This window comes from Giraffa tippelskirchi, chromosome 11, assembly GCF_054371585.1.
Source record: "Giraffa tippelskirchi isolate mGirTip1 chromosome 11, T2T-mGirTip1v1.2.pri, whole genome shotgun sequence".
In the NCBI taxonomy this organism is placed as follows: domain Eukaryota; kingdom Metazoa; phylum Chordata; class Mammalia; order Artiodactyla; family Giraffidae; genus Giraffa; species Giraffa tippelskirchi.
In genome coordinates, this window is record NC_137285.1 from 81,557,571 (window position 1) to 81,701,749 (window position 144,179).

A 144,179-nucleotide genomic window follows, 5' to 3' on the forward strand; every position below is an offset into this window, starting at 1 on the left:
TTTCCACAGTCAAAGACTTTACTGTAGTCAATGAAGCAGAAGTAGATGTTTTTTCCAGGAAATCGATGTTTTGTCCATGATCCAATGAATGCTGGCAATTTGATGTTTGCCACTTTGAAAGCCAGTTTATACCTCTGGAAGTTCTTGATTCACATATGATAAAGCCTAGCTTGAAGGATTTTGAGCATAACATCGCTAGTGTGTGAAATGAACACTACTGTGAAGGTTTTATTGCTGTTGTTGCTCAGTTACCAAGTTGTGTCTGGCTCTTTGCAACCTCATGGACTGCAGCATGCCAGGCTCTCTTGTCCTTTACTAATTCCCCTGGGTCTGTTTCAGTTTATGATCATAGAGTTGGTGGTGCTATATAATCATCTCATCTTCTGCCACCTTTTTTCTTCTCCTTTTTTCTTCAATCTTTTCCAGCATTAGGGTATTTTCCAGTGAGTTGGCTCTTTTAATGAGGTAGCCAAAGCTTCGGAGTTTCAGCTTCAGCATCAGTCATTACAACGAATATTTAAGGTTGATTTCTTTTAGGATTTACTGGTTTGATATCCTTGCAGTCCAAGGGATTCTCAGGAGTCTTCTCCAGGACCACAATTAGAAAGCATTTTTTCTTCAGTGCTCAGCTTTCCTTAGTTTCAACATTCTTTGGCATTGGCTTTCTTTGCGATTGGAATGAAAATTGACCTTTTCCAGTTCTGTGGCTACTGCTGAATTTTCCAAATTTACTGACATATTGAGTGCAGCACTTTAATAGCAACAACTTTTAATATTTTAAATAGCTCATCTAAAATCCCATCACTTCCACTAGCTTTGTTTGTAGCAATGCCTCCTAAGGCCCACTTAACATCATATTCCAAGATGTCTGGCTCTAGATGAGTGACCACGCCATCATGGTTATCCAAATCATTAAACATTTTGTGTATACTTCTTCCATGTATTCTTGCCACTTCTTCTTAGTTTCTCCTTCTTCTGTTAGGCCCTTACTGTTTCTGTCCTTTATTGCACCCATCCTTGCATGAAATGATCCCTTGACATCTCCAATTTTCTTGAAGAGCTCTCTAGTCTTAACCATTCTATTGTTTCGCTCTATTTTTGCATTGTTCATTTCAAAAGGCTTTCTTACCTGTACTTGCTATTCTATGGAACTCTGCATTCAGTTAGGTATATCTTCCCTTTTCTCTCTTGTCTTTCACTTCTCTTCTTTCTTAGGCTTTTTGTAAAGCCTCTTCAGCAACTGTTTTGCCTTCTTGCATTTCTTTTTCTTTGGGATAATTTTGGTCACTGCCTCCTGCACAATGTCATGAACCTCTGTCCATAGTTCTTCAGGCACTCTGTCTACCACATCTAATCCCTTGAATCTATTCATCACCTCCACTGTATAATCATAAAGAATTTGATGTAGATCATACGTGAATGGCCTAGTGATTTACCTTCTTTCTTCAATTTAATCTTGAAATTTGAAATAAGGAGCTCGTGATTTGAGCCAAAGTCAACTCTTAAGTCCTGCTTTACTACTGTACAAAGCTTGTGCATCTTTGGCTCCTTCACGGATCATAGCCTTGTCATGGAGAAGGGGCTTGCATAACCTAATAAAGCTATGAGCCTTGCCATGCAAGGCCACTCAAGGTGGATAATCATAGTGAAGAGTTCTGACAAAACATGGTTCACTGGAGGAGGAAATGGTAACCCACTCCAGTATTCTTGTCTAAAGAACCCCATGGACAGTATGAAAAGGCAAAAAGATATGACACTGGAAAATGAGCCCCCTAGTTTGGAAGGAGACCAATATGCTATGGGGAAGAGTGGAGCACAATTACTAATAGCTACAGAAAGAATGAAGAGCCTGGACCAAATCAGAAATGAGATTCCGTTGTGGATTCTTCTAGTTATGAATATAAAGTCTGATGCTGTAAGGAACAGTATTGCATAGTAACATGGAATGTTAGGTCTATGAATAGAAGCAAATTGGAAGTGGTCAAGCAGAAGATTGCAAGAGTGAACATCGACATCTTAGGAATCAGTGAACTAAAATGGATGAGAAAGGGCAAATTTAATTCAGATGACTATTGTATCTACTACTGTGGAGAAGAAAATGGCAACCCACTCCAGTGTTCTTGCCTGGAGAATCCCAGGGACGGGGGAGCCTGATGGGCTGCTGTCTATGGGGTTGCACAGAGTCAGACACGACTGAAGCGACTTAGCAGCAGCAACTGTGGGTAAGAACCCTTTAGAAGAAATAGAATAGCCCTCATAGCCAACAAAAGAGGCCAAAATTCAGTATTTGGGTGTAATCTCAAAAATGACAAAATGATTTCAGTTCATTTCCAAGGAAATCCATTCAACATGACAGTTATCCTAGTATATTCCCCAACCACTGATTCTGAAGAAGCTGAAGTTGAATGAAACACAATAGGTTTGATAAATAGCTCTTGAATTAAAAAACAATAAAAACTTTAGTTAGATAAGTATTACAGAGCAGACTATTGAAATTTTAAAAGAACTCTAAATCATTTTCCAAAATATAAGCTCTCATGCTAGCACTACTGAGGCTTGGATGCTGGAAGGGTTTGCCAGGCTGCCTCATTTATGAAATTTGTGAACACAAGTGAAGTAGGAAATATTAAACTCTAAATTTTTTTCATCTCAACTTTTAAAAAGAAATTTTGATGACATTTAATAATCTGATTGAAAGTTGATTCCTCTTTTACTTTCAAATAAAGACACATCCCACTAGTTTCAGGAAAAATGGTCATTCCTGAATATGTGGGTGTCCTCACACTGTCACATATTTTCTGCATATTGTCACATATTGCAAATCATTAAACAGGCTTACACAACTTTTCATCAGGTTCAATAAAATTAATCTTCCAAAAATGCATGATTAGTTACTCATTAAAAAATGAATGATTAGCTATAAAATAATTTTATGATAAACTACACATTAAAAATAATTTCTAGCAATGCAAATGAAAATAAACATGAGGAAGAATTGATGCTCCTTTTTGTCCTAAAATTAAACTTTTGTCAAATTATGATTTGAAAACAATAACTGTCTAAAAACTCTATTAAGAACTGTAAATTTAAGCAAAAATATTCTAAAATATCTAGGGCACCATTGGAAATATAAATTTACACTCACTATCATTGATTATGCTTCATTAATTTATTCATTTAAAATATTGTTCATTTCTTTTATAGATTTTATTTTTTTATATTTATAACATATGCAGTATGTTAGCATAGTGTAATTTTTACATTAGTGATACTAAGATGGCTGAGAGATATACACATTAAGATAGTGTGCAAAAGTTGTTTTTATTGATAGAGTTAAAAGCTTTCAGACCTCTGAGAAAAAATTGATAGTAATAGTTAATATTTACTGGGCTCATACTATATAAAACTTTACAATAAATTCTCTATGTTCATAATCCTTAAGGATTTCTATAAATATTGTCATTTTATTTATTTTTAATTAGTTTATTTATCTATTTTTTAACTTTACAATATTGTATTTGTTTTGCCATACATTGACATGAATCCACCATGGGTGCACATGTGCGCTATAATCACACATACCAATTAGATAAGCTATGCATTATAATGATGAGACTAATATTCATTAATGCGATACCTAAGAAAAATAATATTACACATAGCCTTTAAGCCACCGTTGTGTTCATTAGCCTCAGATCCCAGAGATGATCACCATCATGAAATTTAGTGTTGATAAGTCCTGTGCCACCTTTAAAACACATATATGCTTATTTTTAATTACTGTGTTTAATTTTGTATGCTAAGCATGCTATGTGTAGTGCTCTGTGACTTGCTTTAAGACTGTGTTCCCACAATCATTTCATAAATATAAGACTCATGATTTAGTGCTATACAATACTGTGATCGTATCTACCAACAGGGATTTCTTCCCATTCTTTTCTGCTTCCATTTTTTCAATTACATTCAGTGCTGATATGAACATTTTGGGGTATTTTTCGGTATGTAAATATGACAGCAAATTTATTTTTTACTTCTGGTAAAGGAGTGACCAAAGAGTAAGAAATATGCATGTTCAAATTTACAACATAATACCAAAGTAATTCAGAGTTGGTTAGACTGATTTACACATTAACAAAGTCAAGGGCTTTTATTTTTTCTTATTGAGTGGTTCTCACAATGGTGCTAATTTCAGATTTATTTCAGGACTAACAAAGTTCAGTATCCTTTCATGTATGTTTCATTTTTTTACCATAACATTTTTCATAGAGTCTTATTAACTTTTAAATTTGTATTATATCAAATTATTGCTAATATTGTTTCTCTTTCTCTCTCTCAATTCACTTTACCATTCATTTCAATTTCATCTGTTTCAATCCTTAGTTGTATTATTGCCTTCCAATTTCTTTGTGTTTATGATACTATATTGGGCTTCCCAGGTGACTCAGTGGGAAAGAATCCACCTGCCAATGCAGGAGACACAGGACATGTGCATTCCATCCCTTGGTCAGGAAGATCCCCTGGAGGAGGAAGTGGCAACCCACTCCAGAATTCTTGCAAGTAAAATCTTATGGACATAGGAGCCTGGAGGGCTCCAGTCCATGGTGTCCCAAAGCGTTGGACAGGACTTAGCATCTGAGCAATGCCAGGGAAGTTCTCAATGGGTACAAGGATCTTTAAGGGTAGTGAAAATGATTTGGAACTAGAGAGAGGAGTGGTTATACAACATGGTGAATACACTGAGTGTTATTTGGCTGCTAACTTTTAAATGACTAATTTTTGTTATCTGGATTTCATCTAAAAAAACTTAATTTGCACTGCTGCTGCTGCTGCTAAGTCGCTTCAGTTGTGTCCGACTCTGCGCGACTCCATAGATGGCAGCCCACCATCAGTCGTGTCCGACTCTTAGCAACCCCATGGACTGTAGCCTACCAGGCTCCTCTGTCCATGGGATTTTCCAGGCAAGAGTACTGGAGTGGGTTGCTATTTCCTTCTCCACTATTAGTCTATTAATTTTCAATCTTTATATTTTCTAATAGAGTCATTAGAGACATATCTATATAAATATCTACATTCTGCTTTTGTTGTATCATCTCAGTTTTCAATGTATTAGTTTTTGTATAATAAAGTTCTAAGTATTTTCAAAACTTCTATTATGAGTTATTATTTGACCAATGTATTTAACCACTGGAACATCCACTATTAAAATACTCTGTCATTTGCATGCACTAGATCTTTATTTCCTGAAAAAATACTACAAGATAAGTATTACTTTCCTTATACAGAGGTCTACATACAAAAACTTCCCATCTATAATGTTTAAAACCAGAAATTTTACCCCATGAAATCCCAAAGTTTGATTGTACAAACATATAGAAATTATTGAAATACTTAAATGAAATGAGACATTATTGTGCAACTAAAGTCCTGTTTTGAAGGAATTTACATTTTCCTTGCATAAAACTGTAGTCCCACTATCTTAGTATAAATTTAAATGCTCTCAAAGATACCTAGGAAATATTTCTCAACTATATTCTTAGAGTTACTGAATTCACTTTTAATCTAAACAAGATTAAAATGTACCAAATATAGTGTAGGTGTTTAATAAATATGTATTGAATTCATTTGGTAATGGAGACCAACAGAAATAATTTCTTACTCTGAAAACTAAATATTGATTGTTCAGGCTTAACCACTAAAACACAAGACCCTTAACAACAAATGTAAAAGCAAAATTTAAAAATACCTAATTTCTTTCTTTCTCCCGTATTTGTATTTTGAAAGACAAATTTTATTTTGTTTTCTTGATAGGAGGGACCAAAGATTTTAGGATTCCTCATGATGATACTGAAAAGAATTTATTAGTCTTTGATTCTCACCAAAAGATCCTTTGCTACCAATATCGCACTTGACTGTGACTAAAGATGGTTTGATACAAAATTTGCCTTTACATTTACTCTTTCTGACTGTTGGTTCCTTAAGTGCAAATTTTCTTTACCAGGTCATTAATCTCAGTGGGAGCAGCGCAAACATTTAGAGCAGAAATAGGGTAAGTAATTAAATAATTGATTTTTTTTCTCCAGAAGAAGCTTCTAAAAGTATTGGTGTTAGCTCTAGATGGGATTATGACTCATTCCTCCTCAAAGCTAATATTGATATTGAATTGTTCATTGAATGAAAAATGTATACATTCTATATTAAGTCAACTCAGATTACACAAAGAAGAGAATCACAAAGTTGATTTACTAAATACTCCAAATTCAAAGCATTATAGGTAAATTAGATAATATCTATTCAGAAAAAAAATACATCTTTTTGAAAGTTATGGAAAAATTTGGCTAAGTATCATTCATAACCAGGTATATAATTTCATTTATTTACTTATTTATATACATGTTTGCTTATTCAGTAATAAGCATACTTCTCTACTAAAAAATAAAAACTATTGTGAAAATTTATTTGAGAAATCAATTTTAATCGATAATCTATAATTAAAGTTTGCTAGTCTGTAAAATAATGTTAAGTAATGACTAATAATGATTTTGTTTCTAGCATAAATCAATAAGAAACACATTTACTATATTCAAGTCACAGTGCTAAACACTGCATTGCTCAATCCTTATATTCATTTACAGAAAGAAACAAAAAATTACTCCTAACCTGGAAATAATTTTTTTCAATACAGTCTACATTTTCCAGGGCCTCAGGTTTTGCAAACTTGTTTATTTGAAATCACATAATGTGGAAACGTTTTTGTTATTGCTTTCTCATGATTCATTTGCTTTTTCCAGTTTTTGAAAACACCTGCAACACTACCAAAAGACAACACATATATTGTTGAATTTAATCTCATAGCTATGCACTTACAAAAGCAACTTTCTGGAATAACTGTGTCTAAAATTAGCCCCAAATGAAAAGAACAAGAAAATGCTATCAACTTTAAGTTTTAAAAAATATCTTAGAAACAATGATCACAACAAATGCTTCCTTCAGTTTACGGATAAGGAAACTCGACTCATCTACATCATGTTTTGGTATAGACCAAGTTTGTAAAATCTTATGCAATGCTCATCCTGTGGCATCAGAAGTTTTCTTCTCTTTCTTAGAATGTCCTGGTTTACACTGAGGAAGTATTACCCCATGATAATCACAAACATTTAAAATGTGGAGCCTGACTAGAAAGAAAAACATAATAGCTAGATTTAATTTTGTTACCACATCATAGAATTATATATACATACACATATATACATAAATATAAACAGCTGATAGATGATAGATAGAAGATATATAGATATTTAGCTTTAACTGAGATAAAGTTAAAAGTTTCTTGGAAACAGTTTAGATCTTTTGGGTCTTGTTTTTAAGCCTTGTAAGTAGGAAGCAGAGTGTTCTTTAACCTAGAATTAATTTGCCTTCTTACTGAAGTAAGACCCTTTTGAGCTTTCTACTTGATGTCCCATGAATATGACGTTCCACTCTGAGTGGTGGGAATAGGTATTTTTACAGAACCTGTGGGGAAGTCGGTATTGTTTCCTTTAATCCTTTTGGGTACTTGTTGTGCTGGTCCAGGTAATTTCCTTACACAGAGCTCTAGTCAGAATTCTGCAGACGACTCCGGGGGATGCTCTGCAGATTGCTGAAGTCCTCTCCCTGCTCAGCGCCGCCCCTCTCCACTGTGCCCTGTGCTCTAAAATCCCACAGCAGAAAGGAGGTGATTCAGTCTCTCCATCCTCACTGCTTCCTCTCCTCAACTCAGGAGACCACCAGAGTCCAACAAGTTTCTGTCTCCTGACTCTGCGGCCTGGGAACTTTCTGGCAGAGACCTGGGACAATCCTAGAGCATATGTCATTTGTTTCTTGTTTCTCAGGGATTACTATCCTTCATTGTCTAATGTCCAATGTTTAGAAAACTAAGGCTTCATATATTTTGTGTTTTTTTCAGTTGCTTCTCATGGAAGGGTAAATCTGATCCGTGATACTTCATTTTAAGTAGAAGTCATTCAGACTTTTTAACTCTTATTTTTACAAGCGAACAGCTCAATACTGAACATTTTACTAAAAAGCTCTTTTGTGCCAGGTTCTGGGAAATGACAGTGAGAACAACACAACACCTTGCCTTAAGAAACACCGAGTTCATTGTGTGCAACAGACACATGAGTAGTTCCTGACAATATCGTATGCTAAGCGCTCTAAAATACGCCTGTACAAAGCTCTTTGGAAACATAATACATGTTGTTCTCTTTAGAAGGTAAATTGCTTATATGCTTTTGGATTCAGGCCTTTAACAGTGCCTCTTACACACTTATTACTCAATAAATGTTTGAGCATTTAACAAATCTGGAGGTTTCCCTCCTGGTAAGCCTTATGATATAACATATGATATATAACCAAATCTTGAGTTTGCTGAACCTAATTTGTATATTCAAACAAGCCACACATTGTAAAGTATATCTGCATAACTCCACGACTGTGTAGATATTGTAAGTTATAAAAGTGCATTTTGTAAAAAACAAAATTACGTACTAATCTTTTGTCCTTCTTAAAATTAAAATTTTAGGATTTATCTTTTTACTTATTTTACTTATTTCAAATCTTTTGGGCTTCTCTTATGCCTCAGATGGTAAAGAATCTGTCTGCAGTGCAGAAGACCCAGGTTTGATCCCTGGATCAGGAAGATCCCTTGGAGAAGGAACTGGCAATCCACTCCAATATTCTTGCCTGGAGAATTTCATGGACAGAGGAGTCTGGCGGGCTACTGTCTCTGGGGTTGCGAAGAGTCGGACACAACTGAATGACTACACTTCCAAAGCTTTTAAACTCTAGTTTTCAATTTGAGAGACACAGTGAGTTACTAGTTGTGACTAATCATTGAGACTGAATTAATGAATGTGTGTGTGTGCTCAGTAGTGTCCACAGTAGTGTTAAGGAGGTTGAATCAGGCCTTCACTAAGTAAACTACATTTTTTGCTAGTACCTGAGCTGCTTAACAGAAGAAGTGGGCTGGCCAGATCAAGACACACATTCAGGAGTCCCCAGGTCAACATTAATCTGAGGGCAGCACAGAATCACAGCTTAAAGACAGTTTATGTGAAATTTCCAAAGAGAGTCAAAGAAAATTAATCTCATTTGCATGGAAGAAGCAAGGAAAGCAAAGAAGCTGTATGAACAACTTGTAAGGAATGTGCCAAATCTATGTTCCTACATCATCAGCAACTATACCGATTAAAAGGTCAGGCTTGACTCACAATGTGAAAGAGGGAAGTGAAAACAACACAATGAATGTTTGCTCCTAGGTTAATGGTTAGTGCCTATTAAATGACTGATCATATATTTATTGAATTAACCATGTGAAAATATATACAGAAAAAGAAACGAAAAGTTCAGAAAATTATTTTAAAGGTTTTATTTTGAAGTAATAGGGATAGAAATTTTTCTACCTTTTTTCCTGTATTTTCCAAGTTTTCAGTGTTTCCATTGAAAGAATTTGTTCTACAAAAATATACATTGTATCTCAAAATATATATGAGCTCATTGCCCAAATGAAGGAGAGAATGCTTGAACTAAACAAATAAATGCTATTCTATGATGCACTAAGTTAGAATAAAAACAATTTTTAAGTAAGAAAGAATTCTAAGAGTAAAAACATAAATTGCATTTTATTGAAGATATACTGTGTGCTCATCATGATCCCAAGCACTTGGCATTATTAATATCACTTACTCTCTATCCATACTGGAAGGTCCGGTTAAGTACCATGGTTTACAGATGTGAATTTATAGATTCTGAGAGTTCAATTTGCCCAAGCCATGCAGCCAATAAGCTGTAGAGACAAGGTTTAAGCCTATACTTTTCAGGTAGAGGTCTCCGTTTTTAAGGAGATAATAATATTTTATCTAATCAAGACTAGTTTGTATATGGAAAGACCTGTTTATGTTTCAACAGTTTCTCAATTCTCTGTGGTTTGTTCTAAACAATGCACACACCAAGGTCCTCATATGAGTTTCCTTTGTGATTCAAAAACTCATATAAATCGATGATTAGAGGCCTTAAGCAGTTTCATTCTAGGTTCTAAGTTGAATTGCTTTTAACGTTTTTAGGGGTATTTAACTTCAAAGACTTCTAAAGCAGATTGCTGTGATCTAATAAAATCTTGGTTGTACTCTTAAAGTCCTTTGAGCATCCTTTTGAAGCTGAATTCCATTTCCTTATGCTTTAATAATCAAAATTGATACTCTGTTTTTATATATTATTTTTTAATATTCTGTTATGTCAGTGCATTGGGTTTTTGAAGTGCTGCTTTATCACTATATTTTTCTGAGACATTTGAAATTTTGTTCACTTAAAACCACTCTTTGAAAAATGTCTGTAATGCCACCAGGAGACATCAGCGAAAGGTCAATTAACAATTTATTTCCCAACTCAGTAACTGGAATAATATATTTATTTGTAAGTAATGTGACCAAAGTTATACATTTGAATTTTTTATACTATAAAGAAAATAATATCTGTATTTTCACTATAATTGTAAAGACCATGGGTTTCAAAATGAATCAGACAGACTTGTGTTCAAATTTCAGCTTTATAGTTTACAAACCAAATGGCTCTAGGCAGTAGACTGAGGGCAATGGCATTGCCTCATATATTAACTATTTTAAGCATTAATTGAGCTGATACATTTACAGTGATTAGCAAACTCCTGACACTTACGCTCAATCAAGGATGGCATTTTTATCATTTTTGTTACTGTCATTATTTTTATTGTTGACTGATATTTTACATATTTTCTCCTCACATGACATGGCATTAAATAGAGGCTTCAAACTAAAATTGCTGTCCACTGCCCCCACTTGTATATCTTCCTTTCACATGCCATGAATGACTTCAAAGTACGGTCGCTTTCCTGGACCTAGAGAGTCATTTGCATTCGACACAATTAGCTTACTTTAAATCCTGAGCAAATGGCCTTCCTACCTGGGAATGAGGAACAAGGAAGAGGGTAGCCCTCTCCTTTGTCAGGAGAACGAAAACCTTCCCATTTTTCAAATGTCAGAGTTTTAGGGAAAGGTGTTGGGCCAGTCACCTAAACATTAGCAAATGCCTGAGTATCTGCAAAAGGGACAGTCAAATGCACGGGCTGGCCACACTAATGTAATAATGATAGGCAACTCATGAGAGCCAAGAGAAAATCATGGCCTGCAGGATGAAATTAGTACTAAAGGAAAAAATCCATGCGTGAATTAGAACTAAGGAAAACACAGAACCATTCCTTGGATTCAGGAGAGATTATGTAGTGTAATTAACTTAATAATGACCAACTAGAGTTTTCAGAGTAAAAGTGTGTGTGTGTGTGTGTGTGTGTGTGTGTGTGTGTGTGTGTATCTGTCTATCTATATACAAACATACATGTGTCACATTATATAAATAAATATATATGGAGAGAGAGAGCTCCTCAACTGTTCACCACAATCTTTTCATATATGTGTTGACTAATAGCTCTGAAATGGAAAACACAAGCTTTGTAAGAACAGCAGGTACTCTGCAGCCTCCCAGTGAAGTGTGAGAACCAGGATTTAAACTTATTTCTCAGGCTTCAGACCATCATCATCACTGGAAAACCGATGAACAATGAGCAAGCAGCTGGGGTACTGAAGGATCCTCAAACATTCCTAAGAGGGAAGGAGATCAAAACAACAATGTAGACTCTAGTGAGCTTAAGACAAAATAGAGACTGCACTTATAATCATAGGCCAGTACTACCTGACTCCAGGTCCTCCTGTAGAAAGACTCATCAGGAAATATGTGGTTCTCAGCTAAAGCTCCAATACTTTGGCCACCTGATGTGAACAGTGGACTCACTGGAAAAGACCCTGATGCTGGGAAAAAATTGAAGGCAGAGGAGAAGAGGATGGCAGAGGATGAGATGGTTGGATGGCATCACTGATTCAATGAACTTGAACTTGGGCACATTCTGGGAGTTGCTGAGAGACAGGGAAGGCTGGCATACTGTAGTCCATGTGGTTGTGAACAGTTGGATATGACTCGGCGACTGAACAACAACAGCCTAATGAGACCCAGCACTCTGTACCACATCAGATATTTCTTACAACATCTTTCTTTTCCTGTGCCAAAATAAAATTACTATATAGCACATTCTAACTACCCACTTCATTTTTTCAAATAAAATAAACATCATGCTCTTACTGCAACCTCACTTGAAGGACTGTTGCTGAAACTGAATCTCCAATACTTTGGCCACCTGATGGGAAGAGCCAACTTGTTGGAAAAGACCTTGCTATTGGGAAAAATTGAAGGCAAAAGGAGAAGGAGGGGCAGAGAATGAGATGGTTAGATAGCATCACTGACTCAATGGACATGACTTTGAGCAAACTCTGGGAGATAGTGGAGGAGAGAAGAGTCTGGCATGCTACAGTACTTGGGGTTGCAAAGAGTTGGGCACGACCTAGTGCCTGAACAACAACAATTGCAAGCTAGAGGAGAAAAAAAAAAACAGAAAAAATAACATGCATTACATTGTATAAATTATCAGGCATGACTATCCTAGACAAACTGATGAACAGTCAGATTCTTGCCCCTACATGTAGTCAGAGGGATGTGACAGCTCCAAACACAAAATTATATAAATGAGCCTCAATGACAATTTATATGCCACAAGTGGTTTCCTATCCATGGATAATCTTTGACAATACCCCAACATCTCAAAAAAAGCATGTTATCCCTTCAGTTGGTATGGTCATTGCCTCCTTGAAATTTTAGTGTATATCAAAGCCATAAAAAAAAAAAATTGGGGCTTATATGTGAAGTAGAATTAGGTTTTGGCTCAGTTAATAGAGAAAATTATTTTCACCTCATGCTACATACATCTGATTTTTGATATTTAGCAGGTCACATGGAAGTTTTTGTTGCATGAAATTGTCTCAACAATTCAAGGAATTCTAGAACCCTTGCCAAATACTCCCTTCTACCAATAGAAATAATATAAGATTCATCCCTTATAATCATTGTCACAAGCAAAAAAACCATCCACATATCTGCAAATCACCATCTAAGAGACTAGACCAAAACTCTCATTTTCCTTTTATATCATAAAACAATTCATAGCTTTTAGATGATTTAATTAGCCTAGTGTTTCACTGATCAGAAATCCAAAGAAAATGGATTTTGGAGTACACAGTTCTAAATTCAAACCCCAGCTCTTGAGTTCACTCTCTTATGATCTTGGGCTAGTTGTTTTACCTTTCCTAAGATTCTTCATTGAGAAATGAGAATAATGCAGAATTTGAGAATCTTACAGAATTTTTGTGATGGCTAATTAAAACAAAACATAGTGATTGGCAAAATGACCACATATTGTGATTGCTTACTAAATTATTTGTGCTATACTTGCATATAATTAACTATTATAACATATGACAATAAAATATTGAAAATCTATTTGGTTAGTGTGAAGAGGCAAGCTAGATACAGAGTGTCTGGAGTCTCTTCCTAGCTTGGGCTGGTGGAGTAGTCTGGCATGAAGAAGGGGCATTTGAGACAAAGTAACAGGATCATCAATTTAGGTTAAGAAGTTACACCAAGTCAACTTTGTCTATGTCCCATAATTTTAAAAACCCCATATGACTGGCATAACTTCCTACTCATATGTCTGCTTCTCTTCAAGAAAGAAAATTGGTTTCATAATGCAGCTGCTGTTTTTTATTATTTTCATGAATTTTCTTAAATTAAAGCATTTTGATAGGGGATTAGAATGCACTTTGAAGTAAACAGTTATTTTCAGAAACAGCAGGAGTAGATGTGTAAAATCTATGAACCATGGACATGCATATAGACACAGGGAAATACCTAATTATATTTAAACTGCTAAAGCCTTCAAAATAATCTGACAAATTTGTTGTTTTATTTTATAATTGGCTTTAGGATGAATATAACAGATTTTTTTTCTCATTCCTTTGAAAATTAGCATTATTTCCCATTCAATAGAAATCTCCATTATTGCTTTTACCTTAGGGCTTCATTGTAAAATCATTAATAGAAGCAACAAGAAGTTACTTCAGATGTTAAAACAGACCACTAAACTAGGAAATAATGAAGAAACAACTGAAATAGTCATATCTGAATAGGTCAAGCTTAATTTTTTAAATGAACTTTAATAGAATAGTCAGTATATGATAAAATTATTTCCATGTTATTACAATATTAAAATACTTAATAACATAGGGTCATGATCCTAACACTTCATTGTGTTGTTGCTTTAATGTATAAAAATTCAAGTAATCTATATATACAATGGGGAAGTAATATTTTTAATTAAATAAGTTACACAGAAAATATTTTTTTTTTGAAACTACTTCCCCAATAACCCATATCTGAAGTAATACAGCCACCTTAGTTCATTCACAAGATCTACACTTATATCCTGGGTGTTTTTAATTAAACAAAGCATACATCCTATTCAACAACTCAACAGACCATAAAAATTAATTCTTCAATTTCAATAACTTATTGTTTTATAAGCAAAAGTGCAGCTATGGATGCAATATAAATGATTATTTTGTGTCCTACAGCAGCAGACATGTAAAACTTATGTTTTTACTCTTTTTTTGTATAATGTAACATTATATTTGATTGTATGTGGAACCTGTAAATATACCAATTGTATATTATTGGTAAAAGAGCAAAGTCCCACATTACCATGTTTGCCTCAGGCTAAGGCATGAAGTAAGATATATTGAGTTCAATTAAGCTTTGTGGTTTAATAAAGCTTAACAAATAAGATAGTGTTTCTGCCTACTAAGAACAATATAAAATAAAAATTAAAAGTATTTAACAACTAGTATTTTTCCTTATTATAGTGTGATGTGTTATTATTTGGCTTTTTTTTCACAGACTTTTTTCATGTATGTGAATTGATGATGTATCAAATTTCTAATGATCTTCAAATCTATCTTCAAAAGTACTCTGTGCTTCCTAAATTACTGAATTAACATCTTCAGAATGTCTTAAGACATTTTGAGAAACATGTCATAAGAAGCACAGAAATGCACCTTAATATATACAACAATCTCATATATGCAGATGATTCCACTCTAATGGCAGAAAGCAAAGAGGAACTGAAGAGTCTCTTGACGAAGGTGAAAGAGTACAGTAAAAGAGTTGGGTTAAGGCTACCCATTAAAAAAAATAAAAGCTAAGATCATGGCATCTGGCCCCTTTATAGCATGGAACATAGAAGGGAAAATGTGGAAGTAGTGACAGATTTCCTCTTCTTGGGCTCCAAGATCACTGCAGATGGTGCCTGTAGCTATGAAATCTGAAGACGATTGTTTCTTGGCAGGAAAGCAATGACAAACCTAGAGAGTATGTTGAAAAGCAGACGTATTACTCTGCCAACAAAAGTCTGCATAGTCAAGACTATGGTCTTCCCGGTTTTCAAGTATGGTTGTCAGAGCTGGACTGTAAAGAAGGCAGAATGCCAAAGAATTGATGATTTCAAACTGTGGTGCTGGGGAAAACTCCTGAAAAGTCACTTGGACAGCAAGGAGATCAAGCTAGTAAATCTTAAGGGAGATAAACCCTGAATATTCACTGGAAGGACTGATGCTAAAGCTGAAGCTCCAGTATTTTGGCCATCTGATGTGAAGAGATGATTCATTGGAAAAGTCTCTGATGCTGGAAAAGATTCAGGGCAGACGGAGAAGAGGGAGTCAGAGGATGAGATGGCTGGATGATGTCACTGGTGCAATGAACATAAATGTGGGCAAACTCCAGGAGATGGTGAGGGACAGTGAGGCCTAGCGTGCTGCAGTCCATGGGGTAGCAAAGTGTCACAACACGACTAGGTGACTAAACAGCAGCAACATATGCACTATGTACTTTAAAGCTGAAAGAGCCACATAAAATCTAAGAATATTATAAAAACAAGCTTTTAAATGCAAAGATCAAGTCCACTCTGATTGTGCTCATCAACTGTTCAGGAAACCTAGAAAATGTGTAGTTTCTCATTACAATGAAATATATTTTATCTTTTATGCTTCTGCTGCTGGGAATGATATATTTTCTACAACTGATTTTTAGAGCTACAAAAGAATTGTAACATTACACAAAGGAAACAAGCTCCTTCATTTAGAAGAATGAAATTTTTTCCACACTGTCAGTTCAAATACACAATACACATACAAAGGGATCTTGGCTACCTCTTTGGTTACAGAACTTGAAAACAGGAACCTGCTGTCTCAGTTTGCCTTTAATTCTAACTGCTCAGTCCAGGAGAACTGAGTTAACAAATCTGGGTCTCAGTGTTTCCCACGGAGAAGAAAGCACTTTTTAAAAAGGCTTTAAAAACATACACAACAACTCTTTTTTGCACTTCTGTATTTATATTAATTTTTGAGTGTACTTTGGATATTTTTAGGCAATTTCTCAGAACTTATTAAAATATTAATTATCAGAATCAATCTAGATTTCAACAAATCAGTAACATCCCAAGACTCTCTTTAGTTTATGACTTTATTTTTTTTTTTTTATCTAAGGAGGATAGCTTACAAAAAGAAGTAGTCCTAGGATGAAGGAGAGTGGTAGAAAGTGATCAAGTAGCAGTATTTAATGAGATTTTTTAAGTGAATAAAAATCCACCCTGCCGTCATCAAATTTTTCTTCTGCTTAGTAGAATAAGATTTGGTTCACAAAAGTTGTGAAGAATATTTGGAGCATGAATTAAAATAAGGAGATAGACTGAAGAAATAATGTCGCTGAATAATCTAGGCAAGTGGCTCAGTCTGTAATGAATCAGCCTGCGATGCAGAATACCTGGATTCAATCCCTGGCTTGAGAAGATCCCCTGGAAAAGGAAATGGCAACCCACTCTAGTATCCTTGCCTTGGAAATCCCATTGACAGAGGAGCCTGGTGGACTACAGTCCATGGGGTTGCAAGACTCTGACACGACTTAGTGACTAAACCACCACCACAGTCTAAGCAAGTGAGGATGATGTCAAAGCTAGAACAGTAAGAGAAGAGGATCATAGGGTGAGGAGCTCCCTCTTTTCAACAGACACATGGTAAAGCAATAATTAGCCTCAAGCTCAAAAGAATTTTCCATCCCACCATTTATCATAAAATGTAATATATACCACAGTACCTTTTCAAATAATCTGCATGTGACATTGTGACATTGTTTTGCTAGAGACTTTCCTTCATAACCTGGCTCTGAATCAGGTTGGACTTTTTCATTATTTAAGAAACCGAAGGAAGGGGAAAGACAATTATCTATAACTGTAAATCTCAGCAATGAAAAAGGTCCCATCAGTTACCACTGTCCCTAACACATGCTGAATGAACCTCTCAAGTTGGGTTTCTCCTGCTCTTGTATTGCTTGCATCATCCAATCTTACTTGTGGTCACATCTCCAACAATGATATTGTACAGGACCCAGGCGAATGACCACTGGATAATCTGGAATATCAGTTCCTCTCTTTGACCCACACTAACACAGATTATCACATTAATCATTTACATCAGCATTCAGAGGCCAACACCCCTACTACCCTGGAGCCCTGGCCATGAGACCCAAAAGGTACTTTGGCCTGAAGGAGAGTGCTCTGGCGAATTCCAGCCTGCCATAATCCTGTCAGACTGAGGCCCCTGGATCACTGCAATTTTCAACCCTTCAGAATTGAGAAGCTAGTTCTTCAAAAAAAAAAAAGAAAGAAAAGAAATGCTCAAAAACATCTCTCCACAAAAATGTATTGAGTTCACCTTGTTTATCTCCCAATTAAATTCTGCCATATGTTTCTTCTGATTTTACAGTTATCATGCACAAATGAGGCCCCAGAATCCCTAAGACTCAGATCTTATTTTCCAGACTATATACTGGTGACTTGACCAACTTCCTTATTATCTGACCCTCACATATGCTAGTTTGCCTTTATAATTCCCCTCTAAAAACTAATAAATTACAACAACCTTATTCTTCTGTGAAAACGTTATAACCCCCTGTCTCTCTAATGGATCTTTGGGCTCTGATTGGTTAAGATGAAATGAAAATCTCCCTTTACCTTTTAAGTCTACTAGAAATGTTTCTGTGAATACTCAAATTGGACTTCTACCTTTTCTGCAGACTACCTAAAGTTAATGACTCAACAACAACAAAAAATTATTGAGTCCCAATACTGTGTCTTGGATTATTTGAGGCATTGAGAGCTACAAATGTGAATAAGATACAGACTCTGATCTGAAAGGGTAAATACACATGGAAAGCAGTATACAGAGTTACAAATATATCAGTGAGAACTAATTACTGGGTTCAGAGATGAGATACCCAATCTCTGTGTTCATGGAAGTCTCTTGGAGAAAATTACAAAATGGGTTGAATCTGAAATAACAAATAGAAGAAAGAACATTGGCAGCAGAAAAGACAGCATGATTATCAATGCTAAAGCAAGGAGCAGCACAGAAGCTTTGGAAATCTCTATATGGTATTATTGGGACACTAAGTGAGAGGGAAGTTAGTAAGTGATAGGACAAGACTAAGTCAGAAAGAACAACAATATTATGCTAGGGCATCAACTGCTATGACAACTTCAAGAGCCAAAAAAAAAGATAGAAATCTTGCTTGGTGGAGTTCCATGGGTTAGCAGGTTATCTGTGGCCTCAAAACTGTCTGTTGATAACTGTTAAGTTTTGGTGAGACAAAATTTAAGCTATAATTTTAAATCTATTATTTCTATAATTGCTTTTCTAGTTATCAAACTTGTGGTATGAAAATTGATCTGCTAATAGTAATTACAGTGGGTTATTACCTCCCTAAAGGCTTAAAGCAAGGCTGTATTAAGTGAACATTTTATGCAATCTGTTTTTCTTGGGAATACATGACAGATCACAAGAATCCTGAAAGCTGGTGTTACATGTGCTTCTAGCTCTCCAGGAAATTCTTCCAACTCTTTGGGCTATGAGCATACTTGTAAATTCCTGAGACAACCATTTAGAAATTGCTGATTGCTTATGACTATGTTCTGGAAATACAAGCTCCAGCAGATATTGGGCCAAACATGTAAAAGCTTACCAAATACTTGAAATAATGATATGCAAGAGAAGAAATTAGCATAGTGTTATGAACTATAAGGGCCAAAAGCAAACAAAGTTCAAGCAGTAGCAGAATGAAAAAAAGTTTCCCCTCATGACATTCCATGTGCATGAGGATCAGAACATTACTCTGATGCATTATTCATTATGTTAATACAGTGAAGAATCAATCTTGGATCTACTCTTTCTCATAAAATATTAAATCTTTAACATAGAACTTAAGATCTGTATTTACATTTTTTCTGTATATTCATCATCATTTATTACATGCCAATTGGAACCTCCCTCTGGTCCATCCAGTTTTTACTTACCTAAGCTCATTTATCTAAAATATACATGCAAGTATACATGTATACACACACATAAACATACACACACATACATACACAACAATACTAATTCCTTTCACTTTGATATATTGCATGTTTCATGATTTTCTTGTACTCATTTGTTTAATCAAATGGTGCAAATATGAAAGCTCTAATTGAGACTTCCTTTTCTGTAAACATTTGAAATTCTTTCATGTTATAGAGAAAAAACATAAGAAATCTTGGGTTTCATAAATTTGCCGTATTTTATGTTCTGGGGATGTTATTTTAAAATATATGATCTATTTCCCCCTTTTTATAAAAGGATGCTAACAGTATTGATTCATGGGAAAATTATGTCAAACCCTGAGTCAGTAAATGACTGAGAAACTGCTTACCACTGGGATTGCACCCTGGAAAATGTAGAATAAATGTTAGATGAATAAGGATGTACAATCTGATTTAAAAAAATGGCATTTATTCATTTAATGAGCATGTACTGAGTGTGCCTGTTCTATGCCAGGTACTGTGCTAGATGCTAGGATATGACTTCTGCCCTCAAAATCATTCACTTATTTTGGCTTATTCAGTTAAAAAAAAAAGAATATGTATATTTATAAATGTATATGGATAAAAGAGATTTTTAATATGAATGATTTTTTAAATTACAATATTTTAAATTCTGATTCATTGATGCCTAGAATGAATATAAACTGAATATTCAAGGAGAAAAAAAATCAGAGGGTAATACAGCTTGCTTTTTATTAAAATTTTTTCACTAAGGAACTGCCTATTATTGTTTGCCACAAGCTATCAACTATTAGAAATTGCAAATCAACATAAATCTCCTCTATTGCCCTGTTCTCCCTGCTTCACCATATTCCAAATGGTTACTAGGAATAACATCAAGGAATCTTCTTCCTAGTGGAGCATGAAATTAAAGCTCAGCAAACTGAAACAGCCAGTGGGTCTCTTTGTTTGCTAAAAGCCAATCTGTGAAGTCAATAAAGAATGCAATGGGAGAAAGTAATTCTCTAGGAAAATGTTTAAGTCTTGATATCAGGAGGAGAGCCTAATGATAGGGAGAGGCAATCAAGGGTAATCAGAGTAAGGCCTTGAGAGTTTGGGTAGGGTACACGAAGGCAGATGAAAAACAAACAAACAAACAAAAACACAAGAAATTTACTTGCCTTTGTTTATATAATTTCTAAATAATAAAAATGACCCCTTTCCAGGAGAAAAAAAAAAAAAACTTTTACATGAAATCTCTGTTTGTTCTGCTCATAGAGAAATCTCTTCTCTCTAACAGCCCATGGCAGTTAGGACTTTAAACTTTTGGTATTTGTGTATAAGATCATGATACCATTTACCATTTTCTTTGTATTTATAAATTCAATTTTACAATAATAGAGAATTGTTTTATAAACTATTAATATTCACTGAGCTCTCATCTTAGGCCCTACTTTAATCACTTTATGTAAATATATTCTTTCAATTTCTACAACAACACTATAAAATAGGCATACAGTTATCCTTATTTTATCGAACTGGACACTAGGTACAAGAAGAAGAAATAATCAGTTTATTGTCACACATCTAGCATATGATCAAACCACTATTTAAACCATGGCAATCGAACTTCAGTGTAGTTCAATGATAAAGAATCTGCCTGAGAGTGGGATGATTTGAGAGAATAGAAATAAATATGTATATATTACCATATTTAAAATAGGTTACCAGTGCAAAGTTGATGCATGAAGCAGGGCACCCAAAACTGGTGCTCAGGGAAAACCTGGATGGATGGGGTGGGGAGGGATGTGAGGGTGGGGCGTGGTTCAGGGTTGGAAAACATGCATTCTTATGGCTGATTAATGTTGATGTATGACAAAAACCATCACAATATTACCAAGTAATTATCCTATAATTAAAATAAATTAATTAAAAAATAAAGCAATCAGCCTGATCAAGACTGATTTCCTTTAGGATGGACTGGTTGGCTCTCCTTGCAGTCCAAGGGACTCTAAAAAAAATAAATTAAAAAAAAAAAAAAGAAAGAATCTGCCTGAAATGCAGGATTGGATTGTTCAGTTGCTCAGTCATGTCCAACTCTTTGTGACCCCATGGACTGCAGCATGCCAGGCTTCCTTGTCCTTCTGATCTCCCAGGGTTTGCTCAAACTCATGTCCATTGAGTCAGTAATACCATCCAACCATCTCAGCCTGTCATTCCCTTCTCCTACAGCCTTCATCTTTGCCATCATCAGGATCTTTTCCAGTGAGTCAGCTCTTCACATCAGGTAGCCAGAGCATTAGAGCTTCAGCTTCAGCATCAGCCATTCCAATGAAAATTCAGGGTTGATTTCCTTTAAGAATGACTGGTTCAATCTCCTTGCAGTCCAAGTGACTCTCAAGAGTCATCTCCAACACCACAGTTCAAAAGCATCAATTCTTTAATGCTCAGTCTTCTTTATGGTCCAACTCTCACATCCATACATGACTACTGGAAAAAACCATAGCTTTGACTAGACGGACGTTTGTTTGCAAAGTATTGTCTCTGCTTTTTAGTATGCTATCTAGGTTTGTCAAAACTTTTCTCCCAAGGAACAAGCTTCTTTTAATTTCATGACTGCAGTCACCATCTGCAGAGATTTAGGAACCTAAGAAAATAGAGTCTGTCACTGTTTCTATTTTTTTCCCATCTATTTGCTGTGAAGTTATGGGACCAGATGTAGTTCATTCATTTTATGACAGTTGAGTTTTAAACAGGCTTTCATTCCCCTCTTTCACCTTTATCAAGGAGCTCTTTAATTACTCACTTTCTGCCATAAGGGTGGTGTCATCTGCATATTTGAAGTTCTTTATATATCTCCCAGCAATCTTGATTCCACCTTGTGCTTCCTCTAGCCTGGCATTTCCCATGATGTACTCTGCATATAAATTAAATAAGTAGGGTGACAATATATAGCATAAAATATGTGTAGATTCTAGTCTATTTTATCATGTACAAGCATAAAATATATACAAATCTGTTATTAAGTTAAAACTTATACATACTTATGCACATAAACTCTTATAGACCATAAACAGCACCATTCCCAGTCAAGAGAAACGTAAGCAAATGTAAAGATGCAGTATTAAATCACAACTGCATAAAATCACTCTAGTACATATGATTCTACAGAAATAATTTCATATATCCTCTTATTGCTATTGTGGTTAGCTCAAGTGTTATATCTGCTTAAAATGCCATGTGATACCATGAGCAGTTCATCTCTCTGGTAAATTGCATATCACAGTAAAAAGTGATCTCTTGTGATTCTTGCATATTTTTCATGTATTTAGTTCAATTCACCAATAATGGTGAATAATATTATGGGACCCATAGCAAGTGCCACCAGAGATGCTGGAAGGGTTCCCAAGAAGCAGAGAAAAGGCACGGCATGACAAGAAAATGTTTAATTGCTTGATGTGTACTATAGATTGAGACCCGCAGCTGCAGTGGCCCACTACTTTGATATAAATTCATTGTTTAAATAAAAGAGGAAGAAATAAATAAAAGAAAAACAGTTGATACAGTTACACAACCTGGTGTGAAAACCTTGAATTTTTTGTAAAATAACTTTATCTCATATTGAAAATGCAGCTTTTGGCAGAACTGACATACAAAAGACATACCTATAGGTATAGGTAGACTTATATGATTTAAGAAAAAAAAAATCCATTACATGAAAACTTAGAGCAAAAGGAAGGAGAAGAATCTAAACCTGGAGAACTAAATGTCAGAAAAGGATGTTTTGATAATTTAGAAAGACATTTGCTTTTAAAAATGTCAAGAAAATAGGAAAAGCAGCTTCTGCTGACCAAGAGTCGACAGACAAGTTCCCAGATGCCATTAAGCAAATCACTAAGCAGAATGGATATCTTCCTGAATAACTGTTTTTTCTTTTGTTCCTTTGTTTGTTTGTTTTTAACTTATTTATATTTTGTTGAAGGATGGCATCTGGTCCCATCACTTCATGGGAAATAGATGGGGAAACAGTGGAAACAGTATCAGACTTTATTTTTCTGGGCTCCAGAATCACTGCTGCTGGTGATTGCAGCCATGAAATTAAAAGATGCTTACTCCTTGGAAGGAAGGTTATGGCCAATCTAGATAGCATATTTAAAAGGAGAGACATTACTTTGCCAACAAAAGTCCATCTAGTCAAGGCTATGGTTTTTCCAGTGGTCATGTATGGATGTGAGAGTTGGACAGTGAAGAAAGCTGAGAGCTGAAGAATTGATGCTTTTGAACTGTGGTGTTGGAGAAGACTCTTGAGAGTCCCTTGGACTGCAAGGAGATCCAGTCAATCCATCCTAAAAGAGATCAATCCTGGGTGTTCATTGGAAGGTCTGATGTTGAAGCTGAAACTCCAATACTTTGGCCACCTCATGCGAAGGGTTGACTCATTGGAAAAGACCCTAATGCTGGGTAGAATTGGGGACGGGAGGAAAAGGGGAAGACAGAGGATGAGATGGTTGGATGGCATAACCGACTTGATGGACATGGGTTTGGGTAGACTCCGGGAGTTGGTGATGGACAGAGAGGCCTGGCGTGCTGCAATTCATGGGGTCGCAAAGAGTTGGACACGACTGAGCGATTGAACTGAACTGAATTGCTTTACAGAATTTTGCTGTTTTCTGCCAAACCTCAGCATGTATCAGCCATAGATATACATATATCCCCTCCCTTTTGAAACTCCCTCCCATCTCCCTCCCCATCCCATCCCTCTAGGTTGATACAGAGCCCCTGTTTGAGTTTCCTGAGCCATACAGCAAATTCCCGTTGGCTATCTATTTTACACATGGTAATGTAAGTTTCCATGTTACTCTTTCCATACAACTCACCCTCTCCTCTCCTCTCCCCACGTCCATAAGTCTATTCCCTAAGTCTATTTCTCCATTGTTGTCCTATGAATAAATTCTTCAGTACCATTTTTCTAGATGCCGTATATATGTGTTAGAATATGGTATTTATCTTTCTCTTTCTGACTCACTTCACTCTGTATAATAGGTTCTAGGTTCATCTACCTCATCAGAACTGACTCAACTGTGTTCCTTTTTATGGCTGAGTACTATTCCATTGTATATATATATACCACAACTTCTTAATCCATTCATCTGTCGATGAACATCTAGGTTGCTTCCATGTTCTACCAATTGTAAAATATGACCCAGCAGTCTCACCCTAGGCATACACCTGGAGGAAACCAAAATTTAACGAGACACATGTATTCCATTGCTCACTGAAGTGCTATTTACAAAAGCTGAACAGGTTTTAATGAAGATAAGTTTTGTATTTGAAAAAAAAAATGCCACATAGGACATTTATTAGTAAAAAAGAGGAGTGAGCACTAGGATTTAAGGTAAGGAAGTACAGGCTAACTCTATTGTTTTCTGAAAATGTAGTTGGGTTCTGATCAGAACTGCCCTTATCCATAAAGCTGCTAACACTTGAGTGTTGAAGGGAAATTATATGCACAAGCTGCCTGTCTTCTAGTTGCACAATAAGACCTGGACCACCAGAACCCTTTTTCTGTATTACTTCCATTGATTCTTTGTCCCTGAAGTTAGGAAGTATTTTCCTAGTAAAGCACTGCCTTTTAAAGTTCTTTTAACATTGGACAACACCCCTCATCACCCAGAAACCCATGGATTTAATACCAAAGGCATTTAAATGGTCTACTTGCCCCCAAACACAATGTCTCTAATTCAGCCTCTAGAACAGGGGGCTGTGAGGACTTTTAAGGATCATTATACATAGTACTCTATGGAAAGGACTGTCAATACAATAGAAAAGAAACCTATAGAGAATTGTGAAAGTTTGGAAGGATTACACCATTGAACAGGCCATTGTTGTTATAGAAAAAACCATTAAAGCCATCAGGTTCAAGATAGCTTATTTCTTTTGGAGAAAACTGGGTACAGATGTTGTCCAAGACTTCACATGATTTACTACAGAGCTAATTAAGGAAATCATGAAAGACATTATGGATATGGCAAAAAAAAAAAAAAAAACAGTAGGAAATGAAGGATTTCAAGATATGGATCTTGGATAAATTCAAGAGATAATGAACACCACATTAGTTGTGTCATTTAATTGTGTCCATCTCTTTGTGAACCTATAGACTGTTGCCTGCCAGGCTCATCTGTCCATGGGATTTTCCAGGCAAGAATACTGGAGCAGGTTTCTATTTCCTCATCTATGGGATCTTCCTGACTCAGGGATTGAACCTACATCTCCTGTGTCTCCTGCATTATCAGGCAGTTTCTTTACCGTTGAGCCAGCTGAGAAGCACAAAATACCACACTAGAGGGATTAACAGGAGACAACATGATGAAGATGAGTGTTTTCAAACCAGATGAAGAGAAAGAGATACAGCAGAAGCAGTTCCAGAAAACAAATTGACATTAGACAATTTGACAGAAGGGTTCTGATGATTCAAAACTGCATTTGAGGTCTTTTATAACACGGACTCTGCTATGACATGAGCACACAAACTACGGAAAGTGGTGAAAGAAAGATTGGCATTGTATGGAAATATTTCTAGAAAAATGAAAAAGCAAAAATGTCAGACAGAAATTACAATGCATTTCTCATAAATTTACACCAAATGTGCCTGTGTCTCCTGCCTCCTCTTCTACCTCCTCCACCTCTCCCCTTCTACCACCCTGAAACAGGAAGACCACCCTTTCTCTCTGCTTCTTCTCCTCAGTGAAGTCAAGGTGAAGATATTTATGATGATTCATTTCTACTTAATAGTAAATAATCGCCATGAGGATTTGATGGAAGACCATTACACAGTCAGTAAAAACTACACCTGCAGCTGACAGTGGCTCAGATCATGAGCTCCTTATTGAAAAATCCAGGCTTAAATTGAAGAACATAGAGAAAGTCAGTAGGTAATTCAGTATAACCTAACTAAAATCCCATTCAATTATCAAGTGACAGTAACAAATAGATTCAAGGGATTAGAAATGATAGACAGAGTGCCTGAAGAACTATGGACAGTGGTTCATAACACTGTACATGAGGCAGTGGCCAAAACCATCCCAAAGAAAAAGAAACATAAGAAGGCAAAATGGTTATCTGAGGAGGCTTTACAAATAGCTAACCAAAGAAGAGAAGTGAAAGGTAAGGGAGAAAGGGAAATATATATCCAATTGAATGCTGAGTTCTAGATAACAGCAAGGCAGAAAAGAATGTCTTTCTAAATTACCAATGAAAAAAATAGAGTAGAAAATAGACTGGGAAAAATTAGATTTCTCTTCAAGAAAATTTGAGCTATCAAAGGAATATTTCATGCAGGGATGAGTACTATAAAGGACAGAAAGTGTAAGGACATAACAGAAGCAGAAGAGATTAAAAGAGGTGGCAAGAATACACGGAACTATCAAGTATGGTCTAAATGATGCAGATAACCATGATAGTGTGGTCGCTCACCTAGAGCCAGACAACCTAGAGTGTGAAGTCAAGGAGGTCTTATAAAGCATTAATATGAACAAAGCTAGTGGACATGACATAATTCCAGCTGAGCAATTTAAAATCCTAAAAGATGATGCTGTTAAAGTGCTGCAGTCATTATATTGGTAAATTTGGAAAACTCAGCAATAGCCACAGAACTGGAAAAGGTCAGTTTTCATTTCAATCCCAAAGAAAGGCAATCACAGAGAATTCTGCAACTACTGTACAAATTGTTCTTATTTTACATGCTAGTAAATTTATGCTTAAAATTCTCCAAGCTAGCCTTGAACATGAATCAAAAACTTCCAGATGTACAAGCTGAGTTTCAAGGAGCAGAGGAACCAGAGATCAAATTGACAACATTTGTTGGATCATAGAGAAAGCAAAGGAATTCCAGAAAAAAAACATCTAATTCTGCTTCATTGACTATGCTAAAGCCTTTGACTGGGTGGATCATAAAAACTGAAAAATTCTTAAAGAAATGTGAGTACCAGACCACCTTACCTATCACCTGAGAAACTTGTATAAGTGTCAAGAAGCAACAAACCCAGACATGGAACAAATGACTGGTTCAAAATTGGGAAGTTTTGCCACCTTGGTTATTTAAGTTCTATGCTGAGTACATCATGTGAAATGGCCAGGTTGGATGAATCGCAAGCTGGAGTCAAGTTTGCCAGGAGAAATATCAACAACCTCAGATATGCAGCTAACGCCATTTTAATGGCAGAAACTGAAGAGGAACTAAGGTGCCTCTAGTTAAGAGGAGAGTAAAAAGCTAGCTTAAAACTTGGCATTAAAAAAAAAATGAGATCTTGGCATCTGGCCCCATCACTTCATGACAAATAGAAGGGGAAAAAGTGGAAGTGATGACAGATTTAATTTTCCTGGGCTACAAAATCACTGTAGCTGGTGACTACAGTCATGAAATTTAAAGATGATTGCTACTTGGAAGAAAAACTATGACCAAACTAGACAGCATATTAAAAAGCAGAGACATCACTTTTCCAACAAATTTCCATATGGTCAAAATTATGGTTCTTCCAGTAGTCTTGTACAGATGTGAGAGTTGGACCATAAAGAAAGCTGAACACTGAAGAACTGGTGCTTTTTAAACTGTGGTGCTTGAGAAGACTCTTGAAAATCCCTTGGACTGCAAGGAGATCAAACCTGAACCCAGTTAATCCTAAAGTAAATCAACCCTGAAAATTCATTGGAAGGACTATTGTTAAATCTGAAGCTCTGATACTTTGGCTACCTGACACTAAGAGCTGACTCACCAGAAATGACCCTGATGCTGGGAAGGACTGAAGGCAAAAGGAGAATGAGGTGGCAGAAGATGAAATGGTTAGATAGCATCACTGACTATGCTTTACTTTGCCTTTTTGGCATTTCTTTTTCTTTGGGACAGTTTTGATCACTGTCTCCTGTGTGATGTTACAAATCTCCATCCATAATTCTTCAGGCTCTCTGTCTTTCAGATCTAATCCACTGAATCCATTTGTCACTTCCACTATATAATCATAAGGGATTTGACTTAGGTCATACCTGATTGGCATAGTGGTTTTCCCTACTTTCTTAAACTTAAGCTTGAATTGTGCAATAAGGAGCTCATCATCTGAGCCACGGTCAGGTCTAGGTCTTGATTTTACTGACTGTATAGAACTTCTCCATCTTTGGCTGCAAAGAACACAGTCAATCTTATTTCAGTATTGACCATCTGGTGATGTTCACGTGTAGAGTGGGCTCTTGGATTGTTGGAAAATGGTATTTTTATAACCAGTGTGTTCTCTTGACAAAACTCTGTTAGCCTTTGTCATGCTTCAGTTTATACTCAAAGACCAAACTTGCCTGTTATTCCAGGTGTCTCTTGAATTCCTACTTTTGCATCCCAGTCCCCTAGGATGAAAAGGACATTTTTTTTTTTTTGAGTTCATTCTGGAAGGTTTTGTAGGTCTTTATAGAACGGGTCAACTTCAGCTTCTTTGGCATTAATGGTTGGGGCATAGACTTGGATTACTGTGATGTTGAATAGTTTGCCTTGGAAACAAATTGAGATCATTCTGTCAATTTTAAGATTGCATTCAAGTACTGCATTTCTGACTTTTGTTGACTATGAGGGCTACTCCTTTGCTTCTAAGGGATTCTTGCCTTCAGTAGTAGGTATAATGGTTATCTGAATTAAATTTGCACATTCCCGTCCATTTTAGTGCACTGATTGATTACTAAGATGTCTGTGTTCACTCTTGCCCTCTCCTGCTTGACCACATCTAATTTACCTTGATTCATGTACCTAATATTCCTGGTTCCTGTGCAATACTGCTCTTTACAACACCAGACTTTACTTTCACCACCAGACACATTCATAACCAAGCATCATTTTTGCTTTGGCCCAGCTGCTTCTTTGTTTTCAGAGCTATTAGTTATTGCCCTCCACTCTTCCCCAGCAGCATACTGGACAGCTTCCTACCAGGGGGTCTCATCTTACAGTATCATATCCTTTGCATTTTCATACTATTCATGGAGTTCTTAAAAATAATAATAGAGTGGTTTGCCATTCCCTCTTCCAGTGGACCACATTTTGTCAGAACTCTTCACTGTGATCTGTCCATCTTGGATGACGCCTCATGGTATGGCTCATAGCTTCTTTGAATTATGCAAGCCATTCACCATGACAAGTCTGTGATCCATAAAGAAGATTATTCTTTTTATACATCTTTAAAGAGTGAATTTTGAAATAATATTCCCAAAATGTTAACAGGTTATTCCTTGGTGATGAGATTTCTTTATTGCTATTATTTTTGGCCTGTGTGGTTCTCTGTTCCCAGTGTTCAGCATTATAAGCATGTTTCACTGAGAATGTATTAACTGATTTATTTCATTTTAAGGAAAAATTATATAGTGCTTACTATATTCCAAACATCATTCTAAGTGACTTACAAACATTAACTCTATATTTATATCTATAATATAAATATTATTATTATATACATTTCTTAGAAATGATGTATGATATACAAATGAGGGACGGAGAGGCTAAGTATCTTGCTCAATGTCACACATGTAGAAAGTGGCAGAATCAGAATTTAAACCAGGCATCTGGCTCCAAAGACTATATTTCTATCTGTTATATAGAACTGACTTCATTAAATTATTTCAATAAAGTCTTTAGTTTTAAAAAGTGATGAAAAAGGCTATAATTGGAAAAGTCAGCATTTTAAAATTCTGATGAAAAGAATTATAGTATTAATCAGTCATCTCCAATGCCTTGTGACAATTTTTATTTCCCTTGACATAGCCTTTGTGAATAACAGTTACTATAAATTCTAAAGAACTGCCAAGTTTAACCCCAATTGGCTAGTGGTAATTCCTTGATAAAAAGTTGATATGCAGTTTTGAAAGTAATAAAGCAACCTAAATAACCAGATGCATCTTGATGAAAGACAAATAGTCCTATATTCTGGAGATATCTACATATACAAATCAATTTGACTCAATTCTGATAAAATAATTGGTTTTTAAACTTGTTTGAATTTAATTTTTTGCATGGGTGTAGCATAATGATTGAATAGTTGCATTTTTTCCATTAGTTGTTTTAATGTAGATACAACCTTATACAGGAGGGAAGAAAGCTGCTTTGCCACATCATCAATCAGTTACTATTTATTGAATTTTCACTAAATGCAGAGTACTACACTGCACTGATTTCACCAGTGATTTCAGATCCTAAAACGGGAATATGCTCCTCAGAATAGTGAGGAGGATACTGACAATATTGAGAATTATTATACAAATAGTACAAAATTTTTATCTTTTGAAATATTTTGTTTTAAAAAGACTTCTTTATGTTTTTATGCTAATTGAAAATCTATTGTAAAAATTGATATTTCCTGACTCATTTACTTCTGAATTAGCTAGTGATTAATTAGTTATGTCTATTAGCTTTCAGTTGGCAATAATGTATACCTTATTCTGTGGAGTATTAAAAATGCTACAAAGAACAAAACGAAGTTCATTACATGTCAACTTTGACACTGGAACTATGTCTAATAATATTTGAGAGCTTTTGAGCTTTGTTTTAACTTAGAAAGCTCATAATTAACCAAAATATACTTTAGAATTTGAAAATAGCAGTGAACAGAAAAAAAAGAACCTTTGTCTAAATCGACATCTGTCTTTTATGTAAATTGGAAATGCAATGACCGGTTTTGTTATTGATATCCACGAGATGAAAACACAGTATCAATTTTAAACATTTATTAATGGCTCCTGTTTATATCAGTGGCAGTTGTCTTTGCCATGTTTAATTCTAAAAAAATCAAAACATAAACAGAAAAGTAGCTTAATAGTGATATTACTGAACTTAAACACTTGTTGTTCAAAGAAGTCCCGTGATACCATGAATCCAGAAGATCCAGTCAAATATATCCAAAATGAACATTTTTTTTTAAGAAGCAAAGAGGTAAAATGGGAACCATTGTTATGAAAACTATAAATGAACAAGTAAGCAAGAATCTAGACCACGGAATCCAGATAAGAGTGAAACGGATACAGGTTAGGATTGATCAAGAGAGGTCTAGATACATTACATAGTTACACTGAAGCATTAGTTATCCACGGCTTGGTTTAAGGTTTATTCATTATAGAATGCATGATTTCACAGATGTGAAGTTGATATACACATCTAAACCTTCCTTCCATGCTTATTTGTCCTGGAGCCTGACTCAAATCACACAAATGTACAACTTGTATGCAAGCACTATATGGAATTACTTGCATTGGACCAAAGAACCAAGTTGTTTCATCCCTTTGTGCATGTTCTATCTTCCCAGGTAAAATTCGCTACCTCATCTGTCTGGAAAATTGCTGGTCATTTTTAAATTGTGTAAGTACTGCTCTGTAAACTCTCTGAAAACTCCATACTCCTGCATTTGAGAGGCTCCTTTCCTTCTTTATGCACCCACTGTAACTAGCATATACATTTTTATTATAACTGCTAGATCATGTTTAGAATTATCTATATCCTGCCTCCCTTATCATGCTCTGAACTATTAAATATTATATATCTACATCGTTTACATCCACATTCCAGGTGCCTGCAACATTAGTTGGCACATGAGAGTCACTCAATATGTGAGAGAAGAATGATTAGTAAATTTAGTAAATTTCTGGTGAATCTCTATTGAAAATTAAATAAAAGGGAAAGTTTGCTCATCATCAATAGCTTGAACCAATCTCTTTTACATATCTTGATGAATAAATGGTTCTGTATTTTAATAGTGAAAGTGAAGTCGCTCAGTAGTGTCTGACTCTTTGCTACCCCATGGACTGTAGCTTACCAGGATCTTCAGTCCATGGAATTTTCCAGGCAAGAGTACTGGAGTGGGTTACCATTTCCTTCTCCAGGTGATCTTCCTGACCCAGGGATTGAACCCGGGTCTCCCGCATTGCAAGCAGACACTTTACTGTCTGAGCCACCAGTACTTAATCCCAATTTTTTTTAATAATAGAGATGCAAAGAGCAGAGTGGAGTGAAAATATTTTTACTATATAATGAGAGTTTTGCATAAACATGTGGTTCAGTGTGAGTACATTGCTCAGGCCTAAGATCTTGGCAGACATTGTATTGAGGCCCTGGGATTCTGAGCCAGAAGCCTCTGTCCTGGTACCAGCACTTCCAGGCTCCTAAAAGGCTAGGGTTTGGGGTCTGCACTTGCATAGTTCACTTCACAGTTCTGGCTCCTTGAAGTTCACACCATGAGCAGCATTTGTGCCAGAGTTTCTTCCACACCAGACCAGGCCTCTGGCACAGATGCTGTACCACAGTGACTCTAATTTTGGGAGGGGAGAATGAAGAGTCCACAGACACTGGGGACTGTGGGCTCAGAGGTGTGAGGCAAGCTTCCCAAGGACACGTAAGGAAGGAAGGGCCTTGGCACAGGGGCACCCAGGTGTTTCTCATCCCGGGACCCCTCTGCCACCCACAGAGCTCCAGATACCCTGTAGTTCCAGGCTTCTGGAAAGGGGCTGTGGCTGCAGATCCACAGCCTTGTTCTGCCACCCTCTGAGCCCTCCTGACCCAGAGCAGCCCAGTCCATCCTCTCCCTGCCCCTCCATCAGGACCAGCACTTACTCCCCCAAACACTGGAAATCACATATCACACCCTGCCAGTTGAAACTGCACCTTGTTTGCCTTCCTAGGAAACTTCATGCTCCATTCACCCCAACCAAGCCAGACCTCCTCCCCTGGGATAACTCCCATGATCTCCAAAATTTAGAATAACTCCTTCTACTTATTGCTTTTAGCAGCTTACTGTTCTTATTTTAGAGTCAAAATACCCTTTCTTATTTCTCTGAATAAATGATGATTCCTCTGTTTTGCATTTCAAGGCATTTCTGCTTTCTTACTGTATATTCTAATTTAGGTAGTTTAACCTTTTGTACAACAGTAGGGCTTTTGAATAATGGGCTGTAGTGAAAGTTAGTAGTGTTGTCTCAATTATTTGGGAACAAACAGCCACACAATAATCTTGCTTCCAGAGTTATCTAGTTCTACCAATTTATAATCCTTTGGAAATTTCTGTAATGCAAGTTAAGATGTATCTCTATTTCTTCACTGGGATTAAACATCCTCTGATTTTCTACACTACTGACCATTCATTTTTTTAGCTTTCTAGATACAAAATTCTGCTGTTTTTCTTTTAAAGAGTATAGTATGAATTTGGAGTAAAGAATATGTAGAATGGACAAGGCAATGGCAACCTACTCCAGTACTCTTGCCTGGAAAATCCCATGGACGGAGGAGCCTGGTAGACTGCAGGTCATGAGGTCGCTAAGAGTCAGACACGACTGAGTGACTTCACTTTCACTTTTCACTTTCATGCATTGAAGAAGGAAATGGCAACCCACTCCAGTGTTCTTGCCTGGAGAATCCCAGGGACGGGGGAGCCTGGTGGGACAGCAGCCGTCTATGGAGTCACACAGAGTTGGACACGACTGAAGCGACTTAGCAGCAGCAGCATAACGTAGAAATCTAACAAATAATGATTAGCCAAGTGATCAGAGTCAGCGTCAGTCAATTCAATTCAGTTCAGTTGCTCAGTCGTGTCCGACTCTTTGTGACTCCAGAGCTCTTTGGACTGCATCACGCCAGGCTTCCCTGTCCATTATCAACTCATGGAGCCTGCTCAAACTCATGTCCATCGAGTCATTGATGCCATCCAACCATCTCATCCTCTATCTCCCCCTTCTCCTCCTGCCCTCAATCTTTCCCAGCATCATGGTCTTTTCCAATGAATCAGCTTTTTGCATTAGGTGGCCAAAGTATTGAAGTTTCAGCTTCAGCATCATTCCTTCCAATGACTATTCAGGACTTATTTCCTTTAGGATAGACTGTTGGATCACTCTGCAGTCCAAGGGACTCTCAAGAGTCTTCTCCAATACCACAGTTCAAAAACATCAATTCTTCTGCACTCATCTTTCTTTATAGTCCAACTCTCACATCCCTACATGACTACTGGAAAAACCTTAGCTTTGACTAGACAGACCTTTGTTGGTAACATAACACTTCTGCTTTTTAATATGCTGTCTAAGTTGGTCATAGCTTTACTTCCAAGGAGCAAGCATCTTTTAATTTCATGGCTGCAGTCACCATCTGCAGTCATTTTGGAGACCAAGAAAATAAAGTCTCCCACTGTTTCTATTGTTTCCCCATCTATTTACCATGAAGTGATGGGACCAGATGCCATGATTTTAGTTTTATGAATGTTGAGTTTTAAACCTGCTTTTTCACTCTCCTCTTTGACTTTCATCAACAGTATCTTCAGTTCCTATTTGTTTTCTGCCATAAGAGTGATGTCATCTGCATATCTGAAGTTATTGATATTAATTTCTCAATCAATTGATATCTTGATTCCTGTTTGTTCTTCATCCAGCACAGCATCTCGCATGATGTACTCTGTATATAAGTTAAGTAAGCAGGGTGACAATATACAGCATTGACATACTCCTTTCCCAGTTTGGAACCAGTCCTTTAGTTTTAGTCATGTTGACAATGTGCATGCTTATATAATATGATGAAAATGACACTTGACCCCTTTGGTATTCTTCTCCAAAACCCAAACCCCAGACTTGTCAAAAAGCAACACAAGACAAATACCAATTGCTTTCACCAGTGTTCTTCACAATTGTCAAAATCAATAAAAACAAGGAAAGCTTGAAAAACTTTTACAGTCAAGAGCAGCTTGAGGAGACATGATTACCAAATGTAATGTATTATTCTAGATGAGATCCTGGACTAGAAAAGAGACATTAAACTAAAATTAATGAAATCCAAATAAAGCATGAATTTCAATTAATGATAATGAGTTAATATTAGTGTGTTACTTGTAATAATGTGCCATACTAATGTAAGATGTTAATGATAGGGGAAGCTGGGTATGGGGCATATGTCAGTCTATGTATAATCTTTGTAAATTTTTGGTAAATCTAAAACTGTTCTAATAAAGTGTATTTTAAAATTTCAGTATCATTCTTCTTTGTCCTTTCTTTACTTGTGATTTTCTATAATAAAAAGTTTTACATTACTGTTGTTACTGTTCTTATGTAGAAACATCTAAAAATCAATTTTAATTTATCTGTTCTATGAATCTGTGATGACCCCATGACTATCACTGGATATCCTTAAATGCAAGCACAACATCCTTCCATGAATGAAAATGGAGAGAGAGAGTGAATCAGCGTAATGAAAAGAGTCATAGCCCATGGATAGTTCACACACAGGGCATGGTAAACCTAGAGTAGTATGTTGTTAATTAAGTAGTGAGAAATCTGCAAACTGGAAATCTAACCAGAAGTTACTATGTGAAACAGAAATACACAGAAATTTTTTGAAAAGAGACAGAGAAAAAAAGAGAAACTTCGAGAATGAAAGTAAATCTTGGACAGGCATTTAATATAGTTTCAGTAGGATTCAGGGTCAGAGTGACCTTTCTTAATTGAGTATGCTGAAGTCCATCATCCTTAAGTCTTAGAATAGATATGGTAGTGAACTTTCCTGCAGTCACAACTTTGTCTTCTATTTCACTTATATAATCTCATGATACTGAGTTTGCAGCAAAATGGATATATTAAAAATCCTTCTGATTTAATGATAAATGAAAACTGCTCCTAAAATTAGGAATGTACTTTGTATTTGTTCTGCCCTGAAGTGCAGTGAAAGTCACTCAGTCATGTCTGACTCTTTGAGACCCAATGGACTGTATAGCCTGTCCGGCTATTCTGTGCATAGAATTCTCCAGGCCAGAATACTGGAGTGGGTAGCCATTCCCTGTTCCCTTCTCCAGGGGATCTTCCCAACTCAGGGATCAAACCCAGGTCTCTCACATTGCAGGTGGATTGTTCACTGTCTGAGCCACCAGAGAAGCCCAAGATACTGGAGTGGGTAGGCTACCCCTTCTCCCAGGGATATTTCCAACTTAGGAATTGAACTGGGTCTCCTGCATTGTAGGTGAATTCTTTACCAACTGAGCTACCAGGGAAGCTAAGTTCTTCTGCTCTAGGACTTAGTTAAACATCCTGACTTCCCAATTCTTGCCAGGTGTACTTCCGTCCAGTAAAAGGACAGATTCACTAATTACTTTTGAAAGAATTTCTTTAGTGACAATTCATCGCAGCACTGTTTATAATAGCCAGGACATGGAAGCAGCCTAGATGCCCATCATCAGATGAATGGATAAGGAAGGTGTGGTATATATGCACAATGGAATGTTACTCAGCTATTAAAAAGAATACATTTGAATCAGTTCTAATGAGGTAGATGAAATTGGAGCATATTATACAGAGTGAAATAAGCCAGAAAGAAAAACACCAATACAGTATACTAACACATATATATGGTATTTAGTTAATCGGTAAAGATAACCCTGTGTGTGAGACATCAAAAGAGACACAGATAAATAGAACAGTATTATGGACTCTATGGGAGAGGGCGAGGACGGGATGATATGGGAGAATGGCCTTGAAGCATGTAAATTATCACATGTGAAACGAATCACCAGTCCAGGTTCGATGCATGACACAGGGCGCTCGGGGCTGGTGCACCGGGATGACCCAGAGGGATGGGATGGGGAGGGAGGTGGGAAGGGGGTTCTGGAAGGGGAAAACATGTACACCCATGGTGGATTCATGTCAATGTATGGCAAAACAAATACAATATTTTCAAGTTAAAAAATAAATAAATAAACTAATTTAAAATTAAAAATAAATAAAAGCTGATTGTCTTACTAAAATCTAATTTAAAATTATTTCTGCATAAGCAGTGCTAAATAATATACTTTGAGTGACTTGATAGATAAGCCTAAAATAGCCAGAGGTACTACAATTCAATAGCAGTTTCAAATATCTTCCATCTGAAAACAAATCCCATTATTCTAGCATGACCCTGGTCAGAATTCCAAATAGTAAAACAGTTGGTACTACTTCACTATAACAAAGTTTTTTAAAGAGGAATTCTAAATTTAACTTTTTATTATTGCATTCTTCTGTTCCAGATTCAATTTCACATTTTCATGATGCATTTGGCTGTGTCACACTGTTTGATTCCTGCCAGTTTCCCATCTCACCTGTCCCCTTACACTAGAAGTCAGTTCTCACCTTTGTTCTGTGTATGTGTGTTAGCTGCTCAATCATATTCGACTCTTGCAACCCCATGGACTGCAGCCCACCAGACTCCTCTGTCCATGGAATTCTTCAGACAAGAACATTGGAGTGGGTAGCCATTCCCTTCTCCAGAGGATCTTCCCCACCCAGGGATCAAACCCAGGTCTCCTACATTGCAGGCAGATTCTTTACTGTCTGAGTCATCATGGAAGCCCCTTGCTCTGTACCTCAGTTCAGTTCAGTTCATTTCAGTCGCTCAGTCGTGTCCGACTCTTTCTGACCCCATGAATTGCTGCACGCCAGGCCTCCCTGTCCATCACCAACTCCCAGAGTTTACCCAAACTCGTGTACATCGAGTTGGTGATGCCATCCAGCCATCTCATCCTCTGTTATCTCCTTCTCCTCCTGCCCCCAATCCTTCCCAGCATCGGGGTCTTTTCCAATGAGTCAACTCTTTGCATGCTGTGTACATATACACACATATAACTAATATCAAGACTGTTTGTTTCCCATGGATCAGCCCACCATTTTACATGTACCAAGTAGTTCTCTTTCCTTATATTCAATTCTAAACTCCTATTTTCTTCATCTGAAGAATCTGAATTAGCTGTTTCAACAGAGGTTAAGAACTTGACTGATCAAAAATAAAACTTTCAGAGTACAACAATAAAAGTCCTACAGAATATGTTTTGCTACTAAAATGATTATATTTGAAAATAAGTAGAAGAAAAAAGGCGACTTTTCTCAAGCATATGATCTATTTAAAACTTGGCAAAGTATAAAGCTATACGAGTCTTAATAATCTGTAACACTGTGTGATAACTTCAAACTCACTGTGTATATGCTGTGCCCTAGGCTATGGTTAAACTTTATAACCCTCTGCTTTTCTCTAAGGAGAGATATACCTTAACATGCAATAATTCAGGCAAATTCCTAGATCCAAAAGAAAACAGTATTATATATGTGTGTCCAATTGATCCTGGCTGAGGACACTGTGAAAGAAGAAATTTTAAAAGATAATTTTTAAGGCATTAAAAACTAAGTGGGATGGAATTCTGATCATAATTCTTTTATGCCACTTACTAAACTATCCCCAGAATCTTTAATTCCAAATCACACCAACTTTTGAATTTCTGAAATCAGTTGCTACCAAGAGTTCAACCAGATGCTGGTCTTTAACAAAGGTTCTCAAAGGAATGTTGTTGAGTCACTAAGCTGTGTCTGACTATCTGTGACCCCATGGATGGTAGCCCACCAGACTCTTCTGTCTATGGAGTTCTCCCAGCAAGAATACTGGAGTGGATTGCCATTTCCTTCTCCATGAAGGAATAGTAAGGAAGAAATTGCACTTTATTTTAACTTTAGTTCTAATCTCATCTTTAGGGATTATTAGAAGTTTAGTCATTATATTCCCTTATCTGTACTCAGAGACACATCTCTTTCTTATCATCTAGAATTGCTTCCATTGAAACTGAGGGTCCAGAACTGCCCACAAAGAAGAAATAGGTTATCCTCAGCAAATGCAAAGACTTAAAATATGGCAGAATTTTAACCAGAAAAAAAAAAAGTTACTGGCCATGTTCTCATTAAGAGACAGCTCTCAGGAGTGATTTCCTAAATCCACAATGTATTTTATATCACCTTTATTCAAAATAAGTGAGTCTTATAACTTTAAAAGTATCTGACAGACAAACTGGTAAGTTCTGTGTGTGAGGCTTCAGAGGTCCTAACAAAGACAACATGTGTTATTGGGAGCTATTATTTAGAGTGTGAGTATGTAGGGTTAAAAAAACACCTCAGTACGATGACAGTGTTAGGAAGCTCAAGAAGAGGGTAAGTCAAGTCTTAGATGGGCCTAGTGTCAACTCTACAACATGAACATTCCATATATAATAACATTTAATACTCAGAACAATCGCAAGAGATAAGTACCACTGTAGCCAGTTTGCAGTTGTGAAAACAGTTCTGGAGAAGCTAAATAGCAATTTCTGAATCAGTATAGTTGATTTCCATGATTCATAGTGTTAAGAATTATGTTATATAAAGTTAGTGTGACCACTGAATTAACAAATATTGAACACTTGCTACTAGGGGAAATAGAGTTTTATTCCTACAAGCCTCAAGTCACAACATTTTTGTCAACTGATCTATATATAACATGGCTTTATGTGTATTTTTATTTAAAAACATCTTAATACTTATTATTGGCTCATTAACTTTGAATTCACAACCAATAGTACAAGAACTATACCTTAACTAACACATTTGTTTTCTGTGTAAGATACATCACAGCCGAGAGAACTATTTTAGGGCCTAAAAAACAAGGCGCTCAACGAAAAGCTCAAGATGAGAAAAATAGACCAGACTAAATAGATCAGAAAATGGACATTTGATTACAGTGTGAGATGAAACAAGAAAGCAGAGTGTCACCTTGTTCTACCTCAGCTGGGATCATGCTTTTCAGAAAACTCAATTTTTCACCACCCTGCACATGTCTACAAAAGACCTAAAAGTGTGGTTAATATTGATTTTAAGATTGCAAATACATTTTAGCAAGTAGGCATATTCACAAATAGTGAAGTTGGCCATATTTAATACCAGATACGTTGAACTTCAATGCATATTCACTTTTTCTGTTCTCCAGCTTATTTTTCCCTTGACTTTAAAAGTAATGCTCTCTCATGCAGAAAAATTAAGCCATACAGAAAGTATTGTTAAAAGATTTTTTAATCAATAAAATTCCATCACCAGAAAGCAATGATGCCATTATATACATAATGGAGGTCGCCATTAACCCCAACATATATATAAGTTGTTGTTCAGTCACTAAGTCATATCCAACTCTGTGACCCCTTGGCTTGCAGTGTGCCAGGCTTCCCTGTCCTTCTCTATTTCCCAAAGCTTGCTCAAACTCATGTCCATTGAGTCAGTGATGTTATCCAACCATCTCATCCTCTGTCACCCCCTTCTCCTCCTGCCTCAGTCTTCTCTGGTATATACATGTACGTGTGTGCTTGTGTGCTAAGTTGCCTCAGCTGTGTCCATCTCTTAGTGACCCAATGGACTGTAGCCTACCAGGCTCCTCTGTCCATGGGAATTCTTCAGGCAAAAAGACTGGAGTGGGTTGCCATATTCTCCTCTACAGTATCTTCCTGACTCAAGGATCAAATCTGTGTCTCTTACATCTCCTGCACTGGAAGGTGGGTTATTTACCACTAGTGCCACCTGGGAAGCCCATGTTTATGTATACATAATGCTTTTAAATGTACCCTTAAATGGTGAAGTGGAAGGGCGTGAAATCATCTTCTCCCGTGAAAACTCAAAAATTACAACTCATTGCTGAACAACCATCAACAAGAGAATGTTGGATCCCACCAAAAAAAAAAGATATCCCACATCCAGGGACAAAGGAGAAGCCTCATGAAGATGTTATGAAGGCAAAATCAAGTTTAGAATCAAATCCCATACTGGCCAGAAATGATCGGAGGGCTCAGACAAAACCTTGTGTGCACCAGGACCGAGGAGAAAGGAGCAGTGATCCCACAAGAGATTGACCCAGACTTAACTGTGACTGTCCAGCAGTCTCCGGCGGAGGCATAAGTCAGTGGTGGCCTGCTACAGGGTTGGGGACACTGAGTGAGGCAGTGCATGCAAGGCACCTTTTGAAGGAGGCTGACATTATCTTCATTACTTCCACCATAGTTTGGTCTCAGGTGAAACAACAGGGATGAGACACAGCCACCCCCATAAACAGAAAATCAGATTCAAGTTTTACTGAGCATGGCCCCGCCAATCAGAACAAGATGCAGTTTCCCCCTCAGGCAGTTCTTCCCATCAGGAAGCTTTCATATGCCTCTTAGCCTTATCAGACAGAGGGCAGACAAATTGAAAACCACAGTCACGGAAAACTAAGCAAACTGATCGCATGGATCACAGCCTTGTCTAACTCAGTGAAACTATGAGCCACGCCATGTAGGGCCACCCAAGATGGACAGATCATGGTGGAGAGTTCTGACAAAACGTGGTCCACTGAAGAAGGCAATGGCAAACCACTTCAGTATCCCTGCCTTGAGAACCCCATGAACACTGTGAAAAGGCAAAAAGATGTGATAATGAAAGATGAATTCCCCAGGTTGGTAGGTGCCCAATATACTACTGGAGGAGAGTGGAGAAATAACACCAGAAAGAATGAAGAGACAGAGCCAAAGTGAAAACAATGCCCAGTTGTAGATGTGACTGGTGATGGGAGGAAAGTCTGATGCTGTAAATGACAATATTGCATAGGAACCAGGAACGTTAGGTCCATGAATCAAGGTAAATTGGAAGTGGTCAAACAGGAGATGGCGAGAGTGAACATCAATGTTTTAAGAATCAGTGACATAAAATATGTTGGAATGGGCAAATTTAAATCAGATGGCCATTATATATACTACTGTGAGCAAGAATCCCTTAGGAGAAATGGAGTAGCCGTTATAGTCAACAAAAGAGTCTGAAATGCAGTACCTGGGTACAATCTCAAAAAGGACAGAATGATCTCTGTTCATTTCCAAGGCACACCATTCAATATCACAGTAATCCAAGTCTATGCCCCAACCAAAAATGCCAAAGAAGCTGAAGTTGAATGGTTCTGTGAAGACCTACAAGTCCTTCTAGAACTAACACCCAAAAAAGATATCCTTTTCATCATAGGGGACTGGAATACAAAAGCAGGAAGTCGAGATATACCTACAGTAACAGGCAAATTTGGTCTTGGAGTGCAAAATGAAGCAGGATAAAGGCTGACAGAATTTTGCCAAGAGAATGGACTGGTCACAGAAAACACATTCTTCCAACAACACAAGAGACAACTCTACACAGGGACATCACCAGATAGTCAATACCAAAATCAGATCGATTACATTCTTTGCAGCCAAAGATGGAGAAGCTCTATAGAGTCAGCAAAAGCAAGACTGAGAGCTAACTGTGGCTCATATCATGAACACCTTATTGCCAAATTCAGACTTAAATTAAAGAAAGTACGGAAAGCCACTAGACTATTCAGGTATGACCTAAATCAAATCCCTTACAATTATACAGTGGAAGTGACAAATAGAATCAGGGATTAGGTCTGATAGAGAGAGTGCCTGAAGAGCAATGGATGGAGGTTCTTGACATTGTATAGGAGGTGGTGATCAAGACCATCCTCAAGAAAAGGAAATGCAAAAGGCAAAATGGTTGTCTGAGGAGCCTTACCAAGAGCTGAGAAAAGAAGAGGAGCTAAAGGCAAAGGAAAAAACAAAAGATACACCCATTTGAATGCTGAGTTTCAAAGAATAGCTCAGAGACATAAGAAAGCCTTCCTCAGTGATCAATGCAAATAGAGGAAAACAATAGAATGGGAAAGACTAGAGATCTCTTCAATAAAATTAGAGATACCAAGGGAACATATCATGCAAAGGTGGGCACAATAAAAGACAGAAAGAGTATGTATCTAACAGAAGCAGAAGGTATTAAGAAGAGGTGGCAAGAATACACAGAAGAACTATACAAAAAAGATCTTCATGACCCAGATAACCATGAGGGTGTCATCACTCACCAAGAGTCAGACATCCTGGAATGCAAAGTCAAACGGGCCTTAGGAAGCATCTCTACCAACAAAGCTAGTGGAGGCAATAGATTTCCAGTCATTTCAAATCCTAAAAGGTGATGCTGTGAAAGTGATGCACTCAATACGCCAACAAATTTGGAAAACTCAGCAGTGGCCACAGGACTGGAAAAGGTCATTTTTCATTCCAGTCCCAAAGAAAGGCAATGTTAAAGGATGGTCAAACTACCACACAATTGCATTCATCTCACACGCTAGCAAAGTAATTCTCACAATTCTCCAAACCAGGCTAAAATAGTATGTAAACCATGAACTTCCAGATGTTTAAGTTGGATTTGGAAAGGGCAGAGATGCCAGAGTTCAAATTGCCAACATCTGTTGCCTCATCAAAAAAGCAAGAGAGTTCCAGAAAACATCTACCTCTGCTTTATCGACTACGTCAAAGCCTTTGACTGTGTGGATCACAACAAACTGGAAAATTCTTCAGGAGATGGGAATACCAGACCACCTTACCTGCCTCCTGAGAAATCTATATGCAGGTCAATAAGCAAAAGTTAGAACTGGACATGGAACAACAGACTAGTTCCAAATAGGGAAATGCATACGTCAAGGCTACATATTGCCACTCCGCTTATTTAACTTATATGCAGAGTATATCAGTGAAATGCTGGGCTGGATGAAGCACAAGCACGAATCAAGATTTCCAGGAGAAATATCAATAACCTCAGATGCTCGGATGACACCATCCTATGGCAGAAAGCAAAGAACTAAAGAGCCTCTTGATGAAAGTGAAAGAGGAGAGTGAAAAAGTTGGTTTAAAGCTCAACATTCAGAAAACTAAGATCATAGCATCTGGTCCCATCACTTCATGGCAAATAGATGGGGGAACAATGGAAACAGTGCCAGACTTTATTTTTTTGGTCTCCAAAATCACTGCAGTAGGTGACTTCAGTCTTGAAATTAAAAGACCCTTGCTCCATGGTAGAAAAGCTGTGACCAACCAATACAGCATATTAAAAAGCAGAGACATTACTTTGCCAACAAAGGTCTGTCTCGTCAAAGCTATGGTTTTTGCAGTAGTCATGTATGGATGTGAGATCTGAACTATAAAGAAACCTGAGTGCCGAAGAATGTATGATTTTGAACTGTGGTGTTGGAGAAGACTCTTGAGAGTCTCTTGGATGGCAAGGAGTTCAAACCAGTCAATCCTAAAGGAAAGCATTCCTGAATATTCATTGGAAGGACTGATGCTGAAACTGACACACCAATACACTGGCCACCTGATGTGAAGATCTGACTCCCCCAAAGCCCCTGATGGTGGGAAAGATTGAAGGCTGGAGGAGAAGAGGATGACAGAAGTTGAGATGGTTGTATGGCATCACCAACTCAATGGACATGAGTTTCAGCAAGCTTCGAATTTGGTGATGGACAGGGAAGCCTGGCGTGCTGCAGTCCGTGCTGTCACAAAGAGTCTGACACACTGAGTGACTGAACTGCAAGCTTTGAAAAACATCATTCTGCTTTAAAAATTCTGGAAAAATAATAATTGTAGAGCTGTTTCCATTATGTATTGAGTATAGCTATCTATTATCATTCAGTCTCCTACTGATGAACATATAGACTATTCTAAATATCTATTATGAACACTGCTGAAAACTTTCATCTTTCTCTGTATGTTTATTTTTGCAAAAAATTTCACAAAGCATAAATTATATTTACATGCCTATTATATTACATTCAAGAAACGGTTTCCCAATTTTAAGCCAGATTCTGTCTATTGTCCTTTGTGCAACAGTGCTATCTTCCCTGTTTAATTTGATGCTAAGACTTCATTACTAAGTGGACAATATATTCAGTAACTATGGGAAGAAAGATAATTATCTGACACAATTCACACAACCAAATGTCTTTATGTGATACAGTACTAAAACAGTAAGCACTGGAAGAATTGAAAGAGTATACAAGCTTAAAGAACCAATATTAATGGATTGTGGGAAGGTGTCAGTGGTGGCAGCACAAATTGTAAAGTTCTCCAAAAATAGAAAAGGGAACCAAAATTCCATGGAGAGCATAAACAACAAAACTAGGGGACAGGGCATCAAAATTCAAGCAGATTCTCAGCTATAAGACCTGAAAGTTATCAGCATCTGTATGGGTAAAAAAGAGGAAATCAAACAAGCAGATTGATGGATCTGAAATGGAAGAAAACCAAAATAACAACATGTATTCACTGGAAAGCATCCCTGGCCAATTTGAGAAAGACAACTGAAAAGGGAGGAACTTCCCTCACTCCAACAGCAGATGAGTGCAGGGGACCCAAAATAAGGCCATATGATGAAAAGAGGTCTGCTAGCTTTTATGAAACTTAAAAACTGACTTTATCACCTCCTTTCCAGAACAAGACTTAACACTGAGCAAAACCTACTGAGAGTGGATTCAAAATTTAGCAAGTTAAGGGTCATAGAGATAGGAGAAAGAGAATATCCACAGAAATGGAGGAAAACAGAAGTGAAACAGGGTTCAGATTTTCACAAAGTAGTCATATTCTGAACAAAGGAGGAGAGAGAGTGTGTGTGTGTGTTCTGGTATATACTGTAGTAGCCTGATATGTGGGGACTTCCCAGCTGGCTCAGTGGTAAAGAATCCACCTGCCAGTGCAGGAGATGAGGGTTCAATCCCTGCATCAGAAAGGTCCCCTGGAGAAGGAAATGCCAACCTACTTCAGTATTCTTGCATGGGAAATCCTGTGGACACAGAAACCTGAATGGCACAGTTCATGGGATCACAAAGAGTCGAACACGACTTAGTGACTAAACAACTATAAAAATAATCAGCAAATTACAGAGGCTGTGGAAAACTGTACTGATATAACATCCTGTAGATAAAGAACCAGATGGAGACTTAAGGATATGTTAGATTGAAATTTTAAAATGGAAAAGTTAAAGTACGGTGTCTATGAATGCATGTCTGGATTTAATATACACAGACATACACGCACACAGACATATGCACACACACATGAAAGCAATTATTATAAAAGTTAGGATACTGTTTATGTATGGGGATGTAAAAAGGTAAAATCTAGGATAGATCACAGGAAGGGAGCTTCTAGAGTGACTGACAAATTATATTTCTTAACTAATTATTTTCACCATAGATTCACTTCATGTGGTTTTGTGTTTTTGTTTTATCTTACAATAAATGGTTTCAAAAGGGGGCTAATTCTTCCAGTGCTGTGCTGTGCTTATCCACGCAGTTGTGCCTGACTCTGTGACCCCATGGATTGTAGCCCTCCAGGTTCCTCTCTGTCCATGGAGATTCTCCAGGCAAGAATACTGGAGTGTGTTGCCATGCCCTCCTTCAGGAGCACTTCCCAACCCAGGTCTTCTCAATTGCAGGTGGATTCTTTATAATCGGAGCCACCAAGGAAGCCCAAAGATACTGGAATGGGTAGCCTATCCCTTCTCCAGGGGATCTTTCTGACCCAGGAATTGACCTGGGGTCTTCTGCATTGCAGGAAGATTCTTTACCAACTGAGCTACCAGAGAAGCCCAATTCTTCAAACTATATGACAAATTTCCCAAAAGATCTGGAAAAGAACATGAAGAAATATGAATATCAAACTAATATTTGTTGCAATTACATACCTTTAATACAGAATGCAGTCATTGATTTAAACCATTTAGCCTTACAAGAAGCCAAAACAATTAACTGAATTGTAAAAACTTCCACCAAAGATGGCTTTTTTATACAATCTTGCCAAATAGTGATCTAACCAAATCTCATTAAATTAATTATATTTTGCTGAATTGAATGAATTAATTAGTTTGGGCTTCCCAGGTGGCTCAGAGGTTAAGAATCTGCCTGCCAATGCAGGAAGTTTTGGAGACACTCGTTTGAGCCCTGGATTGGGAAGATTCCCTGGAGGAGGAAATGGCAACCCACTCCAATATTATTGCTTGGAGAATCCCATGGACAGAGGAGCATCGCCAAGAGTTGGACATGGCTGAGCACACACACACACACATACACACACACATGCATGACATATTTAAGAGAAAGATTCAAGAGCTTGACTAAACTGCCTTTGATAATATTGTCTAACTCTGTTTTTGAAGTGAAAAACACAAAGATATGACAAGAATTAACATCACAGTACATATAAAACTTGATATCATGAAAAAAAAACTTACTATGAAAATTCTCACAAAGATCATCCAATAAGTGAAGTCGCTCAGTCATGTCCAACTCTCTGCGACTCCATGAACTGTAGCCTACCAGCCTTCTCCATCCATGGGAGTCTCCAGGCAAGAATACTGGAGTGGGTTGCCATTTCCTTCTCCAGGGGATCTTCCCCACCTGGGGAATGAACCCGGGTCTCCCACATTGTAGGCAGATGAACTGTAGCCTACCAGCCTTCTCCATCCATGGGAGTCTCCAGGCAAGAATACTGGAGTGGGTTGCCATTTCCTTCTCCAGGGGATCTTCCCCACCTGGGGAATGAACCCGGGTCTCCCACATTGTAGGCAGATGCTTTTACCATCTGAGCCACCAGGGAAGTCCAATATACTTCTTCAACTCTGTTTATCTAAAGTAGACCAGGTTGATATGGTTGTCATCCTCGAAGTCTGCACAGAATGTTTCCATATTCATGATGATTTATTATAAGTGATTGTATTTTGAGGAATTAATTATAATTATATTAAGAGAAAATATATTAATTATATTAAGAAGAATTAATATGTTTGCTTCCTTTTCATTCCTCCACTTCTCTCCATCTTCATTCCCACCTGCAGGAATCCCAGTGGCAGGCAGTCACGCAAACTGAAGCCTGAAGTTGTGTTTTGTGAGACAGGGGAAGGGCAGAGGGGCAATCAAGTAAAATAATCAGAACAGCCAGGTCACTGTGAGAGCATTGAGACTGTTAGCCTCAGGGAGAGCCTGACTACAATCCCAGGTTAAGAGCCATGGTCCCTCATTAGGGATCTACTGAAGCTCTGATGGAGATATGGAAGCATATTAGCAAGGAGAGTCCTAATTGAGGACAAATTAACTTGTGGAATCTTGCAAGTTTCTCCAGTGGCCTCAGCCTGCAAAACAGTATGAAGCAATTTGCACAATTTTGAGCTCTCTAGAATTTAGGACTTTATTTTTTTTAATGGAGATTTTATCTTATTTATTCTACATGTTTTCTAAATTTCTATTCATTATGCCTTGCTATGCTTCCTGTTCTTGAATAGCATAAATTCATTCTTGCTTTATAGCTTTGACTTTTAAATAGCTTGGCATCACTTAGTTATTGCTTATTCATGTTTTGATTACTTAGCTCTGTTTCTTTTAAGTCACCCTCATTATTGCCTTAATCATGGCAGTTGTGCTTCTGTGAATCACTATCCTACCAATGTCACCACTGGTAGTAAAGTACTGGATCTCAGGGATAATTATTGTTTGGCATTTATATTATTATTATTTTTAACTTATATGGGCTCTTTATTCATCTGAAACTTTATTCACAGCAAGCATTTTTTTCTGGTCATTCTTGCTAAGCATAAAACAACAACAACAGAGAATTACATCATGAAATGCAAGAGGAGATTCCATGCATCATCTTACTTTACTTTTTAATTTTCAGATTTGGAAATAGAGTCCAACAAAGTTTGATTGAATTGTCCAAAGGCTCTTGTCTGTAGCAGAGCCAAAATTAAACAACAGCTTTCTTGACTTGGCCAGCACAAATTAATTGTGAAAAAAGGCAAAATATAAATGCATTAATACATAAAATTTTAAAAATATGACTCATAATCAAGAGTAAAAGCTGTACAATTGTAGGTGCTGCTTGCTGAATAAGACTTATTAAAACACATCTTCTGAGGTCAGTTGTTACCTAAAATTTGTTGATAGGCTTGATAGATGAGTTCACCCAGATACAGATTCATACCTATAACAAGTCTCAGGATGGGATGGGGCAGTATGGAGAATTGCTCAGTTTAAAGATAGCAAGACAAAGTTCCTTCTGTTGTCCCACACACCCTGTTCTGCGTTCATCTCTTTATGGTTGCCTTCCTACTAAAGAGATCTTAATACTTGACTAGTCTAGGTTTTCTCCAGTTTTCAAATCTTAGATTGTACATGAGTTTTTTGATGTCTTCAATATGTTATTCAAAAGTGCTTGCTACCTGCTGTGCTTGTTAACATTGTAAGGGATTTTCTTTCCTTCTTCATGCAATTTTCTACAATGTTTTCCCAGCAGGCAGGCATTTATTTAAAAATAAAAGATACTGAAAGGGGAAATTTCTCATTGAGGCCCAGTTCAGTTCAGTCACTCAGTCGTGTGCGACACTTTGCAACACCATGAACCACAGCACGCCAGGCCTCCCTGACCATCACGAACTCCCGGAGTCTACCCAAACTCATGTCCACTGAGTTGGTGATGCCATCTAACCATCTCATCCTCTGTCGTCCCCTTCTCCTCCTGCCTTCAATCTTTCCCAACATCAGGGTCTTTTCAAATGAATCATCTCTTTGCATCAGGTGGCCAAAATATTGGAGTTTCAGCTTCAACATCAGTCCTTCCAATGAATACCCAGGACTGATCTCCTTTAGGATGGACTGGTTGGATCTGCTTGCAGTCCAAGGGACTTTCAAGAGTCTTCTCCAACACCACAGTTCAAAAGCATCAATTCTTCTGTGTTCAGCTTTCTTCACAGTCCAACTCTCACATCCATACATGACCACTGGAAAAACCATAGCCTTGACTAGATGGACCTTTGTTGGCAAAGTAATGTCTCTGCTTTTTAATATGCTGTCTAGGTTGGTCATAACTTTCCTTCCAAGGAATAAGTGTATTTTAATTTCACGGCTGCAATCACCATCTGCAGTGATTTTGGAGCCCAGAAAAATAAAGTCAGCCACTGTTTCTACTGTTTCCCCATCTATTTGCCATGAAGTGATAGGAGCGGCGGCTGCGCGACGGCACAGGAGCGGCTGAGAGGAGCTACCCCACGTCCAAGGTAAGGAGCAATGGCTACGCTTTGCTGGAGCATCCATGAAGAGATCCCCCATGTCAAAGATAAGAGAAACCCAAGTAAGACACTAGGCTCTGAGAGAGGGCATCAGAGGGCAGACAAACTGAAACCACAATCACAGACAACTAGCCAGTCTGATCACATGGACCACAGCTTGTTTAACTCAATGAAACTAAGCCATTGAGGCTCAAGTTTGAAGCAGTTTCTCACTGGTCAAAAATATGATGCCATTGTCCTTTGAATTATAACATTTAAAATTTTACTTGATTGAAACAGCTAGAGGAAAATGTCTAGTTAATTATTTCATTTCATTATGTAGCAGGCAAAAGAATACTATAAATGTTATTGTTTAAATTTGTATATTAGATAAAATATACTTGATCTCTGCAAAAGTAAAATAGATGCAATTCACAAATTATATAATTATGGATAAAATATATGATTCACTTGTATTATTTTGGTGTGATGAAAGCTAAGACATTAACTAGCTAATTAGGATTGTCATTTACTAGGCACCTATCATTCAGTTAACTTTTGCAAGTTCTATGAATCTGCAAGAGATATAGGATACAATTTATAACCTACAGGTATTTACAATCTAATTAGGAAACCACATAACTGAAACAATTAAAGAGAAACTAAAGAGTAAGGTGACAAATTCAATCTAGTTTTGTGGAGTGGAATAGTCCAAAGTGGGAAATATGTGAGCTGTTTCCTGATGTAGGATGGGATTTAGATAATTAGGAAGGATGAAGTAGGCATGCCAGAAAAGGAAGATTCTACAGGAAAAAAAAAAATCACAAGAAGGGTAAATAAGCTGGTTGTATGTTAGAAATAGTGACATGCCCTACCCAACTGAAGCTATAGTCAATAAAGAATTATTAATGCCCTTGGAAACATGCTGATGACTTACAGAATTCCAGGCATCTTTTCATCCTCTGGCACCAGGCTGCTCAGTATATCCTCATTGAGTTAAATGATCTAAAAGATACATTAGTCCTTCTCATTCATTTACAAAAAAATGAAACTGAAGGTCAGAGAGGCCAAGATATTTGAACAAGATGTCACTGGTAGTGGACTGCACACACTCACCACTACCTCTTAACTTCACAACAGAAAGTTCCAGATGGCAGTAGGCATGTTTAAGTTCACCCTCCCCGAATCCACCAGGTGCTTCTAAAGTTTCTGTTGAATGCAATATATAAGCAGGAAAAGTTAAATCTCTTTGGAAGCTCTTTTTCAAATGGAAGGGATTCTCTTCAAATGAGATGTGACTCTGAGTTAATTTTCCACATGATCTACAGTACAAAGAAGCTGAGACTAATAAAACTCAGGATTCAAGCTTCACTATCATCTTTTCTTACAAGGAAAAGAGAAAAAACACCTCAGCTAAAGTCATGTATGCTAAGGGATGGAATGACAGGGTGAAAGTCAACCGGACAGAATTTGGAGGGGAGTCACTCATTGTAAACCTTTATTTATATGCCATCTCAAGAAAATTTAAATGTATCAGTGCAAATTGGAAAATGCCCTTCAATCATCTGCTAATTGTTCCATATCCCTCCAGACATCAAGATTTCAAAACTCTAGCTGAATGTGACAAACGCCGTAGTTCCAGATTTCTTGATATTTCCACTATGAGTATCATGCTGATTAACTGAATTTCTCAATTTATACCCACATTTTTTTTTTCACAATGTAGGAAGTGTCCATTTCTTTCAACATGAATATCGTGTTCCTACTTTTATTTCAAATCAATAGCTTCTCTAAGTTAGCTATATTTTTGTTGTACTACTGTTTTGTTTGTGGCTTTCTCTATTTCAGCCTTACTAAAATTAATGAATTAATACTGAAACTAATGAGCCTATAACCCACTGAAACTTGACAACCTCCACATGCCATCCCTTGCTAAATGATCTGTTCTGCGTTCAGCTTTGTTTTATTCTGATTTACTGTATCCACAATAGTAGAACCAGAAGGTACTCAAAGCTATTTGTTGAATGAATAATTGAGTGTTATGTTCTTAAAAGTAAAGCAAAAGGAATGCTTAAAACAGGATAGAAACTGAAACATCAAAAAAAAAGTGAAATATTTCATGCAATGGGTAACAAGAGAACTAATTTGCTACATACATTAAACACTTGCATGTCTACTCTTTCTTATAGACTTTCCAATATCCCTATCATCCAGGGAAAGCAGATATTTCACTCGCCAAATGAATTTATTGACTTATCTAAAGTTACATATTCAGTAAATGGAAGTGTTCAGACTCCTGACTCTGAGTTTATTGTCCTCCCTACTCTAACATGTTACACTCTGAATTATTTTGGGTTTCACAGACTTCACAGTAATAATTTGTCCAGTTATTGAGTATTTTGTCCTTAGAATTAACTGATATGAAAACTAGCAGCTTCTGGATTGTGACCTGCTGGAGGAGTCACTGGAGTCTTGAAGTCACTGGAGTTCTGAACACTTTTTAATAAAAAGTGCAAACAAGATTTAGCAAGGGCCATGAGTCAAAACCATTAGTAAAATATTTCCACAACTATTTTGGTTCATTTATTTTTCCTTATAAGAGATATCTGCCTTTGTTTATTTAAAGATATGTAACTTTCCATTTATTAATATCCTTTTTATTCAGACCACATAATGCAGGCAGGCAATGTTAGATAAAACATCTGCAGAGCAGACTTGCTTTCCATGACTGATACTGTTCCACAGAGATATGTCATAAGCAATATAGCTGCTGGAAACTTAGAATAAATAAGATATATCCATGGAAGGTTTTGAAAAACCTTAAAATAATCCTCCTGTATTTTTAGTTTCCTAAGTTTATAATCAAGGCATCATATTTGTGTTACTATTACAGAATTATGCATCCTATACCAAAGTGGTTTGCATGGAGACAGATGCTCTGCACTGAGCAAATAGCAAGAAAATAATGAATTGGAAGTGACAAGTGCCTTCAGCCAAATGTCCAAAGGGAATTGTCACCTTGAAATTATATGTAGCAGAAGGAGCCAAAGAAAAAAATGAAATGGCAAAAGTGCCAGTATTAATCCAGAAATTAAGCTCAGGGGTTGTGTTAGGCCAGGCTAATTGAACCACCAATGGTCTTTCTTTCATTTTGAATTAAAGTATGTTCAAAAAGAGAGGGGAGGTCAAAATATCCTCAGCTAGACTAGGGGAAACAGGACTGATGAATCAGCAGCATAATCAAGAAATATTTGATAAAGTGATGTGTATTTATTTGGCAAGGTAAATAAATGTGGCTCCATCACTTGAGTTTACAAATTAGGACTGACAGTACTTATCTGTGAAAAGAAAACCATCAAAAACAAAGTATTGATTGAGTGACATTAAGCTACAAGCAGTTTAAACATTCTGTGCAGAAATAAAATTCCTCCCTGCTTTCCAGAAACTTAGATTCTAAGAAATATAATAATAGCAAAATTAGAAATAACAATAACCTCTATCATTATTTTGGTGCCATTTCTTAAGCTACTAGTTAGTGCTAACTGATATGCCAGGGGCTCTTTTGGTGGCTCTGTGGTAAAAGAATCTGCCTGCAATGCAAGAGATGCAGGAAACACAGGTTCAATCCCTGGGCCTGGAGGATCACTTGGAGGAGGAAATGACAAACTACTCCAGTATTCTTGCCTGGAAAATCCTATGGACAGAGGAGCCTGATAAGATGCAGTCCAAGGGGTCACAAACAGTCAAACACGACTAAGCGACTGAGCATGAAAATAATATGCCAAGTGCTTTACAGGCATTATCTCCCCCAATCTTCACAATCTAAAATGTTACTATTGTCTCCATTTTAATGTTGGAGAACTTGAAGCTTAGAGATAATAACCTGCCCCAGTTCCACAACTAGTAACAGGTGAGTGCATTAACAAAAATAACACTCCAAAGCCTGTGGGTTCTTCCTCTGTATTACTGTGTCCTAAATTAGCCACATGTAGAATGCTTCCCTGGTGACTCAGATGGTAGAGAACCTGACTGCCAATGCAGGAGACATAAGAAACACAAGTTTGATCCCTGAATTGGAAAGGTCCCCTGGAGGAGGGCGTGGCAACCCATTCTTGTATTCTTGCCTGGAACCTCCCATGGATAAAGGAGCCTGGTGGGCTATGGTTCATAGCATCACAAAGAGTCGGACATGACTGAAGTAACTTAGCACAAATGCAGGCAGAATGAGTGAAAAGAAGCATATTATTAGTCCTAGATGGAATTGGACAGTGAAGACAAGATAATGATTATACCACACAAAAAAAAGAACAACCAGGATATTTATTTTAAAAAGTACAGTGATTGCATAGAGAAGAGATAGCTAGCAAACACATTCAACCTCAACCCTAAGTGCATAATTTGAAGTTTCAAGAAATGTAAAATGAAAAATTTAACTCTATTCTTTCTTAATCTTAGGAGCAATGATTGCAGAGAACTAAGATTCCCTGGAGAAGTAAATAGGAAGCTACTCCAGTATTCTTGCCTGGAGAATTCCATGGACAGAGGAGTATGGTGGGTTACAGTCCATGGGGTTGCAAAGAGTTGGACAGGACTGAGAGACTAAGACACACACACACAAAGAAGTCTTAGTACAGTCAGCTAGTGTTTGATATCAAGAAGGAAATGGCAACCCACTCCAGTATTCTTGCCTAGAGAATCCTCTAGACAGAGAAGACTGGTGGGCTGCTGTCCATAGGGTCACATAGAGTCAGACACAACTGAAGCGACTTAGCATGCATGCATGTGTTGGAGAAGGAAATGGCAACCCACTCCAGTGTTCTTGCCTAGAGTATCCCAGGGAGGGCAGAGCCTGAAGGGCTGCCGTCTGTGGGGTCGCACAAAGTCAGACACGACTGAAGCGACTTAGCAGCAGCAGCAGCAGTGTTTGATAGCTACAAAGTATTTGTAAATCTCCATAGGATTAGGCAATGAGAGAAACTCTAATTATAAATTAAAGGTAAGCAAAATTTGTTACAAATGGACATGGGACACATGACTGGTTCAAAGCTGAGAGAGGAGTACAACAAGGCTACATACTGTCACCCTGATTATTTATATTATATGAAGAGTATAACATGTGAAATGCTGCATTGGATGAATCACAAGCTGGAGTCAAGATGTGTGTGCTTAGTCACTGATGCTGGGAAAGACTGAAGGCAAAAAGAGAAGGGGGCTGAAGAGGATGAGATGTTTAGATAGCATTACCAACTCAGTGGACATGAATTTAAGCAAGCTCCAGGATATAGTGGAGGCCAGAGAAGCCTGACATGCTAAAGTCCATGGGGTCACAAAGAATCAAACATGACTTAGTGACTGAACAGCAACAACAAATAATTTGTTCAGACATTCTTGAATGGCAATACATGTGAGGTACACTATTAATTAGAACAGTCAGTAGCTATTTGAATAAATACAAAGCAATAGCGGGAATGCTCAAAGAGCCATAAATGGAAAAAAGAAACAGTAATTCATCCGTCAAACCTCCAAAATAAACTCTATTGGAACAGCATATGTAAAAATCAGATATATCTTCATTAAGGAGAAAATGCAAATAGGTAATAACCCTCATATTTATTGTTCAATACACTTGCATGTGCATGAGTTGTCACTTCAGTCATGTCTAACTCTCTGCAACCCTATGGACTGTAGTCCTCTGGGCTCCTCTGTCCATGGGATTCTCCAGACAAGAATACTGGAGTGGGTTGCCATGCCCATCTTTAGGGATCTTCCAGACCCAGGAGTCAAACCCGCATCTCTTATGTTGGCATGGTATTTTAGCTGTTGTTGTTGTTGTTGTTTTTCTAATTAAAGCTGTTTGCCTTCAATGTGAAAGAGGAGAAAGTAAAAGAAAATAGATATAACAGTTCTATTTTTAGTTTAATGAGACTATCTGCTGAAATTATGGAAATATAAAAAGTAGGTCAAAATAATTGTTTTGCTGGGTAACTTCTGTTTTGAATCATATATGTATCTGAGAGTCACATGAAGCTGCCATCCTTGCTTCATTGTTGGTGTTAAAATAACATCATTTTGTACAAAAGTCATTTAGCATTTCTGCAGACTCCTATATTTGTCTAATCCCTCATGCTGAAGGTCACCTTAGTACACGGAGAAAGAGTTTATCACCTTTTTTGACAAAATAAATCCTTCTTTTCCATCTACCACTAGGGTGGAGTAGGATATGTATTCATTCCTAGAATCCTAAACTGATGTAAAGCAGATTTCTGTTGCTTTTTGTGGGGAGGAGGCTGCAGTATAAGAAGAAAGAATTGAAATCCTCTCTATCCCAGACCCTACACTTGTATAAAATATAGATTGGTTGCACTGAGGAAGGGCAGAAAACTTGCCTGCTCTCTGCACTCTGGACTAAGTAAGAGATAGAGATTACTTGCATTTCAGGAAGAACAAGAATGCTGAAAAAAGTCTCTCCCCGGAGTTTACACGAAAAGAGCCTACCCAAGACTAAGGCAAGAGCAGAAAAACTAAGAAACACCTCTGCCCCCACAATGTGACTTCAATTGACTGTGAAGTGTTAGCAATATATCTTGGGAAGAGTGACAGGAGTATTGCACAGATATAAATAATCTGATGAAATAAGAAGTTAAAATAAAAACACAGAGAGAAAATCTGTAGCATCCTAGACCTCACACTTACATCAAGACAACTACTAGTCACTCTAGGAGGTGTTTGAAAACTGTAATGTCCTTAATGTAACTAAAGCAACAGCAAGCCAAAGTCAGTTCAAAAAAAAAAAAAAAATGAGTCAGTCCTTCAGTATGGCAGAAAAAAAGTCATATGCAGAAAAGACATTGAGTTCAGTTAAGTTCAGTCACTCAGTCATGTCCGACTCTCTGCGACCCCATGAACTGCTGCATGCCAGGCCTCCCTGTCCATCACCAACTCCCGGAGTCCACCCAAACCCATGTCCATTGAGTCAATGATGCCATCCAACCATCTCATCCTCTGTCGTCCCCGTCTCCTCCTGCCCTCAATCTTTCCCAGCATCAGGGACTTTTCAAATGAGTCAGCTCTTCGCATCAGATGGCCAAAATATTGGAGTTTCAGCTTCAACATCAGTCCTACCAATAAATACCCAGGACTGATCTCCTTTAGGATGGACTAGCTGGATCTCGTTGTGGTCCAAGGGACTCTCAAGAGTCTTCTCCAACACCACAGTTCAAAAGCATCAATTCTTCTGTGCTCAGCTTTCTTTACAGTCCAACTCTCACATCCATACGTGACCACTGGAAAAACCATAGCCTTGACTAGACAGACTTTTGTTGACAAAGTAATGTCTTTGCTTTTTAATATGCTATCTAGGTTGGTCATAACTTTCCTTCTAAGGAGTAACCGTCCTTTAATTTCATGGCTGCAATCACCATCTGCAGTGATTTTGGAGCCAAGAAAAATAAAGTCAGCCACTGTTTCCACTGTTTCACCATCTATCTGCCATGAAGTGATGGGACCAGATGCCATGATCTTAGCTTTCTGAATGTTGAGCTTTAAGCCAACGTTTTCACTCTCCTCTTTCACTTTCATCAAGAGGCTCTTTAGTTCTTTTTCACTTTCTGCCATAAAGGTGGTGTCATTTGCATATCTGAGGTTATTGATATTTCTCCCAGCAATCTTGATTCCAGCTTGTGCTTCCTCCAGCCCAGCGTTTCTCATGATGTACTCTGCATATAAGTTAAATAAGCAGGGTGACAATATACAGCCTTGACATACTCCTTTTCCTATTTGGAACCAGTGTTGTTCCATGTTCAGTTCTAACTGTTGCTTCTTGACCTGCATACAGGTTTCTCAAGAGGCAGATCAGGTGGTCTGATATGCCCATCTCTTGAAGGCTTTTCCACAGTTTATTGTGATCCACACAGTCAAAGGCTTTGGCATAGTCAATCAAGCAGAGGTAGATGTTTTTCTGGAACTCTCTTGCTTTTTTGATGATCCAGCGGATGTTGACAATTTGATCTCTGGTTCCTCTGCCTTTTCTAAAACCAGCTTAAACATCTGAAAGTTCACGGCTCACATATTGCTGAAGCCTGACTTGGAGAATTTTAAGCATTATGTACTAGCATGTGAAATGAGTGCAATTGTGCGGTAGTTTGAGCATTCTTTGGCACTGCCTTTCTTTGGGACTGGAATGAAAACTGACCTTTTCCAGTCCTGTGGCCATTGCTGAGTTTTCCAAATTTGCTGGCATATTGAGTGCAGCACTTTCACAGCATCATCTTATATAATTTGAAATAGCTCAACTGGAATTCCATCACGTCCACTAACTTTGTTCGTAGTGATGCTTCCTAAGGCCCACTTGAGTTCACATTCCAGGATGTCTGGCTCTAGACATTCCAGGATGTCTAGCTCTAGATGAGTGATCACACCATGGTGATTATTTGGATCGTATTGATATATTGAATAACACAGTATCAGAAATGACAAAAGACTATGGTGGGGATATTATTAATAGCATACTGTACAAATGAGATGGAGAAGGAGATGGCAACCCATTCTAGCATTCTTGTCTAGAAAATTCCATGGACAGAGAAAAAAAAAAAAAGGTCAGGCACAGTCCATGGGATGACAAAGAGTCAGACAAGATTGTGTGACTGAGCATGCATGCACGCAAGAGAAGAAAGAATTAATAATCAGTAAAATAAATCAATAAAGATTGTGCATGCTTATAGCAAAAGAAAAAGATGGAAAGAAAAACTCAAGCCAGAACAGAGAATCTGAGGTTTTAGAACATTATCAATCTAATATGTGAGTATTGGATGTCCCAGAAAAATGTGACAAAATAGCACATCAAAAATGGTAAAAATAAATATCTGAAGAGATAAAGTCCCATTTTTTGCTAAATTTAAGAGAACAAAGATCTAAATAGCTTAGATAAATTCACAGGAAGAAAGTAAAGAAAAATTTAGGTGTATTATATTTAAATGTGAAAATCAAAATGAAGATAAATTTTTGATGGCAGCTGAGTAAAAAAAAAATATATGCATATTATATACAGGGAACCAAATGTAACAACTTCAGCTAACTTCTCATCAGGAAAAATAAAATAAAGAAGTCAATGAAATGACATCTTTGATATGTTGAAGTTTTAAAAACAAAAACAAGCTCTTAGAATTCTACCAGTAAAAAATCCTTCAAAAATTAAGGTAGAATAGAAATATATTTAGAAATGCAAATTCAAAGCGAATTCCACTTTCATAAAACTTCAAGACAAGAAGTACTAAAATAAATTCTCTAGGTTGAAGCAAAATGCTATCAAAAAGAAGTTATTCTACTTTCAACCTTTGTATTTTCATAATTAAAGTATGGTTTTTATTAAAACAACAGCAACAACAACACAACTTATAGTTGAATCTTGCTTTTTTAATGCCAATTATATGTTAAATATTTTTCACTTTTTAAAAAAGTTTTAATGTTTTATACAATTTTAAACGTTACTTTACAGTTATTAATTATTGAAAATTATTGGTTATATTTTCTGTGTTGTTCAGCACATCCTTGGGCCTATCTGAAACCCAAAATTCTGTTCCTCCTACCCCTCCACTCTTATGTCACTTCCCAGTGGTGATGACTAATTTGTGCTCTATATTTATGATTCAACTTTTTTTTTAATTCACTAGTTTGTTGTATATTTTAGATTCCACATATAACATAGAGTACTTTTCTTTCTCTGTCTGAATTATTTCACCGACATAATGCCTCCAAGTCCATCCATGTTGCTATAAATGGCAACTTTTCATTCTGTTTTTCTGACTGAGTAGTACTCTATTGTATATATGTACCATATCTTCTTTATCCATTCATCTGTTCAGGTCCATCCACCTGTTGATTGACACTTAGATTGCTTCCATATGTTGATAATTTTAAATAATGATGCTATAAACATGGGGGGGCATTTTTTTAAATTAGTGTTTTCATTTTTTCCAGATATCTACCTGAGTGGAATTGCTAAGTCATTTGTTAGTTCTATTTTTAGTTTTTTGACAAACACACATACTGCTTTCCACAGTGGCTATACCAATTTACATTTCCACCAACAATGTAACAGGGTTCTCTTTTCTCTGCTTCCTCACCAACACTTGTTTTTGTGTTCTCTTTGATGATAGTCATTCTGACAAGTGTGAGATGTGTGAGTCTATCTCATTGTGGTTTTAGTTTGCATTTCTCTGATAATTAGCAATGTAGAGCATCTTTTCTTGTGCCTGTTGGCCATCTGCATTTCCTCTTTGCAAAATTGTCTATTCAGTTCTTCTGCCCATTTTTTAATCAGCTTGTTTTTTTCCTTTTGCTGTTAAGTTGTATGAGCTGTATATATATATATACACACATATATACATATACATATATACACATATACTACATATATAATATACATATATAGATTACATATATTGTATATATGTATATATATATATATATACATATATATATATATAAATCTCTTAATAGTCATAACATTGGCAAGTATTTTTCCCTCACGGTAGTTTGTCTTTTTGTTTTGTTGATGGTTTCCTTTGTTGTGCTAAAGTGGTTAAATTTAATTAGGTCCCATTTGTTTATTTTTGCTTTTATTTCCTTTACTTTAGGAAACAGAGCAAAAAAAATCTTTCTGTGACTTAATTGTAAAGAGAGTCTCCCAATGTTTTCCTCTAGGAGTTTTATGGTGTTTGGTTTTAACTTAGGTCTTTAATCCATTGGAAGTTTATTTTTGCATATAAGGTGAGAAATGTTCTAATTTCGTTTTTTACATGTTGCTGTCCAGTTTTCCCAGGATCACTTATTGAAGAGGCTGTCTTTTCTCCATTGTACATTCCTGACTCCTTTGATGTAGGTTGATTGATCATAAGTGGGTGGGTTTATTTCTGGGCCCTCTATCTTATTCCACTGATCTATGTGTCTGTTTCTGTGCCAGTAACATACTATTTTGATTAATATAATAACAAGAAACACTGAAATTAAGCAGAATTTACTAATTACCAACAACTGTGGCAAATACGTTACTGAATTCAGTTATTTAACCTACTAATCTCACTAATGATCCCAAGAAATAGGCTCTATTACTATCCCATTTTATATATAAAAAGGCTGAGTTTCAGAATGGTTAATAACTTCTTTGAAGTAATGTGGCTAGTGTTATAACTTAAATGTGCAACTACATCTGCCTGATTCCAGTGCTCACACTCTAGAATATTATGCAATACCAACCACCATATTTATTGGAAAAATATCAGTCAGTACTTGCTCTTTAAGTTGTGATTAGTATTTAGGGATTTAGTACATTGGATAAAAATTGGGACATAAAATTAATTCATTAATATGTTTTAAAGGCTATGGTAATGATATTTATGAGACAGGATCATTTTATTTTAATAATCTGTTATAATATGGCCAGATGAACTCTAACCCTTACAATTAGAAAGGAAAATAATTCATTCTAATGTGTCGGCTTCCTTGGTGGTTCAGTGGTAAAGAATCTGCCTACCAATATAGGAGACATGGGTTTGATCCCTGGATTGAGAAGATACCCTGGAGAAGGAAATGGCAACACATTCCAGTCTTTTGTCTAGAAAATCCCATGGAAAAAGGAGCCTGGCGTGTTACAGTCCAGTGGGTTGGAAAAGAATCAAACATGACAGCAACTGAACAACAATTCTAATGTGTGTTAGTGATATCTCTGGAGAAGGAAATGGCAACCCACTCCAGTGTTCTTGCCTGGAGAATCACAAGGATGGGGAAGCCTGGTGGGCTGCCGTCTATGGGGTCACACAGAGTCGGACATGACTGAAGCGACTTAGCAGCAGCAGCAGCAGCAGTGATATCTCATTGTAATTTTAATTTGCAATTCTCTGACAGCTAATGAATTTGAACAACTTACAATTGGCTGCTTGTCCACGTGTATATCTTACTTTGTGAAGTTTCTGTTCATTTTTGCCCATTTTTAATTGAGCTCCTGGCCTTTTTCTTATTAAATTGCATGGATTTGTTATAATTCTGACCATGCTTCATAAAGAAGTTATCCTACACTGTAGCTTTTCATTCCATTTTCCTAACAGTAAGTTTCAAACAGAAGGAAGTTTTAATTTTGATGAAGCAAAGCTTGGCATTTTTTCTCTTATGCTTCATGATTTGAGGAGTTATACAGGAAATTTTTCTCTAATACAAAGTCAAAATGATTTTCTTCTAAGTGTTTTGCTAGAAAATTTATGATTTTAGATTTTATGTTTAGAGCTCTGATCCACTTCAAGTTAATATTAGTAATGATGTGAAGTAGGGGTTGAAAATATTTTTTGTATATAAATATTCATTTGCTCTAGGATCAATTGTTAGAAGGATAATCATATACCTACTAAACAACCTCATAACAATTATTAAAATCTTTGGGAATTGTCCTCAGGGCATATAGTCAGTGGAGAAACATTCATTCACTAAAACTCCTAAGTCTCAGTCAAGAACAATCAGAGTTTATGGTATTAGAGCAACAACCAGCTCCCTTACCACCACAATTTCTGTATTATGAAAGCTCAATCATAGACACTGTACTCCAGGGAGGTCTGACCAAGAGCACTGAAATTCCTTCTCAAACCAACTGTCAGTCTGGGACTATTATTTTACCCCAATAGGGAAAGATTTATCCGAAAGGTCCATACTAATTGTAACAGACAGAAACTTTGGGGCACTGATTATCACCACCTCCAACTCATTAACAGACTAGGAAATGCATAAATAAGATCATAAGGTGCCAACCACCCACTCAAGTACACATTTGTAGAGTAGGAATATCATTCCAGGAAAACCTGATCCCAATCCTCAGTTTCAGTGCAAAGCTTAGGGCTTCTACCCAGGTGGAAGCATAGGCTACGGGGACAAAGAATTTCACAGTTCTACCTCAGGGGGCTGACTTTATCTCAGACAAAGTGTGAGAATCCCATGCTTAAGGGGCTTGTCAAAACAAAACAAAAAAGTTTAAGATCTCATTGAAAAGCAATTAAAAGAAGGCTGACAGCCCTGGGGTACAAGGAAAAGAGCAGAGCAGTTGGAAGTTTAACAGCACCAAGACAAGAAACAACCAAGAAGAGCACTTCTATAATCAGTTACCCTGGGGATCAGGAAGTCTGTATTCATGCACTAGACTGCACCCTCTCAGAAGCAATCAGTGCAATATGTGGAACAGACTTGAAAGCATTCCATAAACTGAACACAGACCCATCAACTTAGAATGGACTGGCATAAGCGCTTTAACAAAACTGATTAATCTCCAGTCATCCCTGACAATTTTGAAGATTATTTGCTTCCCCAAAGCAGCATCCTCTCATAGAAAAAAAGAAGAAAACAAAACAGAGAGGGAGTGTTCAAACCAGTCATCACTGGCTGAATGTGAGGCAAAAAAATTTAAACTCCCTAATCATGTTTCAAACTATGTTTATACATGTAAAGATCAAGGGCAAAAATCTAACACTGAACCAATAACTGGCATACCTGGGTAGCAAGAACTGGCATACCTAGATGGACGGATCAAAACCTAAAAACAAGGAAAAGCAAATATGAGCAGCAATATCAGAAAGCATGCATTGGTATGGAAATAGTTAAGCTGAATCACTAAACAAACAAAAGTCTGTGCAAACAGTATCCAAAACAACTCCTGAGGATGGAGGTCAGCATCTAGTATTTTTTTTTTTTTTTAGTGCACTATCTAGTTTTCAACAGCAACAACAACAAAAAATGTATGAAGCATGCAAAGAAACAGAAGAATATATGACCCATAAACTGAAAATAAGCAGGTAATAGTAACTACCCACATGGCAGTTGAAGGGGCCTACAAGGTGAACCTATCAAACAAGACTTTAAAACAGTGATAATAAACATGCCCAAGGAAAAAAGGAAGCCATATTTAAAGAATTAAAGGAAAGTAGAAAGATGATGCCTCAACAAATAGACATTAAAAAAGAGTCAAGTGAAAATTCTGGATTTTGAAGTACAACAATTGGAAGGAAAAATTCACTAGAAGAGTTTTACAGCAGCTTTGTGCTGGCAAAAGAATCAACAAACTTAAAGATAAATCAGTAGAGATTATACAATAAGACAAAGTCTTTGCTAGCTAAAGTCTGTGTAATCAAAGCTATGGTTTTTCCAGTAGTCATGTATGGATGTGGGAGTTGGACCTAAAGAAATCTGAGAACCAAAGAATTGATGCTTTTGGACTGTAGTGTTGGAGAAGACTCTTGAGAGTCCCTTGGATTGCAAGGAAATCAAACCAGTCAATCCTAAAGGAAATTAGTCCTAAATATTCATTGGAAGGACTGATGCTGAAGCTGTAGCTCCAATACTTTGGTAACCTAATGCAAAGAACTGACTCCCTAGAAAAGACCCTGATGCTGGGAAAGATTGAAGGCAGGGGGAGAAGGGGAAGACAGAGGATGAGATGGTTGGATGGGATCACTGACTGGATGAACATGAGTTTGAACAAGCTGCTGGAGTTGGTCTTGGACAGGGAGGCCTGGTGTGCTACAGTCCATGGGGTCCCAAAGAGTTGGACACGACTGAGTGACTGAACTGAACTGATACAATAAGAACAGAGAAGAGAAAAAAGGTTAAAATATATGAATAATGCCTTAGAGAAGTGTGGGACACTATTAAGGTCACCAAGATATGTGTAATGGGGTTATCAAAGGGAGAAGAAAAAGATAAAGAAATATTTAAAATATTTCAAGGAATAATGACTGAAAACATCCCAGGTTTGATGAAAACCCCTGACCTACACACCCAAGGTACTCAATGAATTCCAAGTAAGATAGATACAAAGGGATTCACAAATCAACACTTTATAGCCAAAATGAAAGCCAGAGATGAAGAGGAAAATCTTGAAAGTAATAAAAGTGACTCATTATGTATAAGATGTAGAGGCTAGAAGGAAGTAGCAGAACATATTCAAAATGTTGAAAGTAAAAAACTGCTAATAAAAAATCATATATCCGGCAAAACTAATTTTTAAAAAATAAAGACTAAATAGGCTAAATAAAGACACTTCCAGATGAACAAGAGAGTTTATTGTTAGTAAGCATGATTCCAAAAACTGCTTGCATTAGTCTTAAATCTGCCCATGTCGCCAACTGTCTTGCTCTATGTCACTGTGCACTGTGTTCGTTGAACCCCTGGTAGACAAGGTGCGAGCTAAGAGGCTGGAAGGAGACTCAAGGAGCCATAGAAACTACAGACAGGTTTATTCTCTCCTGGCTGACGCAGCAGCCACAGCATAACCTAACACAACACAACCTCTCTCCTGGCCGAGACATCCGCCATAATAGCTATTCTCTCTTGGTTGGCGCGGCAGCCATAGCAGCAGACACGCTATATCCTCTCCTCTTGTGGGTGACCCAATGGACTCAGCTATGACAAGCAGTAATGCTGCCGCTTTCTTAGGCGGAGCCCATACAGGTGTCCTGCACAGAGAAACCTGTGACCAAACAAATACCTCATGATGTGCACGCTCAGTGCTATAAATGACCTCAGCTGTTAAATAGGTATTATTTACACAGTGTGGGGCAAGAGAGCCTGAACATGCCATCTTGGCTAATTTGCTCTCTCCCCACACTCCACCCCTTCAAGGTCTCTCACCTCACATCCTGTGTGCAGTCCATCGTCTGCAATATTCCCTTGGTGAGTAACACTGACCCTTGGATTTACACATTGCCACAGCAGTATCTACAACAACACTTAACATCGCCAACACATAGCAAACAAAACATGTTGCAGTCCTTGCCCTCATGCGGCTAGAAGAGCCACCCACTGCGTGTGGAGGGCCTTTATCTTCCATGGTCAAGTCCAGTCCACTATCTGTCTTTGTGAAATTACAGGAAAGTTCCCACAGGGGCAGCTTCACCCCTGCGGGATTTCTCACCAAGGACCCGCAAAACCCCCCACAGGTGTAGGGCCCACCACTTCAAAGAGTGAACTTTATGGCATTCACAGCCCACCCACAAGATTGCAAATGCTTTCACATGTTCTAACTCTGAAACAGAATCAGAACTTAGTAGCACATCATGGGATACACTGCCTTTATATACTGTTCTACTAAATCTACATCACAGGATGTAGCCTTTACAGTACACTGTTCTAAATCTTCAAGGAAGGACACAGCCATTACAGTACATTGTTCTATGTGAGGCCTCCAGTCCCTGCTTGAGCTCTTCACGTGGACACCTTGGTCTGAGCCCTATTCAAATTGGAAAAAGGCATCATAAAAAGGATCATCCTAGGGTACGATGTCGTCTTTTAACTGAACTTCCTGTACCTCTTGCTGTGGGTATTTCCCAAACCCCTGTTTCGGCTCATATAGTCATATGGTCATATAGTCATATGATAAACGGTTGCTATGGTCTCAGTTGCCTCCATAGCTCTAGGAGCAAAGCATTGGGCTGTCTATCAATTTTATTTCTGCCTACTCACACTGCCAGCACTTCAGCCCACATTTGCATCTCATCACCCAGACGATATCTTTACCAGCTCAGGCCACCTTTGGAGTCTTCACACTTCTAATCCCCTTTGCTTGCCACCCTCTCTGTATTTCTTCCAAACAAGCCACCATCAAGGTCACGTCATAGATGGGGCGCCCCACATAGGATGCAAGAATAGCAATCAGAGATCCAAAAGCAGTAGATGGGGCATTGTTCAAAATGGCATGCTGAATGTTGCCAGTAAAATGCTCATCACTTGGGCCTCGGGTATTTGGGTTAAATATCGACTGTTTCATGCCTAGTTCTCTTACTACTTGGGTCAACTCGCCATAAGTATGTCACTTACTCACAGTATCTGGGAGCTCCCTGGCATTGGACCACATGGTGAGGATGTCAGCATTAATCCATTCCGTGGGGGTGTGTGATTGGTTAGGTGCACACTGTATGGGTTGCCTAGTGTCTGCAACCTTTGTCTCAATGAGGAGTGAGTGGTTATAGATGCCAGCAGCTCTACTTTGTCCCCAGACACAGGATACTGTCTACCCCTGTGTCCCAAATTCACAAGAGCCATGCTGCCAAGGGTTCCCCTTGCTTTGCTGAAATTGTGTACACAATTCGACCAACTCCACTGGAATATAGGGTTGATATGTCATGAGCTCAGTCACATTGGGGGCCCCTTGCAGATGCCCTCCCTGGACCATAGGCTGCTCATGTTTCACTTGCTGCTGCACAACATGCCTCTTTGCCATGCAGGGACCTGAGATCTCACAATGTGTGTCATTACCATCACTTACTGCCTCTCTGTCAGAGATGCTGGGTTCTTCAGGACCACAGGGTTCATATTTATTTGGGCCTTTCTTTTTTGCCTTGGTGAATCTAGATAACGATTTATCAACTTTGTTTGTCTTTTCAAAGACCCAGATCTTAATTTTATTGACCTTTTCTTTTTTTTTTTTAGTTCTAACGCCAATATAGGTTGCTCTAGTTCTTCCAAGCATCTCTGTACACTGTGTACTGGTGCAGCATGGCAAATGGCACTACTCATATTTGCCTTCAAGGGAGTCAGGAAAATCCACCCCACAGTGCCAGCGGCAGTCCATGCCACCTTGTTCAGTAAATGAGAATGCACAGCCTGTGACACCTTTTCAATGCTATCTGGTGAACCTTTTACTGCTTCCCAGTCTTCCACTGGAGCCCACACCAAGAAGATTGCAGCCACATGGTACCACATGCTATACGGTGGCCACTGGCTTCCTCCATCCAGTGGCGCCTCAGGCTCCCCAACCTGCTGGGTATCCTGCTGAATACTTGGGTTGTATTGCTCTTCATGGAGAAGGAAATGGCAACCCACTCCAGTACTCTTGCCTGGGAAACCTCATGGACGGAGGAGCCTGGTAGGCTGCAGCCATGGGGTCGCGAAGAGTCAGACACGACTGAACGACTTCACTTTCACTTTTCACTTTAATGCACTGGAGAAGGAAATGGCAACCCACTCCAATATTCTTGCCTGGAGAATCCCAGAGACGAAGGAGCCTGGTGGGCTGCCGTCTATGGGGTCGCACAGAGTCGGACACGACTCAAGCGACTTAGCAGCAGCAGCAGCATTGCTCTTCATCCTGTCCGCGTCACCAGCTATTCAGCTGTGTGGCACTGTGCACACTGTCATTGAATCCACGGTAGACAAGGTGCAAGCTAAGAGGCTGGAAGAAGACTTGAGGAGCCATCGGAACTACAGACATGTTTATTCTTTCTGGGCTGATGCAGCAGCAATGGCAGCAGCCACAGCATAACCTAACAAAACGCAACCTCTCTCCTGACACACAGAACCCGTAATGGTGCTCTCTCCTGTCGATGCAGCCACCACAGCAGCACACACCGTGTTCTGTCCTCTCATGGGTGGCCCATAGACATAGCCATGACAGGCAGCAGTGCTGCCGCCATTTAGATGGAGGCCATATATGCACAAGCAGCCCGTGATCAAGCAAGCATGTTTTGACATGTGTGCTCAGTGCTGTAAATGATCTCAGCTGTTACACAGTCATTATTTACAAAACAAAGGGCAAGAGAGCCTGAATACACCATCTTGGCTAATTTACTCTCTCCCTACACTGCTAAAGAAAGTTCTTCAGACCTAAACAGTAACTTCAATCCATGTTAAAAAAAAAAACAAGTAAAAATAAGTAGGTAGGTAATTACAAAATATACTATAATTTCATATTTTTTTCTATTCTTAACTGATTTAAAATAAATTATTTAAAGCAATATGTGTATAATTGTATTATGGGGCCTATCACAGAAGTGATATATTTGACAGTAGCGACACAAAGTGGGGAGGAGACAGCAAGCTTCTAAGTAAGGAAATGATACAAGATGGCAAGTAGAATCCACAGGAAGAAATTAAATACAAGAACTAGAATGGTATATAAGACATTAAATTTATAAATATGCACATGCTTTGTTTTCTCTCTAAACTTCATTAAAAGATATAAAATTTTGTAAAGTAATAATTATAAAAGAAATTTTACCATATACAGATGCAATATTAACATTATTGTTAATATTTATTTTTGTTGATATTTGATTATTTAAATTTTTTTTTTTTTTTTTATAAATTTATTTATTTTAGTTGGGGGCCAATCACTTCACAACATTGCAATAGTTTTTGCCATACATTGACATGAATCAGCCATGGGTTTACATGTGTTCCCCCTCCTGGACCCCCCACCCACCTCCCTCCCCATCCCATCCTTCTGGATCATCCCATTGCCCCGGCCCTGAGCCCTTGTCTCATGCATCGAACATGGAATGGTGTTCTGTTTCACATATGATAATATACATGTTTCAATGCTATTCTCCCAGAACGTCCCACCCTCACCTTCTCCCTCAGAGTCCATAAAATTGTTCTATGCATCTGTGTCTCTTATTCTGTCTTGCATATAGGGTTATCGTTACCATCTTTCAAATTCCATATATATGCATTAGTATACTGTATTGTTGTTTTTCTTTCTGGCTTACTTCACTCTGTATAATGGGCTCCAGTTTCATCCATCTCAGTAGAACCGATTCAAATGTATTTTTTTTAATGGCTGAGTAATATTCCATTGTGTATATGTACCACAGCTTCCTTATCCATTCGTCTGCTGATGGACATCTAGGTTTCTTCCATGTCCTGGCTATTGTAAACAGTGCTGCGATGAACATTGGGGTACACGCGTCTCTTTCAATTCTGGTTTCCTCGGTGTATATGCCCAGCAGTGGGATTGCTGATTATTTAAATTTTTAATCACTATGATTATTTGATTATTTTTCATATTAAGAGTATTACTATTTGCAGGAGTGGAAAATTTCAGAACTAAAATTTCTATATTTAACTAGAACTAAGAGAATATAAGTTTGAAGCCAGTTCCAGTGGTTCAGATGTTTATTGTTAGACCTAAATAAATCACTAAAAAATAATTCACAGGTATAATAAAAGGTTTCTAAACCTAAACTGGACTTCTCCAGTGGATCAATGGTAAAGAATCTACCTGTAATGGAGGAGACGTGGCAGGAGCCATGAGTTGGATCCCTGTGTCGGGAAGATCCCTTGGTGAACGAAATGGGAAATCCCGTGAACAAAGGACATAGGGTTGCAAAAGTTGGACATGATTGCGATTAAACAGCAACAACAACAAAAAACTGAATTACCCTCTAATATGAATAAAATAATTAATTTAGAGCAGTATTCCTTTTACTTGGAATTCTGGCAGCCAAGATATATTGAATTTACATTCTAATATACAAAGGGTAGAAATCTTTGTGTCTAACTAACATGATAAAATTATTGTGAGAGAACTCTTTTTGAAATATCTTAAGATATGACTAATATTACCAACAAAACACTATTCTACTGTGTACATAAAATTGAGTAATTTTGGACTGAATGTTGTAAAATATGTTGGCCATTTGATTTAATTGATACATCTGATTTTGTGTTGTATTCATAGGCTTTTTGTTTCAAAGTCCAGTAAATATTTTTCATTTGTATGCCAAATGGTTAACTAGATGAAAAAAAAAGTTTCCTTGAATATCATCTACTAATTTTTAGCATAATTAGAAGCATGAAACAAAATGAATAAGTCAAATTTATTTCCAAAAGAAGGCTAATGTTGAGTTGTTTTCCCTTACCTTTGGATTTTCATATTATTTTGATTGTGTAAATTCAAGATGCATCATTAATTTGAATTTTCTATTGCATAAGATTAAGTTTCTTATAATTTCTGTGTTTCCTTGAATAAAATAAGCATTTTAACATTATATGAAGGATTTGAGATTTTTTATAATGTATAAGGGGCTTTGCTGTGGCTCAGAAGGTAAAGAATCTGTCTGCAATGCAGGAGACCTGGGTTTGATCCCTGGGTTGGGAAGATCACCTGGAGAATGGAAAGGCTACCCACTCTAGTATTCTTGCATGGAGAATCCCATGGACAGAGGAACCTGGCAGGCTATAGTCCATGGGCTCACAGAGAGTCAGACATAACTTAGTGACTAAACCACTAATAAATTATGAATATCTTATATAACTTTATATCAATTTTTTATTTCAATTTTATTATTATTTTATGCCGTATAATCAGAAGTAATGATACAAAAGGAAGAATAATTCTCCATTTCCTTATGTGGTTTGAATTTAACATAAAAGTATGTTTGCTATGATTATATCAAAATTAACTCATTGTCTTCCTAGGTTGCATCCTTATGTGAATAAATAAATAAATAAGGGTGTGGATTGTTGTATCCACTTGTGTTATTAACATCTAAGCAGCAACTGAGCATATGAAGGAGAGAAATATTTTTGATACACATAAAATTCACAGGACTTTAATTGTGAATTTTGTTTTTGAAATGAAAGAACCACTATCCCATGAAAATTATATTGATACAAAATTTTTAATTAGCTCAATTAAACACAATATTGCTCTCATGTTATAATACTCTCAAATGAATTTTATTCAGTTAATAGATAAATATGATTCCTTGGGATAAATGAGATGATATATAATTCCCAGAAATCACCCTAAAGCTAAAGCTATTGCAAAACTACAGCTTTTTCTTGTTAATGAGAGTGAGCATTTTCCTCTAATTCAATATATATGTATATAAAAAATAAACAAGAAGTATATTGCTTTACTTCTTGTTGTTTATTCACTAAGTCATGTTCAACCCTTTTGGGACCCCATGGACTATAGCCACCAGGCTTCTCTGTCCATGGGATTTCCCAGGTAAGAATACTGGAGTGGGTTGCCATATCCTTCTCCAGAGGATCTTCCCAACCCAGAGATTGAACTTGCATCTCCTGCATTGGCAGGTGGTTTCTTTACCACTGAGCCCTAAGCAATATACTAGGTGCTAATAATAAAACAATACAAGACATAGACATAACCCCAACACTCCAAAACCTTAAAGGTTAGCACATTCTACTAAATTGAATTTTTTTAAATAAATTTATTTATTTTATTTGGGGGCTAATTACTTTACAATATTGTAATAGTTTTTGCCATACATTGACATGAATCAGCCATGATTTTACATGTGTTCCCCTTCCTGGACCCCCCACCCACCTCCCTCCCCATCCCATCCCTCTGGGTCATCCCATTGCCCCGGCCCTGAGCCTTTGTCTCATGCATCGAACATGGAATGGTGTTCTGTTTCACATATGACAATATACATGTTTCAATGCTATTCTCCCAGAACGTCCCACCCTCACCTTCTCCCTCAGAGTCCATAAAATTGTTCTATGCATCTGTGTCTCTTATTCTGTCTCGCATATAGGGTTATCGTTACCATCTTTCAAATTCCATATAAATTGAATTTTGAAGGACTTTCTGAGACATGGACATGTGACAACACGAGTGAGGTTTTAACAAATAAATCAAAGTGTAGAAGTGGTGTTTGCCTCTATGTAACATGCGTTTAGTCCAAAGAGGAGGCTAAAAGTCACTTGCCACTATCCTTCTGAAAATTATTAGAATCTATTTTATGTTCTTTTAAATCTCCTGTGATCTCAAATTTAACCCTTGGAGATAAATTTAACTTTATAAGTAAGAAATAAACAGTAGAAATTTGAAAATATTTTTACAACAAAATAGCAAAGTTAAGCATATTTAAGTTAGAATTGGTTGAAAACAGCATTCTCACTATTTGTACCCCCTATACCTCTTTCGGAGTAGGCAATGGTAACCCACTCCAGTACTCCTGACTGGAAAATCCCATGGATGGAGGAGCCTGGTAGGCTTCAGTCCTTGGGCTCGCGAAGAGTCAGACACGGAGCGACTTCACTTTCACTTTTCACTTAAAAGTATTGGAGAAGGAAATGGCAACCCACTCCAATATTCTTGCCTGGAGAATCCCAGGGATGGAGGAGCCCGGTAGGCTGCCGTCTCTGGGGTCGCACAGAGTTGGACACGACTAAAGCGACTTAGTAGCAGCAGCAGCAACAGCATGCCTCTTTCCAGGAGAACAAGGTTATTATATTCTTTAGACATCTTCCATGGTCTCTAATCAGTTCAGGAATTTTGTTTTCTCTAACCTCAACTTGCCCTCTACAGAATAAATTATAGTGATTTTATATGCAAACTTCAGTTTCACAGAATACCATATTCTGTCAGGATGAGTGTACTTATAATTTGATTACTTACTCTATCAATATGACAACATATTGAATAATAACTGAACAGATTAGAGGAAAAAGGGCTTTTATAAAAATAATGCTTAATATTTTTGATTATAGTAATTTACAAAGAAGTAAAAATAACTTTGAGTTTTATCAGAATTCGTCATGTGACCTTTAATTAAATGATAGTTGCCATATTAAAAGGTCATGACCTAAATCAAACCAACCTAGATTTGAATGTTCACTGTATTATTTACTACTTGTGTGACACTGAGCACCTTTTTCTTAATCCTCTCATGACTCAGCTTCCTCATTCATAAAATGATCATAATCATATCTATGTGATTTTTTTTATTAAAAGAAAAGTTATACAAAATATTTGATCAAATAAATTATTCAATCAAAATTAAATTGAAGAAAGTAGGGAAAACCGCTAGACTATTTAGGTACGACCTAAATCAAATCCCTTATGACTATACAGTGGAAGTGAAAAATAGATTTAAGGAATTAGATCTGATAGACAGAGTGCCTGATGAACCTCCCGGCATTAGACAGGAGACAGGGATCGAGACTACCCCCAAGAAAAAAAAATGCAAAAAAGCAAAATGGCTGTCTGAGGAGGCCTTACAAATAGCTGGGAAAAGAAGAGAAGTGAAAAGCAAAGGAGAAGAGGAAAGATATACCCATTTGAATGCAGAGTTCCAAAGAACAGCAAGGAGAGATAAGAAAGCCTTCCTCAGTGATCAGTGCAAAGAAATAGAGGAAAATAATAGAGTAAGAAAGACTAGAGATCTCTTCAAGAAAATTAGAGCTATCAAGGGAACACTTCATGCAAAGATGGGCTCAATAAAGGTCAGAAATGGTATGGACCTAATAGAAGAAGAAGATATTAAGAAGAGGTGGCAGGAATACACAGAAGAACTATACAAAAAGATCTTCACGACCCAGATAATCACGATGGTATGATCACTCACCTAGAGGCAGACATCCTGGAATGCATAGTCAAGTGGGCCTTAGGAAAGAGCACTACAAACAAAGCTAGTGGAGGTGATGGAATTCCAGTTGAGCTATTTCAAATCCTAAAAGATAGTGCTGTTAAAGTGCTGCACTCAATATGCCAGCAAGTTTGGAAAACTCAGCGGTGGCCACAGGACTTGAAAAGGTCAGTTTTCATTCCAATCCCAAAGAAAAGCAATGCCAAAGAATGTTCATACTACCACACAATTGCACTCATCTCACACGTTAGCAAAGTAGTGGTCAAAATTATCCAAGGCAAGCTTCAATAGTATGTGAAAGGTGCATTCCATATGTTCAAGCTGGATTTAGAAAAGGCAGAGGAACCAAAGACCAAATTGCCAACATCTTTTGGATCATAAAAAAGCAAGAGAATTCCAGAAAAACATCTATTTCTGCTTTATTGACTAAGCCAAAGCCTTTGCCTGTGTGAATCACAACAAACTGTGGAAACTTTTTAAGAGATGGGAATACCGGACCACGTTACCCACCTCTTGAGAAATCTGTATGCAGGTCAAGAAGCAACAGTTAGAACCAGACATGGAACAACAGACTGGTTCCAAATTGGGAAAGGAGTTTGTTAAGGCTGTATAATGTTACCCTGTTTATTTAATCTATACGTAGAGTATATCATGTGAAATTCCAGGCTTGATGAAGCACAAGCTAGAATCAAGACTGCATGGAAAAATGTCAATGACCTCAGATACTCAGATGACACCACCCTTATGGGAGAAAGTGAAGAGGAACTAAAGAACCTCTTGAAGAAAGTGAAAGAGTAGAGTGAAAAAGCAGGCTTAAAACTCAACATTCGAAAAACTAAAACCATGGCGTCGGGTCCCATCACTTCATGGCAAATAGATGGGGAAAAAATGGAAACAGTGACAGATTTTAATTGGGGGGTTCCAAAATCATGGCAGATGTTGACTGCAACTACGAAATTAAAAGACACTTGCTCCTTGGAAGAAAAGCTATTACCAACCTAGACAGCATATTGAAAAGCAGAGACATTACTTTGCCAACAAATGTCTGTCTAGTCAAAGTTATGGTTTTTCCAATAGTCATGTAGGGATGTGAGTTGGACTATAAAGAAAGCTGAGCACTGAAGAATTGATGCTTTTGTACTGTGTTGTCATAGAAGACTCTTGAGAATCCCTTGGACTGCAAGGAGATCAAACCAGTCATCCTAAAGGAAATCATTCTTGACTATTCGTTTGAAGGACTGATGCTGAAACTGAAACTCCAATACTTTGACCACCTGATGCGAAGAATTGACTCACTGGTAAAGACCATGAAGGTGGAAAAGATTGAAGGCAGGAGACGGGAATGACAGAACATGAGATGGTTGGATGGTATTTCTGACTCAATGGACCTGAGTTTTGGCAAGGCCCAGGAGTTGGTGATGGACAGGGAAGGTAAGGGTGCTGCAGTCTATGGGGTTGCAAAGAGTTGGACAGGACTGAGCATCTGAACCAAACTGAAATAGTAATATCTCACCTCTCTGAGTAAATATCCCCTTTCTGTGTGTTTTTTGATAGCAAAATTTTCAGGTGAATACTTTTTTTTTAACTCTCCATTTTTTCCCATTTCCCTCCAACTTGGCTTCTATTCCCATTGCTAAGAAAATTGTGCAGATCCATGTCATCAGAAACTTCCATGTTGCCAAAGTTGTAAGACTCTTTTTTTAAAAAATATAAATTTATTTATTTTAGTTGGGGGCTAATTACTTTACAATATTGTAGTGGTTTTTGCCATACATTGACATGAATCAGCCATGGGTTTGCATGTGTTCCCCATCCTGAACCCCCCTCCTACCTCCCTCCCCATCCCATCCCTCTGGGTCATCCCATTGCCCCAGCCCTGAGCATTTGTCTCATGCATCGAACCTGGAATGGTGTTCTGTTTCAGGTATGATAATATACATGTTTCAATGCTATTCTCCCAGAACGTCCCACCCTCACCTTCTCCCTCAGAGTCCATAAGACTGTTCTATGCATCTGCGTCTCTTATTCTGTCTCGCATATAGTGTTATCGTTACCATCTTTCAAATTCCATATATATGCATTAGTATACTGTATTGGTGTTTTTCTTTCTGGCTTACTTCACTCTGTATAATGGGCTCCAATTTCATCCATCTCAACAGAACCAATTCAAATGTATTTTTTTTAATGGCTGAGTAATATTCAATTGTATATATGTACCACAGCTTCCTTATCCATTCGTCTGCTGATGGACATCTAGGTTGCTTCCATCAAGACAGTATGGTACTAGCACAAAGATAGAAATATAGATCAATGGAACAAAATAGAAAGCCCAGAGATAAATCCACGCACCTATGGACACCTTATCTTCGACAAAGGAGGCAAGAATATGCAATGGAGAAAAGACAATCTCTTTAACAAGTGGTGCTGGGAAAACTGGTCAACCACTTGTAAAAGAATGAAACTAGAACACTTTCTAACACCGTACACAAAAATAAACTCAAAATGGATTAAAGATCTAAACGTAAGACCAGAAATTATAAAACTCCTAGAGGAAAACATAGGCAAAACACTCTCCGACATAAATCACAGCAGGATCCTCCATGACACGTCTCCCAGAATATTGGAAATAAAAGCAAAAATAAACAAATGGGACCTAATTAAAATTAAAAGCTTTTGCACAACAAAGGAAACTATAAGCAAGGTGAAAAGACAGCCTTCAGAATGAGAGAAAATAATAGCAAACGAAGCAAGAGACAAGCAATTAATCTCAAAAATATACAAGCAACTCCTGCAGCTGAATTCCAGAAAAATAAATGACCCAATCAAAAAATGGGCCAAAGAACTAAACAGATGTTTCTCCAAAGAAGACATACAGATGGCTAACAAACACATGAAAAGATGCTCAACATCACTCATTATTAGAGAAATGCAAATCAAAATCACAAAGATGTACCATTTCACACCAGTCAGAATGGCTGCTATCCAAAAGTCTACAAGCAATAAATGCTGGAGAGGGTGTGGAGAAAAGGGAACCCTCTTACACTGTTGGTGAGAATGCAAACTAGTACAGCCACTATGGAGAACAGTGTGGAGATTCCTCAAAAAACTGGGAATAGAACTGCCATATGACCCAGCAATCCCACTGCTGGGCATACTCACCGAGGAAACCAGAATTGAAAGAGACGCATGTACCCCAATGTTCAAAGCCGTAAGACTGTTGTACATCCCTTTTTCTAATGCTATTTCTTAATTTCCTACTTATCAATACACAAAATATTTTTCCTTAGACCTCTTTAGTCAGTTGTCAATATAATATCTACATTCTCAATCTCTTCTCTAAAATTTCAATCACCTTAAAGCATTAATTAAAACCAGAATGTTAATGACAACCCTTCTTCTTTAGACTTGTCAAAAAAATAACTATTCTCTCACTCCCCTCTCATTTCTGGTCTGGATTACGTTAGGGGTCCACTTTTTTTCTTGATTTGAATTGGTAGTTACATATTTAAGGCCCTTTAACACAATTTATTTGCTTTTCCAACCACTTACAGTGGTTTAAAAAAAAATTGCTAGAAGATGCTATAATCCAGAGGATAAAATTACGCTACAAATAACACAGCCTGAATTTCTAAGATTTGAAAGCCCTATATTTTTTGTGAAAGCTTTGTACACATGACATGCATCATGGCATCATAAAACAAAAAATTAATGTGTTATACACTTGTGCCCTTTGTTATTATTATGTTGTGTTTTTTTCCCTGTACATTGTCTTTGGTTTTAAATTTCTTTATTTAAAGAGCCCTAGCCCTTTTATGATGTACCAAGTGCTAAACCGAAGGTACTTTTATAGAATCATACCTAACCTCAATCCCTGGGTCATATAGTGATGAGGTTCATGGTCACATGTGATTAACTTGTCACTCTTTTTGTGGTGCCTTTGTTGTGTATTCACTAAAAAACAAAGATGACAGAATCTCAACCTCTGTTCTCAGGTTAGGAAACATAATTATGCAGGAGAAATTCCCTTAAATAAACCTACACTTCAGAGAAGGCGATGGCACCCCACTCCAGTACTCTTGCCTGGAAAATCCCATGGACGGAGGAGCCTGGTGGGCTGCAGTTCGTGGGGTCTTGAAGATTCGGACACAACTGAGCGACTTAACTTTCACTTTTCACTTTCGTGCATTGGAGAAGGAAATAGCAACCCACTCCATTGTTCTTGTCTGGAGAATCTCAGGGACAGGGGAGCCTGGTGGGCTGCCATCTATGGGGTTGCACAGAGTCAGACACGACTGAAGCGACTTAGCAGCAGAAGCAGCAACAAGCTAACTCTCCATCCCCTTAAAACACAACTACTAATGCTTATCTGACTGCAATGAAGGAGACTGGGGTTTGATTCATGAGTTGGAAAGATCCCCTGGAGAAGGAAATGGCAATCCACTCCACTATTCTTGCCTGGAAAATCCCATAGATCGAGGAGCTTGGCAGGCTACAGTCCATGGTGTGGCAAGAGTTGGACACCACTTGGCACTAAACCACCACTAACGTTTATAACATTGTGAAAGGTTAGTGGTTAGTTGACTGACACCTTGTAATTCAAACTGTAATCCAGGGACCAATAGCATCAGTCACATCTGAAAACGTTAAAAATGCTGCATCTCAGGCCACCACTCTAGACTTACCAAATCAGAATATGCATTTTAACAATATCGCCAGGCAACTCCTAAGCAGGCTGAATTTGAGCAGCACTTCTTTAATATGCCCACTTACATCTGCTCCTTCTAGGTAGGTTGTATGCTCACCAAATGTCAGTTGTGTTTCATCCATATGCACCGCTACTTACACTAATTGATGTCTGTGTCTGTTCTCGTGATGCAAAATGATAAAATGAGAACAAAGAGAAAGATAATGTTTTTATAAACTAAGCTGAATACTTTGTCAAGATTCAAAAACTGTGAATTGCTACTATTATTGTCAATGTATTACTTTTACACAAACAACAATTAAAGAACAGTAGAAAATATACTATCTCGAAGGATTCTGAATTGTTTCAAATGAGCATTTAAGTCCCAACTTTAATGTAAATATGCCAATACAAGAAGTCACAGATGTTGCAGTAAACACAACTTGAAACTCTGGCTTAGATCAATATTGGTAAATAAATTTCATCTGTATAGTTTAAGCAATCATGGATCACAGCCCCATCATGGAGATGGACCTTGTATAACTCAGTGAAGCTATGAGCCATGCCATGCAGGACCACCAAAGATGGATGAGCCATAGTAAAGAGTTCTGACAAAAATAATAATAATAATAATAATAATAATAATAATAATAATAATAATAAAAGCTTGATCCTTGGGTTAGAAATTTCCCCTGGAGAAGGAATTGGCAACCCACTCCGGTATTCTTGCCTGGAGTAATCCATGAACAGTATGAAAAGTCAAAAAGATATGATCCTAGAAGATGAGCCCCCCAGGTCATAAGGTATCCAATATGCTACTGGGGAGGGGCAGAGGGCACTTACTAATAGCTCCATAAGAATGAAGTGGCTGGGCCAAATTGGAAGTGATGCTCAGCTGTGAATGTGTCTGGTGGGAGAAAGTAAAATCTGACACAGTAAAAAACACTATTGCATAGTAATCTGGAAGTTTAGGTCCATAAATCAGGGTAAATTGGATGTGGTCAAGCAGGAGATGGCAAGAGTGAATGTCTACATCTCAGGAATCAGTGAACTATGACGGACAGGAATGGGCACATTTAATTCAGATGATGATCTTTATATCTACTATGGAGGGCAAGAATCCCTTAAAAGAAATGGAGTAGTTCTCATAGTCAACAAAAGAGTCTGAACTGCAATACTGGGGTTCAGTCTCAATAAGACAGAATAACCTAGATTCATTCCCTTGGAGAAGGAAATGGCAACCCACTCCAGTACTCTTGCCTGGAGAATTCCATGGACAGAGGAGCCAGACAGGCTACAGTCCATGGGATCACAAAGAGTTGGACAAGAATTTGCAAGTAACTTTCACTTCACTTCACTTCATTTCCAAGGAAAGCAATTCTACATCACAGTAATCCAAGTCTATACTGATGCCAAAGAAGCTGAATTTGACCGTTTCTATAAAGGCCTAAAACACCTTCTAAAAAATTTTCCTTTTCATTATAGGGGTTGTTGTTCAGTTGATAATCATGTCCCACTCTTTCAACCACATGGACTACAGCACTCCATTCTTCATTGTCCTTCACTGTCTTCTGGAGTTTGCTCAAATTCATGTTCATTGAGTCAGTGATGCCATTCAACTATGCATCATTTGTCACCTCCTTCCTCTCTGATCCTCAATCTTTCCCAGCATCAGCGTCTTTTCCAATGAGTCAGCTCTTCCCAGGTGGCCAAAGTATTAAACATTGACATCATAGGAATCGGTGAACTAAAATGGACAGAAATGGGTGATTTAATTCAAATAGACTCAAAGAATTGCATCTGATAGACAGAGTGTCTGAAGAACTATTGATGGAGGTTTGTCACATTGTACAGGAGGCAGTGATGAAAACCACCCAAATAAAAGAAATTCAAGAAGGCAAAATGATTGTCTAAGGAGGCTTTACAAATAGCTGAGGAGAGAAGAGAAGCGAAAGGCAATGGGAAAAGGGAATGATATACCTAATTTGATGGAGAGTTCCAAAGAATAGCAAGGTAAGATAAGGCTTTCTTAAATGAACAATGCAAAGAAATAGAGGAAAACAACAGAATGGGAAAGACTAGAGATCTCTTCAAGAAAATTGGAGATATCAAGGGAACATTTCATACAAAGCTAGGCAAAATAAAGGTCAGAAATGGTAAGGACCTGACAAAAGTAGAAGAAATTAAGAAGAGGTGGCAAGAATACACAGAAGAACTACACAGGAGAGGTTGTAATCACCCAGATAGCCATGTTATTGTAGTCATTCATCTAGAGCGAGACAACCTGGAGTGTGAAGTCAAGTGGGCCTTAGGAAGCATTACTGTGAACAAGCTTGTGGAGGTGATAGAATTTCAGCTGAGCTATTTAAAATCCTGAAAGATGATGCTATTAAAATGCTGCACTCAGTATGGCAGCAAATTTGGAAAACACAGCAGTGGCCACAGGCCTGGAAAAAGTCAATTTTCATTCTAATTCCAAAGAAGGGTTAGTAAAGTTGCAGGATATCCTTTGCATTCCTATACACTAACAATGAGAAAACAGAAAGAGAAGTTAAGGAAACAATTCCATTCACCACTGCAATGGAAATAAAATACTTAGGAATAAATTTACCTAAAGAAACAAAAGACCTATATATAGAAAACTATAAAACACTGACGAAAGAAGTCAAAGATGCCACAGATAGATGGAGAAATGTACCATGTTCATGGATTGGAAGAATCAATATAGTGAAAATGGGTATACTACCCAAAGCAATCTATAGATAAAATGCAATCCCTATCAAGGTACCAACAGTATTTTTCACAGAACTAGGACAGATAATTAAATAATTTGTATGGAACTACAAAAAAAACCTCGAATAGCCAAAGAAATCTTGAGAAAGAAGGATGGAATGGGAGGAATCAACCTGCCTGACTTTAGGCTATACTACAAAGCTACAGTCATCAAGACAGTATGGTACTGGCACAAAGACAGAAGTATAGATCAATGGAAGAAAATAGAAAGCCCAGAGATAAATCCATGCACCTATGAATACCTTATCTTTGACAAAGGAGGCAAGAATATACAATAGAGAAAAGACAATCTCTTTAACAAGTGGTGCTGGGAAAACTGGTCAACCACTTGTAAAAGAATGAAACTAGAACACTTTCTAACACCATATACAAAAATAAACGCAAAGTGGATTAAAGATCTAAACATCAAACCAGAAACTATAAAACTCTTAGAGGAAAACAGAGGCAAACACTCTCTGATATAAATCACAGCAGGACCCTCTATGATCCACCTCCCAGAGTAATGGAAATAAAAGAAAAAGTAAACAAATGGGACCTAATTAAACTTAAAAGCTTTTGCACAACGAAGGAAACTATAAGCAAGGTGAAAAGGCAGCCTTCAGAATGGGAGAAAATAATAGCAAACGCAGCAACTGACAAAGAATTAATCTCAAAAATATACAAGCAACTCCTGCAGCTCAATTCCAGAAAAATAAACGACCCAATCAAAAAATGGGCCAAAGAACTAAACAGACATTTCTCCAAAGAAGACATACAGATGGCTAACAAACACATGAAAAGATGCTCAACATCATTCATTACTAGAGAAATGCAAATCAAAACCACAATGAGGTACCATCTCACCCTGGTCAGAATGGCTGCTATCAAAAAGTCTACAAGCAATAAATGCTGGAGAGGGTGTGGAGAAAAGGGAACCCTCATACTGTTGGTGAGAATGCAAACTAGTACAGCCACTATGGAGAACAGTGTGGAGATTCCTTAAAAAACTGGAAATAGAACTGCCATATGATCCAGCAATCCCACTGCTGGGCATACACACTGAGGAAACCAGACTTAAAAGAGACACGTGTACCCCAATGTTCATCGCAGCACTGTTTATAATAGCCAGGGCATGGAAGCAACCCAGATGTCCATTGGCAGATGAATAAATAAGAAAACCATGGTACATATACACGATGGAATATTACTCAGCCATTAAAAAGAATACATTTGAATCAGTTCTAATGAGGTGGATGAAACTGGAGCCTATTATACAGAGCAAAGTAAGTCAGAAAGAAAAACACCAATGCAGTATACTAATGCATATATATGGAATTTAGAAAGATGGTAACAACGACCCTATATGAGAGACAGCAAAAGAGACACAGATGTATAGAACAGTCTTTTGGACTCTGTGGGAGAAGGCGATGGTGGGATGATTTGAGAGAATAGCAATGAAACATGTATATTTTCATATATGAAACAGATTACCAGTCCAGTTTTGATGCGTGAGACAGGGTGCTCAGGGCTGGTGCACTGGGCTGACCCAGAGGGATGGGATGGGGAGGGAGGTGGGAGGGGGGTTCAAGATGGGGAACACGTGTACACTCATGGCTGATTCATGTCAATGTATGGCAAAAACAACTACAATATTGTAAAGTAATTAGCCTCTAATTAAAATAAATAAAAAAATAAAAATTAAAAAAACAAACAAACAAAGAGCGGGCATTGTCAAAGATTCTCCCAGCTACCATACTATTACACTCATTTCACATGCTATTAATAGCAAGATTATAAGTAGGAAATGGCAACACACTCCAGTGGTCTTGCCTGGAGAATCCCACAGACAGAGGAGCCTGACAGACTACAGTCTATGGGGTCGCAAAGAGTTGGACATCACTGAGCAACTGAGCATATACTTAAAATCCTTCAAGCTAGGCTTCAGCAATATGTGAACTGAGAACTTTCAGATGTACAAGCTGGGTTTAGAAAAGGCAGAGGGACCAGAGATCAAATTGCCAACATTCACCGGATCATGGAGAAGGAAGGGACTTTCAGAAAAATATCTATTTCTGCTTTATTGACCATTGTGAAAACCTTGACTCTGTGGATCACGAGAAACTGTAGGAGACAGTTTACAATAAAAATATTCTCTTCCCTGGTGAAATGTTCCTGACTAACTTATTTAGTTCATTCTTAGGCATTTGTTTCCATTTGTACCCTATCAGCTCCACTCTCCAATTAACTGAGTAGCTTTATTCTTGAAGTATATTACTCATGCATGCAAACAAAAAGCATATAAAATCTCTGGACTATTTCTTGCATCTGGAATGCTATCTTCTTCATGATATATTGAGATGAATATATTCTAAAAATTAATCTAGCCACATATAGACAATGTCCAATTATTTTTAGTCACACTTAAACAAAGTTTGTCCATTGCTTTCAGTACCACAATGAAACAATCTCAAAATAAACAACCTCACCCTTCACTCCATGCTCCAAAATCCTTCTGTCACTACAAATGCCTTTCTAGAATCTCACTAGCTCTTATCTTTTCACAAGGCATTTTTTCCCATTGAAAATCAATAAATGGATTTTATCCATTGACAACAATAATCATATAATCATCCTCTTATTGTATGTATAGTCAGTAGAAAAGTAAAATAATTATTTCAATAAATATCTTAATAATGAATCTTTAATTAATCTTAATATAAATTTCTTAATAATTTTTTCTTTTTTTAATTAGTTTATTTTCTATTTTTTAACTTTACAATATTGTATTTGTTTTGCCATACATTGACATGAATCCACCATGGGTGTGCATGTTTTCCCTTTCCAGAACCCCCTTCCACTTCCCTCCGCATTCCATCCCTCTGGGTCATCCCAGTGCACCAGCCCTGAGCACGCTGTATAATGCATTGAATCTGGACTGGCGATTCGTTTCACATATGATAATTTACATGCTTCCATGCCATTCTCCCATATCATCCCGCCCTCACCCTCTTCCATAGAGTCCATAATACTGTTCTATTTATCTGTGTCTCTTTTGACGTCTCGCATACAGGGTTACCTTTACCTATTGACTAAATGCCATATATATGTGTTAGTATACTGTATTGGTGTTTTTCTTTCTGGCTTACTTCACTATGTATAATAGCCTCCAGTTTCATCCACCTCATTAGAACTGATTTGAATGTATTCTTTTTAATGGCTGAGTAATATTCCATTGTGTATATGTATCACAGCTTCCTTATCCATTCATCTGCTGATGGGCATCTAGGCTGCTTCCATGTCCTGGCTATTATAGACAGTGCTGCGATGAACATTGGGGTACACGTGTCTCTTTCAAGTCTGGTTTCCTCAATGTGTATGCCCAGCAGTGGGATTGCTGGGTCATATGGCAGTTCTATTCCTAGTTTTTTGAGGAATCTCCACACTGTTCTCCATAGTGGCTGTACTAGTTTGCATTCCCACCAACAGTGTAAGAGGGTTCCCTTTTCTCCACACCCTCTCCAGCATTTATTGCTTGTAGTCTTTTTGGATAGCAGCCATTCTGACGGGCGTGAAATGGTACCTCATTGTGGTTTTGATTTGCATTTCTCTAATAATGAGTGATGTTGAGCATCTTTTCATGTGTTTGTTAGCCATCTGTATGTCTTCTTTGGAGAAGTGTCTGTTTAGTTTTTTGGCCCACTTTTTGATTGGGTCATTTATTTTTCTGGAATTGAGCTGCAGGTGTTGATTGTATATTTTTGAGACCAATTTTTTGTCCGTTGCTTCATTTGCTATTATTTTCTCCCTTTCCAAAGGCTGTCTTTTCACCTTGCTTATAGTTTCCTTCATTGTGCAAAAGCTTTTAATTTTAATTAGGTCCCATTTATTTATTTTTGCTTTTATTTCCAATATTCTGGGAGGTGGGTCATAGAAGATCCTCCTGTGGTTTATGTCAGAGGGTGTTTTGCCTATGTTTTCCTCTAAGAGTTTTATAATTTCTGGTCTTACGTTTACATCTTTAATCCATTTTGAGTTTATTTTTGTGTACGGTATTAGAAAGTGTTCTAGTTTCACTCTTTTACAAGTGGTTGACCAGTTTTCCCAGCACCACTTATTAAAGAGATTGTCTTTTCTCCATTGTATATTCTTTCCTCCGTTGTCAAAGATAAGGTGTCCATAGGTGCGTGGATTTATCTCTGGGCTTTCTATTTTGTTCCATTGATCTATATTTCTGTCCTTGTGCCAGTACCATACTGTCTTGATGACTGTGGCTTTGTAGCAGAGCCTGAAGTCAGGCAGGTTGATTCCTCCAGTTCCATTCTTCTTTCTCAAGATTTTAAAATTCATGATTCTGAGAATTTTAAGAGATGAATAAAATAAAATTACGCTTTACATTTCTTTAGCTTTTTTTTTTTTTAATGCTAAAAATACTGAGTTCCACTTATCCTTCTGCAAATTCCCTGCTGGGTTATGTTATGCTTATAATTCTATGACTACTTGAGCACATACTGTTCTCATGCACTCTTTGAATCCATTATTTTCTTGAAATTTATGAGTCCAATGGTTCCTCCATGTAACTGCTTTGTCTTCTATTTGCAGTGTCAAAGCAGATAAATGGTTGTATCTACCCCCATTTCTGAATAATTATAGAACCAGGAAACGAATCAGGTCAAAAGCAGCATTCTCTTAGGAGTATATTAGTTATAGTTAACAGATTAAATCATAAATATAGGCTCAGGTGGTTTATGAAGAAAGGAAGCAATATTATAGAAGGGCACTGGACTGACAGACCTCAATGTGTTTCCAGGCCTAATAAAAGTACAATGTTAACCAGGACAAAAATATTTTCAGCCTTCTAAAATTCAACAAAATGGACGATACTAGAGGGAGTCACAAAGAGGTCTTTGAGAATTAAACGTCTAGTTCCAGGCACACATTGTAGACTCTAAATAAATAATACTTATTGTTGTGATTTTATTTATTCCTTTTACCTGTTAGTGATTTAATATTCCTATTTCTTCTCTTTTACTTTACTCTTAATCTCTTGGAGGAGGAAAAAAAAAGAAGAGGTTGGTTTCTGTTTCTCTACCACAGAGTCAAGAGCCTAGTATTTCCACTATGTATCTCAGCTCTATTTATTCATGTTTCCTCCTTTCATTCATTTATAAAATATTTGAGCAACTGTTGAATAATTACCCCTGTGCTTGGTGCCATCTTCTGTGCCATAAAACAGAGACATTTTTTCTGTAGCATATTTCCTCAACACTAGCACAATGAACTAAGTTCCTGAAAAGAAAAACCCATTAGTCACTGCACTTATGAACACATATGCTACTACAGACAAGGTTTACCTTAGAGTAACTGCAATCCACTGAATATATATGTAATTTAAATGTGCATGCACTAGGGAACACTCATATTTTCTTAACCCAGAAAAGCAATAAGCAACTGTTACATGTACAGCATTTGGCAAAATGTGGCAACAAAAGAGAATACAAATATTATTGATGATTAAAATTTTCAGTAGAACCCAATTTGTTTATTGTCAAGAATGCCAAAACACAATGCAAGTTTTTTTTTTCTTTTTGTATTTTAAGCAGTTAGGTGGTTAGAATAATAAACCTATCACAAATTAAACATATATCACAGATTAAGCAACAAACATTAATCATATGGTTAATATGAATCAACATAACTACTTCTCATTTAAATTAAAACTTCTTTAAAATTTAAAATTTAAGAATTTAAGCTCAACAGGGTAAAATTGGCAAAAGCATAAAATGAATTTGTATACTGAATAAAATTAAATTCATGAAGATTCACAAAGAAATTATTTTGGATTTAAGAAATAATGCTAAATCATCATTTGTTCTCATTGTTTTTCTTTTAAATTGTTATTAATATGGTTATTAAAGTCAGTAAATATTTTAAAATTCAGCTCCACACTTGAGTCTGCACATGTCGTCTATTCATTCTCTACTTGATAGCAAATCATTAAAGTGAAAATGCACTGCCAAAATTCTGAGCAATTTGAATGCAAATTAAATCAATACAATAACTTAGAAGAATTTGCCCTTGGAAGGAGCGCCTGTTCAGGCAGCTGCTCCGGATCTTCATTTTGTTTATTCAATCTCTAGCAGTATAACTATACTCAAGGCATTACTAGCAATCTCCATTTTCAAGTGTGAAGGAGCCCAGAGCAAAGAAACATAACCAAAAGATGAACGTACTTGAAAAATTAAGCATTGCATATTGTTTCATTCTAAACCTAGTCAACACTTTTTGTCATATAAAAATAAGAAATTCAATTGTTGAACTAAATAGGAAATGCTTTTATCTGTACCAATAATTTATTCATATAACTACCACTGAATAAGCATTGTTAGAGTTTAAAAAGTATATTTTAGCCATAAAGGATTGTTGGGGTTTTTTTAATATTCTATTGAATAATTCCAAAAGATAAACATGTTATTCTAGGAGCTTATTTTCAATTTATAGCTTTTCCTACAAGAAAAATAAACACCAAAGAAGAAATAGCACTACAAAGGCAAATTACAAACATTAAGTTGGAACTGAAATATTTTTTGAAATAATTTTTAGTGACTACAGCATTTTAATATGTATCACATTTACAGAATAGCAGTATTAATAAATAAGTTAGAAGCTTATTTATTTATTTTTAATTGAAGGATAATTGCTTTACAATATTGTGTTGGTTTCTACCATACACCAACATGAATCAACCATAGGTTTATATATGCCCCCTCCCTCTTGTAAACATATAAGTTCAGGACATTGTTATAATTAATTTAATCAACATACAGTGTTGAACACCTATTAGTATCCAGGCCTTTGAGCCAGAAATGCTTTGGAAATATAGAGATGAATATACCACTCATTTCCTATGGTGTGGTGAGTGTGGGCATATGTGTAAACAACGAATAAATGTACAATGAGGCTAGACACACACACAGACATGGACAATGAGTTGTAGGAAGAAAGAAAAAAATCCCTAATTGTGCCTTAGAAAAAGTCAAGGTTCTCTGTCTGTCTTATTTCAATTAGCATAATACCCTCCAGATCCATCTATGTTATTGCAAATGGCAAAACTTTGTTCTTTTTTATGGAAAAGTATTATTCCATTCTATACTGATATGCCACATCGTCTTTATCCATTCATCAGTTGATAGACAAGATAGAGGTATGCCATTAAGAAATGCACACTACTACATATAAAATGAATAAGATTCAAGGATGTAATATACAGCCAATATTTTTTAATAACTTTAACTGAGTATAATCTATAAAATATTGAATCACTATGTTGTACATCTGAAAATATAATATTGTAAATTAGCTATAGATTCATTTAAAAAATAATAAAAAATAAAATTAAAAAGTCAAGATCTTTTAGAAAGAGTAAATAATTGTGCTGACAGGAGAAAAGAACAAAAAAATGAATTTCATTCTTGCTTCAAAATTATGAAGACTGTGAAATACTGCAGAAGCTCCCAAAGTTCATAGACTACCAGTGACTGATGAGTACTCTAGGGAGATTAGACTCTCTTAGCTAGCTATAAGGGGGGTAAACAGAGGTAGTGACTCCTTTGTAAGTAGTCCATTCACGGCTTCGGGATCCACTTGCAGGTCTAGTCTATTGACTGGAAATATTCGACTAGCCATGTGAAAATCCTGTAAGCCTGGGCAATTGTGCCCGTGAGCTATGGGCTTGACACATGGGTGAGTTCTGACTATTCAGCGTCAATACTTACTTTAACTGTCAGTAACCAAATTGACAAAATGTATTTTGGATTCCTACTTTGTCAGAACAAAGGCTGAATACTCTTTCTTCATCTTCATACCAATGTGCTCACAAAGGACATGTATTTTCCCAGACTTTTTCTAAATTAAAATCTCTCTCTCCACTTCTTATAGCTTTAGCAAACTTGCAGAACTCCAGAAGATGTCAGAAACTGAAAGAGTCCTTGCTATAGTTATTTTCTCCCTGGGATTATAGAAAAGAGAGCCAAGCCATCAAATTCATGGCCAGAAAACAAGTCAAAATGTTCTTGAAGAATTGACCTTTAGGACAGAGGAAATGAGAGATATTTGAGGGAAAAAAAAAAAATCTGGGCCAAGGCAGAATCCAAAGTCAGATGGATTAACATAATCAAAGCAAAGGAGAGACAGTAGAGATAAAAAAAAATAATTTAATTAGAAGAAAGAGTACAAGTATATATAAGGTAAGAGCCACAGACTAAATCATGACCTCTTTGAAAAGTAGAACATCTGTTCCAACTCCTTAAAAAACAGAGTTAAGACACTTAAAACATAATCTAGTTTCTACTGGCTAATCTGCTAACAGTTGTGTTAATGGTGGATATTTTGCCTAGAAATAAGTATATGTTTGAAGCCTTACTAAATCTCGTTGCAGTAATTTCAAGCAAAAATGTAAGCAGATAATAAAGAAATTTTGAGATAATGATACCTTTTCCATCCTTAAAATCTGCACAAAATAGGTTAGAAAGTAGTAGTTCTCTCGGTGTCAAATTCCCCAATAGCTATTTATTCCATATAGGTTCCCATGAGAGGAGTAGAAGAATACAGCATGCAGTAAATATTATCTAATGTTGATTTTAAATCACACTAAATAAATATACTTACTAAGAGAAGAGCTAGAAATCTATATAAACCACACGAAAACTGTTTTCTCTCTTCGCTCTGTTTTCATGTGACCAAGGGTTGCTTCAAATAACTTTCAATTGAAAATGAATCTCAGCAGAAATGATCCTATTATATAAACAACAAACTAATTCATTTAGCTGTATACCACGCACATATGTCACTAGTTCCAGATAAATGAAATATAAATGTGGTCCCTTTAATATTCCATTTAATTTGTATGTCCAAGCAAACTAAGCTGTTACTTAAAAACTGGGAATAGAACTGCCATACGACCTAGCAATCCCACTGCTGGGCATACACACCGAGGAAACCAGAACTGGAAAGAGACACGTGTACCCCAATGTTCATCACAACACTGTTTATAATAGCCAGGACATGGAAGCAACCTAGATGTCCATCAGCAGACGAATGGATAAGGAATCTCTGGTACATATACACAATAGAATATTACTCAGCCATTAAAAAGAATACATTTGAATCAGTTCTATTGAGATGGATGAAACTGGAGCCCATTATACAGAGTGAAGTAAGCCAGAAAGAAAAACACCAATACAATATAATGCATATATATGGAATTTGAAAGATGGTAACGATAACCCTATATACAAGACAGAATAAGAGATACAGATGCATAGAACAGTCTTATGGACTCTGAGGGAGAAGGTGAGGGTGGGACGTTCTGAGAGAATAGCATTGAAACTTGTATATTATCATATGTGAAACAGAACACCATTCCAGGTTCAATGCATGAGACAAATGCTCAGGGCTGGGGCAATGGGATGACCCAGAGGGATGGGATGGGGAGGGAGGTGGGAGGGGGGGTTCAGGATGGGGAACACATGTAAACCCATGGCTGATTCATGTCAATGTATGGCAAAAACCACTACAATATTGTAAAGTAATTAGCCCCCAACTAAAATAAATAAATTTATTAAAAAAAAAAACACACACTTCAATAGTATTGACAAATAGCCTCAGAACTGTTACATCTAGCTTTTAAAAAGTCGTGCTATAACTATCTCCACTTCTCTAAATGTGTGTTCATGAGAAATGCATACATAACATGTCCCAGTATCTATTCCATGAGTTAGGAGGTCTAGGCCTGTTGTAAATGTGAAGAGAATGGAAATCCGTGGACAAGTTCTATTGTAACCTATTCCTATGTCACATCATAATCACAAACATTCCCATACATAACATTTTTACAAAGAAAGAGGCTAGACTGAAGTAGCTATTTTACAGTATCTATTGTGTGCTTGTGGAAAATATTGCCTTCAAATTTTATTTTTTTTAAAGGAAATTGAACTTCTAAGCTCAGCAGGAAATTTATTTTCTCTCATCCAGTAAATTTATTTTCCAGAAATTAAGTTTAAATAAATCCAGAAATTTATGTTCATCTCATCTCCCATCAAAAGAAAATTCATCCATTGCTCTGTACTGTGGAACCACTCAAAAAGCCCCTACTTCTGGTTCACCTTAACTAGTTTATGAATATAGTAAGCTCTGTTTCCATTCATATCTGGTGACAGATGACTTTATCCATCTGAAATAAATCAGAGATTTGAGTCAAATTATTGAGTTGACCAGAAAATCAACACAGTAAAGGTTCATTCTAGATAAGGAATAAGTAAGAGAATCGTTTATGAACTTTAGTGTTATCTTCCTGGTAGCTCAAGGGAAGTACACATTGGAAGCTGTAATTCCAGAACAATGTCCCTGAGCCAAACCACAGATTTCCTCCCACTATGTCTGGTGTAATGGGGAAAAGCAGATTTCCACAACAGGACTTTAAAACAGGATGCTTCATTAATTTTTCATTGAACCGTGTTACTACTTAGAACACATCAAATAATTTCCATTTTAAAAAACACTCAAGTGAAAGAACAAACTAGAATTACAACTGGTCAATGTCACATTTATTTTCCCAAGGTGATTCTTTAAATGTATGGGATGAATGGACATTGTGTGGAAATTTGTAAAGGAGCCATACTTTACCTGAGTGATATGAGATAAAGTGAGATTACTTGCAGGAGAACATCCACCAAGACAGAGAAAGCATAGGTAAGGAAGGAGAGGAGATTGGAGAAAGCTTACACTGACAAAGACAGAGATTCTGGACAACACCAGGGTTGTCTGAGGAGAGCATGATTCATGGCTAGAAAGAAAATAAAAATAGATTTTGAGTCACAGAGTTCTGCTTTGACTCCTGAGTATGTAATTGTTAAATTACATCACATATGATTAGTTCATCCAATAATTCAGTTCAGTTCAGTTCAGTCACTCAGTCGTGTCTGAATCTTTGTGACCCCATGGACTGCAGCAAGCCAGGCCTCCCTGTCCATCACCAACTCCAGGAGTTTACCCATACTCATCTCCATTGACTCGGTGATGCCATCCAATCATCTCATCCTCTGTCATCCCCTTCTTCTCCTGCCCTCAATCTTCCCTAGCGTCAGGTTCTTTTCAAATGAGTCAGCTCTTTGCATGAGGTGGCCAAAGTATCGGAGTTTCAGCTTCAACATCAGTCCCTCCAATGAACATTCAGGACCAATCTCCTTTAGGATGGACTGGTTTGATTTCGTTTCAGTCCAAGGGACTCTTAAGAGTCTTCTCCAACACCACAGTTCAAAAGCAACAACTTTTCGGTGCTCAGCTCTCTTTATAGTCCAACTCTCACATCCATACATGACCACTGGAAAAACCATAGCCTTGACTAGACAGGCTTTTGTTGGCAAAGTAACGTCTCTGCTTTTTAATACACTGTCTAGGTCATAACTTTCCTTCCAAGAAGTAAGTGCCTTTTAATTTCATGGCTGCAGTCACCATCTGCAGTGATTTTGAAGCCCCCCAAAAAATGAAGTCTGCCACTGTTTCCACTCTTTCCCCATCTATTTGCCATGAAGTGATGGAACTGGGTGCCATGATCTTAGTTTTCTGAATGTTGAGCTTTAAGACAACTTTTTCATCCAGTAATTACCACTCAGTTTAACAATAACCAGGATCTCTTGTTAACTCAACTTTCTTTCTTTAATAGAAAATTATTTTCATATCTGCCTCTTGGATAGATTACCTTACACAACAATTAACTACCTTGAGAAGAAAGAATAAAACCTCTACCAAGAGTGTCTAAAATAAGAACTACTACACCAAAGCTTAATGTCTACCAGGGCTGTGCTATGGTCCAGAGATATAAGTTTTGTGGGGATAAAAAATTAAGGTGGAATTCTAAAAAACATAAACAAAAAACCAAAATCACAACTGCAAAATTATATTTTATATATGTATTATATATATAAATTATATATATAATATAGTCAAAAAGATGACAACAAATAACCTATTTTAAAAACTGACAAATATAAAAATTCTAGGAAATATTTTATTAGTTGTCTAATACCCTCTATACTAGTCTCTTTCCTACAGTTTTCTGACTGAACACTCTTGATCTTCTCTTCAAATAATGATGATATTGTAGTATAATTTTCTATAGACAAAAAAGTTGATTCAGCTATTCTTTAGTATGGCTAATTTTCATTTGCTTTCACTTATTGATCATTTAGCACTTTAACCTGAAATTAAGACACACAAGAGTGATTCAAAAACATTTCAAATTGTTGCTGCTATGTATTGAACTACATAATATGGAATGAAATTACTCATGTTATACACATTGATTTATTGATGATTATGCTTAGAAGTTTTGTTACCAGACCCCTTGCTTCTTCAGATAATTTAATTACATGGTGATTTTGCCTGTTTTTTCTGGAAGTACTAGACTTAATCACACACACACACGCACAAAAGCTGTGCAAAATATACTAAGAAGAAATTCTGTAGGTGTGCATACAGAATTAGCAGCTTCACACAAAGATAAACACTTGTATACACAAAGGTATAATTTGCATACAAAATTTGCCACTTCACACAAATGTATATTGGATATTCATAGAAGTGCAAGAGGTTTGTACTCTAGAAACAAAATTATACTCTTTCAAAAATGCCCTTGTAAAAACTATGATACACTTGTATTTTTAGCATACTTTATGCATTTAATTGAGTTACAATTGATTTGTGATACTATATAAGATTCAGGTGTACAAAATAGTGATTAAAATTTTTAAGATTGTACTTTATTTATAGTATTATAAAATATTAACTATATTTCCTGTGCTGTACAATATATTCTGGTAGCTTATTTATTTTGTACATAGTGATTGATACCTCTTAATCTCCTAATTCTATCTTGTTCCTCTACCCTTCCTAACCTCACTGATAACTTCTAGTTTGTTCTCTATATTTGTGAGTCTGTTTACTTTTTGTTATATGCACTAGTTTATTTTATTTTCTAGATTTCACTTATAAATGTTAACATATAGTATTTGTCTTTCTCTGACTTATTTAACTAAACATAATACCTTCCAAGATCATTCTTTTTTATAGCAGCATATATATGTATTAACATATATCATGTGTGTGTATATATATGTATACGTATATACGTATACATATATATACACATTCATTATCCATTTGTCTGTTGAGAGACACTTGGGTTGCTTCCACACCTTCCACATGGAAAATAATGCTGCTATAAATATTGGAAATATACATTTTTTCAAATTAGTGTTTTCGTTTTCTTCAAATATATGCCTAGGACTAGAAGTTCATTTTTAAATTAAAAAAATTATTTATAATATAAAATTTAAATATGTATATTTTGAATTTAAACTTAAAATTTAAATATTTAACATTTAAATATAAAATTATTTATAAATTTATAAATAAACTGCATCAGTTTATTTTTAGTTAGTTGATGAACCTTCACATTGCTTTCCACAGTGGCTGCACATATTTTCATTCCCACCAGCAGTGCACAAGTGTTCTCTTTACTCCACATTCTTGCACGTATTTGTTACTTGTGGTGTTTTTGATAGTAGCCACTCTGACAAGTGTGTGATAATATCTCATTTTGGTTTTGATTTGCATTTCCCTGATAATTAGAGATGTTGAGCACCTTTTCGTATACCTGTTGACCACTTGTATTTCTTTTTGGAAAGTCATCTATTCAGACCTCCTGCCTAGTTTTTAAAGAAGTTGTTTACATATGTATGTATGTATATTGATTTGGATGAGCTGTTTATATATTTTGGATATTAAACCCATAACAGTCATATCATTTGCAAATACTTTCTCCCATTCAGTAAGTTGTCATTTCATTTTGTTGATGGCTTCCATTGCTCTGCAGAAATTTTGAAGTTTAATTAGGTCTCATTTGTTTATTTTTGCTTTTGTTTATTTTGCCTCAATAAGCAGATCAAAAATATATATATTTGGTTTAAAAGAGTTCTGGCTATATATTGTTATGGGAATTTTATGGTTTCTGGTCTTACATTTAATTATTTAATCCATTTTGAGTTTATTTTTATATATGATATAAGAAACTGTACTAATTTTATTATTTTACATTTGGCTCCCCAGTTTTCTTGAGACCACTTATTGAAGAGAATGTGTTTTCTCTATTGTATAGGTTTTCATCTTTTGTCATAGATTAATTAACTATAAGTGCATGGGTCTACCTCTGGGCTATATGTTCAGGTCCATTCACCTATGTGTTGTTTTATTGTGTCCATACCATATGTTTTGATTGCTGTAGCTTAGCAGTATAGTCTAAAGGCATGGAACATGATAACTTCTGCTTTATTCTTTCTGAAGAATGTTCTAGCTTTTCAGGGTCTTTTGTGTTTTCATGCAAATTTATTTATTTTTCCTAGTTCTGTGAAAAATGCCACTAGTATTTTGATAGAGATTTTATTGAATATGTAGATTGCCTTGGGTAATATGTTTTCATTTTAACAAAATTATTTCTTCAGTTCATGAACACAATTTCTTTCTCTATAGATAGGTTTATTCCTAAGTATTTCTTGCTTTTGATTTGATTGTAAAGGGCATTGTTTCCTTTACTTCTTTCTCTGATAGTTCACTGTTAGTGTGTAGAAATGCAATACATTTATGTGTATTGATTTCATATCCTGTAATTTCACTAAATCCATAAATAAGCTGTAATAGTTTTTTTGGTGGCATCTTTAGAATTTTCTATATATTTTGTCATGTCATGTCCAGACAGTGACAGTTTTACAGTTTCCTTTCCAATTCAAATTCTTTTTATTTATTTCTCTTGCCTTATTGCTGTGGTTAGGATTTCCAATATTATGTTGAATTAAACTGGTGACAGCAGGGGTCCTTATCTTGTTTCTGATCTTAGAGAAAACACTTTTGGCTTTTCACCCTTGAATGTGATGTTAGCTATGGGTTATAGCATATGGCCTTTGTTATGTTGAGGTATGTTCCCTCTATACCCACTTTCTGGAGAATTTTTATCATAAATTGATGTTGAATTTTTTGCAAAAGTTTTTCCTCTTCTATTGAGATGATCATACTTTTTTATTCTTCGACTTCTTAATACAGTGGCTCGCATTGAATAATTTGTAGATACTGAGATACACTTGTATTCCTGAGGTAAATTCCACTTGATCATGATGTATGACCCTTTTAATGCATTGTATCTGATTTGCTAACATTCTTTTCAGGATTTCTGTGACTGTTTTACCAGTGATATTGGCCTGTAATTTCCTTTTGTGTGTGTGATATCACGGTTTGGTATCAAGGTGATACTGGCCTCTTAGAAGGAGATTGAAAACAATTTTTCCCCTCAAACTATTTTTTGGAATAGTTTGAACATAAGCAATAACTCATCTCTAAATATTTGGTAGAATTCATATGTGACACTCTCTGATCTTGGACTTTTGTTTGTTTGGAGTTCCTTTATTACTGATTCAACTTCATTATCAGTCGTTGATCCCTTTATATTTTCTATTTTCTTCTTGGAGGATTGTGTATTTTGGAAATTTATGCATTTCTTATAGGGTGTCCATTTTATTGCAGTATAGTCATTTATGTAATCTCTTACAATCATATATACTTCAGTAGCATCAGTTGTTACTTCTCCTTTTTCATTTATAGTCATATTTATTTGGGCCCACTCTTTTTTGCCTTGAGTCTAGCTAAAGATTTATCAACTTTGTTTGTCTTTTAAAAGAACCATATCTTAATTTTATTGACCTTTTCTATCATTTTTTTTTAGTCTCAGTTATTTCTGCTCTGATCTTTATGATTGCTTGCTGTCTACTAACTTTAGGTTTTTCTTTGTTATTTTTGTCTATGTGTAAAGTTAAGTGGTTTATTTGAGATGTTTCATGTTTGTTGAAGTAAGTTTGCATTGCTATAAACTTCCCTTTGAGAACTACTTTTTCTGTGTCCTAGATTTTGGGTTTTGTGTTTTCATTTTCATTTCTCTCCAGGTACTTTTTGATTTCCCCTTTGACTTCTTCAGAAACTCATTGATAGTTTTGTAGCATATTATTTAGCTTCCATGTTGTTTGTGTTTCATTTTTTTTCTTGTAGTTGATTTCTAGCCTTGTGACGTTGTACTCAGAAAAGATACATGATGTGATTTCAATTTTCTTAAATTTGCCTAGCCTTATTTTGTGACCTAGTGTGTGATCTTTCCTGGAGAATGTTCCATATACACTAGAAAAAAGTGTGCATTCTTTCTTCTGGCTTTGAATGGAATGTGTATATATATATATACACACACACACACACACACATATATATATCCATATATATGTGTATTTACATTTTATATATATACACAATATATATATATACTATATTACATATATACACAATATATATATACTATATTATATATATATACATATATACACAAATTTTTGTCTAATGTATCATTTAAAGCCACTGTTGCCTCACTAGTTTTTTTCTTTTCTTTTCCTAGATATTCTTTCTGTCCTTTGAAGTACATGGCATGTTAATGTTCCCTACTGTTATTGTTTTACTGTCAATTTCTCAGTTTTTGTCAGTTAAAATTTCCTTTATGTATTTAGGTGTTCCTATGATAGCTGCATGTATATTTACAATTTGTTTGTGTTTTTTTAGATTTAGTCCTTAATTGTTATGTAATGTCCTTATTTTTCCCTTGTAACAGTCTAAAATTGATTTTTTTTAAATAATGCAAGTATTGCTACACTGTCTCTCTTTCTGTTTCCATTTGAATGGAATATCTTTATTCTGTCTCTTAATTTCTCTCTGTATGTGTTTCTAGGTCTCCAGTGAGTCTCTTGTAAGTAGTGTCTATACGGTTTTTTTTTTTTTTTAATTCATTCAGCCATTCTATGTCTTTTTATTGGAGTTTATATTTTAAGTAATATGTATCTACTTATTGCCATTTTGCTAAATGTTTTGGGATTTTTGTAGTTTTTTCCCTGTTTCTTTCATCCTCTTCCTTCGTGATTTGATGATTATCTTTAATGTTATGCTTGTATTCCTTTCTTGTTTGCATATGCATTGTAGATTTTCTTATTTTTGTTCACCATGAGGTGTGTGATAGTTTTAAATTGTTGGGCTCTTAATTTCAAATGCATTTCAAGAACCCTGTATTTATACTCTCCTCCCCTCATGATTTCTGTTTTTGACATTGTATTTTACATCTATTATCTCAGAGCTGCTTATTGGGGATATCAATGATTTTACTTCTCTTGTCTTTTAACATTCTTACTCACTTTGCATGTGGTTGATTTTTACCTTTATTATATATTTATTTTGATCCATGGATTTTTTCCTTTCATAAATTTCCTGTTTCTAGTTATGACCTTTTCTTTTTCATTACTTTTAATATTTCTTGTAAAGCTGGTTTGATGGTCCTGAATCAACTTTTAGTGTACTTTTTCATTGCAGTTATTGTATTCTTCATCTTTGCTTGGTTGTTCTTTATCCTAAAAAAAAAAAAAAAGCTTCAATAAAACTTTGATCTTTCTGAGCTTCCCTGGTGGATCAGATGATAAAGCATCTACCTGCAATGCCGGAGACTTGGATTCGATCCCTGGGTTGGAAAGATCCCTTGGAGAAGGAAATGGCAACCCACTCCAGTAATTTTACCTGGAAAATTTCATGGGACCACTGTTATCTTCTTCTTGTTCAGTCTTAGTGGGCCTTCAAGAACTTGCCTGCTGGTGGGAGGGACTCTGTCCCTGTCCAGTTAGTTGCTTGGCCTGAGGTGTCCCAGTACTGGTATCTACAGGCTATTGGGAATTAGGGTAGCAGCGGACCCTGAGGCTAATAACCTAGAGGGAGGATTCTAGCAACCAGTGTCTAAATGTTGCAACAAGCTCTGCATATTGGCTGTCACCAAGCTTTCAGTTCCCCAGATGATTCAGTGGAAAAAGAATTCACCTGCTTATGCAGGAGACGCAGGAGACCTGGGTTCAACCCCTGGGTTGGGAAAATACCCTGGAGGAGGCAATGACAACTCACTTCAGTATTCTTGCCTGGAGAATCCCATGGACAGAGGAGCCTGGTGGGCTACAAAGTTACATGATTTGGAAGCTTAACTTCTTGAGTGAGACCTCAGATTTGGCAACCCAATGTGGAGCTTAGTTCCCTCACTCCTTTGGGGGAAATTCTGCAATTTTAATTATTCTCCCATTTGTGGGTCACCCACCTGGAAGTACAGGACTTGACTGTACAGTGACTCTACCCTTCCTACTCACCTCATTGTATTCTTTATATCTTTAGTTGTGGAAGATGTTTTCTTGAAGTTTCCAATTTTTTCTTCAATAATTTTTCTGTAAAATAGTTTTGGTGTGCCCATTAGAGGAGTTGAGCTCAGTGTCTTTATTCTTCCATCTTGGCCAGTTTCCCTGTTATATTTATAAACACTGCTCTATCAAGTACATGACTGAAAGTAGGAAATTTCCATTTGAGTAGTTTACAGTAAGAACTAAACCCTCCACATATATTTTACACATTTGATGACTGCGAAAATTATCTGTGGACCAGCTTCTGGTACAAATGTTTTAAAACCTTGTTTCTCTCCCATTGCCAATAAACTTCTGGTATTAAGTATCATAAGGCATACTTATGTCAGGATACAGCATTGACTCTATGCTTTATTATCACAAATCCAGCATGATATCAGAATAAAACTATTCCTATAATGAAAAACCAACTATAAGTTTCTCACAGAGTTACCGTTCTGGTGCTCATATCTTTTGTGTAGACCCTGCTTTCTATCTGGTATCATTTTCCTTCTGCTGGAAGGATCTCCCTTAACATTTCTCATATGGCAGATTTGCTAGTGACAAATTCTTTCACCTTTATATGACAAAAAAGTCCTTTTAAAATCTGTATATATTGAGGATTTCACTGGGTAAAAATTCCTGGTTTGCAAGATTTTGTGTTTCTTTTTTTCTGTTTCATCATATTGTCACTCTGGCTTTTGGTTTGCATTGGTTATCCTCAGCTTATGTTGTACTCATCTTATGATTGAAAGAATTTTCCATAAGCCAGCTTCTGGCATATGGATTTTAAACCATTTGTTTCTCTTCCATCATATATAAACTTTTGGTACTGAGTATCTTCTGTCATTTTTATCTTTATTACTCTGTACTTGGTGCAATGTGTCTTTCTTCTTGTGGCTGACTTTAAGATTTTCACTTTATGAGTGGTTTAGAGTAAGTTAAGTAATGTGTCCAGTTTTCTTGTGCTTGAGTTTCTTTGTACTACAATCCATGAGAGCATGCAGTGAATCAAATTTTCAACTACTCTTTCATCAAATATTTTTTCTGGTCTTCCACTTCTGGGACTTCAGTCACATACATAAGACCACTTGAGGTTTCTCTGTAGCTCAGTGAGGCTTTCTCCTTTTTTGAGTACTTATGTTTCTGTGTTTCATTTTGAATCATACCTATTACTATATTTTCAAACTCATAATTTTTTGATCCTTTAAAATCTTCTATAACTATCCTTCAGTACAGTTCAGTTCCTCAGTTGTGTCCGACTCTCGGTGACACCATGGTCGGCGCACACCAGGCCTGCCTGTCCATCACACCTCCAGAAGTTTACTGAAACTCATGTCCATTGCGTTGGTGATGCCATCCAAATATTTCATCCTCTGTCGTCCCCTTCTCTTCCTGTCTTCAATATTTCCCAGCATCGGGGTCTTTTCAAATGAGTCATCTCTTCGCATCAGGTGGCCAAAGTATTGGAATTTCAGCGTCAGCATCAGTCCTTCCAATGAATATTCAAGAATGATTTCCTTTAGGATGGACTGGCTGTCCAAGGGACACTCAAGAGTCTTCTCCAACACCACAGTTCAAAAGCATCAATTCTTCAGTGCTCAGTTTCCTTTATAGTCCAAATTTCACATTCATACATGACTACTGGAAAAACCAGAGCTTTGACTAGATGGACCTTTGTTGGCGAAGTAAAGTCTCTGAGTTTTAATATGTTGTCTAGGTTGGTCATAACTTTCCTTCCAAGGAGCAAGTGTCTTTTAATTTCATGGCTGCAATCACCATCTGCAGTGATTTTGGAGCCCAAAAAGATAAAGTCTGTCACTGTTTCCTTTCTTTCCCCATCTATTTGCCATGAAGTGATGGGACCAGATGCCATGATCTTAGTTTTCTGAATGTTGATTTTTAAGCCAACTTTTTCACTCTCCTCTTTCACTTTCATCAAGAGGCTTTTTAGTTTTTCTTCACATAACTTTTCTTAACTCATAATTTTTATCTTCTTGAATTCCTGAAATGTATTTATAATTGTTTGAGTAGATTTATCATCTAATTTTGTTATCTGTGTCATTTTTTAATATGATTTAATATTTCAGTTTTATTAAGAGATATTTGTCATATGTCATTGTATAAGTTTAAATATACAGTAAATTTGCTTGAATTGTTTATATTGCTTATATTAATTATTTGTTTATATTATTAATTATTAAGAATGGCTTATATTAATTATCACATTAAGTTTAATTAACATCCGTAATCTCATATAGATATTAAACATAAAAAGAAAGTTATTTTCCTTGTAATGAGAACTCAAGATCTATTCTCTTAAGAACTTTCAAACATGCAATATGGCAGTATTAACTATAGTCACCATGTTTCACATTATATCTGTAGTACTTTACCAGCTGAGCCACAAGGGAAACCACAAGAAGCCTGGAGGCTGTGACTGACCACACAAAAGGGAGACTGAGAGGAGCTACCCCACTGCCGAGGCCGGGGGCGGCAGCCAAGAGGAGCTACCCCGTGCCCGAGGTCGGGGGCGGCGGCCGAGAGGAGCTACCCCACGCCCAACGTCGGGGGCGGCGGCCGAGAGGAGTTACCACATGTGCAAGGAGCAGCGGCTACACAGGCATGGGAGGGACGTGAGGAGCTAATCTATATTCAAGGTCAGGAGGTGTGGCCATGAGGAGATACCCCTTGTCCAAGGCAAGGAGCAACAGCTGCACTTTGCTGGAGCAGCTGTGAAGAAATACCCCACGTCCAAGGTAAGAGAAAACCAAAGAAGGAAGGTACTGCGAGAGGGCATCAGAGGGCAGGCACACTGAAACTGTAATCACAGAAAACTACCCAATCTGATCACATGGACCACAGCCTTGTCTAACTCAATGAAACTAAGCCATGCAGTGTGGGGCCACCCAAGATGGATGGGTCATGGTGGAGAGGTCTGACAGAATGTGGTCCACTGGAGAAGGGAATGGCAAACCACTTCAGTATTCTTGCCTTGAGAAACCCATGAACAGTATGAAAAGGCAAAAAGATAGAACACTGAAAGATGAACTCCCCAGGTCAGTAGGTGCCCAATATGCTACTGGAGATCAGTGGAGAAATAACTGCAGAAAGAATGAAGGGATGGAGCCAAAGCAAAAACAATACCCAGTTGTGGATGTGACTTGTGATAGAAGCAAACTCTGATGCTATAAAGAACAATATTGCATAGGAACCTGGAATGTTAGGTCCATGAATCAAGGCAAATTGGAAGTGGTCAAACAGGAGATGGCAAGACTGAATGGCAACATTCTAGGAATCAGCGAACTAAGATGGACTGGAACAGGTGATTTTAACTCAGATGACCATTATATCTACAGCTGTGGATAGAAATCCCTTAGAAGAAATGGAGTAGCCATCATGGTCAACAAAAGAGCCCGAAATGCAATACTTGGATGCAATCTCAAAAACGACAGAATGATCTCTGTTCGTTTCCAAGGCAAAACATGCAATACTATGGTAAACCAAGTCTATGCCCCGACCAGTAATGCTGAAGAAGCTGAACTTGAACATTTCTATGAAGACCTACAAGACCTTTTAGAACTAACACCCAAAATAGATGTCCTTTTCATTATAGGGGTCTGGAATGCAAAAGTAGGAAGTCAGGAAACACCTGGTGTAACAGGCAAATTTGGCCTTGGAGTACAGAATGAAGCAGGGCAAAGGCTAATAGAGTTTTGCCAAGAGAACGCACTGGTCATAGCAAACACCCTCTTCCAACAACAAAAGAGAAGACTCTACACATGGACATCACCAGATGGACAACACCGAAATCAGATTGATTATATTCTTTGCAACCAAAGATGGAGAAGCTCTATACAGTCAGCAAAAACAAGACTGGGAGCAGACTGTGGCTCAGATCATGAACCCCTTACTGCCAAATTCAAACTTAAATTGAAGAAAGTAAGGAAAACCACTAGACCATTCAGGTATGACCTAAATCAAAGCCCTTAGGATTATACAGTGGAAGTGAGAAATAGATTTAAGGGACTAGATCTGATAGATTGAGTGCCTGATGAACTATGGACAGAGGTTCGTGACATTGTACAAGAGACAGGGATCAAGACCTGGAAAAGAAATGGAAAAATAAATACAAAACACCAAAATGGCTGTCTGAGGAGGCCTTACAAAAAGCTGTGAAAAGAAGAGAAGTGAAAAGCAAAGGAGAAAAGGAAAGATATTCCCATATGAATGCAGAGTTCCGAAGAATAGTAAGGAGAGATAAGAAAGCCTTCCTCAGCATTCAATGCAAAGAAATAGAGAAAAACAATAGAAAGGGAAAGACTAGAGATCTCTTCAAGAAAATTAGAGATACCAGGGGAAAATTTCAAGCAAAGATGGGCTCGATAAAGGACAGAAATGGTACGGATCTAAGAGAAGCAGCAGATATTAAGAAAAGGTGGCAAAAATACACAGAAGAACGGTACAAAAAAGATCTTCATGACCCAGATAATCTCGATGGCGTGATCACTCACCTAGAGCCAGACACTCTGGAATGTGTAGTCAAGTGGGCCTTAGAAAGCATCACTATGAACAAAGCTAGTGGAGGTGATGGAATTCCAGTTGAGCTATTTCAAATCCTGAAAGATGATGCTATGGAAGTGCTGCACTCAATATGCCAGCAAATCTGGAAAACTCAGCAGTGGCCACAGGACTGGAATAAGTCAGTTTTCATTCCAATCCCAAAGAAAGGCAATGCCAAAGAATGCTCAAACTACCACACAATTGCAGTCATCTCACACGCTAGTAAAGTAATGCTCAAAATTCTCCAAGTCAGGCTTCAGCAATATGTGAACCAATAACTTCCAGATGCTCAAGCTGGTTTTAGGAAAGGCAGAGGAACCAGAGAACAAATTGCCAACATCTGCTGGATCATCAAAAAAGCAAGAGAGTTCCCGAAAATCATCTATTTCTGCTTTATTGAGTATGCCAAAGCCTTTGACTGTGTGGATCACAATGAACTGTGGAAAATTCTGAAAGAGATGGAAATACCAGACCACCTGACCTACCTCTTGAGAAACCTGTATGCAGGTCAGGAAGCAACAGTAAGAAATGGACATGGAACAACAGACTGCTTCCAAATAGGAAAAGGTGTATGTCAAGGCTGTATATTGTCACCCTGCTTATTTAACTTATATGCAGAGCGCATCATGAGAAATCCTGGGCTGGAAGAAACACAAGTTGGCTTCAAGATTGCCAGGAGACATATCAATAACCTGAGATATGCATATGACACATCCTTATGGCAGAAAACAAAGAGGTACTAAAAAGCCTCTTGATGAAAGTGAAAGAGGAGAGTGGAAAAGTTGGCTTAAAGCTTAACATTCAGAAAACTAAGATCATGGCATCTCGTCCCATCACTTCATGGCAAATAGATGGGGAAACAGTGGAAACAATGTCAGACTTTTGGGGGGGGGGCTCCAAAATCACTGCAGATGGTGATTGCAGCCATGAAATTAAAAGACGCTTACTCCTTGGAAGGAACGTTATGAGCAACCTAGATAGCATATTTAAAAGCAGAGACATTACTTTGCCAACAAAGGTCCATCTAGTCAAGACTATAGTTTTTCCAGTGGTCATGTATGGATGTGAGAGTTGGACGGTGAAGAAAGCTGAGCATCGTAGAATTGATGGTTTTGAACTGTGGTGTTGGAGAAGACTCTTGAGAGTCCCTTGGACTGCAAGAAGATCCAACCAGTCCATCCTAAAGGAGATCAGTCCCGGGTGTTCATTGGAAGGATTGATGTTGAAGCTGTAACTCCAATACTTTGGCCACCTCATGCAAAGTGTTGACTCATTGCAAAAGACCCTAATGCTGGGAAGGATTGGGGGCAGGAAGAGAAGGGGACGACAGAGGATGATATGGCTGGATGGCATCATCGACTCAATGAACATGGGTTTGGGTAGACTCCAGGAGTTGGTGATGAACAGGGAGATCTGGCGTGCTGAGATTCGTGAGGTTGCAGAGTCGGACACGACTGAGCGACTGAACTGAACTGAACTGTAGTACTTAATTATCTTATAATTATAAACTGGAATTTTTTACCTTTTGATCACCTTTATTTAATACTCCTTCCCACAATGCCACCACCTTTGGTAACCACAGATATGATTTCTTTTTCTATAATAATTTTTTCTAGTTCCACCCTTAAGTGAGATCATTATTATTTGTTTTTTTCTCTGTTTCATTTATTTCACTTAGTATAATATCTTCAAGATCCATCAGGTTGTCAAAAAATGGCAGAATTTCCTTGTTTTTATGGCTGAATAATATGTTATTAAATCACAATTTTTGTATCTATTCATGTGTCAGTGGACATTTAGGTTTTTTTCTATGTATTGGCTATCATAAATAATGGTGCTATGAACATGGGGTGTGGATATCTCTTTAACATAGTGTTTCCTTCAGATATATACACAGAAGTGAAATTATCAGATCATATTTTAATTTTTCAAATAAAAATTTTAAATGAAAAACAGAGAAATTTCCATACTGTTTTCCATAATGATTGAACAAATTTGCCATCCTACAACTATGCATAACAGTTCCCTTTCTCCACAAATTTTCCAGCATTTGGTATCACTTTTTTTTTAATAGTTATGATAAATGTGAAGTAGATTTGTGTCATTTCTTGATTTCCTCATTATTAATTATGTTTCTTTCCTTGCATGCCACTTAATTTTTCATTGGATGCTAGCTTTTATGAATTTTACTTTTTCATGCCAGATGTCTCCTATATTCCTTTAAATATTCTTCAGCTTTGTAATGAAATGAGGTTAGGTGGAAATCTTGTTTTATCAAGGCTTTCTTTTAAGTCATTATGTCAAACCACAGCAACCTTTATTCCAGGGCTAATTTTGCTACACAGTTTGGACAGTATCTTTTGAGCACTCTAACTGGCATCTTGTGCATTTCAAAGCTCACCTCCCCCAAGGACATCTTAGGGAACAGATAACAGCGCCAGGAATAGTATAGCTCTCTTGGGAAAACAAGCAAACAAACAAACAAAAAATTTGGAGAGGTAACGGAGGAGATATTTAAGAACTAAAATAAATGAATTTGAATTGCCACAGTTCAGGAGATAAACTATAGAACACACTTGGTCATGCTTTTTAATGAGAGAATGGGCTCATGTACCTTGAAGAACTAGTATATGTTGATATTCTAATAATACAATCTTGTTTCTCCTTGGTAAAGTACTCGTGAAAGCCCCTTGGACAACATAAATCAAGCCTTAATCTACCCTGGGTTATTTTTTAGTTTGGTTTAAGAGCTTCTATTGAATGCTTACTATATGTCACGCACTGTACTTAATGGCTTTGATTACAAAGTGAATAGTGTTTAGTCTCTCTCCTCATGAAGCTTATCATCTCTCTTCATTTAAATAATTAATACATGTAAATATTATGACAGTGCTTAATTAATAAGTACTAAGTATCTGTAGGCAATAGCAATGGCAGCATGACAAGCAATATTGGTAGTTGTAGTATATGTTCAACTTCTGTTGATCTTCTCTTCTCCTGTACTGCTTTTAACCAAGTTGACAGCACTGGGATTTTCTTTTTCTTTTCTTTTTTTTTTTATATGAAGTTATTTATTTTAACTGGAGGCTAATTATTTTGTAATATTGTAGTGGTTTTGCCATACACTGACATGAATCCGCCACGGGTGTACATGGATTCCCCATCTTGAACCCCCCTTCCCACCCCCCTCCCCATCCCATCCCTCTGGGTCATCCCAGTGCACCAGCCCCAAGCACCCTGTCTCATGCATCGAACCTGGACTGGCGATTTGTTTCACATATGATAATATACTTGTTTCAATGCCATTCTTCTAAATCATCCCACCCTCGCCTTCTCCTACAGAGTCCAAAAGACTGTTCTATGACCTTCCTCTTGAGAAACCTGTATGCAGGTCAGGAAACAACAGTTAGAACTGGACATGGAACAACAGACTGGTTGCAAATAGGTAAAGGAGTACATCAAGGCTGTATATTGTCACCCTGCTTATTTAACTTATATGCAGAGTACATCATGAGAAACGCTGGGCTGGAGGAAGCACAAGCTGACATCAAGATTGCCAGGAGAAGTATCAATAACCTCAGATATGCAGATGACACCACCCTTCTGGCAGAAAGTGAAGAAGAACTAAAGAGCCTCTTGATGAAAGTGAAAGTGAAGAGTGAAAAAGTTGTCTTAAAGCTAAACATTCAGAAAACTAAGATCATGGCATCCGCTCCCATCACTTCATGGCAGATAGATGGGGAAGCAGTGGCTGACTTTATTTTTCTGGGCTCCAAAATCACTGCAGATGGTGACTGCAGCCATGAAATTAAAAGACACTTACTCCTTGGAAGGAAAGTTATGACCAACCTAGACAGCATATTAAAAAGCAGAGACATTACTTTGCCAACAAAGGTCCGTCTAGTCAAGGCTATGGTTTTTCCAGTGGTCATATATGGATGTGAGAGTTGGACTATAAAGAAAGCTGAGTGCCGAAGAATTGATGCTTTTAAACTGTGGTGTTAGAGAAGACTCTTGAGAGTCCCTTGGACTGCAAGGAGATCCAACCAGTCCATCCTAAAGGAGATCAGTCCTGGTTGTTCATTGGAAGGACTGATGTTGAAGCTGAAACTCCAATACTTTGGCCATCTGATGCAAAGAGCTGATTAATTGGAAAAGACCCTGATGCTGGGAAAGATTGAGGGCAGGAGGAGAAGGGGACGACAGAGGATGAGATGAGTGGATGGCATCACCGACTCGATGAACATGGGTTTGGGTGGACTCAGGGAGTTGGTGATAGACAGGGAGGCCTGGCATGCTACGGTTCATGGGATCGCAAAGAGTCGGACACGACTAAGTGACTGAACTGAACTGAACTGGACTGATACATCTCTGTTACATATTCAAATATCAATTATTTATGCAGTTTCATTCTACCAGTTTTTCCTCGCATTCATATTCAGAGATCGGCAATTGTGCTCTGTTCCTTTTGGTAAAAAGAATAACTTTCTGGATTTATCTTAGATGAAATAAATTCCTGAATATCTGTCCTTAGGGAAAAATGGTAAATGAAATATAATCCAACATACTCCAATAGATTGAATCAGCTCAAGGGTTACTGCAGTATTGGCAGCTCTCTCTTTTACTGCCTCTTATTCAAGACACTGAAAATCAGGGTACTAAGTCTTTCTTGATAATGAGTTCATGAATATTCTCAATCATCTAGTTTATCTTTCCCTTCTTCCAGTTTTGTCTCCTCTTTCTAGCACATCTTTTAACTCTTGTGGGATTAATGGTTATAGACGACTAACACTTTCTTGACAGAGACTTTTATTTACAATTTTTCACAAGTATTCTGAGGAGTAGACAGCACAAATTCATTTTATTCCAGTCCTTTAGGACTTCCACACTGAGATTGGCCAAATATTCTGCTATCTTAGAGAGTTACTCACATCTAGTAAAATTTTTTATCTTATGTCCACTGTTTCATACAGAAGCCAAAATATAATGTGTCTAAAAGAAATGCATGGAAAGTCTTTTCCAAGATCCCATGGCAAGTTGCACTATTGCTTATGAAACTTTGATGACTTAATTTGATTAATATTCAGAGACTGAAAAATGATCTCTTAGATTAGTTTAGAGAAAATATGAACATCTCTTACCATTTAAATGCACACAGTTCTGAATTTGGATAGAGCAACTTTGGACTGTGAAGAAAAATGTACTTCCCCATGGGTTTCTTCTGTTTTAGAGAGCCAGAAGCAAAAATTTAGTGAGTCATTTTCCTCCACAGAATCTTATCTCAGAAACAGTAGCTAAAACTACTAGGCCCTTGAGACCAGATAAGAAGGAATGCCTTTATCTCTATTTGGTGAAAACTCAGGAGTGATATTATCTTTTTCTGACACTATGATTTTCTAACATGCTCAAACGCTAAAGTTGAAATTAAAGTTATAAACTATACCATAGCAAAGCTATTCATGATATACATATATATATATACATATTTATCTTAATAAAAAAGTTAATGACTTGATTTACATAGCTTTCCAACAGCTTTCATTAGGGTCAACCTGCCTGCTGTCAGGTTGGTAAAAAATTGCACAATCTCAAGCACCTGTGAGTCTACTGATTCAGTTGACTCTATAGCCCACAGTTATAAGATGTCATTGCACACACAGGAGGTACTGTTTTCTTTGTCTCATCACCAGCTGGGAAATGATGTTTGAACAACAGACAAGAGAAACCTGCTACCGGTTCTCTACAGAAGCAAATCTACCTTTATCTTTTTTAGAGACTAACTATTAAGGAAGAGTCCTTCCCAGATGATGAAATACATATAAAACAATGGAAATTACATTTTGTCAAAAAACTATCTTTGATATTTTAATGGCCTTTGTACATGTTTCTTTGCTTCCTGTCATGTATTTTATTATAAGATTGGGCCTACAAAAACACTAGTTTAGGTACATCCTTCCTCAGAGAAGAGGACTTCACGGAGCCTGGGCTTCCAGCCTCTGTAGCCAGGCCCTGCTATAATTCTACGATGCTGTCAACTCCTCATTCTCTCAGTTTCACACCTCCCACCCATAAATACTCTCTTCCATCTCTCCTGCTTGCTCCTGCTTGTTTGTACACCAACAAGTGTTTGTGCCCCTCTCCTTAACAAGGATCTAAAACCCGTCGATGCTGCTCTTCTTTTACTATCCTTCACTCTTTCCCTGTCCTTTGTTCCTCTCCTAATACAGCTTGCATTCTATCTCTAGTTTATCTCTATGTTGTCATATTAACTTGTCAAAAACCCATCTCCTGGCTAAATTCAACTTTTTGTTTAATCTTTGTTGCTCCAGGGCAGCAGAAATATTGCAGAAAAACATAATCATGCTCATTGGTCTCACTTCAAAAAGGAACCCAGCATGAGACTAGATGAACACCAAGTGGGCCCTTAGTGCTATTTAGTAATCATGCTAGTAATTCAGTCAGTTTTCCACTCTCCGTGATGACAATTAAATATCCTCTTATGTCTCCAAATACTTCATATGTCTCCTTCCCTGGTCTCACTCTCAAATAATACTCACATTTTTGCTTTCACTGAGAAAATAGTAGCAATCAAAAGAGAAATTATGCACGATCCCCACAACCACATATTCACCCACAAAGATGTACACCTATTGTGCAGTCACTCCTTTTTCTGTAGAAAAGCACTCCATTTTCTAATCCAATGCTGACCACCATATCTGTGCAATGGATTTAAAACATTACTTTTCATACAATCAAGGGTATCACTCCAAAAATTTGCTGTCATTTTCTCTGCATATTCAATTTCTTCCTTTTTCTACTGGATTATTCATATCAGTATACAATCGTAATGTTAGTTCAACTATCTTAAAAATTAAAATTAAGCACATACTCAAACCTTTGACCTCATTTTCCTTGCAGCTGCCACTCAACTTCTTTATTCTACTTCACAGAAAACACCTTGAAAGAGTAGTCTGTACTGAATTCTCCACTTCTCTCATTCTTTAATCTACTCCAATTAGGCTATCACTATATCTCTCTAAAGGGCTTCCCAAGTGCCTCAGTGATAAAGAATCTGCCTGCCAATGCAAGAGCTGTGAGAGACACGGGTTCAATCCCTGGGTCCAGAAGATCCTCTGAAAGAGAGCATAGCAACCCACTCCAGTATTCTTGCCTGGAGAATCTCACGGACAGAGGAGACTGGTGGGCTACAGTTCATGAGGTTGCAAAGAGTCAGACACAAGTGAATGACTGAGCATGCACTCACACATGCCATTCTACAAACCAACTTTTACCAAGTCATCAAGGCTCTCCACATTGCCTAGAAAGATGAAGCTAAAACTCCAATACTTTGACCACTTGATGCAAAAAGCCAGCTCATTGGAAAAGATCCTAATGCTGGGAAAGTTTGAAGGCAACAAGAGGAAGGGAGTGGCAGAGGATGAGACCGTTAGATAGAATCACCATCACAATGGACATGAATTTGAGCAAACTCCAGGAGAGAGTGAAGGACAGGGAAGCCTGCTGTGTTGCAGTCCATGGTGTCACAAAGAGTCAGACATGACTTAGTGACTGAACAACAATAACAAATCTTGCATCAGTATTTGACACAGTTGGTTACTCTATGCTTCGTGATATAACTTTTATCCTTGGCTCTCTTAATTCTTTCTGTCTACACTGCCGGCTTCCTCTTTTAAGCTTCCCTTACTAGTCCTCCATAAACTTCACAACATCCAAATGTTAGACTTTGCAAGATTCAGCCTATCTACCTCTTTCCTTCTTGATTACCATCTATTCCCTAGCTACATCATCAGACTCTTACAGCATTGTCTCTCACAATGCCAGTGGTCTTAATCATTATGATATTTCATGTGAATAATATTCTGAGGAACTAAAAGTAAGTGGTACTTCTTAAAAGTATACTGTGTTGAGGAACTGGTCTCATAATGCCACCTGTACCTTGACAATCCCCAAATGTATAATTTAAGCCTGGGTCCCTTGACCTCTAAATTAAGTGTTTGCCCCAAACTTATTTTCCATCTTCACTTAGATATTTAAGAAGTAACTCAAATTCTAAAAGTAAAAATACCAAAATTCTGATGGCACAGCACCCCACCTTATGCCTCTTCTCACCCCAAATTCCTACTCTAATGTAAAGAGCCTTCTTCATCAAAGTAAATGGAAATTCCATTTAGAGATGTTCAGGCAAGAGATTCGGTGTCATTCTTGACACTTCTCCAGTCTTTCAACTATGTATCTAATCCAATCCATCAATAGACGTGCCTTCTTTACCTCCTACATATATTTACTTCTAACCCTACTACATGCCACCACCATGGTCTGAAACACCCATCACCAAGATAATTACAATGGCCTCCTAACTAATTATTTCCTTCTTCCCTTGCTTTCCTATAGCATATTTTATAAAGCAGATATATGTGTGTGTGTGTGTCAATAAATATCACTCTTTTGCTAAAATCCTTCAAAAGCTACCCAGTTTACTCAGTATTAAATCCAACAGCCTTACCAAATCCTTCAGAACCGTATGTATTCTTTACACCTACTACTTCTCTGACTTCATGTAAAACCATCCCTTTCCTCATCCATTTTTCTCCTATAGCCACACTGGCTTGTTCTTCCTCAAAAAAACTCCACAAACTCCTGTCCAAGGATATTCCTATCTGAGGTCTTCTTTATATAGTATGTCCTCCCCAGCAATCCACACAGTCCAACCCCCCTCCTCCTTTCAGAATTTGGTTCAAACATCACATTGTCCTGTGGTCTTGTCTGATCACTCTATACAAAATTGTGACACATGTCATCCAGCCAGCTCCCTGGAGCTCCCAGTTCCCAAATGGCCCCCATTATCCTGAATAATTTTTCTTCAAAGTTGTTGCATGTATGGGACTAGAGAGAATGAATTATTTATCTCTCCTATATTTATGCATGCTGGAATAACTAAATACACCAAAAATTAGCAGCATGAAATAACAAACATTTTATTATCTCATAAATTCTATGGAGTAGGAATCCAAGCATTGTTTTGGAGTCTCTGGCTCAGGGATCTTTAGAGGCTATAATCAATTTTTTTGGCAAGGACAATAATCATTTCAAGGCTTAACTGGAGGAGAAGCCACTTCTAAATTCAGTCACTGCTGTCTAGCCTCAGGTCCTCACTGGCCAGCTCCTTGCCACATGGGACTCTCTATAGCATAACTCACCACATGGCAGCTAGCTTCCCTGACATTGAGCTATGAAGAGAATGAAAGAAAAGAAGCAAGATAGAAATCACAGTATTTCAGAAACCTAATCTCTGAAGTGACACCCCATCACTTTTGACGTGTTCTATCATTAGAAGCAAATCACTAAATCCAGTCCACACTTAAGGCTGAAAGAATTCCATAAGCAGATAATTTCCAGGAGATAGGGCTCATTGCAGACTGCCACTTTGCAGACTGCCCCTGTGGCTCAAGTGGTAAAGAATCTGCCTGCAATGCTGGATATCCAAGTTCAAACCTTATATTGGGAAGATCCCCTAGAGAAGAGTATGGAAACCCACTCCAGTATTCTTGCCTGGAGAATCTCATGGACAGAGAAGCCTGGTGGGCTACAGTCCATGGGCTCACAAACAGTCAGACACAACTGAAGCGACTTAACACCCACACACCACATCCTCTACTAGAATACAAGATTCATATTATTTTTGCTACCATATATCAGCATAGAACAATACCTAGCTACAGAGTAGTCATCTGTTAATTATATGGACTAACTTATTACTCTCCCACTGTTTTCTTGCCTAGGCCTTCTGTTCCCACTAAAATGTGAAGATATTTTCTGTGATGTCTTAGATTTAGAATTTTATACATACCTGAGATACATACCCACTGACGGGCTTCCCAGGTGGTGCTAGTGGTAAAAATCCAGCTGCCTATGCAGGATACATAAGAGACACGGTTCAGTCCTTGGGTCCAGATGGTCCCCTGGAGGAGGGCATGGCAACCCACTCAAATATTCTTGCCTGGAGACTCTCATGGACAGAGAAGACTGGCAGGTTACAGTCCATAGTGTCATAAAGAGTCAGACATGACAGAAGCGACTTAGCACGCACACACCCACACTGAGTTTTCTCCTTCCAACCCTAGCATGTTATGGCTCTGCCCAGCACTTCAGATATCAGGTCAGATGGTGAACCACTACCCCCTCTGCCTCCTGCCCCCACCCAAACCCTATGACTCCCTTTAGCTTCTGTGAGTTCATGTGGTGCCTGTACTACTTATATATGTCTTATTCATTCAGACTGTGAGCTTCACGATAACAAATGCCATGTATTCACCCAATATAAACTCAGCCAAGTTTGGTGCAGCATCTGTCTATATAGCTGTCATACACACCTGGCAGAGTTCTTGCATACTACAAGCACTCAACATATATGAGTGGCAAATACTCTATTGGCTTCTTTATTTGTTATTTCCAGTCCCAACTAAGTGTTCATATATATTTGCAAAATAGCTGAATTCAAGTTATTGAATCATTTATGAATGAACAGTTTGAGCCTCTGCTTTCCTTTTGACTCTGACATTTATATTGGTTAAATGCCATGACTTTAATTTTAGTTCTAAAATGGAATTTTCTGCCACTCTATGTATCTCCTGTGAAGTGGAAGAATGATCAGAGAGAAAGCAGGTAGAATAGGAAGAAAAATAGAGGCAGACTAGAAATAAAATGGATTAGACAGCAAAGATTCTTGGACCTTAGCTTTCCTAACAGTGAAAATGACAAAGCAGGCAGCAGTTGTATAGAACTAGAGTAATTTCCTTTATGTTCTAAATTCCTGTCTTCATAGATAGGCTCTTTGAAAGTGTCTTCAAAGCAGCTGAAATTGCCTGGACCCACATTTTCTTTGAAATTCACCCACAAATTCTTAAGCACAACAGCAAGGAAGGCTCAAGCCAAACTAATCCAGTTGCTCATTAACTACATCATTTACAGAGACTAATTGCTCACTGCCCCTGTTTCCACCCAATATTGGCTTATGTAGAGAGAGTAATTCAAGCTCTGAAGTCCTCCCAGATGCAGGGATTTGTTATCCAAAAGGACACCCTTCAGAACACATAATTAAAGACTATTCATGTAAGGCAGAATAACAGGGATTATTTTCCTAATTTCATAAGATTCATTAGAAAGGAATAGTAATAAGTGGATGCTTTTTGATGACATGGGAAGAATTTGTATAAAGTCAGGACAAGGATTTTAGGAAGACATATCATAGCTGCTGTATTTTCCATGTTGACCTAATTATCAAAATATCATATTCCATTGACACAACTATGGTAGTCCAATAAAGCTGCTATCTAACACGTTTAGAGTTCAATAAATCTGCTTTGCCTGAGTCTTGGAGAGCCAACACATGATACCTGAACAGTGTTCATCTCAACATTTGATACAAATCTGAAGTTGCAATCCAGCTAGCTTAGTGCCTGTTCTCCAGAAGGAAGGAAGCAAGAACAGATTTGAAGACATATTTTACTGCCTCTTTGGATGTAAGTAGAATACCTTCTAGGGAGAAAGTTTTCTGGCTATTTTAGGGCATTCAGGTTGTACTAAATATGTAAGACTGGGCTCAGAATCAAATCAAAAGTTAAAACACATTTTTAAGTATGATAATAGTTTTCATTAGAAGTCAAGCAAACAAGTTTTATACCTGAAATAAGCAGGTAACATTTTAGTCGCTTGATGTTTCAAAGGTCAATAGGCAGCGCCATATGGTGCGTGGTGTGTGTGTGTGTGCATGTGTGTGCGCATAGGTACACAGGCCAGCATGCCTTAAAACAGCAAACTATATTTGTCTCCTCTGATCCATCTGCTCTAACAGCGGTAAACAGTTTACAGAAGCTTAAAGCAATATGGACTGCAGGGTTGATTTGACTTAAGGTTAAAGCATCTGTCCAGAGTTTTGAAGGCTTTGCTAAAATGTTTCAGAGCTTCCCTCATTGTACTGAGCAGCATTTACCACAACTGCTGGCAAATCACAGAGGGCAATTCTTACATGTATATGTAGAGAATCAAATGACCTTTCTATTCACATGCTATACACTTTTCTGCCTATTTGTTTATCTTTTTCAGCTACCCATAGTAGTGAAAATACACAAAATGGTTTTAGTTTTGGTTTTGGTTTTATCTGGAGAGTCAATTACATCTTAGTGAGTGCAGTGGTCATGACAGATAATAAGATAATAATCCAAACTTTACCTGTCTATTGTGAAATCCTCTTCAATAACACAAAAATTAATTTACATTGCTCATCCCAAGGTTGTGGATTGCATAGGTTGGATGGGTATAGGATGGCTGTGATTTGGGGAAATGAAAATCATTTTCATGATAGAAGTGGATGAGTGTCTCTCTTGTCCTTGCTTTCTTTTGCCATTTTCTTTTTTCTTGAATGCTACTTACTCAGATCCATGCTCCAATTAGGTCTTTTTAAAAATGCTTGTCTCTATTTTTCAGAACAAGGTCATATATTAGGCTAGTAAGAATTAGCTATTCATGGTACAGATTAATTTTTTTAAAAAACCTCAAAAGAGAGGCAACCAAATAAACTAATCTCTATTTGTAATTTTTATTTTAATTTATTTTTATTGAAGTAAGGTTTATTTAAAATGTTGTATTAGTTCAGCTGTACTGCATTTCTATATGTATATATTAATGTGTGTGTGTGTGTATATATATATATATATATATATATAATTTCACCTGCTGCCTAATATACTCTGTACATAGAAGTGTCTATATGTCAATTTCTAAATCCCAATTTATCCCCTTTTTCCCCCTTGGTAACCACAAGCCTTCCTTCTATGACTGTGAGTCTACTTCTGCTTTGTAAATGTGTTCATTTGTATCATTTTTTTTAATTCCACATATGTAATGCCATATGATGTATATTTTTAAATTTAGAAGATGTAGAACCTTTAAGATCTCTAAAGATCTTTGTGAAGAAGAGAATTAAAGGAGACAAGGCAATCTCAGTATTTTACAGCTTATATCACTTCTCCCTAGAGAGGAAGCTAATGTGCTTATGACATTCTCTTCTTATATATTAAAATACTTTTTAAAATATTTAAATGTTCATAATCTTGAAAAGTTATGTCTAACAGGAAAACACTAGAAACATATCTATATATAACTATATATAGCTTTTGTTTTGGTGTGAGTAGAAAGAAAATCACCACAATTGAATATATAGTCTGGTGGGATAGATATTATCAGGTAGACAGGCCAAGAGTTTGAAAATTCTGGTTTTAGATGTCAGAACAATATTACAAATAGTAGAGTGAGTCTACGTCCCAGGTATGATAATTAAAAAAGAAAAAAAGCAAGATCACCTTGAATCCTTATTAAACATACCTAAAGAAACCTATGACAAGTTGATTTTATTTAGATAGAGGTCTTGGACGCTTTTATGTTTTTCAGATATAATTATATACAAAACTTAGAGAAATCTTCACATTTGGTAAAACAGCATAGGTTAGAAAAGTTTTCATTTGCCAGTGGCATTTGACTTTTAATGAAAATAGTGAATTATTGTTTTAAAGTACTTATTTATAGTTGTATAGACAATATGTAAGTTTTTATGGGTGATGTTAGTGATAGTATATCAGACATGAGTTCATTAAATAGTTGGCTGATCAAAGGAATGTTTTTATATTATGTGTATATAATAGCATTATTATATGTTTTTAGGCATATAAGCTATAATTTATGCATGTTTTATACAATATTAACTATGCAGAGAGTGAAAATTTTGCCTAATTTTCAGACTATCTGAGTAAATAATTGGGCAGTTAAGGGATTTTTTTTAGATGGTGGTTAATAAAATAGAATATGTAGTCCTTTGCTCTAAACATTTAGCCCACGATTTGCAGGGATGTTTTTACATACATATCTATGTATACATATAAACAAATATGAATACATGCACATATGTGTGTATAAAACTAGTGATACTAAAAGTCATAGAATGGAAATATTTTGGGGGCCAGTTATCATTTGGCTTTAGTCTTAGGTTCTTTGGATTGTTTGAGGGCAGATGATGTAGGAAGCTTTAGCTTATGAGCTTTATTTATTGCTGGAGAGTATTGTGAGGCTGCTAGATATGTGGTAGACAAATGTTAGTTTTATAAAATGACATCTACATATGATCTGCCTGGTAGGTATGTATTTTGTGTAACTTCCCTGGTGGCTCAGATGGTAAAGCGTCTGCCTACAATGTGGGAGACCCGGATTCAATCCCTGGGTCGGGAAGATCTCCTGGAGAAGGAAATGGCAACCCACTCCAATATTCTTGCCTGGAAAAATCCCATGGTCAGAGAAGCCTGGTGGGCTACAGTCCATGGGGTCACAAAGAGTCGGACACGACTGAACGACTTCATTTTCACTTTCTTCACTTTCTTGCCAACACAACTGAGATAGCAAATTGTAGCAAGATTGGACAATGGACTAGAGAGCCTATCAATTCCTGTCTTATACTAAATGATATATTGCATGTCAGTTCGGTCACTCAGGCATGTCCAACTCTTTGTGACCCCATGGACGCACGCGAGGCTTCCCTGTCCATCATTTAAACCTGGTTCTTGTTCAAACTCATGTCCATTGAGTCGGTGATGCCATCGAACCATCTCATCCTCTGTCTTCCCCATCTCCTCCTGCCTCCAATCTTTCCCAGCATCAGGGTCTTTTCCAATGAGTCAGTAAGTACTGGAATTCAGCTTCAGCATCAGTCTTTCCAATGACTATTCAGGACTGATTTCCTTCAGGATTGACTGGTCTGATCTCCTAGCAGTCAGTTCAGTTCAGTTCAGTTGCTCAGTCGTGTCCAACTCTTTGTGACCCCACGAACCGCAGCACGCCAGGCCTCCCTGTCCATCACCAACTCCCAGAGATTACTCAAACTCATGTCCATCAAGTCAGTGATGCCATCCAGTCATCTCATCCTCTGTTGTCTCCTCCTCCTGCCCCCACTTCCCAGCATGAGATTTTTTTCCAATGAATCAACTCTTTTCATGAGATGGCCAAAGTATTGGAGTTTCAGCTTCAACATCAGTTCTTCCAATGAACACTCAGGACTAGTCTCCTTTAGGATGGACTGGTAGGATCTCCCTGCAGTCCAAGGAACTCTCAAGAGTCTTCTCCAACACCACAGTTCAAAAGCATCAATTCTTCGATGCTCAGCTTTCTTCACAGTCCAACTCTCATATCCATACATGACCACTGGAAAAACCGTGGCCTTCACTAGACAGACCTTTGTTGGCAAAGTAATGTCTCTACTTTTTAATATGCTATATAGGTTGGTCATAACTTTCCTTCAAAGGAGTAAATGCCTTTTAATTTTACGGCTGCAATCACCATCTGCAGTGATTTTTGAGCCCAGAAAAATAAAGTCAGCCACTGTTTCCACTGTTTCCCCATCCATTTCCCATGAAGTGATGGGACCAGATGCCATGATCTTAGTTTTCTGAATGTTGAGCTTCAAGCCAACTTTTTCACTCTCCTCTCTCACTTTCATCAAGAGGCTTTTTAGTTCTTCACTATCTGCCATAAGGGTGGTGTCATCTGCATATCTGAGGTTATTGATATTTCTCCCTGCAATCTTGATTCCAGCTTGTGCTTCTTTCAGCCTGGCGTTTCTCATGATGTACTCTGCATATAAGTTATATAAGCAGGGTGACAGTATAAAACCTTGACGTACTCCTTTACCTATTTGCAATCAGTCTGTTGTTCCATGTCCAGTTTTAACTGTTGCTTCCTGACCAACATACAGATTTGTCAAGAGGCAAGTCAGGCGGTCTGGTATTCCCATCTCTTTCAGAATTTTCCACAGTTTATTGTGATCCCACAGTCAAAGGCTTTGGCATAGTCAATGAAGCAGAAATAGATGTTTTTCTGGAACTCTCTTGCTTTTTTGATAATCCAGCAGATGTTGGCAATTTGATCTCTGGTTTCTCTGCCTTTTCTAAAACCAGCTTGAACATCTGGAAATTCACCGTTCACGTATTGCTGAAGCCTGGCTTGGAGAATTTTCAGCATTACTTTACTAGCGTGTGAGATGAGTGCAATTGTGCAGTAGTTTGAGCATTTTGGGCATTGCTTTTCTTTGGGATTGGAACGAAAACTGACCTTTTCCAGTCCTGTGGCCACTGCTGAGTTTTCCAAATTTGTGGACATATTGAGTGCAGCACTTTCACAGCATCATCTTTCAGCATTTGAAATAGCTTAACTGGAATTCTATCACCTCCACTAGCTTTGTTCGTAGTGATGCTTCCTAAGGCCCACTTGTCTTCACATTCCAGGACGTCTGGCTCTAGGTGAGTAGTCACACCATCGTGATTATCTGGGTCATGAAAATCTTTTTTGTACAGTTCTTTGGTGTATTCTTGCCACTTCTTCTTAATATCTTCTGCTTCTGTTAGGTCCATACCATTTCTGTCTTTTATCGAGCCCATTTTTGCATGAAATGTTCCCTTGGTATCTCTAATTTTCTTGAAGAGATCTCTAGTCTTTCCTATTCTGTTGTTTTCCTCTATTTCTTTGCATTGATGACTGAGTAAGGCTTCCTTATGTCTGCGTGCTATTCTTTGGAACTCTGCATTCATATGGGAATATCTTTCATTTTCTCCTTTGCTTTTCAGTTCTCTCTTCTTTTTTTTTTTAATTAGTTTATTTTCTATTTTGTAGCTTTACAATATTGTATTTGTTTTGCCATACATTGACATGAATCCACAATGGCTGTACATGTTTTCCCTTTCCAAGACCCCCCTTACACCTCCCTCCCCATCCCATCTCTCCGGGTCATCCTGGTGCACCAGCTCCAAGCATCCTGTATCATCCATTGAACCTGGACTGGCGATTCGTTTCATATATGATAATTTACATGCTTCCATGCCATTCTCCAATATCATCAAGCCCTCACTCTCTCCCATAGAGTCCATTATACTGTTCTATTTATCTGTGACTCTTTTGATGTCTCGCATACAGGGTTATCTTTACCGATTGACTAAATACCATATATATGTTTTAGTATACTGTTTTGGTGTTTTTCTTTCTGGCGTACTTCACTATGTATAATAGGCTCCGGTTTCATCCACCTCATTTGAAGTGATTTGAATGTATTCTTTTTAATGGCTGAGTAATATTCCATTGTGTATATGTACCACAGCTTCCTTATCCATTCGTCTGCTGATGGGCATCTAGGCTGCTTCCATGTCCTGGCTATTATAGACAGTGCTGCGATGAACATTGGGGTACACGTGTCTCTTTCAACTCTGGTTTCCCCAGTGTGTATGCCCAGCAGTGGGACTGCTGGGTCATATGGCAGTTCAATTTCCAGTTTTATGAGGAATCTCCACACTCTTCTCCATAGTGGCTATACTAGTTTGCATTCCCACCAACAGTGTAAGAGGGTTCCCTTTTCTCCACACCCTCTCCAGCATTTATTGCTTGTAGTCTTTTGGATAGCAGCCATTCTGACAGGCGTGAAATGGTACCTCATTGTGGTTTTGATTTGCATTTCTCTAGTAATGAATGATGTTGAGCATCTTTTCATGTGTTTGTTAGCCATCTGTAGGTCTTCTTTGGAGAAGTGTCTGTTTAGTTCTTTGGCCCACTTTTTGATTGGGTCGTTTATTTTTCTGGAATTCAGCTGCAGGAGTTGCTTGTATATTTTTGAGATTAATTGTTTGTCTGTTGCTTCGTTTGCTATTATTTTCTCCCATTCTGAAGGCTGTCTTTTCACCTTGCTATAGTTTCCTTTGTTGTGCAAAAGCTTTTAAGTTTAATCAGGTCCCATTTGTTTATTTTTGCTTTTATTTCCAATATTCTGGAAGGTGGGTCATAGAAGATTCTGCTGTGGTTTATGTCGGAGAGTGTTTTGCCTATGTTTTCCTCTAGGAGTTTTATAGTTTCTGGTCTTACATTTAGATCTTTAATCCATTTTGAGTTTATTTTTGTGTACAGTGTTAGAAAGTGTTCTAGTTTCATTCTTTTACAAGTGGTTGACCAGTTTTCCCAGCACCACTTGTTAAAGAGATTGTCTTTTCTCCATTGTATATTCTTGCCTCCTCTGTCAAAGATAAGGTGTCCATAGATGTGTGGATTTATCTCTGGGCTTTCTATTTTGTTCCATTGGTCTATATTTCTATCCTTGTGCCAGTACCATACTGTCTTGATGACTGTGGCTTTGTAGTAGAGCCTGAAGTCAGGCAGGTTGATTCCTCCAGTTCCATTTTTCTTTCTCAAGATTGCTTTAGCTATTCGAGGTTTTTTGTATTTCCATACAAATTTTGAAATTATTTGTTCTAGTTCTCTGAAGAATACTGTTGGTAGCTTGATAGGGATTGCATTGAATCTATGGATTGCTTTATTTTTTTTTCTTTTTCTTTTTTTTTAATAAATTTATTTATTTTAGTTGGGGGCTAATTACTTTACAATATTGTAATAGTTTTTGCCATACATTGACATGAATCAGCCATGGGTTTTCATGTGGTGTACTCATTTTCACTATATTGATTCTTCCAATCCATGAACATTGTATATTTCTCCATCTATGTGTCCTCTTTGATTTCTTTCACCAGTGTTTTATAGTTTTCTATATATAGGTATTTTGTTTCTTTAGGTAGATATATTCCTAAGTATTTTATTCTTTTCATTGTGATGGTGTATGGAACTGTTTCCTTAATTTCTCTTTCTGTTTTCTCATTGTTAGTGTATAGGAATGCAAGGGATTTCTGTGTGTTAATTTTATATCCTGCAACTTTACTATATTCCTTGATTAGCTCTAGTAATTTTCTGGTGGAGTCTTTTGGGTTTTCTATGTAGAGGATCATGTCATCTGCAAGCAGTGAGAGTTTTACTTCTTCTTTTCCAAGCTGAATTCCTTTTATTTCTTTTTCTGCTCTGTTTGCTGTGGCCAAATCTTCCAAAACTGTGTTGAATAGTAGTGGTGAGAGTGGGCACCCTTGTCTTGTTCCTGATTTTAGGGGAAATGCTTTCAGTTTTCCACCATTTAGGATAATGTTTGCCATGGGTTTGTCATATATAGCTTTTATTATGTTGTGGTATGTTCCTTCTATTACTGCTTTTTAGAAGGTTTTTATCATAAATGGATGTTGAATTTTGTCAAAGGCTTTCTCTGCATCTATTGAAATAATCATATGGTTTTTATTTTTCAATTTGTTTATGTGGTGTATTACATTGATTGATTTGCAAATATTGAAGAATCCTTGAATCCCTGGGATAAAGCCCACTTGGTCATGATGTATGAACTTTTTAATATGTTGTTGGATTCTGTTTGCTAGGATTTTGTTAAGGATTTTTGCATCTATGTTCACCAGTGATATTGGCTTGTAGTTTTCTTTTTTTGTGGCATCTTTGTCAGGTTTTGATATTAGGGTGATGGTGGCCTCGTAGAATGAGTTTGGAAGTTTACTTTCCTCTGCAATTTTCTGGAAGAGTTTGAGTAGGATAGGTGTTAGCTCTTGTCTAAATTTTTGGTAGAATTCAGCTGTGAATCCATCTGGTCCTGGGCTTTTGTTTACTGGAAGATTTCTGATTGCAGTTTCAATTTCCGTGTTTGTGATGGATCTGTTGAGATTTTCTATTTCTCCCTGGTTCAGTTTTGGGGAGTCATACTTTTCTAAGAATTTGTCCATTTCTTCCAAGTTGTCCAATTTATTTGCAAATAGATGCTGATAATAGTCTCGTATGATCCTTTGTATTTCTGTGTTGTCTGTTGTGATCTCTCCATTTTCATTTCTAATTTTGTTGATTTGATTCTTCTCCCTTTGTTTCTTGATGAGTCTGGCTAATGGCTTGTCAATTTTATTTATCTCCTCAACGAACCAGCTTTTGTCTTTGTTGATTTTTGCTAAGGTCTCTTTTGTTTCTTTTGCATTTATTTCTGCCCTAATTTTTAAGATTTCTTTCCTTCTACTAACCCTGGGGTTCTTCATTTCTTCCTTTTCTAGTTGCTTTAAGTGTAGAGTTAGATTATTTATTTGACTTCTTTTTGTTTGTTTCTTGAGGTAAGCCTGTATTGCTATGAATCTTCCCCTTAGCACTGCTTTTACAATGTCCCATATGTTTTGGGTTGTTGTGTTTTCGTTTTCATTCATTTGTATGCATATTTTGATTTCTTTTTTGATTTCTTCTGTGATTTGTTGGTCATTCAGCAGTGTGTTGTTCAGCCTCCATATGTTGGAGTTTTTAATTGTTTTTCTCCTGCAATTGACATTTAATCTTACTGCATAGTGGTCAGAAAAGATGCTTGGAATGATTTCATTTTTTTTAATTTACCAAGACAAGATTTATGGCCCAGGATGTGATCTATTCTGGAGAAGATCCCCTGTGCGCTTGAGGAAAAGGTGAAATTGATTATTTTAGGGTGAAATGTCCTGTAAATATCAATTAAATCTAGCTGGTCTATTGTATCATTTAGAGTTTGTGTTTCCTTGTTAATTTTCTACCTCTGATTCATTGACAACGCTAAAGCCTTTGACTGTGTGGATCACAATAAACTATGGAAAAGTCTTAATGGTATGGGAATGCTATGCTATGATATGCTAAGTCTCTTCAGTCGTGTTCGACTCTGTGCGACCCCATAGACGGCAGCTCACCAGGTTCTGCCGTCCCTAGGATTCTCCAGGCAAGAATACTGGAGTGGTTTGCCATTTCTTTCTCCAGTGCATGAAAGGGAAAAGTGAAAGTGAAGCCACTCAGTCGTGTCCGACTCTTAGCGACCCCATGGACTGTAGCCTACAAGGCTCCTCCGTCCATGGGATTTTCCAGGCAAGAGTACTGGAATGGGGTGCGATTGCCTTCTCTGGGGATGGGAATACCAAACCACATTACCTCCCTCCTGAGAAACCTATATGCATGATAATGAGAAACAGTTAGAACTGGATGTGGAACAAAGGACTGGTTCCAAATTGGGAAAGGAATACATCAAGGCTGTATATCATCACCCTGCTTAAACGTATATGCATAGTACATCATGAGAAATGCTGGGCTGGATGAATCACAAGCTGGAATCAAGATTGCCGTGAGAAATATTGACAACCGCAGATATGTAGATGATACCACTTTAATCACAGAAAGTAAAGAGGAACCAAAAAGCCATTTGGTGAAGGTGAAAGAGGAAAGTGAAAAAGCTGGCTTAAAACTCAGCATTCAAAAAACTAACATCATGTCATCCGGTCTTATCACTTCATGCAAATAGATGGAAACTGTCAGATTTCATTTTTTTGACTCCAAAATCAATGTAGGTGTTAACTGCAGCCACAAAATTAAAAGACACTTGCTTTTTGGAAGAATAGCTATGACAAACATAGACAGTGTATTAAGAAGTAGAAGCATCACTTTGCCCACAAAGGTCCATATAGTCAAAGCTATGTTTTTTCCAGTGGTCATTTATGGATGTGAGAGTTGGACCATAAAGAAGGCTGAGAGCTGAAGAATTAATCTTTCGACTGTGATGTTGGAGGAGACTCTTGAGAGTCCCTTAGACAGCAAGAAGATGAAACCAGTCAATCCCAAAGGAAGTCAACCCTGAATATTCGTTGGAAGGACTAATGCTGAAGGTGAAACTCCAATACTTTGGCCACCTGCTGCAAAGAGCTGACTCATTGCGAAAGACCCTGATTCTGGGAAAATTGAGAACAAGAGGAGAAGGGGGCGGTAGACGATGAAATGGTTGGGTGGCATCAACAACTCAATGGACAGGAGTTTGAGCAAACTGTGCGATAGTGAAGGACAGAGAAGCCTGGCATGCTGCAGTCCATGGAATTGCAAAGAGCTGGACACAATTTAATGACTGAAGAGCAACAACAGCAATGGCAATACAATATAGTAAATAAAAGGACACACTGTGAAGAAATATAGCTTAGGTTTTATTTCCAAACCCAGTATTTACTCAGTCTCAGTTTCTTCATAATTATTGTACCTACCTCATAAGTTTTATCATGAGGAATGAATGAATGAAATGATATTTATGAAATCCTTAGATAGTGCCTTGTAATATTAAACATATTAAATATTAATTACAGTAATTATTATTTTACCAATGATAAAAGGCATTGGTTACTTTCAGTAGTACAATGCTTCCCAATACACTAAGTAGTATAAACTCTCTCCTAAATTTTGAAAGCAAAATAAGTTCTAAAGAGAATTATATAGATAAGACAACATTTAAATACAGTCAGAGAGAAGTCCCCTTGAAAATCTGCCTTCTAAGCAATGAAAGACTTTGGCCAAGTAAATTACTAGAATGCCAAGTGCATGGACCATCACTTTCTGAGGTTAACTCAGAAGCCCTAAGGAAGTAGATAAAATTAAAAGCTTCATAGCTAAATAAGTCCAGAAAAAACTATACAATCCTTTTGAGAAGTCACGTGCATATTAGTATGTTAACATAGTAAATAATTTGTCAATAAAAAATTAGATTGAATTTGTTTTTATCACCTGTCTTATTTGAAAACAGATGTGAACCCTCTTATACACACTTAATTTTTCATTTTATGTTCATTCTTTCACAAAAATAATATTCTAGAGGACACAGCTTATAAGCACTCAGTTAGACAGAGATTCCAGGGCAGTTGGTTACTAGTTCTTTTCTACTTTGAAATATTACAGAAACTGAAAAAGCCCCCAAAGGTCACATTAAAAAGTGCAATGATTTCTGACTCAAATCTTGTTCTCAACTGCAAGTCTATCACCATCATAGTACACACCCATCCCTACCACCCCTAGGAAAGATCTATATGCAACAGCCCACAGAACTTGTGAATATGTTCTTTTATGTCAAAATGTACTTTGCACATATGACTAGGGCAAAGACTTTGAGATAGGGAGAGTATCCTGGAGTACCTAGGTAAGCCCAAAGTAATCACATGAATCCTTAAGTGTGAAGAATAATTCCTGGCTGGGATTTCCAACCAGGGAAGAAGGACAGAAAGATGCCACTTCACCTATCTTTGTTAACTTTGAAGACAAAGGAAGGGGACCATGATCCAAGAGATACAGCAGTTTTTAGAAGCTGGAAATGAACCTTTGCTTACACTTAAACAAGAATACAGAGATTTGTACCAAACTTCTAGCCTACAGTTAATAAAAGGTAATATTGTAAGATATGAAGGTAAGATAGTAAGATAACGTAATTATCTGTTTAAGCATCTAAGTTTTGTTAATTTGTTACAATATCAACAATGAATGAGTACAATCATTATCTTCACAAATAACACTTTTGATCACTTAATATATATTAAGCTTATCTGCACACTCATGTGAAAGTAAAAGTCACTCAGTTGTGTCCGACTCTTTGCGACCCCATGGACTATACAGCTCATGGAATTTTTCCAGGCCAGAATATTGGGGTGGGTAGCCTTTTCCTTTTCCAGGGGATCTTCCCAACCCAGAGATCAAACCCAGGTCTCCCATGTTTGCAGGCAGATTCTTTATCAGCTGAGCCACAAGGGAAGCCCACATATGCATGTATTAATTCATTAATGAATCCATTAATCCTTACAACTACCCTCAGGGGTAGGGGTTATTATCAACCCAAATTGTGGAGTGGAAACTGAGGCATAGAGAAGTAAGGAATCTTGCCCAGGGTCACAGAGCTATTGAGTGTCGGAGCTTGAAATCAAATGCAAGCAATCTCTGGATTCTAGGTTCCGATTCACAAAGAGCATTAGTTCAGTGAGTTAGGATACAAGTAGGTGGGGTTTCCCTGATAGCTCAGTTGGTAAAGAATTCACCTGCAATCAAAGAGACACTGGTTCAATTCCTGGGTCGGGAAGATCTGCTAGAGAAGGGATAGGCTACCCACTTCAGTATTTTTGATCCTCCCTTATGGCTCAGCTGGTAAAGAATCTGCCTGCAATGCGGGAGACTTGGGTTTGATCCCTGGGTTGGAATGATACCCTGGAGAAGGGAAAGGTTACACACTTCAGTATTCTGACCTGGAGAATTCCATGGACTGTATAGTCCATTGGGTCGCAAAGAGTCAGACACACTGAGCGACTTTCACTTCAGCTCATTTCAGTAGTCTAGGTTCATTTCAGTAGTCTAGGTTCACAAACATTACTGACTCCTCCATTAAAGTTCAATTGTATCTTAATTTATCATCATAGTTTATTTAGACTCCAGATTTTCTATTCTTTTTCAGATGATTCAAATATCAAGAATAAGTTGAACATGAATTGTACTAATATTATTAACATAATTTCAATTTTATACACAAATTTATACATTCAATTTGTCTAAAAACTAGATATTGTAAGAAATATTGTCTGCATCCTTTTAAAAGCCTTATCCATCACTTGAAAAATATTGAATATTCTAGTCTTCTCTTTACATAATACTTTCTGCTATTGACTCAGGCAACCAACTAACTAGTTATAGGCCTATCCTGTGCCAGTATGGTGCATAAATAACAGAACTATTTAAAAAAGTATGTAAGTCATAGCTTTGGCCCTCATAATCTATAAATTTAGAAAGATAAGATATTTACATCAAAGCCAGTTTTATGCAATTCTCAGCTTGCAGTAGTCCCCCTACTTCCCACCAGGAACAAGATAATTTGAATATTCCATAGTATATAATTGAACTAACTAGAAGTCAATCCATTTATTACAGTCTTCTCTACATCTTTCTCTTAACTTTTAAAGTAAAATTTATATCATCAAGAACTGAAGGATTTACATGGTTGGACACACACACAATACAAATACAAAAATATAAATTCCCCTCCAACCTCAGTTCACATATTTAGGCCCTTCCAACCTCTTCAGTGGCCCCCAAATATATGCTAGAAAACTGGATTCATGCCTTTAACATACACACACACACACACACACACACACACACACACATATTCAAAGCATGAATCTATCCAAATATTTAGGATGGCAAGTCCAAAATTCCTTTTTAACACTGGACTTTTGTAACGGTGGAAATAACCCTGCAACAATATCTAAATAATTTGCAATAAACATTGCAAAATGTTTCAGCATGATAGCTTACAGTGAATAATGTCGGATTCATGATCTCCGAAGAAGAAGATTCAGCTTCGGGACCAGAGACCAAACTTGACCACTTAGAGCTCTTGTGTGACAGAAGTTTTTTTACAGTAAAAAGGAAAAAGAAAGCTTCTGAGAGACATCCGAAGGGGGATGGAGAGTGGCCTCATGTCTTAGCAAGGGAGCTATATACTTTTTTAAATTGGTAATTACAATAAATCAAAAGAATGTCTCAAAGTTGTAAAGACGTTACCAGTCCCACTCCAACAATTTACATTTTAAGATAACAGGATTAGAACTTAACAATAAAAAGATCTTACCTGACTCTCTCCCATAATATACGTTAAGATAACAGGAGTAGTCAGAAGGTTTTCAGGAAGGAGAAATTGTCCTCAAGCAGGATACAATGCTGTTATATAATCTTTTGTACAGAGTTTAAACTGAGTTGTTTTGCTCTGTAATCATCAGATTTAAAGGGAAAAAAAATGTGACTAACACTAAAGAATGTGTGTGGGGGGGGATTTTGTCCTTTCCTCCTCCTTGAGAATTCCAGACTCCTATCTCCTCCTCAAGAACCCCAGATCCTTTTCTCCAATTTGGGGGCCCCAGACTTCTTATCAACCTACCTAGAAATTGACTCTCTCATCCACCTTCCCCCTTTTCTTTTAGGAGAATTATGTTGCCAAGGGAAAGGGGCATCGTTTTCTTTCCATAACTACTTCCTGCTGTTGAGGGGCATCATCCCTAAATTGTTGAAGCAACATATTCTCCTAACCTTCATATGGAGGGTCTCTGATCCAGGGGTCCCAACTAATAGTTGGAGGAGGCTGTGGCACTCGTAGGAGCCTGAAAACCATTTGTAACTTAAAAGCTTTCAGATGGTTAGAAACAAATCCAGTTACACAGTTACAGAAGGAGGGAGCAAACAGTAAAAGCAGAACAATTAGAATTATTACAATTAAGATAGTTTTACACCATGGGGAGCTAGTTAACGTTTCCCAAAGTGAGGTGACTGCAGCTTCAGGAGAACCCATAGCCTGAATCATTCTGTTCATGTGGTTAGTAAAGTGAGTAACATTAGTGTTCATATCTGGTATATATGTACAACATTGAGTATTAATAATAGCACAAGTTGCTCCTTGTGTGGCTGTTAGAATATTGAAGGCCAATCTGTTTTGTAAAACCACCTTTCTAGTTTGTATTTGTTCACCATTAAGGGCTGAAATAACTTTTTTAGAATCTTGTAAAGTCTGTTGAGTAAAGTTAGTCAGAGCATCAATTCGTAGCACAACATCTGTAGTTCCCAGAGAGTAACGAATATTGCAGCCAGACAATCTTACCAGTGAAATACAGACCTTGCCCAGTGAGTTTTAAGGTGTGGTAAATTAGCAGGCTTCTCTGGAAGCTCTCAAAATATGAAGCCATGAGTAAAAGGTAAACCTAGGGTGTGTCTCCCCACCCAGTCAGTGGGAAGCCATGCCCATGGGTAAGAGCCTCATATCCAGTAGGTCTCATGTGGAGCAAACCAGTGTGACTGAGGGATCCAGTCCCATGAGTTCCTGGACAGGCAAAAGGAGGACCTGAACTGGGATTGGAAAACACAGGTATGAGTATGTTGCATATTTCGTGAGGCAAAAATCCCAATTGTTTCCAATAATTATAATTAAGTTGTTGGCTAACTTCTGGGGATGATTCTATTTGTTTCCAGAATATGGGAGCATTAGATAGTAGACGTCCCTTTTCAGGAGTTAGCCATATGACCTCATCCTATATTTGATAAACATCAGGTAGGAAATCACCAGATCAAGACCCATTACCTTCTCACGTGCAGCAAAATAGTCATTAAACCAAGATAATGTATAATCAAAGTTGAAAGTCACATTATGTCCATAGCTAAGGTACAAAGTGTTACACCAGTCACATAGTTAATTGATAGATGTCATCAGATTAAAGACAGGCATCACACATGATTGCTGTTGGTGAAGATATTCCTAGAGTTGAAGAAAGTCTTTTATTTGAAATGGAGAAACCAACCATGAGAAGTTTTCAACTGATGAAGAGGGGAGTGCTCTGCATATCCAGCAATTAGACCGATGGTGGAATGCAGCATAAGAATGAGCCCAGGACAGGAAGGTGTTGTCTTAAGTGTCAAATGGCAGAATTGGGACTTTTGGAGTCAGCAGAAGCAGGCCCACATAGATTACCAGGCCCATCTGAAAAGTAAAAGATGAAAGCATAGAGGATAAAGACATAAAATGACATTGTTTAGTTTTGGTCAGGGTGCCACTTTTTAACTCGTGTGTGTGCACCCAGGAATCAATTCCAGGCACCTTGACACCTGTGGGAGAAGAAAGAATAACCTAGTAAGGGCCTTCCTAGAGGGGCTCGAGAGATTGTCCTCCAGATTCCAGTGTATTTATCAGGACCTCAGTGCCTGGCTCAACCAGTGGCTTGTTGGACTCAGAGCCTGGATCAGGAGTCACCTTCTGGAGTTTCCATAATGAATGTTGAAAGGCTGAAAGCTGAGTCACATAGCTAATTCTAAGGCTTCAGGGTCTATAACAATGTCTGTGCTTAAGAAGGATCTTCCATAGATACATTCAAAGAGGGGCAGTCCCTCCTTTCTAGGGGCAGTCCAAGCCCTCACTAAAGCTATGGGTAGAACTTTAAGCCAATTGTCCTTAGTCTCTTGAGTTAATTTACACAGGTGTCTCTTAATAATGCCATTAGCTTTTTCTACCTTTCCTGAAGATTGGGGTCTCCAGGAACAGTGTAAGTGCTATTATATTCCTAGAGCTTTTGACACCCATTGAGTTACTGCAGCTTTAAAAGCAGAGTCATTGTCACTCTGGAGGCTCCGCGGCAACACAAACCTGGGAATAATTTCATGGATTAAAATTTTTATAACTTCCTTAGCCTGCTCACTACAACAAGGAGAGGCCTCAAGCCATTCAGTAAAAGTGTCTACCCAGAACTGTAAGGAAGAAAATCTGGTTGTTTTTGGCATTTGATTAAAATCAGTTTCCCAATCCTCTCCAGGATACTTTTCATTTCATTGTAACCCAGTTTTTGCTAACTTTTCAGTTTTGGGGTTATTTTTTGACAAATCTAACCTCTCTTGACAATGTTCTTTAAAGTTTTCTTTACATTTTTACCCTCAAATAGGCTAGAAGCCATCTGGTAAGTGCTCTCAACACCTAAGTGAAAACTGGTGTAAACCCTTAATTTTCCTTTGAGCATTTTCAGGAATTATTAATTGTCTGTTTTCAGGCTGTAACAATCCTTTATCAGTAATTTTTGCTCCTCTTTTCTCGTATCTTTCTAATTCTTCTTCAGTGTATTTTGGTTTTTCCTGTTCAGCAGGACCTGTTCAGACTAGGGGCGTTTGTAGGAGAGAGAGTTCATGAAGCACCACTTTTCTGGCTTGGGAATTGACCAACTGATTTCCCTTGGCTGCTTTACTCCTGTCCCTGCCTTACTCTCTCCAGTGTATAACAGTTACTTCTTTAGGGCAGTATACAGCAGTTAAAAGTCTCTCAATCTATTTGAAATGTTTAATAGGTTCTCCTATTTCTGTTTTAAATTGTCTCTCTTTCCATATTGCAACATGAGCATGTAAAGTCAAATAAGCATACTTAGAATCAGTGTAGATTCTTACTCACTGCCGTTTGCTTAACTCTAGGGCTCAAGTCAAAGCAAGAAGCTCAACCAATTGGGCACTTATATGGTGGGGGAAGAGACTTTGCCTCTAAAACCTTTTTAGACATAACCACAGAGTAACCTGCTTTCCATTTCCCATTCCTAACAAAAGAACTGCCACATATAAATACATTCATGTCAGAATTGTCTAATGGGATATCCATTAAACCTTCCTGAGCTGCATAATTTAAGGTTAGGAATTGGGGACAATCGTGATAGTGTGTTTCATCTTCCTTTTCAGGAAGGAAAGTGGCAGGATTTAAGTTTCCACAAACTTTAAGCTTACTTTTTGGTCCTTCAAACAACAATGATTGATATTTAAGAAGCCAACTGTCTGTCATCCAAATGTTAACTTTAGAGTTTAAGATTCCACTCACATCATGAGAAGTCAGTACAATAAGATTTTGCCCTTTAATAATCTTGAGAGCTTTGGGTGCTACTAAGACAATTTCAGAAATTACTCTTAGACAGTGTTGCCACCCATGTGCTACAATGTCCAATTCTTTGCTCAGGTATCCTATAGGTTGCTGGTGAGGCCCTCGGGATTGTATCATAACTCCCAAGGCCATACCTTTTCTTTCAGTGACAAACAAATTGAACTCTGATCCTGTGGTCAGGCTTAAAGCAGGAGCCTGCAGGAGAACAGTTTGAAGAGTCTTAAAAGCCTTTTGGAAGCTGTGGTACATATACACAATGGAATATTACTCAGCCATTAAAAAAAATACATTTGAATCAGTTCTACTGAGATGGATGAAACTGGAGCCCATTATACAGAGTGAAGTAAGCCAGAAAGAAAAACAACAATACAGTATACTAATGCATATATATGGAATTTGAAAGATGGTAACGATAACCCTATATGCGAGACAGAATAAGAGACACAGATGCATAGAACAATTTTATGGACTCTGAGGGAGAAGGTGAGGGTGGGATGTTCTGGGAGAATAGCATTGAAACATGTATATTATCATATGTGAAACAGAACACCATTCCATGTTCGATGCATGAGACAAGGGCTCAGGGCTGGGGCAATGGGATGACCCAGAGGGATGGGATGGGGAGGGAGGTGGGTGGGGGGTCCAGGAAGGGGAACACATGTAAACCCATGGCTGATTCATGTCAATGTATGGCAAAAACTATTACAATATTGTAAAGTAATTAGCCCCCAACTAAAATAAATAACTTTATAAAAAAAAAAAAAAAAGCCTTTTGAGTCTCGGGGACCAAATCAGCTTGTTGGTTTAGACCTGCTGACTTTCAGTTATAAGTTTATATAAAGGCCGGGCAAGTTTCCCATAACCAGGGATCCAAATGTGGCAGTAGGCTGTGATTCCAAAAAATCCTCTCAATTGTCTTAAAGTCATAGGTAGAGGATGATTTAATATAGATTTAATTATCTTGAGGCCTACGGCCCTAGTCCCTTCTGCTATGATTAGGCGCAGATATTTAATGGATTGTTGACAACCTGAGCCTTTTCCCTTGATGCCTTATAACCGCAGCCAGGAGAAAAGTTTAGGAAGTCTTCTGAGGTTTGTGAGCAAGCTTCCTCTGTCTCAGCACAGAGCAAGATATCATCTACATATTATAACACCACTGCCTCAGAGCTATTAAAGTTTTGTTGATCCTCTGACAAAATTTACCCAAATAGGTGGGGGCTGTCACAAAATCCCTGGAGCAAAACTGCCCAGCTTAACTGAGAAGCTGGCTGAGTAGTCTTCAAAGACAAATAGAAATTGACTTTCCTCTGCCAATGGTGCAAAATAGAAGGCATCTTTTAAATCAACTAGTGAGAAATATTTGGCCCATGGGGGATTTTTAGACAATAAAGTATAAGGATTAGGTACCATGGGGTGTGAAGGAACCACTGCCTCATTTATTATTCACAAATCTTGAACTAGTCTCCATTTATCATTTGACTTTTTTACACCCAAAATAGGAGTGTTTCATGGACTGTTACAGGGAATTAATAGCTCCTGTTCCTTTAAATTTTCTTATTTTAATTAAATTTATTTTTTAATTGAAGGATAATTGCTTTACAGAATTTTGTTGTTTTCTGTCAAACCTCAACATGAGTCAGTCACAGGTGTATAAGTTAATAATAGGATAATAGGTTCTAGGTTCATCCATCACATTAGAACTGATTCAAATACATTCCTTTTTATGGTTGAGTAATATTCCGTTGTGTATATGTATCACAACTTCTTTATCCATTCATTTGTCGATGGACAGCTAGGTTGCTTCCGTGTTCTGACTATTGTAAATAGTGCTGCAATAAACAATGGGATACATGTGTCTTTTTCAGCTTCGGTTTCCTCCGGGTATATGCCTAGGAATGGGATTGCTGGGTCATACGGTGGTTTTTTTCCTAGATTTTTTAAGGAATCTCCATACTGTCTTCCATAGTGGCTGTATCAACTTACATCCCCTCCAACAGCGTAAGAGCATTCCCTTTTCTCCACACCCTCTCCAGCATTTACTGTTTGTAGATTTTTTGATGATGCCATTCCAGCCTGTGTGAGGTGATATCTCACTGTAGTTTTGATTTGCATTTATCTAATAAAGAGAAATGTTGAGCATCTTTTCATGTGTTAGCCATCTGTATGTCTTCTTAGGAGAAACGTCTGTTTAGGCTTTTCCTCTCTTTTTATTTGGGTTGTTTGTTTTTCTGGTATTGAGTTGTATGAGCTGCTTATATATTTTGGAAGTTAATCCTTTGTCAGTTGCTTCATTTGATATTATTTTCTCCCATTCTGAGGGCCGTCTTTTCACCTTGCTTATAGTTTCCTTTGCTGTGCAAAAGCTTTGTTTAAACAGGCCGCACTTGTTTATTTTGTTTTTATTTCCATTACTCTAGGAGGTGGGTCATAGAGGATTTTGCTTTGATTTTTGTCATGGAGACTTCTGCCTATGTATTCCTCTAAGAGTTTTATAGTTTCTGGTCATACACTTACGTCTTTAATCTATTTTGAGTTTATCTTTGTGCATGGTGTTAGGAAATGTTCTAATTTCATTCTTTTACATTAGCTGTCCAGTTTTCCCAGCACCATTTATTGAAGAGGCTGTTTTTGCCCCATTGTATATTCTTGCCTCCTTTGTCAAAAATAAGGTACCCATAGGTGTATGAGTTTATTTCAGGGCTTTATATATTATTCCATTGGCCTATATTTCTCTTTTTGTGCCAGTATCATACTGTCTTGAAGACTGTAGCTTTGTAGTATAATCTAAATTCAGGAAGGTTTATTTCTATAACTCCATTCTTCTTTCTCAAGATTGCTTTGGCTATTCAGCATCTTTTGTATTCCCATATGAATTGTGAAATTCTTTGTTCTAGTCCTGTGAAAAATGTCATTGGTAATTTGAGAGGGATCATATCGAGTCTGTAGATTGTGTTTGGTAGTATAGTCATTTTTACAATAGTGATCCTTCCTACCAAGAATCATGGAATATTTCTCCATTTGTTTATGTCATCTTTGATTTCTATCATTAGTGTCGTAATTTTCTGTGTACAGTTTTTGCCTCCTTAGGTAAGTTTATTCGTAGATATTTTATACTTTTTGTTACAATGGTGAATGGGATTGTTTCCTTAATTTCTCTTTCTGATTTCTCACTGTTAGTATATAGAAATGCCAGTGATTTCTCTGTATTGATTTTGTATCCTTTAGTTCAGTTCATTTCAGTTCAGTCGCTCAGTCGTGTCTGACTCTGCGACCCCATTGACTGCAGCACGCCAGGCCTCCCTGTCCATCACCAACTCCCAGAGTTTACCCAAATCCATGTTCATTTAGTCGGTGATGCCATTCAACCATCTCATCCTCTGTCGTCCCCTTCTCCTCCTGCCCTCAATCTCTCCCAGCATCAGGATCTTTTCAAATGAGTCAGCTCTTTGCATCAAGTGGCTAAAATATTGGAGTTTCAGCTTTAACATCAGTCCTTCCAATGAACACTCAAGACTGATCTCCTTTAGGACGGACTAGTTGGGTCTCTTTGCAGTCCAAGGGACTCTCAAGAGTCTTCTCCAACACCACAGTTCAAAATCATCAATTCTTCGGTGCTCAACTTTCTTTATAGTCTGACTCTCACATCCATACATGACCACTGGAAAAACCATAGCCTTGACTAGACGGACCTTTGTTGGCAAAATAATGTCTCTGCTTTTTAATATGCTAAGTTGGTCATAACTTTCCTTCCAAAGAGTAAGTGTCTTTTAATTTCACGGTTGCAATCACCATCTGCAGTGATTTTGGAGCCCAGAAAAATAAAGTCAGCCACTGTTTCCACTCTTTCTCCATCTATTTCCCATGAAGTGATGGGACTGGATGCCATGATCTTAGTTTTCTGAATGTTGAGCTTTAAGCCAACTTTTTCACTCTTGTCTTTCATTTTTATCAAGAGGCTCTTTCAGTCTTCTTCACTTTCTGCCATAAGGGTGGTGTCATCTGAATATCTGAGGTTATTGATATTTCTCCCAGCAATCTTGATTCCAGCTTTTTATTCTTCCAGCACCGCATTTCTCATGATGTGCTCTGCATATAAGTTAAATAAGCAGGATGACAATATACAGCCTTGACGTACTCCTTTTCTTATTTGGAACCAGTCTGTTGTTCCATGTCCAGTTCTAACTGTTGATTCCTGACCTGCATGCAGGTTTCTCAAGAGGCAGTTCAAGTGGTCTGGTATTCCCATCTCTTTCAGAATTTTTCAGTTTATTGTGATCCACACAGTCAAAGGCTTTGGCATAGTCAATAAAGCAGAAATAGATGTTTTTCTGGAACTCTCTTGCTTTTTCAATAATCCAACAGATGTATCCTTCAACTTTACTAAATTCACTGATTAGCTCTAGTAATTTTCTGGTACTATCTTTAGGGTTTTCTATGTACAGTGTCTTGTCAGCTGCAAACAGTGAATGCTTTACTTCTTTTCTGATCAGATTCCTTTTATTTCTTTTTCTTTTCTGAATGCTGCAGCTAGGACTTCCCAAATTATGTTGAATGCTGCTGCTGCTGCTGCTAAGTTGCTTCAGTCATATCTGTCTCTGTCTAACCCCATAGACGGCAGCCCACCAGGCTCCTCTGTCTCTGAGATTCTCCAGGCAAGAATATTGGAGTGGATTGCCATTTCCTCCTCCAATGCATGAAAGTGAAAAGTGAAAGTGAAGTTGCTCAGTTGTGTCCGATTCTTCACCACCCCATGGACTGTAACCTACCAGGCCCCTCTGTCCATGAGATTTTCCATGCAAGAGTACTGGACTGTGTTCCCATGTCCTTCTCCACTATGTTGAATAACAGTGGTGAAATTGGGCACCCTTGTTTTTTTTCTGATCTTAGGTGGAATCCTTTCAGTTTTTCACCACTGAGAATAATGTTTGCTGCAGGCTTAACATACATGGTCTTTATTATGCTGAGGTAGGTTCCTTTTATGCCAATTTTTTGAAGAATTTTAATCATAAGTTGGTGGTGAATTTTGTCAAAGGCTTTTTCTGCATCTATTGAGATTATCATATGGTTTTTATCTTTCAGTTTGTTAGAATGGTGTATCATGCTGATTGATCTGCATATACTGAAGAATCCTTTCATCCCTGAAATAAACCCAACTTGATCATGGCATATGAGTTTTTTGATATTTTTCTGAATTCTCTTTGCTAAAATTTTGTTGTGGATTTTTGCATCTGTGTTCATCAATGATATTGGCCTGTAGTTTTCTTTTTTGTGTGTTGTCTTTGTCTGGTTTTGGTATCAGGGTGATGGTGGCCTCATAGAATGAGTTTGGAAATGTTCCTTCCTCTGCAATTTTTTGAAAGAGTTTTAGGATAGGCATTAGCTATTCTCTGAATGTTTGATAGAATTCTCCTGTGAAGCCATCTGGTCCTCAGCTTTTGTTTTTTGGGAGATTTTTGATCGCAGCTTCAATGTCAGTGCTTGTAATTGTCTTGTTCATAATTTCTGTTTCTTCCTGCTTCAGTCTTGGAAAATTGAACTTTACTATGAATCTGTCCATATCTTCCAGGTTATCCATTTTATGCCATATAGTTGTTACTAATAGTCTCTTTTAATCATTTGTATTTCTGCACTGTCTGTTGTAACCTCTTCTTTTTCATTTCTAATTTTGTTGATTTGATTTTTCTCTCCTTTTTCCTTAATGAGTCTGGCTAAAGGTTTGTCAATTTTGTTTATCTTCTCAAAGAACAAGCTTTTAATTTTATTGATCTTTACTATTGTTTCTTTCATTTCCTTTTCATTTATTTCTGCTCAGATCTTTATGATTTATTTCCTTCTACTAATTTTGGGGGTTTTTGTTCTTCTTTTTACAGTTGTTTAAAGTGCAAAGTTAGGTTGTCTATTTGATGTTTTTCTTGTTTCTTGAGGTAGGATTGTATTGCTATAAATTTTCCTCTTAGAACTGCTTTTGCTGCATCCCATAGGTTTTGAGTCATAGTGATTTCATTGTCATTTGTTTCTAGATTTTTTTTATTTCCCTTTTGATTTCTTCAGTAACCTGTTGGTTATTTAGAAAGGTATTGTTTAATGTCCATGTGTTCTTATTTCTTACAGTCTTTTTTCTTTTTTTTCTTGTAATTGATATCTAGTTTCATAGTGTTGTAGTTGGAGTAGTTGCTTGATATGATTTCAATTTTCTTAAAGTTACTGAGGTTTGATTTGTCACCCAGGATGTAGTCTCCCCTGGAGAATGTTCCATGTGCACTTGAGAAGAAGATGTATTCTTCTGCATTTGGATGGAATGTCCTGAAGATATCAATGATATCCATTTCATCTAGTGTATCATTATGACTTTTGATGTGGAAATATGTGAGGGTTATTGAACTTCATAATAACAGGAACCGCATTTTGTGTTCAACCCACAGTTTTCCCATCAGCCCATACTTTATGATTTACATTTTGTTCAATTAATGAAAGGGAAATAGCAGGCTCCATAGTCATGAAAACAGAGGCCTGGACCTTGCTCAGTATATCCCTCCCCAGAAGGTGTGAGGGAGACCCCAGCATGATCAGAAATTCAGAAACTGTAAGAAAATAATACAGAGTTTGACGTGCAGCTTAAAGGATGACTGAAATAATAGCATTTATCTTGTCCCGACAGTCCCATTACATTAGTGGATTGAGAGAAAAGCGGGCCAGGGGCTTCAATGAACACAGAGAAAGCTGGCCCAGTGTCCAAAAGAAAATCAACTCATTGCCCCCCCCCCCACACACACACACACAGTTATTAATACCCAGGGTTCCTCAGGTGTTATTAGGATGGGAGTTTGTGTAGCGACCCCTGGGAACCTTTGGTCCTGATTGTCCTGAGAGTCCGACCTCTGGGGCCTATGCCTCTGTGTGCAGTATCTCCTCCAGTGTGATCCTTTACAGACTGAACAGAGAGCCAGGGGCAGCTTAGACACCTGAGAGCAACTTCGCTTGAGATGCCCCTCATTTCCTCAGCAATAGCAAGCCCGTACCTTTTCACCTGGACTCCTCTGGGCATTTTTCTCTTCAGGCTGACTCATAGCAGTTTCCCAGCCATCTGTAGAGCCTGGGTCTTTTCTTTGGTTCTTTTTTGTTGTCATTTCTTCTCTTTATATTCTCTACTGTAATATACCATCTGAGTCAGCTCCAAAAGTTTTTCTAAAGACTGATTCGGTCCGAACGACAGTTTTTGTAACTAATGGCGGATATCTGTAGCTGACTGAGTGAGAAATTTATCTTTTAATATTGTCTCTCCCTCTGCACTCTTGGAAGAAATATTAGTGAACTTTTAAAGACTTTCCCAAAATCTCTCTGGGAATCTACCAGAAGCTTCCTTCTCTCCTAGTTCTATGTCAGTCAACTTAGCATAATTTAGAGGCTTAGTTTGGGCTCTCTTAAGCCCTTCAATAATGCAATTGACAAAGTAGGTCTACTCCCATATCACTTTGTCTTTGTGATAACCCCAGTCTGGCTCTGCTATGGGAACTGCTTGTCTACCCATAGAGAGGAGAGGTATTTCATGCTCCTTCTTTCCCCTTGCCTCATACTCAAGTGATTCATCTCCAAAAGCAGTAGCTTCCCCAAAACTCAAACTCTTGAGTCAGGACTCAGCGTCTGTCCCAAGACATACATTACATGTCTCCAAGTAAGCCCATAAAGTAAAGTTAGTCCTGTAAAAGATTCTGTGTAATTTTTGGATCCTCTAGATAGTCTCCCAGATCTCTCTTTATCTGATGTACCTGTGGGTAAGAAAAGGGCTTATAGATTTTTATGGATTGGTTATTTTTTTTTCCAGTGGGTACCTCCTGAAGAAGCAGTAATTTGTGTAACTGTTCCTCTCTAGCTACCCTTCACATATGTTCCCAGGGATAGATTAGAGAAACCTGCTTTTCTCGTACTCACCCTCTTTCTCACCCTCTATCTCATCCTCTTCTCTATCTTGTATTTTACCCTTGGTTTTGGTTTTCTGTGCCTTCCCTACTTTGACTGCCTGATTTCCTATTGAAACCAGAGTAGTCTGAGGCTGCATTGGAACTAGGGTTGTTTGAACTTCTATCAAGACTGAGGCAACCCTTCCTGGAGGGGTTCCTTGACCCTCAACTTGCTCGGCTGTGAGCCCCGGACACAGAGGCAGAGGCAGAGTAAGAGGACAGGACGGAGATGAAGGCTTTACACTCAAACCTGTACCCTTAGGACATAAGTCTGACATGTCTCACAGAGCGAAAAAAAAGTAACACATGTGACACTTCTACCCATTTCCCTTGTTTTCTACAGAATGGGTCTAGTTGTAAAACAGTATCATAATTAAAGGACCTTTTAACCTGCCATTGCCTGCCACCCTCCAAAGGATATTGTGGCCATGCATATTTGCAAAAGAAAGTCAGGTGTGTCTTCTTTAAACTCGAGAGGTCAAACTTATCCCAGTTTTTCTGGGCACAATCCAAGGGAGTCTGAAGCTTTGAGTAGCTCCCTTCTGTAAGAGAGTGCCGGGAGCCAGCTCATGAGATCCCACCCATGACAGAGTCATGAGGAGAAGACCTGACGAGCAGAGCAACTCAGGCCTCAGGGAATCTCGGAAGGCTGCTTCAGCGCTCACCTTAAAGATGATATCTATCTTTCTGATGTTTCCTATAATAAACCTCTTCTTATTTTCTGTGACTTAGGCAGAAGGTCTTTCCTGATCTTTTCCCAAAATAGATCAATCTGAAACCTTGACCAACAAGGCCCCTGAACGGTGGCACCCTATTAGATTATCTAGGATAAGAGTATTTTAATCTAAACTTCCCTTGCTAGCATTTTAGTCTGTTTAACAAGTGTGCCTGTGCCTTTGGAGTTAATGTGCATGACTGCTCCTTAACAATAAAACAGTATTGAGAGCCTCTGCACAGAAAGCCCCAATGGGCACAGAACCCTTCGTAGGAAAAAAGGCTTATTAGGAAATATAAGAAATATTGCTTTATGAAACTGTTACTTAGTCTATATTTACTCACTATGTTTTTGCTCTTAATGTATTTAGCCTATATAATGAAAGCATAATAGTTAGAGATTTATATAAATAGAAGTTTAGCTTTAATACAGATAATAAGACAATTGTTGATTTAACTGATGATTCTTACTTAGAGCTGACCTTCAACTTGCTGTTCTATGACTTTATGGAACCACATTCTTTTCTGTTAAGCTCAAGGCGTAGGATAGATTACCGAAAACAGGTTTTACCTTGAAACTTTCTGTTGATGAATTCTTTCCTGCTGTGCCTGATACAAAAGTGGTCTGGCTGATCAACCCTTATCAATAAAGAGTCACAAGATGTTAACAGGCCCCCAGGCCAGAAGATGATGTAAACAAAATGAAACTTTTTGTAACTAAGATATGCAAACTGTGTCCATAAGGGTCAAAACTGTTGACCCATTAAGCTGATTTCGTATGACTCTACACTTTACATTTGTTTCTATGTACCACTAAAAATATAAAAAAGCTGTCTTGAAAGCAATAAAGTCAGGAGACACTATGAGACGCTGAGACTTGCTGTGTCTTCTCATCCTTTCGCCGACACCGTCCATCCTGAGGGAACCCCTGGACCAGCTGGAGCAGGACTCTGGCAAGAGAGAAAAAAGCAGCGACCAGCGCCTCTCTTCTTTCCATTGGAGGCTCTAGACGGAAGTGGAGACAGACTTTCCACCAAAGATTTCCTTCTCTGGTCAGACTTAGTTTGTCCCTTACTGACCCAGGCATCTTACTCATCCCTTCTGTTCTACCACCGAGGCTGGATGGAGACACACCAAGGGTATACCTGATGGTATCCCAAATTTACTTCTAGCTCCATACCACCACAATCTTTGTTTGATGTGTCCTCTGATGACACCCAGGGTGTAACAGAGTAGTTTCCTGGACTGTTTCCCAAGCTAGAACTACTAAGGGAAGCGTCCATCTTCCATGTGCCCATTCACATTCCTGAGTACAGTCCTGACCACACTAGAAGCAATGAGTCATTGCCGCATCAGTAAGCTACTGGAGATCTCTCATCTGCTAAGAGCTAGTAGTACCAAAAGAAGAATCCCACTGTATTCCCAAACTGGGATTCCTGACCTATGTTCTTAGAAACCTCATGCTCGCAAGCAGCACTTCCATCCACACAGTTTGGAAGCACAGCTACAACAAGGACTCACTAGTTCCACTTAGCTCCTAAATGCTCTTCTAGCAGGTCTAGGTCCCATGACTACCAAGCGTGGGGTCTAGGTAAAAGTACATAGTAACAGCATGAATCACAACTCCATTGAAATTCTATGATCCAACAGATTAG